The sequence below is a fragment of the Platalea leucorodia genome (assembly GCF_965183815.1).
Source record: "Platalea leucorodia genome assembly, chromosome: 4".
Taxonomy (NCBI): Eukaryota; Metazoa; Chordata; class Aves; order Pelecaniformes; family Threskiornithidae; genus Platalea; species Platalea leucorodia.
In genome coordinates this window covers 87441741-87585919 of record NC_138826.1, presented here as the reverse complement: position 1 = coordinate 87585919, position 144179 = coordinate 87441741, and the positions used below count along the sequence as shown (strand labels likewise).

Below are 144179 nucleotides of genomic sequence, written 5' to 3'. Positions count from 1 at the left end.
ATATTGCACAATAGTATTAACCTGTCCATCATTCTGTTGTGTGACTAGAATAACTGCACTCTCTCAGTTACAACACTCTTCACAAGAACTGTAGTGACACAGGAACTGAGCAGACAGCTCTCTCTAAAAAGAGAGTGACACAAAGAAATTGCCTTTTTTCTAGAGAAATTGTTGCTATTTACATCACCGCATTGAACACTTACTGAAAAACTACTTTAGACAGTATTGATCATGGAAAAGAACTTCTTCAGAAATTTAAGTATGCAGGTCTGATACTCCGTTAAAAATACTTCAGATTCCATGTAATGGAGGGTCTGTGCAAATCAGAATCTGTTTGTTTACTTATTACACCCTCTTATACCTGCAAAGCTGTAAATTACTATATCAGTTATGAGGAAGAGGGGACCCAGGCCCAAAATTTAAATACAGGGGCATGTGGGAGGGTATGCACAATCTGAAATGTTTTCACATTTTCTGAAATCTAATGAGTTCAGATAATTATGGAATTGGGAAACAAATTATCCGTCTGTTTTGTATGAAGAAGACAACTGCATCAAGAAGACATGCTTGGAGCCCAGTGCTGACTAATAAACCACCCATGCAGTTTCCATTTTTGACTTCTTGCTTTTGGGGGATGTGTGAAATAAGCTGCAGATGACAGTCAAATGCACAGACTTTGGTAGCTTCTTTCCAATGAATGTATTTTCCTGGACAATTGCTGTTCTGAATTCTTACAGTGTGAGAGTAAAAAGAAACAGTTGTGCAGTTTAACTGAGGTTTCATTTGAAGGAATTGCATGATGGATTCATTACTGAGATGGCAAGTACAGCTCAATGTAGTCAATATGGAATTTCCTTTTTCCATTCTCTAGATATAACAGGATACAACAGGCAGTGAAATAGACACTTAGTCACTGGGTTTTTACAAATCTGTTTAATTCCCTTATTGCCCAATCTTGCAGTTGTTATGAACTTGCCAACATTTCTCTTGCCACAATTCCTGCAAAAGCAGGCCCTCTAAATGTGAAATACAATTAAAATGACCTTTAGCTGCCTTCCATGGATTGCCATCCATAAAACTAGGAATCAAAAAAAAGTATTAATAAAAATAACGTGAAATTTGTTTAAAGACACCATCTCATAGGCAAACTACATGTGCTAACTGTGGGCCTGATTCATGACACCATTACATCATTTTATTCCGTACAAGAGTTACCACAGCAAGAAACTACCATTAACAGAATGGGCTTTCCTATATCCAACACATGCCTTAGAGTACTGCAGGAACTAAATTTTGAGTACTTTCTGAATGGTATTCAGAATTCAGGTCTACGCTCCCAAGAAAATGCAGAGGCAATGAGATTTGCAGCGAGAGGCTTACCTCTGGCTGCATAGAGGTAATTATAGCAAACCGGATTCAGAGCCTTGGCATTATCTTTTTAGTGACTGAACATCTACTGTACATAGTCAGGTCCACGCACCTGTGCCCTAGGAATGGATATCTGCCTCACCTTTTCTCCATCCTGAAGAAATCCCACATTTTTTACTTGGCCTTTTCCTGTATGTTGCTCTATGAGAGTTTCATGGATGACCAGAATGTCCTCTAACTTTATACCTTCCCCCAAGAGAGTTTCCGTGCCTTTATATTTCAGAGACATGCTTCTTCACACCCTCTCTTTGGAGCGAAGACTACTAAGATTTTTGTCTTACAAAAGCCTACCTTATGTAAACATACATTTGGATGAACTCCAAGTACTCTTATGCAATAATATACACTGATGATGAATAATAGGATGAAAGAAATATAAACACTTACAAAAAAGCAGCAAAATGACTATGCAGCAATTTTTTACTGGTCATTTTGCACCCTTTTCTAATACTGTGGAAACAGAATAGACCAAAGCCAACAATGACAAAAAAGGCAGTTATTTTTCCCAGTAAAACCAGCAGAATTTGACTGGTAACATTCAAAGTCTGAGCAATATCAATGACATTGTACAATATGAATCAATTTTTTATCCTAAAAAAAATGGTCATCTCTTGAAGTTATTGGGAAATTGCATTGTTTGACTTGGTACTGGATCCACAATGAAATAAAATTATAAAAACTATAAGTAATATAGACTTTCATTAGTGATGTCAGCAATGTCTAGATCCTGACTTCCTAATTAAGCTTCTGGTCCGATTTGTTTGGTAGTGTACCAAGCCTTTCGTCCTTGATCATTTGATTATCTTTTAAAACACCATATCTCCTCCGATGATGAAACAAATAGGGAAAAGAAGCCCCCCACAAAAAAACAAGCCCTCATCCCTGCTTCTCCCAGATTGCTCCCCCTTTCATACCTCGTTATGCGGTACTGTAGCTCCCTGGGAAATGTCTTTATGTTAGTCCACTTCATGGTCAACTAAAATCTGTACATTCAAATCTGTACACATTGCTTTCATTATTTATTCCTTTCACATCAGTGATAATGATCAGTAAGACTTTCATCAGGCTTGCAAAAGTATCGATACATTCTCTAAATCAAAGGCAGTATTCAATTGTTTACATACTTTTTAGGCCATTCTTTTTGCTAATGGCAAGTTTTCATATGTTTGATTCCAAAGACAGATAACATGAGGGTTCAAGTGTGTTTTTCACACTCCAAATACATTCTGAAAAACAGAAGTATGGAATTTTTTCCCCTTTCACTTGCCTGCAGCCTCCTCTTCTCAATCTCTGCCTTCATACATTTTTTATTAGTGCTGTAATCTAAATATAAAATGATTTTACCATTCACCTAGGCTAATCAGATCTGACTACATATGAATGATATTTGGGATTATGCCCTGCATGAGGACATTCACTGCCTCCCTGAGGACATAATTTTACTGTTGAGGTTTATGATAAGGAAGACTTATCAGTCTTGTGATGCACACTTCAGGATTTCATTATTATGAGATTAATTTTTTTTTCACTGAGTGTTGAAAGAAACTGGAAGTACACCTCACTGTTTTATATCCATGTAATGAATAATTTCATATTTGCTTTTTCTTACTCTACTTTAGGGACCAGAACTGTGTTCTAAGCAAAGAAAGAAGAAAATTTTTAAAAGATTTTATGAAGTGTATAAAGTGCTCCAGCCATGTGTGACACCTATGAGGCATGAGCATAAGGCCACAAAGCTTCACAATAGTAGCTTAGAAAAATCTTCAACAGTACGCGAAGTGTGACAGTCTTTTGCCTGGCTACTCTCTCAGGTGACCTACATTGAGAAGTACTTGAAGAATCAAATTCTTTTCAAGATCCCTGAAGTCCGGAGATTTCATCCATGCAGCACTCAGATACAGTTTTGAAAAGAGGACGCAAACAGTTAGCATTTTCTTCCCATGTCCTGTAGACTCTGCAAACAGACATGTGAGTTACACAGTGGTTGGTCTGGATTTACTTTCCTAACAAATTTATTTTCCTTTGTTATCATGACTCCAAACCTCAGTGTCCTCTTCCTCCATCTTGCCCAATGAAAAATACACCTATTGCATAAGGCCTTGTGGGTAAAGCGCCTGAACTGACAGTACACTTTCACAGGATTTCCTAGGATTTTAATGGCTTTTAAGCATAGAAAGACCCCAGGGCAGCAAAGTCCTGAAGTTCATGGTGAATTTTAACTAAACGTCTGTTACCACTGCTTAGCACAGTACATAACTATGCACTGAAACGTCATATTGGACTGGTTCCTAGCAGTGATATGGTTTACAGGCTTGAAGTGCAGTCTGCTTACATGCTTTGCTGAATCTCATTTACTTATCTTTGGGGAAAACAAAACGTTATTTCAGTATACCACCTCAAGCATCACTGACAAAGAAAAATAAGGTATTATTTGGTGTATGTGAGAAGGGCAGTATCTACTCAGGGAACAGAATGTATAGAAAGGCTGAAAGATTATTATTAATTCGCTTGCATTAGCTTAGCAAGTAGGAGCCCTAGCCATGGACCATGACTGTAGAACACAGAGCAGAAAGACAGTCACTCCTCTAAAAACCTTCCTCCAAAAGAATGAGAAAAGTGATAGAGATGACAAAAGGCTAGAAAATATTTCTGGTGGTGACAAGAAGTGAAACAAATCTCTGTCTGATAGGCAGTTATGGTTGCACCCCAGCAGTCTACCCACTGATATGTTTTTTGTAGACATCAGCAAGGGCAAGTTTTGAAGAGAGCTGTGAAAGATAACAAATGGAGTGGTTTTGCAAGTTTTATAGGGAGCTCTTCCCAACTGTATTGGGCAGCATCACTGGACAAACTTTGATTAGAAACATCAACAACTGAAAAAGCACTTTGCAGTGAAATTATGTAGGATGACCACCAGAGACTCTGGCTTCCTTTCCTGATTAACTTTTAAAATGTTGATAATCACCACTATAGAAGACAAATAAATTCTTTACAATCATTAGGGAAATCATCAGAGAGGAAGAAATAATTTATAATATCCACTTACTGGATACTTTCTGCTTTTTTCCTGAATATTTCAGTAACTTCCCTAATATTTTCATCATTCGATCATTTTCATTTAAGCTTTCTTTGCTCTGTAGTTTCAAATAAAAAGCTGAAGTTCTACTTTACTGAGGGATGTTTCTACTTTACTGAGGTAAGAAATTTCAGGTAAGAAATCTAGCATTCCTTTTGTTTTCAGTATTTTTAAGCGTAAGTCAACATCAGGTTTCTTGTATGAAAATTTACAGAAGTTGCCCATAGAACTTGTACTCTTCACTATTCAAATAATCAAGTGGAAAAATTTTGTTTCCTACTGGGCCTGTTAATACAGGTTGAATTCAGTGGCAGAAAGCAAACAGCTAAAATGGACTTGTTCAAGATTTCAAATGACATATTTACAGTAAAAAAATAGCGCTCTCTGTTAGTTCCAGGAATAATAACAAAAGTTTTTTTCATATACATTTTTAATTACAAAATGGAATCTTATTTTTTAAAAAATTTAAAAGCTGCAGACATCCCTCTGAATTATCTCTGTGTTTATGTTATTAAACACAGCTTGACAAGTTTTTCTTTGATACATATGATTCACAAACACTGCACATCAGCTCCACACTCCTTTTTTTAAATTATTTTATAGTTTTATAGTTTGTACTTACAAAGTTATACCAGTAGAAGTGGCTTTCACCAAAGGCCTTTATCCTCCTCAGACTTGGCATAAAAGTCAGTTAAAGACAAAAGAACTCAATGGTTCTTTCACCCCTCTCCCTCACATTTATGTATTTAAAGGCATTGAATATGCAAATGTTCCTCACTAGAAAAGTGTTGTTGCATAAAATTAGTTGACAGAAATCATGTGCAACAGGTCTCCTGTTTTGCCCCTCAGTCAGATCTGCAGTTTGTGGTGTCATGTCCAGCTGCTCTATTTGATACAGAGCGTGATTCACGTGCATGTAAACACGAAGTTTGAAAATACCAGAGCTTATTCTCAAATGTTCAATTGAATTTTACTTCAATTAGTAAGACGGAGAAAAAAATCAAGACTATCGAGAATTGGCACAAGGCAAACTGCAAAACTACGAGTATAATTGAAAAGCCAGATTCAAGCTCTTTTGAGCAGCAAAGCAGTTTAATCTTGTAGTCTTGATCACATAATGCCAACTAACTCAAAATAGTCGTTCACTCCAAAGGATTGTGGTGGAGGAAATGATTCGGGGCCAAGGGATCTTAGAGTGGGTGAGATTTTATCATCATTAGTGCAGATTACCCTCAGTAGGAACAGCAGAATTTAGCTAAATACAAAGAATCTATCACAATGTTTTCTTAACAAAATGTGGTATTTTTGAAAGAAAAATAATAGAAAGCTTTGTATACCCAGGCAGTTTTGGAGATAGTAATCCCCATCCCAACCTCAACTTTTGAAGAGCATGGAAAGATGGAATATGGAGGCTGACAGAAAAGATTTACAAGCTCTAACAGGAAGATGAACAAAGCAGTGCAAGAAAAGCAAGGCAATTTCCACTGACTGATCACCATAGTCTAATTAGAGCAACAGCATTGTATCCAGTTCCCTCACCTAACAGCCACTGAGCCATAACGACATGAAAGAAAGCATTGAGAGGGTAGGAAAGCAATGCGCAGTGGAAAGTTCCATGAAGTGACCCTGCTGCAGATGGCTTACAACGATGCTCAGAAATGAATGCTTCACGTGTATTTTGCCATAAATACATTCCTTGGGAGACTTGCATTAGAGTCAAGGACATCTGTGTTGAATGACTTTGACAGTAACAAACTGCTTAGCAATTTTATATTTAACATGGAAAATTATTTCCAAAGTACTTTTTGGACACCAGCTCAAAAGTATAGCCAGTTTTTGAATTGTCTGACTAATGTATAACTCTCACAGTGCATAATGCCAGTAAAACTGTTACTCTGAAGTTAAGTCTTTGTTGTGACTGTTTCCCATTTTAACTGCACAGGCGGGTTGTGTTGTTTTTCCAGAATCTGTTGTTTGGAATAAGAGATAATGAGTCCCTCAATCATGCACTACATTTCTACCCATGTCCTGTCCTATAGCTCCAGTTTGGTGTCCAAAAGAATACCATATTTTATTTCTCTAACCTTGTCACCGTCATTCACGGTGACAGGAAGCGACATATTTAGGGAGAAGTGTATAGATGCTGAACCATGGACACAGACAGTACAGTGACATTTGGCTAACCATAAGCTGGTTAGATAGCTGTGCCTCTTTGTCCAGCGTGAAACATAAGCCTTTCATTTCTGACTTCCATGTGACAGTCTTTTTTCTCCAGATGCCCTTTTAATGGTTATTTCCCCCATTTTGTGTAACCTATGGTGTCTTTTATTTGAGTTGATGCTGCTTGCCTAAGAAAAATGTTGGGTTTAGGAACAGATTAAGCAGGTTGCTGTATATGGCATCAGTTCCAGGGAGCAGTAGGACAGTCACAGCCTTACTGTTTACCTTCTCTGTATCCTCAGGAGGAGTTGCGTCAGTGGAAAACATCTGGGCAGAGAAAATCACCTTGTTTCCTCTGCCAGCAAGGACACCTGTAAACTCTCAACAGCTCTACTGCTGCTATCTGGCTCAGCTCACTTCTATTCCCCTTTTGGAGCAGCAAACAGCAAAGGTGTCTACATTTCTGGGGTACTCTGGGCAGTGTGGCGAAAGGTAATCCAAGCCAATGCTTGCCTTGTTATGCTGTTAATTGCATTTTGGCTTCCTCTCATTTTCCACCTCATCTGTCTCCGGAGCCTATCATTTGTGATTATTTTTTGGCCATTGGTTAAGTGTGCCTGCCTATATAGAGCTAGCCTACAGCTACAGTTTATAAAGAAGTGGAGTTCAGATAGCAAGAGCTTGATATGTCTTCAAGTTGCAGTGTCATACAGTAAAACAGCTTTTATAATGGTGTTAAGTATATAGGATTTAATTTTGAGGGCAAGATTTCTGTTTCTATGTGGCATATGTTTCTTGCTATTGTGGTCTTAACACCACTTCATAGTAACTTACTATATTTTTCTCAACTCACATAGAATTAACATACAGTACTTATCTGTTAAGGACCTACTAAATAATTTTATTATTGAGGTTTATCATTCATAGTACTAGGAGTTTACTAATGAACAAGATCGAATTCTCTTAATCTTGGTGCTTTATAATGGGGGTAACTGTATGAAGACTTACACATATCAATACTGATTTTTTAATTATGTATGCATAAAATATATGAAGACATAGCCATATATGTCCTCCATATATATATAGACACACACAAACAAAAGACATTGATAGATATATATTGTTAATTGGTACATAAAGATATCAACAATTTCTTATTTAACTGATAGATCTAAAAAAACAAAGTTCTGGAAACAGGGATCCTCACTTTGTCACTGTTAGGGTAATTTTCTAACACAGCCAATAAAAATTCCCCTGTATCTAAGGTGGTATTTTATTTATCACATCTACTTGCAGATAACCTTCCACTTATTACAGGAATAACATGTTGTGCTGGTTTTGGCTGGGATAGAGTTAATTTTCTTCACAGTAGCTAGTATGGGGCTATGTTTTGGATTTGTGCTGGAAACAGTGTTGATAACACAGGGATGTTTCCGAGATGCTGAGCAGTGCTCACACAGAGTCAAGGCCTTTTCTGCCTCTCACCCCACCCCACCAGTGAGGAGGCTGGGGGTGCACAAGAAGCTGGGAGGGGACACAGCCGGGACAGCTGACCCCAGCTGACCAAAGGGCTATTCCATACCATATGACGTCATGCTCAGCATATAAAGCTGGGGAAGAAGAAGGAAGGGGGGGGATGTTTGGAGTGATGGCGTTTGTCTTCCCAAGTAACCGTTACACGTGATGGAGCCCTGCTTTCCTGGAGATGGCTGAACACCTGCCTGCCGATGGGAAGCAGTGAATGAATGAATTCCTTGCTTTGCTTGGCTTGCATGTGCAGCTTTTGCTTTACCTATTAAACTGTCTTTATCTCAACCCACGAGTTTCCTCACTCTTACACTTTCAGTTCTCTCCCCCATCCCACCGAGGGAGAGTGAGTGAGCAGCTTGGTGGTGCTTAGTTGCCGGCTGGGGTTAAACCACAACACATGTAAAAGCAAGGTTAAACCACCTATACAGGCTGATCTTTATTGCTTGGTAAATAAGAGTTGTTTAATATGACTAAATACAAGGAGAGAGATATCTAGGAATGAAGACAGTAAGGCAAATTCAGAAGAATGGAGATACTATCCTAAACCACAGCATCACTGGCAAACTTGTCAAAACTGTGATTATTAGCTAACGTCTGTTTCCAATATGGTATAGACAGAGAATATAATCCTTGAATAGAGGGATGTATAACACTGTCAGGAGTGGTAATTTCTTAGTAATATGGTATTAATGAGATTATTGCTGAAACGCATGGCTGTCTGCACTTCTAAAGGGATCTTGATGGCAGGGACTCAGAAAGGAGCTACAAGACTAGCTAGTGGTCTGGGAATAATTCTTTTGTAGCGAGAGAGGTGACAGAAGCTCTATTCATTTAGTTAATGAAGAAAGTGAATCATGTTCTACAAGTAGCCATGTGGGGAACAGATTTTTTATAACAAATTGATTTTTAGCACAGCAGAGGAAGGCATAATAAGACCCAAAGGTCATATTTAAAACAGTGAATGGAGTTTTCTAGCCACCTAGTATATTGATAGACAGAAATCAGGCCTCTCATAATCTGTATTTCCATCTGATGAGTTCTCAGCTCATAACAAGATTCTATTTTCTCTATTGTACCTTTCTGCAATGCTCTGCAGTTCTTACTGCTGAATCTCATGTCTAGTTCCCCAGTCCTCAAGGCGATGCAGCTCTTTTCACGGGCTATATGGAGCCTTTCGTCAGTTATCTAAGTTTCCCAATACTGTATTATCAGGAAGTTTCAAGCCCACTTCTTTTGAGACTAGCAACGGAAAGGTTTCTCCTAATACAGCTTCTTAAGGATCAGTCCTAACTACCTACTCCCCAGCCTAATGGTTCTTTTTTCAATATTGCCTTAAATCATCTACCATGGTCATCTCACAGTTGTGCTCTTAAATTCCACCTTCTCCAAGAAAGTAAGTAGTTTTCTTTTCAGCAACATAATAAGTGCATTGTAGAAGAACAGGCAGAATATACCCCCTTCATTCCCTTTCTCTAGAAAATGAAGTCATCCTATTTAAAAGGAAAGAAAAAAAGTAAAAAAAAAAAAAAAAAAAAAAAAAAAGGAAGGGATCAAGTTAGTTTGGCATATCCTGCTTTGGTAAACCAATATTCCACGTCCCTTTTATCTGTAGCTTTAATGGTCTTTCCCTTCAAAACCTGTTTCAAAACTACACGTCCTACTGAGCCAGACTCCCAAGTCTGCAGTTGCACACAGCAGTTTCCTCTTCTTACACAAACAGATGAAAAATGCTTGTCTTCAGATCTAGTACTATCACTAACTCAGTAGGCTTGATTTAAAATAGTTGCTATTAGACCTGTATTTTGGTGCAAATTCTGAAAGAGGACAGTCACTGTTGAGTCTGTTACCACTGTTCAGTCTGTTTATTTTTTGGTAAAATCACCTGTAATTTTGTTTTTACTTCTGTTATAGTTCTTTCTGTTATTTCATTCCCATTTATACTTAAGTTTTCTCCTGTAGCTAGTATTAGCCAATTTACTGAAAAGCAGAGCAGATTATTCTTTCCTTTTGTGTCAACAGCTATGGTTTCTTTAACCTCTTTACCATTCAGCTACTTATTTTAGGTCTTCAGATTCTGTCTTTGTCCCCAGGTATCTCTATACTTCTGTTTAGTGCATCAACACAGTGATAAATTGCTGCAGAGTAATCATCATCTTAATCTATAGTTTGTCAGCTGCTTCTCTGTAGCCATCTATGCCCACCCGGTGGCTAAATGCAAGGCAGCTGATTACTTTCAGTGAGGTTTGAGCTAATGTGTTTTTTCGTGAATGAGGTGTGTTTACAGATAATATCTGTGACTCAGCTGATGGGTGGTCACTTGTAAAGCTGTTACTATTCATCACAGGCATGTACCTGTACCCATAACTTAGCAAACTCTGGCCTTTTGAATCCTGAATCTACTTACAGGTCTGAATTTCTGCATCCTTCTAACTGAACTTCCAATTGCCCAGTCTAAGCTTATTTTCTATAATGTCTTCCTTAAATACAGCCTGCCCCAACTACTTATAAGCTAATGGCCTTTCTAGTGCACTCCAGTTGTGCAAGAAATTGTTGGCGAAGAAATGCGTGTGCTATAACAGCATAGAGATTTAACTCTATCTTCAGAACAATGTTTCCTAAAATACTGCTGCAAAATAAAAGTCTGTCATAATGACATATTCCCACCAATATTTCTTTCTCTACTATAAGCAATGAACAGATTATTTGAGTAAGCAATTATATTTTATTTTCTGCAAGTAAGAGTGGGAAAAAACATGATTCCTTACACTTTCATTTAAAACTCTGGGAAATATGAAAATAACTGAGGCTGTTGGGGAGATGGTGGACTTACATTCAGTTTTCTAAATGTTTTGACCCCAGCAGTGTCCAGGAAGTATCACATTGTACTGAATAAAGAGATATGTGCACAACCCATACTCCAGCCTAGAAGCTGCCTCCTTTCAGCGATTGCTCTCTTTTGTCACCTTTGCATGCTTATGTGTGAAGTCTGTGAAACCCAAAACTCATAAGTTTCGGACTAAAATTCCTGTCTCTTAATGTGATCTCTTAGTGTGATCCTTTAATGTGATCTCTCTCTGCCTTTCATATAAACAAAGTGATTTCAGCCCAAAAGCTGGCCAAACTTTCTCCACTTTTTGACTGTGGAAGGTGAAAGACATTTTTTAGGCCATAACTTTTAAGCATAACCTTGATACTGACTCCTGTTTTTTTCCAGAACTAAAAGGGCTTTCAAGAAAATTAACTATAAAATTTTATTACTTGCCTCTCAGTTATTGACTAATATTCTCCCCAGGCATATGGTTTTTTGTACTTTGACAGAACTACCTACCTGAGTGAAACCATGGCCCTTTTGACGTCAAAGGCAAAACTCAATTTCATTACTGGATTTTACCCTCTGGGTTATATTTTTAAAGTATACATTTCAACAGTATAAAATGTCCTGTAAGCCCCATGCCAACACCACCAGCACCACACATAGTAGGACATTTTTGTGTTGGCATGAACAATCCTGGCACCTCCCTTCCTGTGGTTTTGCTTTTTCTGTACATAGGCATTTAGATTTAAGTTTTAGGAGAAAACGGTATTTATATATCTGTCTATATAACATCTACATCACTGCTGGTGCAATATAAATAACATTGTTAATAAATAACAATAAAATTATCCTTGTTTTTGGTTTTACATTGCCTTTATGTTAACCCTAAGCAACACTGTATTGATTTTATATTTCTTAAACGTTTTTCTATTTTAAAGTCCTCAGCAGTGTGGGCATCTATTATAGCAGAGTAGCTCTTGATCCTCATCATAATAGATATATTCTCAATACCAGCAGCCTTTCTGGTACTCTTACCAGAGTACTCATGATACATTTACCACAGTGTGGTGAGTAATACACATTTAGAATCTGTTTCTCTCCGTTATATTTCATATCACTCTGAAAACCACCAGAAAATACATACCATAAGCAGAATATTTCTTATGGACACTGTATTGTTTCTATAATGTAAATTTTTCTTGAGAATAGATTCTTTCTTTACCCTGTTAGGCTGAAGGATTCCTTTTGATGAGAATCCACTATTGATTTGACTGACTAGAGACCCATACTTACCAAAAATTCTCATTGGCTTGGCTCACCAGGGTGTCGGAGGACACAGACCTTCCCCAACACATTAAAGATGCAGTAACACAAGGAACAATAAAAATGATATGTCAAATGCAACTCAGAGAGGAAAAATTACAGGTTTTAACACAGGGATCACATAAAGACAGCCCCAGAGAATCAGGGATGAGGGACCAATGCTCTTTTTCCAGTCTTTTTTTGATAGAATCCTTCTACATAGCAACAGCTATACACATTTTATGAAAAAATGTTTTTATTCTATTAGAATGATTATATTTTCATAAATATATAAGTTGAATCACAGATAACTATGCTTCTTTAAGAAAATCAGCATTTGAAAATTATTCTAAAATCAACTTCTTTGGTACAAGACCTGCACAAAACTAGAAGTGAATCACAGGCACAAGAGCTTTTGGCATAGACAGAGCATACTTACAGGAACAGAGGTGAAAGGGCTACTTGGCTTTTGAGAAAACTTGTCCCTTGCAAGCACCTATAATCCTCACCAGAGCTGAATAATAGAAAGATTTCTTTAATATACAATCCATGGTTCTTACGTATAAAAATGTTTTCTTTTATCATGGATCACCTTGTCTGAGCATGAATATATGGAAAAGTTTAGATGAAAAATGTAAAAACTGAAACTGAAGACCAAAATTATCCAGCCCTTTATAACAAACAAGCAAACAAAAATTATACATGGGATTTAAACAGATGTCTTCCATGTGTAGGGTGCTCATATTTTCCCACTCATTGTAGTGTTTCTGTATAGTTATACTGCATGATACACAATTTTAAAATGCCAGGGAACTGTCATACACTACACTTGTTTTCATTGGGTGAACAACCTATGCCAGAGCTCCTTGATCAAACGCCATGCAACAGTCACATAAAATTCTATTAAATAGAACAGAAAAACTTTGCTGTCAACACTCACACTTATTGTAAATATGATCTTCTTACTCAACTGATCTGCTTCCTCTCTGATTATTAGGTTTGTATCTACTGACTTCATATTGACATAATAACCTTTGCTTAACTTTATTTCTATAAGCCCCACAGAACCACTACTAAAAAGTGCTCATGATTAGATTTACTCATGTTTGTGCAAAACTGCAGAGTTGTTTGCTAATTCTAATCAGACTTATTTTTTTCAACCCTAGTGACAAAAATAAAATACATGGAAATCACTAAGAGACTAACTTACCCTCAGCAAACTTTTATAACTGGTGAGAAAATGTAGTCAGGAAAGATCTCATTTTCACTATTTGCTCTCGCAGGGTATTTGCAGCATTGGCAGTTTACACAACACATTTTTTTCTCTATAAACTGAGCTCTTTTATTTTTTGAATTGTTGAGACTCAGCAAACATGGAAAATAGTGATATCCGTTTTACTCACTTTTCAGATTAAAAGTAAGCTTTAACTGTTCTTGAAAATCCCTTCACAATTCCATGGTTCATGAAGCACAAACTGCCCTACCATGTGAGCTGCGCCTTCATGTACACCTGACCTACTCCAGTTTCCTGGCCTATCTTCACAGCTCAAAGAGAATTACAGAAGATAAGTTCTGATACAGTCGAGTGGCTACAGGGTACTGAAAGCGACATTAAATAAATGAACTATTGTTAGCTATCAGTTTGACTCTCTGCCAACCAGCTAAATGAATCACTTTGAAAAATTAAACAAGAAGAGGTTTAATTTGACATGACTGTTGTTTGACTTTCCGCTTTTTTGTTTTAGTATGCACTCAATGCTGATGCCATGCCATGCCAGCCAGAGAATAAGCACCACATATCTGTCCATTGCCAACCCATAACTAATGCATTAAACCCTTTTATTTTTCACTTCTATTGTTTGCTATTAGAAATGTGTAGTGCAGACCTATAAGTCTACAACAAAGCCCCTGGACACTTCACAATTAAAACTTCTCTATCCTCTTAAAATTTTTAGCTGTTTTTTCTTTGCTCTTTATATAGTAAATAAGCCTGGAGGGATACTGAATACAGATAGCTAAAAAATTTCAGTTCTTTTAGCAGTTTATATGTGCCCTTCAATCTCTTGGAAAAGGCAAAGGGCAGGGGAGGCAGGGCTGTTGCAATAAAATGTTTTATACAGTGAATTTGGCTTGGTTGTATAAAATGTTAATGTTGGAGTAAATCATGAGTTTGGCAAGTAAAGTTAGCAAGAGGCCTGCTGCCTGACCATTTACAGTTTTGTGTTTCTTCTCTTCAACAGGTTTCTTTTCCTTATTGCTACTTACAATAAAAACTCTGGGCCAAATTTTCCACCCTGTTACAGCATGTGACCACATTGTCATTAATTCAGTAACACTGGTGTAACCAAGGCAGAAGAATTTGCTCTTCACATTTATAGACTGCCTTTCATCTGAGGATATCAAAGAACAAGCCTGACTAAAATCAAGTTCCAAGATTTAAACACTCCCAAACTTTGGGAAAGTAGAGAGCCAGCCTTTGCAGCCAGATCCATTTCTGATCCACATTTAAGGCACTTCTGCCTTCAACCGAGAGGTGCAAATTAGCTACAACACTCCCTACACAGAACAGGAACCTGAAGGGAACATTGAGAATTATTAAAACCTGAGGTTTGTTTAAAAATCAATTTCTTCTTTAGAGACATAATTGTGGTTCTAGTGGGCATAAAGCCAAAACAGTTCTGAATATTTCATTTTCTGCTTAGTGCAAACGCAATTGCATCAATAGTTTTGCCTGAAAGAAAAAAAAACTAAGGAACTTGAAAACTTAGTTCAAGTTGGCTGCAGAAAGAATTAAACAAAATAAACTGTTACTATGATACACATTATTTCATGTGTTCTAATCACAGCAGCAGAAAGCCATTTCAGTTTCTTAAGTCAATCAATCAGTTCAGTCAATGCGATATATTTCCTGCAGTATTCAGAAACTGAAAAGTGAAAAATACAAAACTTTCATCACTACAGAAATGAGAAATAATTAATTATTTAAAAAGAACCTGCAGTAGGGGTCATTTGTATTGAGGACAAGTGGCTTCCACTACAAAAGTTTCTTTAAAGCACGCCCTTGCCTGCTTATGGACCCTGGCTCTGCCAGATACAGAACTCACCTGGGCAGATGGCCGGGCTGTTCCGAAGACACCACGGCCTGTTTCAACTTGTGGTGATGGAAATAACAGGCACGGCTCTTCTTCGCTCCCTGCAGAGGAAGGGACAGTGAAGCTTCCTATGACTTTGTTCATGAGAAGACACTAAACCCACAATTCTTCAAGGTACTAGTAATATTATTTATTTGACAAAAAAGAAAATTGTAAAGATGAACATAGGCTAGGGAATGACTTGGTAGAAGTAAATCTTGAACTGAATTAATTGCCTTTAATTTTTCTCATTGATTTCTAAAAACTACTGGGGTGGGGAGGGGGAGAAAGAATAATTAAATAGAAAATGCACAGCTGGGAAATTTAAATACCTCAGCCATGGCATGGGACAACACCCCCTCTCTACACAGAACTCAGCTGTGGGGCAGATTTAGATGAGAGTAAAACAACATTTCTAAAAGCTGTAAGTCTGCTTATGTTGTCCTAAAATATGACCAGAATGCTAATGGGGCAGAGTCAGGCTCTGTTTCATAGACCTCCCACTGAGTTCATGCTTCATGCACTACACAAAAAGAGAAGTTTTGCATGTTAGGCTAAAATTAACTCTTCCTTTTCTTCGCTCAATATGAAGAAGGGAGGCACTATGCATGATGCTGCTGGGGGCCTGGGAATCCAAGTCCCTCAGCTGCTGTCAACACCACTGGCCAGACCGTGAGGAACAGTGCAACTATCAACAGCAGCTTCTCTGCCATCAGTGTTGCAAGTTCGGTAGTCCTTCCAGCAAAAGGATTGCCAGTCACAGGATTTCTGTCTGCCTAGATCACCCCCATCAGCTGCTGGAAAGCTGCGTCAGAGCTGACTCCTCTGGCACACGGTTTTATGGATAACCGTCTGAGGAATCCTCTTGACAGACTGACCTCCACATTTAAGTCAATTTTAATTTTGGGTTAGAAATGAATGGATGGTAAACAGTGTAAATATCAGAAATGCTCCTCTCTCAGAATGAGTGACTAAAAACAAGCCACCTATCTATCTGCAGTCTTTTCTATGCCTCAAATATCTGTTCCCTTACCACTTGTATTTTACAGGCTGAAATTATTCATTGAATATTTACCAACAGGCAATGTTATTTATTTTCTGTGGGCAATAGTTTTATAAAATGAATCTGAGCTGTAAGCTCTTAAACCCCAAATTAGCTGCTTTCATGTTTTCTAGCATTTAGCATCTGAGAGCAACCAAAAAGGTCAGTAATATCTGTTTAATGCTTTAATGCTCTTGACAAACTGTAGGTTCTCTGTTTTGAAAGGAGGGAGAGATTTATAAGAAGCTTTAAAAGCAAGAATAGTATTTGCAAGTTACTGAATGTAACACTTTTTCCATTTTAATATATATCCATATAATTTTGAATAGTAGTAATATAATTGTTACTTGAAGTTTCCCCTGAGAAAATATAGAACTATTGTATTCACCTTTTAGAACATTTCTTCCAACAAAAGAAATATGTGTACACAGCTTCTAGGTCAACATTCTTCAGAAGTCCCTGTGTGTTTTTGTAACAACTGCCCTTTCTTTCCATTTCATTCCCACTACCAATCTCAGATTAGTATGTGCTAAGAAGTGGGGATTTTGTGGTTGTGTTTGAGATTAGATTAATTAACTTTGCAAAATCTAATTAACGTGCACAGAAACACATATGTTACAATCTACTAACTTACGCCTTACTTCACAAAAGCCATAATGAGACCTTTTAACAAAATCATACTGAAGAAACCAAAAACCCCCAAACCCTTTATTTGGAGTTCCTGAGCCCTAAGAGTAGGGAAAGAAGAAAAAAGTTACATTTGAGATCTGTACAGACCATCATGAACCTATAAGTTTTGTTTACTCAAAAGTGAAAAAGAGACAACACATGCTGTAGTATGGAGTCTGAAGAAGACTAAAGAATATCATCTTTTCCCCAGGGGCTCCATGCAAAAGCACACTTGAACACAGGCACTGGCATTCTCTAAAGCCTTTGTGCTGTATCCAGGAAGGATGCAGGCATTTAAAGTAGGACTGAAGTTGGAACTGAGGCTCTGAGATTGGGATCCAAAGAAGACTCATCAGCTGCTGCCTAATCTTGAAGTTGCTTAAATTCACCCAGTATATATATCTGTCTGATTCAGTGCTTTCTCTGCCACTGCCAGCCCAGATACGGTCAAGATCCAGAAAAGACATGTTCCACTAGCTTAAAATCTCTGAGTAACTGAATGCAACAGACCTTCAGAGAGACATTTAACACATATTCATGGAACTGGACTTTCTAGAGGCAGCAGTTGTGAGCCATCAAGTTTATTTTTTTTAATACCCAGTGGTGGGAGCACCCCTTTTTACAGAAGATCTTACAGCATTTACCCAAGAAGTGAGAAATGCAAACTCAACGGCTTAAGGACATATTTTGAGAGAACTCAAATTCTACCTCTGGAGCTGTTGGCTAATATGGTGGCTATCATGCAGAAAAGATCAGTTGCGATACAGCAATTTAGAGCAGAGATTATGTTTCTGAATGGTAGCAATACAGACCACGTGTCAACCAGATGGGGTATTCTGGGTTCTGGTGTTTGCACCTGAGGCTGGAATAGGGACAAAAATCAAGAATCATAACCGTGGGGGATGCGTCCTAAATAGGAGGTACAGAAACAGGTTTCTTCTTGGCCTTTCTGGATCAATGAATTTTGAATGCTTTTCTGGATGGTATCACAACTTCAATAGTACGGGCAGGGTGTAATTTAAAGGCATCTTTTGGGAAGTATGAAATGAGCATTTCCTGCCCTTGGTTATATGGGACTCACGAATCTCAGTAAGTGCCCCTGCCACATCATATCACATCTCAATGTGGAACAACATGAAGGTCTGCACCATCACCACCGTGGCACTGAAGTACACAGCCTGAACTCCAAGCCTCAGTGTGTTACGGCCAAGTCCCTGATGTGATCTTCAAGAGACCAAGACTTCAATGTTCACTTCAGAGTCCACTTGCCTGCATCCAGATTTTCCCCTCAAGCCAATGGCAGTGATCCCAGCTCTTCCAAGTCCTCAGATTGTTAGTCCTCAACCTGTCAGTCTATTAAGAGAAGCAGATAGCTGTCGCACTATCAGCAAATGTGTAATCAAAGTAAAACACTGAACTTTGAGGGTGTCCCATGAAAAGGATTCTAGACCAGGCATCCAAAGTTAGAAGGACACACCTTTTGAAGCTGTAAGACAGATTTGCTCCTTCAGCAGAGAATCGAGACTCCTAGCATGTCCTTCTGGCCCTCTGTAGAAAGTCCCCTGGACAGGCCTCTTCCAGAAGTTTTTGGTTCATCCTCTCTCCCCCTGCTCAGCACAGCTAACACTAGCACTTAGCACAGGGTGTGGGATCCAGTCTAGGGGCATGGTGCCTACTTTTTAAACAGCCTTTAGTAGCGCTAGTCCTTAGGGTCTGAACTGGACAAACTGCTCAAATCTTATGGAAGTGCAAGTGTGTTCAAAGCCACAAAGACACAAAGGCACTATGCTCTTCTTTTTTAGGCTCAACTTGGTAGTGTCTACAGTACTCTGTGAGGCTTCTTGTATAAAAAGCACTGCAAACCTTGCTATTTCAGGTGAGTTAGTCAGGAACCCATCTAATACTTAAACTAAGGGAACCATGTCCTCACAGGGTGTTTAACTGAAATCTATTTGAAAATTTAAGTTAAACCAATGCAACTGGCTTCCGAAGGCAAAGCTCAGGGCATGCTGCCCTGCATTTATTCTGCATGTGCAGACTCGTCCAAAGGGAGCACGGGGCATAAGTTCCCAGGTTTGAGAACAGTCCATTCCATATAATCCTAAATTAACCTGCAGAAAGGCCAGCCTGTGTTGGTTAATGCCATTCTGGCTATGGGTTTAGTACACACTGTTCCCTCTAATACTCTCAGTGCTCCGCATTCTTACTCCACTTGAGCACTGTGCATGCTCACTTTTGGTGCAACATTCGTATTTCACCTATCATGCAAAATTCCTCATGCCATCACTAGCAGACCTACCAGGAGATCTAGAGATAGTACAGCCCTTATACATAGCTCTAAAAAAAGGCAGCTTGATTTATTGCTCTGTCCCTAGCAAAATCTTTCCACTCAAAGCCAGTACATGCCAGGGAGCATGAGCAAAGTTGACTATCTTTATTTCTCATAGCTGCTAAAAACCAAAGAGTAGGGTTGCTATATGAGGAGGGAAGTGAACTAAGGTAGATGCAGCAAGGGTTGCTTGCCCTCTTCTATGTGTTACCAGTTATCTATCCTTGCATGAGCTGAAACCTCAATTTTAAGAAAGAGGAATATTTAGAAATAAAAAATCTGGTCACTTTTTAACTGAAACTTAACTCATGTTTCATGTGTGGAATTAAGAGACTTTCATAAAACCTCCTGCCTGGCCTTGGATGATTCTGAGGTATTTTTGTTGGGCTCCAAACTCTATAAACTAGCCACTACTAACAGCTTCCTTCTGTGAGAGGCTCTGTTTCAAACTACAGCAAAACTCAAAGGTTAAGTCCAAAATAAACAGTTCCTGCAAAAGTAAATTGATAAATAGCTCCCCTGTAATCATATAATTAGTGGTACAATGTGTTAACCGCTTTTGTGAAAGCAATTTAAATGCTCACCATTCATATTGTCAAAAATATCATTGACCCAGTTGCTTAAAAACAATTGATGAAACGAATGTTGGTCTTTACTGTGGTTATTAATGCTGGGGCAGATCTTGCTGTGTGCAGACAGCAACAGACCCTTCGGTATGCATCCACACTGTGTTTTTTTATTCTTTCTTAAGAAAATTTGGAGGTCGGGGCAGGGTGGCAAGGATCCATATCTCGCCTACTCACTTATCCACGGTCATTGGATCCACTAGCCAAACTTCCTACTTACTGAGCATCAGTAACTGTTAGGAAAAATTGTACCTCAGCGAATTCAAAACATTCGATCTCTAAAGCTTTAGTAATACAATCATACTTCATAGAATATGAAATGCCCACAGTCAAGTGATTCGCTCCCTAAAGGTTTTCACATCAGAGAACACCTGAAAAAAACATAGGGATAGACTCACGTTTGCAAACCAAGTAAAACCCAGGGTAACAAAAGGGATTTTAAGAAAATTTTCCACCCCTCATTGGGAAATAGAGATCAAGATGATTAGAGCTAAGTATGATTAGGTCTAAATTAATGTTGGAATTCAGTCAACAGAAGCAAATAAATACCCTCATTTTAACTTTATCCGAGATCATCACCAAGACTGCAAAATTTCTGCAATTTGCAAGATGTTTTATCTTTATAAAAGGTCTGGTCCTTATGTGTGAAAAGACATTTGCCTGCTGTTAAGCTGGTAATTACAGAATAACATTTCTCAATATGTAGAACATTCCTTAGGATGTGGACTAAGTTTGGTGGGCAACTCTCCTAACAGAGGCTGAGCTGACATTATTAAAAACTAAAGCTCTAACTCTTGTGCTTGTGAAAGGTGCCTGCAAAAAATGGAGCAATTGGTTCAGAAGGGTCTGCCTGCAACATACTCTTAGGCATGTACTAAATCCACTGATTATAAGAGGTGCTAATGCCAATACTGCTCACTATTTCACTACTGATGCACGTACAAAGGAAAAAGTATTTCAGTAGGAATCCTTACCCCAGTGTCTCCGAGAGTAAGCAGTAAAAAATGGCATGTAATAAGCATAAACTAGAATACACATATGCTTAGGTGTTTGACTTTAAAAGCTCAGGGAAAAGCAATGGGTTTGATTGATTTTATTTTGAAAGTGAGCTCAGCTTTTAAAAGACTAAGAAGTACCATTACAGGAAGATGTAATGATTTTACAATAACAGCAGATACCCAAATAGCAACAAACCACTGCACACAAAATGCCTGACTTGCTAGTAAACAGCTGTGCAGCCCATGCCCATTATTCTAAATTTTCAATTTTCAATTCCTTGCTTCCTGGGCTTAAAAGAAGATTCTTTACTAATAAACTAATAAACCTACCTATATATATTATCTTCCATTCAAATGTCATTTAGCAATAGTTTGACCCAGATGAGCTGCTCCCAAGCTTTTATATCTGCCCACCTAGTTTCAGGACCATAACCCCACTTCTGGCTGATGACCTCCCCATGAATGCTACCGCTCCACTGTCTGGGAAACACTAACCTTGATTGTAGGACTCACAGGAGAATAAGCAGAAATGTCACCTTCAGAAATAAATGTATAGTCAATATACTTTTCACTATGAGTTCTCAGTATAAATACAGACACAATCACATACACAGGCACACAAATGCCCATTCAGGCAAGTTATAAACTAATGAAGATATTTTTCCTACACCCTGGACAAAGAAAAAGGAAAAAAGAGAAGCTTATATTGTTACAGATATTTCTAGTTTTAAATACTCAGGAAGAACTTTGATACTTCAGTAACGGGCCAGTTCCTAGATGGACTGTACAAATAATTGTGCAAAGAATCATATCCAGGGCAACAGCGTCAGGGTTTGATGTCTACATAAAGCGGTACTCTGGCACACGCAGCTCCCATGATAGACTTGGAAGCAGACAAACCAATTTTCAAAGAAATAGCAAGCCAAAGCTATTAAATAGTAGACATGGTGTTGAAGCCAGTCATTCAGTCCCCACTAGTTCAAATGTTCTTCCATACTGACAGGGCTTGGAACCCAAGTCGTACCGAAGAATGCCATTTAGCATCAGTGATGAAAATAATGAAAATTAAGACTGGAGCTGTAAAAGCAAATGGAAAAACATGAGGTAGAATCAGGGTTGCCATGTGCTGTTTATTGTGGAAAATATCTAGAAAGTGACTTTGTCCATAAAATGGACAATATCTATAAAGACATAATAGAATAAAATAGCTCTAGCTGAACAGGAACCACTGAGAAGGCTGGAATTTGGATTCTAGGAATTCAACCCTTCGATGAATTCCATTCTACAACTATTCTTGTTCAGAACAACTGCTTTTCTACAAGTCCATACTATTAAAAAGAACAATCACTTCACAAGACCATCACCTGATTGCTGGGTGTTAGCTCCCCTCATGGATTGTATAGTGCAAACACAGTAACTTCTGCCCAGCCTAGAGAAACGCAGCTTAGCACAGATCTAGGAACAGATGCTAAAGGCAAAACCAACATACTGTTAAATCAAGCAGGTGATATTTCTGCTCGTTTGCTTTCCACTCCTTTTCTCACTTTGCGTGTATGCCTCCTTGTAGAAAAGTAGAATCAAGATCTACTCAATGTCCATATTTTTGTATTTTTAACAGAAAACAAAGGTTAAATCCTTCCATGACACAGCTGCATAGAACAGAGTACAAGAAAACTTCGGCGTGTTGGGGGAGGCATGGGGGGAAGGGGAGGCAATAGACTTTCATTGCCTTGTTCTGGACATGCAGGAAGAAAGACAAGATGCAAGGGATGTGGTTTATTTTGGCTGCAGCTTTATTAACTCAACTCCTCTGGGAACTACCATCAATAACTTGTACAGTACAGGTCGTCATTCTTTCCATAATCATTCCCACCTGCTGGAGAGCTGCAGTTGGCCTCCTTTCTCCCATCACTCCTCCCCTCCCCGCCCCCAACCTCCACAGCTGGTCACCAGCTCGCTACTGACCACCATATCCCCTAAAAAAGGGTAAAGGGGCTGGAAGAGGCAATTGTCTCCTTGCTGTTACAGACTTTAGCAGTTCCTACTCCCCCTCAGCTTCTTACCTTTCTCTAAGTCCTCCTCCAGTTCCAGTTTATCAGACATTCGGATCTTCATGGAACAAATACCTGTATTGCACATCTGCCTTACGGAAGAGACAGCAATTAGCTCGGCTGAGCTTCTCCACCCCTCTGCCCTGTTTCCCAGAGAGTTAACAGTTCACATTTGCTGCTAAGCATAAAGCTGTTACCAAACTCTGTGCATACAGACTCAGCAAAGTGCCTCAAATAGAAATAAATGCCATTTATCCAGAATGCTGATTATCATGACGTTTAAGATTGCTGTAACAATGTTTACTTAGATCAATATTTGAAAATACCATTTTAAATAGCAAAGGAAGTGTTTTTTTACATTGGTCAGAGAAAGTGAGAAGCAGAGAGCAATCTAATTTCCATGGTTTTTATATATGCAGCAGATGATCTGTTGACCTCACATTCTCAACTTTGTTCCTTAGCTCTAAGAATGGGCATGATACCAGCAAAGAGAGAGAACCGAGGGCTTGGAATGAGCGGGACAACGTGTTCCACAAGAGCCAAGACTGTATAGAAGTGAGGATGTGCCTATTGACTATCTGCACACACAATCAATCCCTTGGGTTGCTCACACATGAAGTTTAGATGAAATGTGTGTCTGCACGTATACCTGCTCCCCACCTTCCCTGGCGGGAAGATGGGCCCTATGTGTGCAAATCACATGCGGAGGAACGAAGGATGAATAAATGCAGCAAGAGTTATACTCTCATCAAAAGTCTGTCCTTTAAGAAAATAGCAAATACGCAATCAAAAGCACGCACAGAAAAGGTTTTCTCATATAATGCCAGCCATTTATCAGGTAAAAGGCACAAAAGTGTCTATGGAAAATCCCATCTGGTATTCCAATGGTATGACCACTGCATCTTAAAAAGCAATCAGTCTATTTTTATACTCCTGTTCCTCTAAGATTTTTTTATTTGTTTTGGCAATGTATCTACATTTTCTACGAATTATCAGTGAACGTAGGAAAGGCTTTCTAGGATCTTCAGTGCAAGAAATGTGATTGGAAATACTTCTATTTCTTAAGCCATTAAAATGCAGTTGTATGCAGTAACTGTGTTATCACTGCCATGTCATTTTACATAATTATCTTCCTTCTACAAACAACAGCTAATGCAGACCCACTGACCCTTCCCCCTTCTGAACAGATTCTCTTTCCTCCTCTCTTATTGCTTCATTAACCAAATTAAAATAATTAAAAGCTATACCAGTTGTAGATGCGATGTAAGACCAGAAATGGGTTTGTTCCCATGGACTTCAGAGAAAACGGGTCATTGGTATGCATGATGCTGGCTCCAGGAATCAAAATTAGGAGGACTTTGCATTTCTGTTTCAGTATTTTTTTTCCCACTCAATTAATAAGTAAAGTCAACTGCATAAAAGAAAAATGCGTATATCAAAATGGAACACACTTTCATCTGGCTTTTATATTTTCTAAATGAATTCCCTTGAAAATGAAGTATATAATTGAAACAGAAATTATATATTTATTGCTCATAAAAATCTATATCATACACAAGATGTTGGATGTTGAACTACTTAGAGAAATTTACTCCTTTGCATTTTTCACAAGAAGTTCCATTATGTGAACTGATGGATATTTTCTGGAATCGGGGACATTTGTCTCCGTTCCCAAATGCAGAAGAATGGAAATACAGTTTTCTATCATTTTGCTGCCCTTGGTCCAGGTCCATTCAATTTTTTTCCTAATGTTTTGGAAACATACAGACATGAAAACCAATGTCTGCCTGGCCCAGCAGGAGATAGTAAAATACTTCACAAACACCAGATGGGATTTTAACAATGTTTGTAAAATATAAAATGCTTGAAGCGTTCTCTGCAAACCTAAAACTGAACATGTTTCATCTCATTATGAGCCTTTTTTTCACCAGTGAATTCCTTTACATTTTCTGTTAGAAGACTGACACTAACAGACCTCTGATATTTAAAAGGAAACCCCGAAATCAACCTCCTTTTGGAAACTAGTATTGATACATATGATAAAATACCTGTGTGATGTCACCAGTGTAAATCCTACGTAATCATTATAATGTGACTGCATGGTCTCAATGCTGGGAAAAAACATAATAATATTTTTTGTTTCATTCTTCTATTAAATAACTAAGGCATTTGTGGGTTTTAAGATACTGTATTATGTTTATGTTTCTAACCATCAGATAACACTTTAAAAGTAAAAAAGCAGACTGCCTATCCATCATCACATTGAAAGAAATAATAATGAGTCCCTACTCCTCCAGGATTAGGAATGCTGCTGAATGGAAAATTTTAAGAAATCTACTTTTGCCACAAGATGCAAAATGATTTAAACTGAAATTGTTTGAGGGAGATGAGCCAGCTGCACTGAATTTCTTATAAAAAAGGGAAACATTTCAAAAGTATTGAGAAGAGTTATTTAGACGATTTTCTAACTGAAAATTTTTCTGTTTGCTCAGTTTTCCTTTCAAAGCTTTAATCTCAAAACGTAAGGCAGTAACAGCTGAAATAATGCACCTTAAAAATGGAATTATATATTCAGAAACAATCAAAAAGAACAATTCATGTCAAAGCAACAGTTAAGTTCACAACCATTCTGAAATGTCAACATATTGCCCTGACAAGGGATGGACAGAATTATCAACATCTTGAAAGTTTTCCCAAGAAGGAAAATAATTTTAAACCGTATAAAACAATGAAGTTAATTTACATGCAATAGAAGATAATTCTCTAGAAGGAAACCCTGTCTATATACAACCAGCCTTGTAGCCTACTTGTTCTCTTAAAGCCAAACAGTATTTGAACTAACTGAATATTTTAAGGTATATTGTACAGAAGTATTCTTATTTCCCTCACTAAACATTTCTGCTTATAGGGTACCTGCACTTTCCTGAACAAAGGATACACAATTCTCATATAATTTGATAATTTTCTGCCTCCACCAGACAAAGCAGTTATTCCAAGGCTAAATTGATAGCTAGCATTAATAGGCATAGGTGTGTGCTTTCCTGATCCAGGAGCCCTGGTCTCCCTAACTTGGTAAGCTGCAAAGTCAAACTTCATGGTTTCCTTTTGACAGCAGTCTCTTGTGTTCCCAGCAGCACAGTGATCGGGGTTTAATAAAAGGACTCCCTTCTCAGCATGCACTGCAGTTGGAGCCACCGCACTCTCAGGGGAAGGGACAGCCAGTGACTCCAGAGAGCGAGCCTGGAGTTCCTCCTTCTCACTTGCTGGCTGAACGCTGGGATGCAAATGGAACGGTAGCACCGGCATTGCTCTAGAAGGTGAGTGGTCAGGGCCTGACCACTGAGTGCAAATATGAGGTTGGCTTTGGATGGGGGAGGCATTCCAAACTCCTGCAACCTCCAAGCAGAACTCAGGAGGGAGAAGAGGGCTCTCTTACCCACCCTGGGGGCACTTCTGCATGGGCCTAGGGACAACTTCAAGGGCAATCAGGGTCACACTGAAGGCATTTAGGCAGCACCAAATGTACGTAATGGTGGAAAATAGCTTTTTTGGCTGCTTCTTCAGGAATTAGGTACCCCATTTCAATGCAGTTTCAGCAATCTTCAACTTCAGCTTAGGGAGCTAAGTGGTGGTAATGCAAAATAGCTTAGTTTAGAAAGATTTAATTCCAGAAATGCCTATTGCCATCTGAAGGTACTTAGTAGAGTGAGGCAGTCTAGATATTTTTGCATCAGGTTTACCAGATTCTCCCAGTTGCGATTTATATTTATCATTTAATTTTAAAGACGTGTCAAAGGAATTGTGGCCCCCTAGAATATGCCCCTTTTAGTTGTGACTCTTGGATGACTTTATGCACAAAAGCGCAGGGTGTCGATTGAAGTAAAGCCACAAATGAGTTATGCATGGTCATCTTTAAATCAGAAGAGTATTAAGTGCCTTTAAGTTTCCCTATCCCTTTGCATTGTAGGCCAGATTTTCATAAAGTGAAGCCTGATAGCCATATATTTTATGAGCCTGACTTTTGCACCAGCAAGTGCTGCAATTGCATCCTCAAACATAGCTTTATTTCAAGAAAACAGACGGATATTTGGGTGACTGAGGGACCAGTGAGATCTTACTGAATTCAGTGTGAACCTTTCCACCAACTTCAGTGGGATTTATGTTAACAGTAGAATCATATTTTTATTAAGAAATGAAAGATTTCTGTAGATAGTTGCATAAAACCAACAGCAAAAGGATGGAGTCAGATATGCAATGACCTCTGGCTTGCTTTGTGAAAATCCCACACTGAAGGTCATCCAAGAAAGAATGATTTCAGGAGAGCCAGTGCTGCTATAATCTTTTTGTTACGCTTTTTGTGCAGCTGCTTGTTCTATTAATTTAGTAGCAGCTATTACTATAGCTACTGAAACACTATGAATTATTAATGGATGATTTTTACTCTCTTCTCCTGTGGTGTATTATTGCACTTCCTGAGGGTTTTATGTGAAGTGCAGTTTGTGCTTTTTGGTTAAATATTTTTAAAACAGTAACATTGTCAGGATAAAGAAAAGCCAAAATAAATTCTACTCATGAAAATTGTATTTTGGTTAAGTAATGTGTATGCATCGCCTACACATTCGGCTGCATCCATTTACAGACAAAATCTGCCTTCACAGAAATTTATGTGCAGAAACAAGGGACAAACTTTAAAAGCTGGAACACTTCAGTAGAGATCTTTTTACAAGGGTCCTATAATTTGAGTTACTCAGTTCCACATGTGGCACCCCCTTGAAACCTACAGCAATCGTGCGTGTACAGCCACAGAAGAATTGAGTCCTATATACTCCTTAGTGAGAAAGATATAAACAGTCAGTGTCCTGACGGAATTCACAAAATAAAACCTATCTCACTATGCAATTGTGTACTAAAATACTCCTGTGTAAAACTGTGGTCTTTCAGTATTTTTATTTCCCAATGACCTCATAGATTTTGTATCAATTTTATTCAGTTTACAAGTTAAAATATGCTTGTGTTGCTTTTTGTAAATGCCAACCCTCTGAACTAGGCCTGAAATGTAAAAGTCAAGATGGGTTTTCTCAAGTTTATACTCATCAGCACCACCAGTAAAAGATGCTCCGCAGCTGGAGCTCCACTCGAAATGCTATTGTGCAAGATTGACAATAAACCAAATCACTCTCACTAAATTTGTTGGCTCTCCGGAAAGAGAAATGCAGCTAAAACATACTGGCAAGGGCTATGCCACCTTTGGAAGAGCTGTAAGCACTGTGTGCTCCAGCTCCAGTCTGCCTGCTGCTCACACATGACTGTTGAAGGACAGGCTGCAGGCTGCTTCCTAAGGCCTGCCTGGCAGTGCAACAGTTTGTATTCGGGCCTGCACTGGCTCGCTTTCTGTTTGATTTTATGTTTCAGGGTTCCTTACCCTGTGCTTGAGTGCCTTCATGAACCCTGAAGGAGCCCATAACTATAGACCATGAATCCCGTGGCCCTCTGGGTTACATGAGAACTACCATCTAGGGACTACACTCATCCCTAGAGTCAGCACAGTAAGCTGGAAAAGCTCAGCACACAGTGGAAGTAAACAATAGGAAGAAAAATATATCATTTTTAGTGGGTACCTTCACTTTATTCACAGTAATTGTCCTCAGAGTTGCCTACAAGGTGGAGTAGTCTCTGAATTTCAGTGGGAAATGGGAAGCTGTATCTCCCTTCACCTCCTCTGTAAATGGCTATCTGTATGCTAGTTTTGATGCTGCAAGAAAAAAAAGTCAGATTGAGAACATTTTTTTTCCCAATTTCTTTTTGGCCATAGAACAAAACTGTCAATTATTTGTGCTAGTGTGTGTGTGTCCAGATGCTGCTTTCCAAGTAACGCATCCTACCCAAGCTCCACATTATGGCTCCATCCATGTCTAGTGCCTTCAACTGCACTAGGTTCTCATTCCTGTCTTCCCTTTCCCATCCAAGAGAGAGTCTAGGAGGCTGAATGAGTCCTGAATTATATTGCTTTTAATGGACCCAAATGCTAACTGCCCTTTCTGCGTTTCAAAATTTACATCTGGAAACAATAATAAAGCCACTTTGCCTATAAGTAACTTTATCCATGCTACTCACAACTTAAAGAACGTTTTATTTGTATTTCTATTTAAATAATTTGACGAAGAGATCTCTCAGACACTGGCTGATTCTCCTTGTCTTGGCTGAAGGGTGCAGTGCACCCTTTCAACCTCCAAATATGATCTTTCTGTCTCTTCTGAAAAAAAGTTTCCCTTTGAAGTTACTGAGGCAAGCCAATGGTGTTGGTTCACCCTCCTGCTTCCATAAAACCTATTATTCAGAAATTGGAACACCTACTTGATGACTGTAAAGGCACAAGCTACAGGCTGGGATTCAGTACATTTCAACAAACATTCTCCCATGTTATTATTACAGCAGACAAACATAATGTGCAGAAGAAATGATTTTAAAAGAATTTATGCTTGTAAAGCAGATACACCTAATATAAAATGAAATTAGGAAAAAAAGAGATTTCATAGAATATACACTGTATTTTAATGAACAGTGCATGCGTCTCCCAGGATTTTTTAGGCAGCATACGGAAGACTTTTTTCTCTGGCCTTTTGTGATAGCATCAAATAGGCTAAAACTCAGACAGAACTGAGAGTAGGATAATCGTATTCATATTTTTACATCACTTCTTGAAAATCCAGGCATTCATATCAACAGCATAATCTGTTCTCCAGTGTATTGAAAATGTGCTAGAAAATAAAAAGCCTAATAAATCTAATGGCTAAAGCCATGCCCCCTTTTTGGTTTCAGAAAGCAATTTCTATTTAGCAATGGCCTCAATTCTTCCAGTGCATCTGTGCTGTGCAGTACTATCTAATGCAGCCACTTGGCTTTTCACACGACTTGAGCTAGCTCAGCTTTGCATTTATCCTGAAAGATGTATCCACTCTCTCAAAGCCAGCTCAGGTGTATCAATATAGATATACAGAGGCATGTAAACACCCCTGTTCCATGTCATGATATAGCCCTTGTGAGTCAAAATTTCCACTGACTTAAACTAAAATTAGCAAAATAGAGTACGAACTCAAAGATTGGTCCCTACAGCTATAGAGTTAAGATAACTGTGGAAGGGAATGAGTCCCTGAACTTACACTTGGCTCAATGTGAGCTGACCCCTCTACTGTTCATAACTACATCCTAGCTCAATTAATAGATTTCTTCTGTGGCAGAAAAAACAAGTCTTGAAACCTCACCCCACAAATCCCAATATTGTCCGTCATGTGTCTCAAAGCCAGGTATAAAGGACAGAGAAGTTCCTAATGTGAGGATGCTTTCAAAGCAGGTTTTTTGCTCCCTTCATTTGTCTGCATAGAGTTTAGAGTAGTAAATGGTGTCTACTGACAGTGCCTTAATAGGTTGACTGCAAGTAAATTGTGCACAGCTATCTAATAAATGCTATTTATATGGGGCGCTTCTAAAGTAACACATAAAAGCAGTGAGTTCTAAAAACCTCCAGTTTATTAAATCTATATATGTATCATACAAAGTCTAACTATATCTGCATTCTTTTGTCCTGGCAATGTCTGGGTGACTCCTGAAACACTGAAGATGCAGATGATTCACAAACCTGAGGGAATATTGTCCTGTTTCTGTGTATTACTACTACCATGCCCACTTAAGTATCAAAAGGATAAAAAAGTTACAGATGTGTTATTATAACTAAAATTATTTTAAGTAAATGTACATCATGCTACAAAGCAAATCTAAGAGCGATTGTGACAGCTGTTACAACAGCATCTAGAAAGAATGGCAATATCAGCTACACACCTTCCTTCACTCTTCTGATAGGCTCAGTTAGGGGCGCATGCCAGTACTACCATTAATCCCTTGGACTACCTTGTAGGTTCAGCATTTCAGCAAATATCACTGAACAAAGCAACCTGTAAAACATATACCGACTTCAAAGCTAGTTTTGCCAATGACATTTTCAATTCCAGTTCCTCCTGGCAAAATAGAGGGGCAACTTGTAAAAAGAATCACATGAGGCTTCTCCATGCTATCTCTGTAGCTTCTGATTATGATTTTTTTCTATTTCCTGAAAAACTGTCTCGTAAATCAAGAGTATTTTGACCGGAGAGGACTAACTGGGGATACAGCACCCTCATCAAGACTATCATCGTAGAACTACCAGGGTGTTCTTTAAGCTTCTGCCTCATATCTACTTACATTGTAGCTGGGTTCATCACCGCTAACATGTGAATGATTTGGTCACCCTGTTTCTTAAAAATTTCAGACTGTTCCTTCAGAATTGCCCTTTTTATTTCGGGCTTTAGTAATTCCCAAAAAAATGCCCATCTTGAAATATGTCTCATTATAATTCTGGTATCATCATGTTTGTAAAGGCAGTTTTCCAGATTAGTAGAAAAAGCATAGTCCTTTTTTTGACAGTTACCCTTAACTGAAGTCACAACACAGGCCCAAACAAACCTTTCACCCAACATGTTCATGGCAGGATGATGGGAATCTGTTGCGGCAAGTTGATCTCACCAGTTTTTCACATATAATTCAAACTCATCAGATAAAAAACAAACTCCATATCCATCGATGGCCTAAAGAACAGAGAAAATGACACTGGACACTGGCGTGAGGGAAGGGAAGGAAGTAATCACAAAGGCTAAGTTTAGCTTTCAAAGACCAGACTTGCTAGGCTACTTTCATAGTTGATAGAAGGAGATAAGCTGTACTGGGGGGAAAAAATCAAGAATACCTAGATTATGGCTTCTACTCTGAACCATCTTCTAAAGAAGCCCCTCTCTCTTGTGAATATTGGACGCTTCCCTGCTTTCTGTGGCACTGTAAACTTCTCTTTCATATAACCTATGTACATATAACCTATGTACTACTGTTTAGTAGTTTGGGGAAGGACGGAGAGTTCACATTCATCCACTCTCTCTCCCATGCAGTGAATGGTTGTGTCAAGCAGCTCTGTGGAAGCTGTTGGTCACAACACAGAGTGGGTGTTAAAAACATTCTCTTACTTTCATATAGCCCGTGCAGCCTTCTCTCATGGGAAGGCATGTCAGAAACTATCACCTGAGCCCTGAGTCTAAGAGATAGTGTCCAGGATTCTTTTTGAAATGAGCTGCATGTGGTTTTCCACAGCTGTATTAATAGCTATTAGTTGGTACAGGGGACATGCAGCCATTTTCCTTAATGCCTGAGGAGCTCCCTAATCTGCAGCCTTGTACTCTTGCACCTGTATTACACTTCTCCTCTTGCAAAGGCCTGCTGGTATGCAAAGGGTGGAAGTGCAGAAAGGGGATCCAGGCCCCTCTCTTTACGCAGGTAGAATGCCATTTTCTACCTTGGAATATAAGAGGCCTTTCAAGATGAACATGGGGTTAAAGGCTATATTATACAAAGTCTTTTTCATAAGTTTAACCTTTCTCTCACGTTTAGGACAGCAACATAGAACAATGGATGCTGGAAGAACTTACAGAGGTTATCTGGTTCAACCTCCAGCTCAAGGACCAACTTCAGATCAGGTTGCTCAAGGCCTTATCCAGTTGAAATCTGAAAAGAAATGGAAGGATCTTGAAATAAATTATGCCCCAGACTCTGGGAACGGCTAAAAAGAAGCGAGATGGAATATTAGTTTTCTGATGAGTTTTACACAGGAGCTAGGATTGGTTAGACTGCATCCTCACTTCTCCACTCCCCCCATCTCTTCTAGTACCTGAAATGACAAAAAGTAAAAATTTATTTCTGCCTACCATTTTCTTTTCTGGTCTGTCTGATGCTCTTTCACCGTAAAACTATTATTACTTCAGAGTGTCTGGGCATTTCAAATGCAAGCTTTATACGGCTGTTGTGTTTTAAAGGCTAGATTGAATCTATTTGAATAGCCACTTGATTATATTTTTGCCTCAAAGTGTAATTTTTTTAAAATAAGCTGCAACTCGTGTCTTCTCACTTCTGTTGTCTGGAGCGCCTGCTGACCGTCCTGGAGCAGGGCTCAGAGCAGCACCAACAGCCAGCAGAGGGAGCCCATGCTTTTAGCTTGGCCTTGTCTTACTGAAATCGGTGAGCGATGTAAAAAGGCAACATCAAGCGTACAGCTTGCATACAGATAAACTCAAGTGTTGATAAGAGATGGTAGCCAAGTTTCTTTTTAGTTCAAGCATAAGTATCTATCTCTTGGGTGCACATGCTTTTGGCAAAACAATAAATAAAATCCACACCTTGCAGTAATAAGCAGTAAAAAAATTATTCGGTGTGAATACACAAATGCATGGGAATCCATTCAACTTCTTCACAGATCAACTTGTAGATATGGTTGGAATCTTTTAATTAACCCTTGGCCTCATATGCCTTTTTGTCTGTCACTACTTTTTCAAAAGTCAAAATAATATTTTCATCTACTGCTTCATCTTCTTCAGTTCAACCACGGCTTCAGACTCCAGCCTTGCAGACAAATATATGCAGTTACTTTGTTAATGTGAAAAGTCCCAAAGAAGTTGTGCAATGTAGAAATACATTTACAATATATACCTGTGACTTTTCCAAAGCGTAGTTAGTACTTTTAATGTCTTACTGAAATCAAATTGTTTGGGTTGTTTGGGTTTTTTTTGCAAATAGCTCTGTTATAACTCATGTTAATTACTCTTTGTATGAGAGCATTAATAAAAGGTACCATATTTTTCACGTGTTATGGGTATGTTTTTACAGAAATTTCTCTGAACAGTTGCCATTCACCTGAACACAATTCTAAACTTGTTAAGTTTTACTCTGGCGAGGTACTGAGATAAAGATAGGAAGAACAGCCTTGCATGCTAAATGCAATGGAACTACCACAAAAGCCTCTATTATTTGGACAGATCACAGTAAATGGTAAACTGTATTTGAGAAACAGATATCTATGTACCTGATAATACATTGTCCTTGTATCTATCAACCCACAGCAATAGTAAGAGATGAAATAACTTAGTCTCACCACATTACTCTGAACTTGACACCTCAAAATAATTCAATGATAAAATTAACTTCATGTTGAATTTAATGCTGTCTCTCATATACATATTCTCCAGAAATATAAAGTAAGAGTTATTACTGCATGGAAGAAGGTTCTCTTAAAAAATGCAGTGGGAAAAACTTTGCTGCTATACTGCTGGACAACTGTAAAACTGGAGGAAATTCTGAACATTAAAGCTCCAAAGTAAAATGTACCTTAAATAATCTCCTTTGATCACCACAGTAAATCTGAATTTACGATTTCAAAATAGCTTGCTTAGTCTAACTTTTCAAACTGTTTTTAAGTTGTTCTCAATTTGTAATTAAGTTGTGCAAAATTAGGACAGCAAAAACTACCAGTGTCTCAAAATTAGCAGTTACATTTTGAAAAGGTAAATAAATAGAAATACTGCATTCTGAAGATTTTTGGGCACAAATGAGCATTACTAAAGAGCAGTAATTGATTTGACTCAAATTCACCTGTGAATAATATGCTACTGCCCTAAAAAAAAGTTGAATACAATGCTAATGTGTACACACATACATATACATAACATAATGCATAATCTGACAACTTATCCTAAAAGTCTGACACCGTATGGAAAGGGCAGATTTTGCTCTCTGTTACAAATGGGTCAAGCTGCAAGTTGTTGAGAGGACAGAAGTCTAAAGCAAAATAAGAAGACAGCTGAATTCTGCATGGCCACCCACGAGGAGCACAGCGTCCCCTATGAAGTCTTCTCTCCCCAAACTATTTCAATTGTGTTAAATTCCCACACTTAAAGAAATACTCCCTAAAATCCTCAGCCAACAGACCTGACACTTGTGATGTCTTTCCATAATAACATTTTCTAAAATTCTGCATTACTCATTATTGTTCTTAATATTAAGTGTTAAGCGCATATTTGTTCTACAGATGAATATGTGTTCCCTGAAAAGGAAAATCTATAATGCAAATGAAAGTGAAACAGTAAAAATACATTGCTTTTGACTTGGTGCTTTTGATATCCATTCCAAGTGATCAAACTTAAAAGTAATTATTTTTCAATACAATGCATTGCTTTCTCCTTTTGTCATTTTCTTTCTCTTTTTATACTTTAAATTCCACCTGTTTTTACCATAGTTCACAGAAATATTTCAGAGAAAAATTAAACTTGACCAAATGCTGCTTTCTATACCACTGCTGCTTCTGACAGATTCCAAGTGGCATTAGACCAAGATGATTAGTACTGATTTACTTTCAATGTTCTGTTTCACCTGTCTCAGGGGCTCATATATTGAGCCAAATGCAGATCAAAAAATGTACCTAAATAGAATATACTAAGCCTGGGCTTTTCATATTAGTCCTTGTTTGCCAAAATTTCCTCTTTCCTGCATGTAACTTCTCAGGGCTCTGCTCTGCTGTAGCAGCAACTCAAATCATAATCAATGCAAGGATACTTTTGCAAAGCAACCTTGATTTAACTATCCACAAATACATAAAATAATTAATATAGGTGCTTTGAACCACCTTCTGGAGGAGTCTATTACTCTTAATCAGCTTCAGAGAGATGCCTGGGAGATTAAATTTGGGTGGTATGAACACTCTCTCCTCATCTCCTACTGTCTCCATTAATTACTAAAGAAAAGTAGCCAAACCCTCAGAGGCCTGAGTTATTAACAGAAATAAATATACTGGCTTCTGTGAAACTGTACTAATTTTGTATTGCTGAGAATCTTGCCTTTTCAGCTACTACAACAAAATGAACCTTACTCTGGATTTACAAGAATTTAACAGATCTGAACCAGGTCTATAAACTATAAATTTTAACTTCTTTCAGAAACTCTTTTAAAAAGAAAGTCCTGCAGCAACCATGAGTTTGGAAATTTCAGTGCTAATGACAGCAATCGGAGGGATATTCAAACGATCCAGCATGGGCAACTGTATTAGCCTTGTAAGAGGCTCTAAGGTTCCCTGTGTGATCTCAATGGACAGAGATAAGAGTTCTCTCAGCTTGAAGCCAAGGGCCACGAAGGGCCTTCTGCAGGTACCTCTTTGTCTTCAATGATGACAGATGAAGCTAAATGATGAAACACGTGTCATGGGTCTATGCTGACACTCTGTTAAGGTGGGATTTATAAATATAAAACTCTTTTCTTCAGTTGCTTGCCTCAAAGGTAAACACATCCCAAAATAAACATGCCTGCCCTGAAGTCAGCTAACCAGCGTTGCCAAGGAACAGAAGAGCAACCCAATGCATGTTATAAATGTTAATGTTACATAAGCCCTGATTCTGACATTCAGTCCAGAAATACATCTCTATATCTTTCAAAAACATTTAACGCAAATACATAGCAATTTACAGAGTATTAACACTATCAGGGGCAGCGTTCATAGAAGAAAGGGCATAGAAACGTCACAGTTGTGTATTTCAACTGGCTGAGTTTATTGCAGGTACCAAGACTTCTTGCCACTTTCTCTTGCAAGTTTTTTGTGCACCACCTTCCCTCCTCTTCTCTGTAAAGACCTCCTTGTCATTCCCCTGCTCTAAACCTCCTATTAGTCCTGAGTGTCCTCATTCTCTTTTTTCAAATACAAGGGCTCCTCCAAGTCACCCTCTGTCATCTTCCTATAACACCCGTGCTGCAATCATTCTTCCTCCCTTTGCTCCATGCTCCCCTGCATAAGGCTCCTTCTATCTTCAGCTCCTTGGCAGCTGTAGGCACACAATCCCACTTTTCCTTCCTGCTGGTTGCTCTGTCCAAATTCTTGACGAGTTCCCTTCCTCCACCTAGAGCAGAGGCCCTGCACGATTGCCAGCCACGCAGAAGTAGTAGTATTTCTTGTACATCCGTGAAAGTATTCTACATGACCTGTGTCACTGGCAGGCTCTGGTGAGGCTTTGTCCATGTGTTGAAGGTCACTAACCTATATTTTGCTCCTTCCCTCCCTTTGTGTCATTTTGCATTACTGCAGATGGGACTGCATCAACTTAAAAGGGTCAACAGAGGTGGGTAACGTGTCCTGCCAGTTCATCACCATGGTACAAAGTAAGGATGAAGCATGTGAGCCACAGAAACAAGGGCACGTCAACAGCTGTTCTGATTAAGTATGTAGTAAAAGCTTTGTTGGTTAATTTTGCACTGGGCAAATATGCAAATAGTTTCCAAAAACTTCTTGAAAAATGAAGTCCTATAAGGTATTTCCTGTTTGATTTTTCCAAAGTCCTAGTTAAGAATAGGAAAAGCACTGCTATCAAGATGATAGAGATGTTTGAAATCTTTTGGTCTTACTAATGAAAAATTCTTGACTTTCCTCTCTGCAACGAAATCTGCTTTTTCTATCCTTACACCTCAGACGCCAAATACACAGACACAGAAATAAAAATACAGACCCCTCCCCCTTCTGGAGTGGAATTTACAGGAAAACAAGATACTACACCACATCTAAAACCTTCTGACAATTTGTCACAATTAGGTCCTTCTTTCTTAGACACATTTCTTCCTTTTGCATGGCAGCTGATCCCAAAATGACTAAAACTATTACAACCACCACAAAAAAAGAAAAAGAAGGAAAAAACCCATTATTGTGACCTCCTTCAAACAGCTACAAAACAATGTAATCGCTCATTATACAGTATCATGCAAATACACTTCAAAAACCACAGAACCCCAGGGTGTTCGCCACACAGACACAGTGAAAGAAGGAAGGATGAAAGAATTGGACAGAATTTCTATGAGCTACTAAATTAAGAAATGACTCTGCATGCACATGGTATGTATCAACTCTTGTCTTTTACCCAAAGAAAAATGCAGATCACCATAGCACATAGAGGGCACAGAAATGCATCATGCATCTCCACACGCACACATATTTAGAGGTTTTATGTTTTATAAGTGTTAAGGAAAAAAAGACCCTGCAACGCTCTATGAACTGGAGTTAACTTCCTCACAGATGTGGAGGTATTGACTTTCCATGGGAGTGCTGAACTTTTGTCACATTAAGTGAACAATATTTTGGAGACCTTCCTCAAAGTCCCACTGACAAGCCCCACAGAATGCAGCACTCTCTGGACTTGCTACTGTGCTATAATGCAGAGTAATGCATTTTTAAATGCTTGGCTCCAACACCTGCTATTATATGGAAAAAGTAGCTATTGATTGGTTTTGTGGGGTGAGAAAGTGAAGTCCCAAGACTGTGCAATTCAGGAAACGGTCAAAGGGATTCATCCATCACAACATATCCCTCCAAAATTCACATCCTTCTTTCGGTCCTTTCTGAGAAACATTTGAGCTCACTTGCCATTTGGGTTCAAACCTACTACGTGTTTTTCTATGCACATAAAAACAGGACAAAATCAGTTCAGAGACCTGTTTCAATGATTTACTGACTATCAGAAGGCACAGTTAAGACCACAGTATAAACACCTGACTAGAGGAAGACTACAGTTGATTTGACCTGCCTTGCTGCCCCACTCCCGTGTGGCACAGTTCTTAAGAAACTGTATTGTAGCTGTTGATATGATTCTCTAGGGTTACAAGTGAGACAAGCTTTGAATGGCCAGTTAGATATAGTTTGAGAAGAAAAAATGATGAGCCAAAAAGAGAGCTTGTCTGTTTTCAAATATTAGTTGTTCTGATAAAAGGTATTACTCCTCATCTAATGCCTTACCATTCTTCATGTACCTTTAGACATAGCTTACATGTTCTCCTCTTTCTTCTTTTGGCTTTACATGAGACACACAAGGATAAGGTAACAGACCAGTAAATGTTAGAGTTAAAAAGCATCATTTAAAGTATTGTTTAAAGCACATAGTTCCTATGTTGGTGAAATAGCCACTTAATGCTTTTGCAGCCTGACTGTAATTCCCTAAATGATGTCACATCCACCTCAATTCAAAATAATAGAAGGTTCTCTTCATACAGCTTATTTCCACATCTTCACTCTAACACATGGATTTTATTTCCTAAACAGAGAATTACTGTAATGACCGGCTTTCATTCCCTCCAAACAAACATTCAGTAAATCTGCATCCTATGTATTTACATTTTTTTCCTTGTTTCTTTTCCTGAATGCCTAGCTATTAAAATGTGCCTGACTTCCACTAATGTTGCAAGCTTTACTATCAGATATTTTCAGACTAAAAATAATGTTCATGTCAGCATTTGCTTCAACATTACATGTTTAAGTCAACTGTCTCTGTATGAATTGTAACAGTAGTAATAATACTATTTTTCTATTTTTGTCCCTTCTTCCCATCAGTAACTCGACTATTGAAGAATATTTCAGGTGAACCCAAGTAAATCTTACCTGCCAAATATTTCACCTTGGTCCCACCACCACACTAACTACAGAACTGTTGAGGGAAGAGTGCAGCTAGGTGGCAGTGTGCCAAACAAAAGAATCAATATAAAAAGACACTTTCTAAAGATGCGTGACATAGCATGCCTCAAATAGCATGAAAACCTGAACACAAACATGTTGATGTCACATAATCCATAATATTATTGTGACTGACAAGCTGTATCCATATGGTAAATTGAGCCAGGGTAATTAAAACTCCCGTATTTCTTTCTGGTTCTAAGCCCTAAGCGTCCTACATTTCAGGTACCAGCATTTATCACTATGTAAAACAGAAATGATGCTATCTGCCTTGGTCTGAAGAACATTTCATGGCTTAATAAAGTGATGTAAATACATGCATTAGCTTCAGATCCTCAGTGAAACATGACAGATACATGATGCAAATGAATGTGAATGTATACCAATAAGTAAATATGGAATCAACTGAACACGGTATATAAATAGCCTTCTGCTGTATGTATGAAAATCCTATATAGTGATAAATCTTAAAAAAGATGCACCATTCTCCAGGGCTAGCCAGAATAAAAGGACAAATGAGGTGTCCTGCAAAGAGGAAAGTATCCTTCTGCACAGATCACTGGGCAGTTGCAGTGCTGCTCTACAGTAGCACAGCCTAAAGGCTAGCAGAGCTTCACACTTGCCTAATGAACCCTTTCAATGTAATGACTTCAACACATCCAATGAAGAAGTTCTTCTCCCAATGGGCAGAAAAAGAAATCCCACCTTGCACAAGAGCTTTATTTTCTCTGCAGCCTAACCACACGCTTGCACAGCCTTCTAGGAATTTACCCATCATCCATAGACAGGAAAGGGAAAAACAAGCTACGTTCAACTGTAAACTACCTTGTCCTTTGCTGCTGTGCTTTTTACTTTGGCGCTGTATTGGACTTGCCTTAACATTTAGGCACTAGCTACTACCTTTGCTAGTGCAGGATCTATTAACATTTCTGCTTTAAACTCCATTGTGGCTGGGACAACTGATCATTTCAGGATTAAGCATAAATTTCCACTGTTAAATGCTTCAGCCACACTCTTTTTTAAAATCAATTCATCTAGTTTAAGCTTACGAAACAGAAAGAGCAGTGAATATTTTGCATACCTGATTTTCTTTTTTACAGTCTTTTTTAAAATCAGATTTCACATAAAGTCTAAAATCTGTCATGCTGTAAGTAACGATCTAAAAGATGCATGTTAAATATATATCTGCTGTGCATTCTTGACATATGAATTGGTACGCTTCTTGTGTGCTAACAATATATAACATAACATATCGTTTTGTTTATTCATACGTAACATTCCATAAAGATATCTTTTATACTGATAAACCTTAGGCTGGAGGGTCATCACATTATATATCACGTTCAGAAGACAGGGGTTTTTTTGCCTGAGTGTGAGGAAGACAGGAAGAGATTCAAGAGCACTCTGCTGAGATCCTAAGGGGTTTGTTTACTACCTGGATGAAAGCCGAAGACTATTGATGACTGTACCATGGATGTCACTCCAAATGACCAGGACATTATGCTGAGATGTCAGAACCTGCAGGAAATCTTACAGTCCCAATGGCCTTTTGGAACAGTAACAGCACCTCCCAGAGACGTTACCAAACTGACAGATGTTTTTCCTTTTCTCTTTATGGAGAACCAGAGACCTATGAGAAACATGAAAAGGAAATAACTATACAGACTAATTTAAATGTGCAAAGGTAGGAATTATTCATACCCATTCCTATCAAATCCTTGTTTTAATCTTCAAGCTACACTTCTTTCAAAAAATCTTGAAGTAAAATTGAATAGCAGTACATGAAATATTTCAAAGAAAGTCACTAGCTGAACAAATGTATTCACGCAAAATAAACAACATTCAAAGGAGGATTTTTACAATTAAACCCTCACCACTTATTAATCTATGTCTGTCTAACTTCAGATATCTTGCGCAAGCTGATAAATCCTCAACAGAACATGAACAAACAGTATACACTTTGCTTTCTAGAACAAACAAAATATGTGTGCAATAGCCTCAGGTTATATAAATACTATTTCACTACAGTTATGAAAAATATTTACTTATTTATTAACTACAACTATTCTGATGTCTTTTGGCAGCGCATGTTAAGGATTCTAATATCATGCAGTACAGATGCCTAATAGACACTATTTCACCTTAGAAGAAAGTAAAGTATTCACAGTTTATCAAACCATTAGCATGTACCTTTTCAGCATAGTGCAAAACTTCTTAAAAGCCATGAAATTCAGTGACAAAAGTATTGCTGCTTCACAGTGATATTACACATGGGTAAGCAACAGTCAGAGGTTTTGGGGGAACAGGTCTCCTGGACAGATATCATGGTACATAATGAAAACTCCACTTCCTGCAGAATTTTTCTCCTCAGGCATTTCTTCCGGACAATCTATGCTTTCATCCATTGTTTTTATTAGATTAGGATAAGGTGATGCTTGGGGAAAAGCTTCCCAGCAGCCCCACAGGCTGAGATTTACAAAACATTCTGGCCTGTCTAACCAGCCAGACAGCAGATTCCTTTTTTATTATTTTAAATAAAGCACTTGAGCTCCAGTACAAGATCCTTCTGCAGCTCAGATTACACCAAATGATGGTCCAGAGGTGGGAATAGGGATTATAAACTAAGTAGAATATAAAAGCAATGTATTTCGCCGCCCGTTTCATTAGGCTCTCATTTCAGACTTAACTGTAGATTCAAAGACAGTGTAGCAGAAAACCTTTAACTAATGCTCTCCGACACACACCGAGTGGCCTGACCAACAATTTAGTCACCAGTCTGAACAGGAATTGGGCTGGGACTGGGTTATTAAACTGGCAGCTAGTCTCAAGTCTGGAGCTTGTGGTCAACTTTGTTCACACTGAAAACCGATTTGGAGGAAAAAAAAAAGGTTTAAAAAAATTGCCAGCCTCACCTTTCCCTCACCAGTGGCTTTGGCATACTCAGTCACAGAAGAGTAGCGCGAAGGCCACTTTCCGCACAACCTAAGGCATGGAAACCTCTGGCAAGAACCCGGGTGAGGGACAGCTCAAGAGCTTTCACCGTCAGCCTCGCTGCACAGTCAGTTTCCCTTGGCAGCCGGTCTCCTGTAGAAAACTGCTGCCTGTTGGCAAGCCTGGGATTTAACCGAGCGGGAGCGAGGGAAGCGAGTGGATCCCCATCTCTGAACGGGCCCATCGCTCAGCCCGCAGCTGGGACGAGCGGCTTTCCTGACCTGGGTTAGCCCTCCCTCCCAGCCCAAAGGAGCACCCCCGCCTTTGTCCCGCCGCCCCCGAGCTCCCCCGCTCACCCCGCAGCCTCAGGACCGCACCCCCGCCTCCCCAACGCCCCCCCGCCCCCCGCCAACCGACGCTCTGATTTCAAATGTAACTGGGGGGGGGGGGGGAGGCTGTGCCGCGCCACACCGCCGCACCCGCTGCCCAACCGCCCGTCCCGCCGCCTTCCAGAAACGTCGACCGCGGGCGCCCCTGCCCTGAGGGGAGATCGCCGCCCTGAGGCGAGCCCCGAGGCGCGGCGGCCGCGGGCCCGGCGGGCGGGCGGGAGAGGCGGGAGGCGTCGTCCCCCCCCCCCCCCCCGCCTCCCCCGCCCGCCCGCTCGTACGGCGGCGCGGGCAGGGCCCGCCGCGCTACGGCGGGCAAGGCTGGGGCGGCGTCAGCGGGCGCGCAGTGCCGGCTCCAGGGCTTTAAAGCAGCGTGTAAGCTGAGATGCTACCACAGACAGCGGCGCGGCGGCGGCGGCCGCAGCAGCTCCCCGAGCCCAGACGGGCGCCCGCCTTTCGCCCCCGCCGCGCCGCGGGGCATGAGAGCGGCCGCCCCGCGGCTCTAGGTACCCCCCGGGCCCCATGGCGACGTCCCGCGCTGCCCGCGCCCTCCTCCTTCTCCTCCTCTTCTGCCTGCCGGGGCTGCGGCGGGGGGCGCGGGGCGGCGGGCAGCGCCCGCGGGGCTGCCCGGCTCCGTGCCGCTGCGAGCAGGAGGGCATGCTCGTCCGCGCCGACTGCTCCGACCTGGGGCTCACGGCCGTCCCCGCCAACCTCAGCGTCTTCACCTCCTACCTGTAAGTGTGGGCAGCCGGAGCGGGCGGGCCGGGGAGGGGGCAGCGGCGGCCGCCCCCGCGCCGGCAGCGGCGGGGCGGCCCCGCGGGAGGGCCCGGGGCGGCCCCCGGCGGTGACAGGAGGCGCGCGGGGTCGGTGCGTCGCCGCGCCGCTGCCCGTAGAAAACACCCGACTTCAAATAAGTTTCTAATCGCTTTTTAATCAGCGGGCGGGTTGTAAAGCGTTTATGGGTATCTCGCTATCTCGGTGCCCGGTCCGGCGCCTGGAGGATCGCTGTGTGATGTGCCGTTTAGAGGGTAATTAAAAGCGATTGCAACAGCAGAAACTCGATTAGATCTGCAGGGACGTTATCTTCACCTTTGCTTCCCGGGACAGGGCTTTGAACTGCGGTTGCTGCTGATTTAATCTTTAACAGATCTCCCCTCGGGTGGAGGAAAGGCAACGAGCTCCCAGGAGGCGGGCAGCGCTCGGAGACCGGTGCGGTGCCGGGGCGGCCCGCGGCGGGCAGGTGGCCGTGCCCCGGGCCGTTCCCGGGCCGGCCCCGCCGGAGCCCCCCCCGCCCCCCCCGCACAGTACCCGCCTTACGGGGCATCCCCGCCGGGGCGGGCTGCGGCGCCTGGAAACTCCTCCGCGTCTCGGGCGCGCTGAATTACCGCGTGTGGGGGGACAGGGGCGGCGAGAAGGGAGAAACTTTGTGTTAGCAAAACACCACCCAAAACTGTGGGGAAACTTTCTCTTTGTTTTCTTCTTTTTGGCAGAAGGGTCATCGTTTAGCCTCTCTTGGTTTTGTGTGTTGAAAGTGTTGGTGCGCTAGAAGTTATTTTAGTGCCTCCTTACTGATTTCATACAGTTCTTTGTGGTTGCATGGCCAGCAGCTTGTTAATTTAATACTTATCCTCCATATCCAGCATACAGTATGTCAGTGTCTGAATGTGTTTGTCCGTCTGTATGTTTTGAGATGCTGTTGACATGCTTGCTACTATGGTTACTGTAAAGATGCTTTCACGGTATTGTGTGTCTGGGGCACTAAAGTGATAATTCTGAACTCGATTCTCTGTTAATACCATTCTTCAAATGACATAAAACATACGTTGCATCTGAGAAAGCAGATTAAACTAAACTAGAAATGACCTTTCTAAGAGAAGTATAAACATGACAGCATAGGCAAGGTAGAAATGAAGTGCAACCAATAAAATCTAAGTACTAAGTATATGTTGGGAGAGAGCTTAGCTTAGTGAAAATAGCATTGGTTTAGAACGAGGATGTGCAGCTGAAAGACTTTTCTAAATATTACGGATGTAAATACTGTCCTGAAATTTATCTTAATAAGATCAGTTTTAGGTTCCTTTATCAGAAACATTTCAAAGTCAAAGCTATTAGTAGTGTTAAGAAGCAGGAGTCGGCATTATTGAATGACCATTTACAGTAGAGCAGAACTTTGTCTATATTTAATAAAGATGCAGTCTTTAAGACATACACAAAGTCTGCCACTGGTTTCAAAAGTAATACGTCAGGATTGTGGGTATACTCAAGACACAATGTTTTCCGGTGCTTTGTAAAGTGATAAGCAGAACAATAGATAGTGGAGGTATAAAGGCATACTTAAGCTGCATGTTCCCTGTGTCAAGAAGTAGATGCCCTAAATTCAGGGTTGCTTGGAGGAATGCTAAAACTGGAAAAACTTTAGAGAACCCACTGTTTGGCTGTTTTATGAAGAAAAAGAGAACATAAATATGCGTGCTGATGTCAAAATACCACTGCTGTGGTCTTCTGCTGTTGAAAAGATATATACTTCCGGGAACCTGCTTCTTGGTAGGATTGTGATCTGGTCCGCACTTTTGTTTTTAAATCCTCTTGTCCTTCAGCAGGGGAATGTCATTCTCCAGTCAAGAATTCTTTGCTGTTCAGTAGCGTACACCCTGATGTAAAAAAACCCCACTGTGGGGCAGGCAGACTTTCAAATAACCAAGGCTGCATACAGGCAGTGTAACAGTATAAAAGACTGGTTCATACACATAGGCAGCTACACTTGCCCTTTTCCAAATTTACGGGGCTGTTATCCTTGGATTGATTAATTATTGCCTAATTATTCAGAGTTGTAGCTCCTACCTGCCTTCTGTAAAGAACTGTCAAGTCTCATTTTCTGTAGATGGCTAAGCAATGGCAAATTTAAAAACATGCCTGCCTGTTATAAAGATGTTTGCCTTCCTGAGCTTGGTAGTAGCCAACCAAATGCTCCTTGATTTGTTTGTTTGTTTGTTTGTTTTTTTCCCCAGAAAACCAGGAATGTCTTTTTGCACTGTGACAATTTTTACTCCAGGTCAAAGCAGGAGATTAAAACTGCGTACTCACATTAACTTTCTTTCCAAAAAAAAAACCCCAATCTTCTCTAATCAATTCCATTCTTGCACAGTAGACATATCTGGCCAGAAACTGTCTGTGGTACTACCTTGTGATAAGTTTGCACTTTTAAAGTTTTTTTCTAAATTTCTGTCATTTTTATCTTATCTGGACACTCACATAGAAGAAAAAAAAAGGTAAACGTTTTCTTGGTGTGCACTGGAAATTGTGTGAAAAGTTGAAGTGCCGAGGCCATTAGAGTTTGTTTTATGTTGGGACAAATGTGTACAGAGCATGATATATTATGTTGACTGAATTTTGCATGTTTTCTATGAAGGTGCTCTTGCAGCAGAGCTAAATGTAGTCTACAGATGGACCTGCTACACATTTCTCCATTCTCATTTATATTCCGAGGCAGCAATTCTTGCCTCCCATCAAAAATCTTTTTATTTATGATTATGTGTCTGCTGCCATGAACTGTTAGACTTCTTAAGAGCAGACAAGGAGAATCCAGGAGTTTCTTTCCATTCCTTTTTCTACATTTACTTTTAGGCTAAATCATGTACTCAATGTATTTAATGCAATTCCTGTTGACATAAATGTGAATTCCATGTGCTGATGAAGGGCAGCACTGAGTCTCTGTTTCAAATTAAGAACATGTCACTTTCCTATCAGTACACAGTGAAAAGAAGAAGCCAGGATCTACAGGTCTTTTGCACATGGGACCCTCATTAATTCTCAAACCAAGCTTGTGAGTTAGTGAAATATTGTTACCATTTACTGTGATGTGGAAAACTCAGGCAAAGAAGGGTTTGCTCAAAGCTAGAGTTAAAGTTTATGACAAAGCCAGTAATTAAAGCCAGAATGCCTTATCCTAACTCCATTCTTCAACCACATGCTCACCCTACTTCTCCTAAATAATTACTCATTAAAAATAGTGTAAAATCTGGCAACTCCTGTTCAAGAATATTTAGTATGACAAGTATAAAAAAAAAAATCTGTTTTCAAATCTCATGAGATGACAATAGAGAAGATAGCTCTTAAAGATTTTGAGGGTCTCTGTTATGTGCCTGGATAGCACAAAAAAATAAATTTGTTATAAATGGCAGGGCTGTCTAACAGTTCAGGTGCTGTATTCTTTGTGATCAAAAACTCTCAATGATAAACAGTGGAATATTTTAAGTGGAATATTAAGTGGAATATTTTCATAATGTTACCATCTTAGATTGACATAGACATGCATGCATACACGTATATATAGTGCAGCATATGGTACGTTATGTTTTACATTATGGTTTACTTAATGAGTTATTTTGGGATATGTGTTATTTGCATTAAAAAAGTTTAATTTTGAGTACGTTGTAAATGCGCATAGTAACATTTGGGGAAATCTGATTCATATAATTTTTAATTCTTCATAGAAATAATTGATTAAGAAAAAATTATTTTTCAAAACTATGGTAACATTGATAGTACTACAATAAAACCTATGAAGAAGAAATCAGTGCATATTATAAGGTTCCTAACATATTAATCTTCAAATAAATTTTGGCCTTCTGCTTCATTCATTGCCATAATATTGTATTTGATGATAAATATTCCTGTAGAGGACAGTCAAAACTCTATAGGGTATCTGAAAGTGTTTAAGACTACTAAAGAGGAAAAAATTAAAGAATTTGGGAGAAAAAAATTATTTACTTTTTGAAGGTTAAAACGTATATTCCCAGAAATTAACTACACTTCTGGAATAAGAAAGATAGTTGTTTCTGTGTCAGGAATACCCAAAAACATTAAGACCAACGCTTTGGGCTAATTGTGCACTATTTTAGTCATTCTGATCTCACAGTGCAAACTCAAGTCTTGTCTGCACCTTCATTGAAGGTATCTTGGGAATGACGATAGTTTTTCAAAGAGATCAAACAGCAAGGTATCTTCTTATGAAGAAGTAAGCTTTATAAAGTCTTTTTCAACTTCCAGATCCCTTGACAAGATTTAGGTGTTAGGTAGTTAGTAAAATGTCTGCCTTTTCTTGGAAAGTACTTCTTTACATAGCTACAAACTTTGTGAACCGTTTTTGTGCCTTTCTACCTGAAATAAATTAAATGATTGCCATGTGATTTCAGTTAATAATCTGAGTCTTGTCCCAGTTGACGATGAAGATGAATCCAGGTTCTGGATTTAGAATTTAGTGTTAAATCCCCCTTTTGAAAAGAAAACAGAACATTTCTTCTCTACTCATGGCAGTAGTAGGTATGCAAAGGTAAAATGTACGCATGGATAAATTAGAGGTACATAAAAACTTAAGAAGTAACAAACTGTTTAAAGTTCATGTTTGCTGATTTTCAAGGGATTTGCTTTAAATTTCAAAACATAGTGTGTCAACTCAAAGTTAGCTTCTGTGTGAAAAGTTTGGATTAAAAATGTATTTAAGAAGAGAATGTCACTCTTCCCACTTGAGAATACAGTGCTAAAATTAACTCTTTACACTGCTTCCTAAAGAGCCTTGTGCTGCTCAGAAGGGGGGAAAAAAGGCACTCACACATTACCGCTCCCCTTGTAGCATTTGCTCTGTGGAAACGCTGCATAAATTGACAGGGAAAAGGAAGCTGTCTTTAAGCTGGTAGAATATAAGGAGCTGGCAGGGTGAAGGCACCTTCAATTTGGTTTGGTATCTGAAGTGCATAGGACAATTGGCCGGCCAGAGGGAGCCTGACTCCAGCTGAGAACGCGTGCACTGGGCTGACCTTCCCAGTCAGCATGCCAGCGGAGATTAGACTTTCCTCAAGTGCTCCCTTGTTAACCCAGTCTTTTCTCCGATGTCATTTGTCTTTCAGATGCTTAAAATTGCTACCAATTTTGCAGCAGTCCAGATCGCTTTCTTTTGTTCTGTTTGTTGGCCAAGATAATATTTCATCTGCATGCACTGATTTCTTAATTCTCTACTGGTTATTTAAATGGCCTTCAATAATACAATTTATGGCATTTTTCCTGACTCCCTTCCTTGAACTGTCCAGCAGATCTCATTCTTTTCCCAGTAAAAATCATGGTAAATAAGGTGTGGTTCCTTTGGCTCCAAGTGAATTGACTGAGGGCAGAACATGATGTGGTGTTTTTGACATACCAAAACAGCATTAGACTTCAGTTAGAAAAAAATACCCTAACAACTTTAAAAAGAATGAGATGTGATCAAAGCATGCTTACTCCTCAGAGATTTAGCAATTCATGTGGCAAATCCTTATGCTACATGCTCTGTACTGTTTGCCGAGAAGACCTGAGAAACTTCTGTGCAATTTTACTGATCAGATTTGAGAAATTTAATGCCTGGAGAATTAGAAAAGAAATAAATGCAGTTGGGGAGGGGTAGGGCCTGAAATGATGTTACTGTTACTTGTTGAAGGAGTGCTGCCCTCTTCTCTCTCTTGGAATCAAGGTTTAAATGACAAATGCACAAAACTAAGACAATCAACAGCTTTGACTATATATGATGGTAACTCATGGTACCCCCGTTTTTAGTCCTGTTGTGGTTTAGCCTAGCAGGCAGCTAGACACCACACAGCCACTCGCTCACTCCCCCGCAGTGGGATGGGGGAGAGAACCAGGAAAAAAAAGGTAAAACTTGTGGGTTGAGAAAGACAATTTAATAGGACAGAAAAAGAAGGGAAAATAATAACAATGATAAAAGAATAGACAAAACAAGTGATGCACAATGGTTTCATCAAAATTCATTCTTCATTCATCTGGGTGATTCTTACTGTAATACCATTGATATGGCATATAGCCACCATAAAACTAATGATATACAGTATTACATAGTAATTAACATCATACAATTCAAATCATTGGCTATTCTCACCCAAAATCAAGTCCCCTTGAGGTACACATTGGACTTCCCTATTCTTCCACATTATCCACCAACTGCACCCAGGTCCTTGAGCAAAAGCAATCCCATGAATGGGTTTGCCTTTGCCCAAGGCAGGAATAACCCAGACTGTCTTCCCCAGCATATATTTTACATGCACTACAGAGACTTTATCCCCTTCTACAGTACGTAAGAGTTTTGACTGGGCAGGGCCAGCTCGACTGGCAGATCCCCTAGTGTTGACTGACCAGGTGGCTTTTGCTCAAGGCGTATCCCAGTGTTTGAACGTCCCAGCACCCATTGCTCTCAGTGTAGTCTTTAACAATCCACTGTATCGTTTAGTTCTCCCAAAGGCTGGTGCGTGATAGGGGATGTGATATACCCGCTCCATGCTGTGCTCTTTGGCCCAGGTGTCTATGAGGTTGTTTCAGAAATGAGTCCCGTTGTCTGACTCAATTCTTCCTGGGGTGCCATGTCACCATAGGACTTGCTTTTCAAGGCCCAGGATACTGTTCCACGTATTCCAGCTGTTATTTTGTTGATCTCATCCATTGGGATCTGATGATGCCCATCTTGCCATTTTATTCCTAAAATCCGGATCTCCTGTGCAGGTCCCTTGACCTTACTTTGTTTTATGGCAAAACCAGCCTTCAAGAAGGATTTGGACTATTTTCTTCCCTTTCTCAAAAACCTCTTCTGCTGTGTTGCCCCGTACGATGATGTCATCAATGTACTGCAGGTGTTCCGGAGCCCCACCCTCTTCCAGTGCAGTCTGGATCAGTCCACGGCGAATGGTGGGGCTGTGTTTCCAGCCCTGGGGCAGTCGATTCCAGGTGTACTGGACGCCCGTCCAAGTGAAAGCAAACTGTGGTCTGCACTCTGCTGCCAAAGGGATTGAGAAAAACGCATTAGCGATATCAGTTGTGGCATACCACTTGGCTGCCTTTGACTCCACTTCATATTGAAGTTCTAGCATGTCCGGCACGGCAGCGCTCAGTGGTGGTGTGACTTTTTGTTCAGGCCCTGACAGTCTACTGTTAGCCTCCACTCTCCATTAGACTTTTGCACTGGCCATATGGGGCTGTTAAAGGGTGGGCGAGTCTTGCTGATGACTCCTTGGCTCTCCAGTCAATGAATCAGCTTATGGATGGGAATCAGAGAGTCTCTGTTGGTGTGATATTGCTACCGGTGCACCGTTGTGGTAGCGATCGGCACCCGTTGCTCTTTGACGCTCAGCAACCCCACAACAGAAGGGTCCTCCGAGAGACTGGGCAGAGTAGACAGCTGTTTAATTTTCTTTGTCTCCAAGGCAGCTAGACCAAAAGCCACTGGTACCCTTTTGGGTCCTTGAAATACCCTCTCCTAAGGTAGTCTGTGCCAAGGATGCACGGAGCCTCTGGGCCAGTCACAATGGGGTGCTTTTGCCACTTATTCCCAGTTAGGCTCACTTCAGCCTCCAATACCGTTAGCTGTTGGGATCCCCCTGTCACTCCAGAAATACAGATGGGTTCTGCCCCTTCATAGCTTGATCGCATTAGGGTACACTGTGCACTGGTGTCCACTAGAGCCTTATACTCCTGTGGGTCTGATGTGCCCGGACATCGAATCCACACAGTCCAATAAACCCAATTGTCCCCTTCCTCCACCTGGCTGGAATATCTCTTTGGCCAGTTTGGGTCAGCTGTCCTGGATGTGCCCCCTTCCAGCCCTCTTGTGCACCTCCAGCCTCCTCTCTGGCAGGGCAGTATGAGAAGCTGAAAAATCCTTGACTTAGTGTACGCACTGCTCAGCAACAACTAAAACATCAGTGTGTTATCAACATTATTCTCATCCTAAATCCAAAACACAGTACTATACCAGCTACTAGGAAGAAAACTAACTCCATCCCAGCCAAAACCAGGACAAGTCCCAAGAAGCATGCTTTTTTCCTAAAAGTCTATGGACAACGGCTTGGAATTTTTTAATTAGAGACCTTGGAATGAGTATTAAAGCAGTGGCACCCAAATAGAAATACCATCCTGGAATGTCTGCCATTTATATGAAAAAGACCCCTGTAAGCTGCTGCTCAGAGAGATGTGATCACTCAAGCTGAGAGAGCACAAGCCAGCTAGTATTATACTAGGCACCAGCAATACCTGGAACTCCAAGCAGGAATGAAATGGGATAGCAGTGCAGATCCCCAGGAACTGGCACAGTATGTCCCCAGCTTGATAAGGCCTTTGCTCAGACAGCACATTCTGTATCACCTTCCATTTTTATTATTTTGCTATGTTTTACTAATTTTTAGCTATGAGCTTTGGGTTTTGGGGGTGGTGGCCACAGCACTAAGGTCCATCCCAGAGAGGACAAGTTGTATTTTCATGGCTAGACACTGCTGCAAAAAATAATTACTCTGAACTGTAGTGTTATCCAACAGTGATAATTATAATAATCAGCCCCTTTCAAATTAAGATTTTATTCATAACAAATGGGCTCTTAGTTTGGGCCCGGTTGTATGATTTGGCTCCAGTCCTGCAAATACTTATCCAGATAGTGAACTTTAGTGTCAGGAATGGTTCTACTGAAATCACATGTGCAAATGTTTGTCGGATCAAGGCCTTGAATAATTCTAAAACAATTATCCCTTTCCCCAAATGCCAACTCATTTGTGTGGAATAGTTTCACTAAGATGTTCTGCTACACCGTCTCATTACACAGCCTAAAGCATTATGTATATCATAAATAATTTAGAAGCCTTTCTTTCAAAATTTTTCAAAATCTTACATAGAATGAATATTTAGTTTAATCTGGAACGTACTATCTTTCAACAGTATTAAGTTATGTAATTGCAATGAAGTAATTTTAAGGACGTGTTTGATAAAAAATTGCTAAAACTTTTTTCATTATAATATAAAAGTATAGTCTTTTTGTACAGGAGATATGATATTGTGTGTGTGGAGATGTGTTTGTATAGACAGGCTTTGGGCAAATTAAAAAAAGTATCTATCAATCAGCCTGAAGCAGTACAAACAACTATAGCTCCCACCATACAAGATCTCTCCCTTCTTTTGCAAACACTTGAATAAATGCTTTCTTTTTTATTGAGAGTAACCATGCTTACTGATGTTACCAAACTTAAGCATTAAGTACTTAAGTGATGCAGAAGTATTTGCTGGATTGGGACTTAATTTGTGTAATGATTATGTATAAACTTAACCCTTTAAGTCTTACATTTTTTTTGTGCTTGTGTCATACAACTTTTCCCATGAAAAGTGTACAATAATTTGATGCTGATATTTATGAAGGGGAGGTGGGAGGTAGAAAAGTAAAGCTGGTGTTTAGTACTAATACTTCTCTATTTTCTTCAGGTTTTTTGCTATTAGTTCTTTTACCAAATACTTCAGTCTGCTTTGCTTGAGGATGGAATAGTTACAGCACTGGTATTACACAGAAATACAACTTTCGTAGCCCTTGTTTCCACAGCAGTAGGCATTTTACAATGCCAGTTGTACCATGTCTTCTGGATCCTGTGATAATATAAATGCTAGTCTAAGTGAATGAGAGAACAGATGTGAGATGATGTCAGCATTAAGGGAAGTGTAACTGCACTGATTTGGCATTCACTGAGTTTGTAAATGAGTCTGTGTACCCTGGGGGGAGAAGTAGGTCATAGCTGGCAAAGGAAGCAAGTAAGATAAGACAAAGCTCACTCTCACCCATCGCTGAAAGTTACCTGTTCTGAACCACCTTGATGAGTAACTTGCCTTTGAGCTTGATTCTTGATCAGTTTGGCATGGAGGCTGCCTCGGAAATTAAATCTTTCTCCTTTTGGTCATGCACATGATGAGGTTGCAATTATGTTTGGGGGGGGGCACAGATCAAGTTGTCCAGTGTCCAGAAATGAGATTCATCCTTATGAAGGCATAGAAACCAAAGTTTCTTACACACCCTGGTTCACAGAGATTGCTATTTTGAAAGCATGAGGAAAGGGCAGGAACTGCTTCTGGGGATAGGGAGTATGATCAGGTAGCTATAGCTGGGATCTAGGTAGGGAGACCTTTGAGTTCTGCTCCTGGATACAGGAAAGAAGTAGTTTACAAATTTAAGCAAATCATGCAACTTTTCTGTAGTCTTACTCTATATATGTGATGGCTGAGACAACTACCTACATCTGAGTTTGACTAATTTGGTAGTGGCTGATAAATGCTGGAGATCTGTAGATTAAAAACACTTAATGAGGTGCTAATTATGAGTATGACATGGTAAAATAAGGTGAAATCTCGAAGGATTTTCTTCTCTTCATAAGGATGTATGTCTGCCTTTCAGTTTTGCTCATGGCTGTCTACGTGGGCTGAACTCTGTAATACATAAGATTCTTACTGGAACAAGTGTGAAGTCTATGCAGGCGTCTGAAAGCAATATTTGACCTGCTGACAAGAAAATACAGGATCCATATGCTTGGTGCAATATGGAAGTATTGCCTGCACTCATGCTGAAGCTGTGCAAAGACAAGGATTTGGAAGAGGGCCAAAAGAAGTGCAGGTTCAACCTTGTGACCTGACAAGGGTCGGGGAGTAAATTCCAGTCCTACAGTGTCCCTGCAGAGAGCTTCACTATATTGACTTTAACGTGCAACAGCCACACACTATTACAGGAAGATCAGCAGAGAAGCAAAAAGTGCATTGTGAAGAAAGAGATGGCGGATAGCTTGGGAATCCATCTGTATTGGTGCTACAGGGTAGTGAAATGTGGCTCTCATCAGGCAGCTCAACCAATTTTAAACCCTCAGGAGAAGTGGCAGTAATGCAAATCACAATTTACATCAGTGCCATGTGTCTGCAATAAGACTTTGTAGGGTACAGTTCCCTTGGCATAGTTATTATTAGAAACGTTTGTAACTAACTGGCCCTAGTGGAGTTAACACCTAAGTATATAGTTGTGCTGGGGTGAAGAGTATGGTTTGCAGTACTGCTGCTGGATGTTTTTAAAAATTGAGTGTGGGGCACTGTGGAAGAGTAATTGGTAGCAGAATAAGGGGTTCATGTGGTGTTATTTAGGTCTAGCACTGAAAAGGGACAATGTGAAAGCTCATGATCTGAGAATAGCATCTGGGAAGGCTGTGAGTTCCTCGGCATATGGAGGCTTCACGTTGTCTCTTACCTGTTGCCTGTACATGTGTAGAGTAGTGTGAACTGCCGAGTGCCAGAACTTTACTTCTTTCTGGCCAAGACAGAAGATGTGAAAAGAAAGGGCAGGACAAGCATCTTGGAACATCCTATCTGCCTGAAGGCCAGAGACAGTACGGAGCATAGCTGAACACATTCTTGAAATCCTGAAGTACATGTTTTTAGAATAAAACAAATGCTTACTGAATACTGATAAGGCAAGAAACTTTCATCTAGAATAGAAAAAGCCATTGTGTAGAAACAGAAATATGTGGAAGAACATTGTAGCAGAAGTCTTTCTTAGGTTATTTGGATGGAATATTTAAAATAAATCATTATAGGGAATGGAGAAAAAAAGACCCAGTGCCAGATTCATCTCTGCATGTCATTCCGTGTGTGTAATTTAATAGACTTATGCCAAAAAAGACTTCAGGTAGTTTTGCTCTGCTTATACTAATGGAACTAACTTAATTCTGTGGAATTGGTACTGCTAAAATAAATCTAATTTGAAAAATTTGAAGTTTTTGGAAAGGCATTAATGTAATTAAAATGAAGCATTCACTTCGGTTTTAATGTGCCAACTCTTGACAGAAAAGCTTCCAATATGTCATTACTGCGCATGGTGTCTGTCCTTCTGAAATAAATAAAAGTCGAAATTTTTTTTAGAAAAAAAGATTTTAAGCATACAGCCATTTGTGTCAGGATATAGACTCTGGCAGGAAAGTTGTGTTGTGTTGTGTCAGGGAGTTGTGGTCAACTGTACAGACTTTCCAGCAGTTTGAGGAAGGAGGGATTTTCTGTTGTTTTTCAGTCTCTTCGTTCTTGTTGATAGTATTCAGTGAAAAGAGCAACAGATTTTTTTTTGAGGATGCTTACACAGCGCTGTGATATATTTGTTCCATCTATCATAGACAGCAAGAACTGTCACACCAAATAGAGTTATCAAAATCACATTTCTGTACATACTGGTGCCTCAACTGTTCTGCCTTCAATGGCTGTCTCCGGTCAATCTGTGAAGAATCCCGTAAACCTGAAGCCAGATGTGGTCTGTTTTCTACATTTATCATCAATCACGGATACAGCATCTTGCAGTCATGTAGCTCTATGTTTCTGCCTGTCTGACCATAGAGCCGTGCTGTAAGAGCATCTGATTTCACAAGGAATTTGTAATATCCAGATTCACTGGATGGTATTATTTACAGTGTTGTATCTCTGTGTGGGAAGTATATAGGGAAACGCTGCATGCTCTCAACATGCTGCTAGTTTAATCTATTCTGATAAGGGTTTGTGAAAACTTAATTATGAGCCAATTTGGTTCCCAGTGAAACCAGAACTGAACCGCCTTTTGATGGTATGAATTGAGCTCCTGGTATGTCACAGTTAGTTTTATTGTAGAGGGTTCTGTTGGGTCATGGTGAGTCTAAGGGAAATTACTCACTCTTATCCAAATATCACCATACGTTGAGTACACAAACAGATTTGGTTTTCATATTTGGTGAATGAATAATTACCTAAGTACACAATGATAGTAATTAATTGTAAATGGCATTCATTATTGGTTTTGATTATCTCAGCATGGAGAGCTTCCATTAAAGTGTTCACAGCTTTTATAAGGCAGCATTAAGGTGGTTGTTCAATAAATATGTACTGATCAAGATTAGACCAAATGAAAATAAGCACTCTGTGTATCATCATGTAATAGGAATTTGGTAAATGGATGGATGTCCTAGCCACAGGAGAATAATAACAGAAAGACATAAAGGAAAAAAAAATACACCTTAGCAGCAAAGCATTATGTCTGTATTCTTTCAGTCAGTAATATCACTGCTAGCATTAAAGATAAATGAAATACATACCTAGGTGTAACAGAGTGAAACAAAATCAGACATGAAATAAGCCATCTGTTTGTTCTCTATCTGTAAAATGGTGTTGTTTATCAGAAACAATTCCGGCAATGGAAACATTTGGTAATCTAACATTCATTAGCAGGTTTAGACATTAATCTGAGTTTTCCTCTGTGCTATCAAGTCCATTCACAATGAAATACCTTGGACCAGTACTAGCCAATGTGACTCTTTAGAAGATGGGTCTAAAGAATTGACAAAGCAACTAGTATATTTGTATGCTGTTTGACTCATGGAGCAGCTCCAGGCTTATTAAGCAAACTGAGGTCTTCAAGCAGCGTGACAGGCAAACGCCTGAGTCAGTCCACTTGGGTGCAATTAGAGCAGGCCTGTTGCTACTGCAGTGACCTTGGGTGCACTTCGGGAACGCATGGTTCAACGCTATGTAAGCTGACCTGAAAGAAACAGCCCAGAGCTGCACCAGGTGGAAAGGATGACACAGAACAAAGGGAGCTCAGAATTTTTCTTTATGCACTATGGCACCATTATTGATGAAGATGAAATATGAGGTGGAATTTCTCAGTAGTTATGCTACGAGAAAAAGGCTTCGAAGTTGCATACTAAGGTGATTCTACAGTGCTGCTTCAGAACATATAATTCTTACGTATTTTAACGATGTAATATATGTATGTTTTTCACTTCTGTTTTTTTTTAATATTTTGTCATGTGTCAGGGCAAGTATAAAGAAATAACTGCGCACAGAGCTTGATATCAGTGCACAGCGGTTTAAGTGTGGAGAAAGAAACCCCAACAACATTCAGATATCTGTCTTTCCTTTTACGTCATCATCCATCAGAATAGATAATGCAGCTCATATAAAATCAAGAGGTTTATTTCCTATGAATATTTTTTTATTTCTTTCATATTGATAATAATTTTGTTGACAGGGTTGTGTCTGACTGCCAGATTTAGTAAAAATACATAATTAAATGTTCTGATAGGCAAGGGGATGGTTAGGTTTACGGCTGGCATGAGATCATAAACTAATTTTAAAATTGTTGTAAAGCACTCAGAGCACAGATTGCATTAACATAATATATTGAGTACTAACATATTAACATAAGACACAATATTGATGGATAAAAGTTCAAACTAGACAAATGAAAGTACACGTTAGACCATGGAATAATGTCTTTAACCGTATGACATGGAATAGACCTGCAATTTTCTCTAAATAAATAAATAAATAACACTTAAGCTTCCAACTGTAGAGAAACAAGTTTGAGATGTCACCATGTAAGTATATACATGAGGCTGAGTGATATTAAAATGAATAGAAGGTTGATTTTAATACCAGTTCTGTACCTCATGCTACTCTTTCAGTATTTCACAAAGTGCATGATGCAGTTGCTTCGAAAGATACTAATTAAGAAGACTATAGTAAGGGATATTGGAGTAGAGTTTATGCCGCTTCTAAAATTCAGGCCTGGCAGGGGTGGCTAGAGGTACCTTTTGCCATTTTAAAATATTTTCCTTTATAGGTTACTTAGGGTAGCAGCACAGCTCACAAAGAAAGTAGAAAAGGCCTAAAGCTGCTTTTTAGAAAAGCAGTCAGCTCATAGATATCCTGGGAACTGTTCCAGTAGTCAGAACTGTCAAGTAGAGAATGTAAAATGTCTTTCGCTGGCTTCTGAGGAGGTTTGCCGTATACCATTGCCTCGTCCTGAGAGGGCTACTTAGAGGCAAGTGAGCCCCATTTGGACTGATCCACAGCTGGGTCAGTGAAGCACTGTTCCCCAGTTCTGTTAAAAATTATGAAGATATGTCAGAACTATCAATTTAGTTCAGTAGTTGAAATCATTGGCTTTTCTTGGATCTTAAAAAGCTTATATCTATGCTCTTAAATTTTCACATGTAGAAGACCTGACAATATAACTACAAGCTTTGCTAGTTCTAGGTGGCTCTCTGGTAAAATGATTGGATTTATTGTACGTATTATGTTTTCTACAGACATAAACAAATCTTTCACTCTGTCACAGTGGAAATACTTTTGAAGTTCTGTTATACATTAAATTTTTCCTTGGATACCAAGGTATCCTATATTCACGGGAGTTTGGCAGTTGCGTACTTCTGGATACAGCTGCAGACCTAGCTGTTTTGCATTTGGAAGCAAAGACAGATCGTGGTGTTACTGGTGTTACATCAGGCAATCCAGCTGTGGGGACTATCACCTCCGTATCATCTACTCGGTGCCTGGTCCCTTCCTAGTAAGTCTGTGTTTTCTATCTGCATCTCTAAGTGCCTATACAGCTTTTAAGACCTCTATCCTTACCATCTTTAAGCTATTAAAGTAGGAAAGAGATGCCTTACATGGGAAAGCAAAGCTTTTTCAAGCTTCTCAGCTTGCTATTCCTGAGCTAGGAAGAGTTTTTTCATAAGATTTTTCTAGCTATTGAGTCTCTCACTTTTTAAGACATTAACTGATAAGATGAAGATTATTTCCTTTAAGTTGCAGTTGTGTGTGCCTATATACAGGCTGGGAAGGAGGTTCTGGCAAATATATGGGCCTTAGAATATTTATTTTTACATTAATTTTTATGTGCTATATGTCATTTAAATGTGCCTGGCAGTCACTTTGGAAATCTGCAAACCTATACAACTACATTGATTAACAAGAGTATGACTGCAAGTGTACAGGCAGTAGAGAATAAGACAGCTGTCTAAATTTGATCCTCAGATCACTGACTAGATTTCTGCCATATTCCTAAGTCCGTCCTCTTTGTGGAAGTAGTTATTGTCAAATAAATCTGAAAATTGAGTGGTCTTGTTATCACAGTGAACTGTGTAAGCTCTGATAACATAGAGTCAGATTATTCAAGAGTCTACAAATTATAAAGCAATTAAAATAGGGAAGATCAGATTTGAATTATTAGGCAACCTGTATTCTGAAGGGCAAAATAAGAGATTGCAAAATGGATGAGACCAAGGCAATTAAATCTAGATCTCATTCTAACAGCAACCACGCCTAGCTGCTTTGGAGGATATTTAACTGCTACCTTATAAGTGAAAACAAATCCCTGTATTCCATTGTATTTTAATATACTTGTGAATTTTCTTATTCCTGAGAGCACACTGACCCTTTCTAAATGCTGTCAAAATACTAATTTCAGCTGCCTCAAGAAAACAGTTTTTACAAATACAGAGTGCTTTTTAAAGTATTAAATATTGATAGCTTTATTATTACAGGAATCTCTTTATTATGAAGAGGATTGTTTCTCATTATGAAGAGGAGATATATGTGTAGTCTAACCATTGTATTCATCTTCTCTCTAAACGAAACAGTCTTAATCTTTTTTTGTGTGTGCTTTTATGGTAAGTTTTTAAAAATTCCTTTAGATTAGAGTTCTCAAAATAAATAGTGAATGTTCAGAAATACAAAATTTCTTTTTTTTTTTTCAATTCTTTGCTTACCAAAATAAAAAAATACAGAGTAATCAAAAATCAGTGCCATTGCCGAAGTCAACTTTGAGAGCCAGTTTTATTCTTTGCTATAATTACTGTGCCTGAAAGGACAACAGAATGAGGATGTAGTGGGCATGTTGGGTTTGGTCCAAAGATTGTACTTGAGGGTAAGTCATGAAATCTTTTAACCATCTTATTGATTGTTTAGTGGAAAAGATGAGAAAGAGGACAGGAAAAGCTTGATTTATATGCTTTATTTTCTGATATGTTTTATCTATACACTTCTGGTCCCATCAGCACAGAATCTCCTCATGCAAAAGCATAAGAAACCGAAATGGACTTTTTCTCCAAGCTGTGAAAGGTAACAGATTAGGACTTGCTAGATCTATGAGGAAAAACAGTTTAGGAGAGGTAGACCACCAAAAGTGAACTTCCAAGGTGCCAGCACGTGTGCTGACTCCTGACACTCCCAGCTCAAGCACAATTGCTGATTTCACTTAGCAGGGCAGGGCACTGGGAAAAGAACTTGCTTTCTACAGCTGAATTCCTTGAGTGGGAGCTGCTTGTCTTTGCTAGTTAAGTTTCTGAATTCAAAGAACTGGAAGAAGATAGTGCTCAGAATTTTCTGGAAGATGATTGGATTTGGAATAGGAAACTCAGAAAAAATATGCTTCCATATTAAGAGTCCCTCTGCAACAGAGTTTAAGATGTTCATGTTGGCTTTCTACCCGCTTGAAGCCAGTTGTTTCCACCCTCCGGCTCTAGGCTTCATCTCTTTCGGCTGTGCTGACTCAGCTGTTTGTTGGGCTGTGCTCCTGAGCAGATCTATGAAATAATCCAGTTTAAAAAGAAACACATTTCTGGTCTTTGAAAAATATATATCTCATTTCACTCATCTGTTTTAGAACGTAGCCACTGAAACATCCGAACCAGTACAGCTGAAGGGACAGGGACAACTGATGGGGAGTTCAGTGAGCAACTGAAGGGGAGTGGAAAACTTTTCAAGTACTCTTGTACCATTGCAGTTTCCAATGCAAAAAGTGAGCATACAGAAAACCATAGGGATGGGATTTTCTTATCTTTGATTTAGTTGTAGTCATGTGCTCATTAGCAAAAGTCTTTTGCCTTGATTAATTGGGTATAGTTGATAAACATAGCATTTTGTAAAAATTCCATTGGAGGTGCTTATAACAGGCACAATATAAATTCTTCAGACTATTCCAGATGAGTCTAGAATTCAGCAAAACTGAGCAGGTAAACATTCTCAGAGAACTTGAGTTCACTTACAGTGGTTCAATTTAGTAGTCAACTGAGAGAAAATTTTTCACCCAGACATAGCTCTATAAAAGCAATCATGCAGAGCAGTTCTTGCATTTGTGTGTCAAATAAATATGAAGTTTATTCGCCAAATAATTTCAAAATAATGACTGGGTAAAAAACTTTTCCAAAACTGGAAAAAAAAAATCCCCTCCACTCCATATTTAAGTACCCCCAGGTAAAATGTTTTGTCTGCTTAATGGCAAAATTCACCCGAGATATATATCCTTAGCCTATAGACCACAGGAGACCATGTTTAAGAGAATGAAAGAAGACTCATCAGAGATGAGCTTATAGTTGAAAATGCCACCTTACTCTGAAATAGCTATGAAATATATCATCCAGAGCAGAACTTCCAACAAATTATTAGCAACGAGACACTAATAATTATTATTAACCCTATGGAGAGCAGTATGGCTTGTGTGTATATACTTGACATCTTTCTACAAGAATAATTTCATTCCTTTAGACACTGTGGCGCTGTTAAGATGCAATAACAGAAAAAAAACATTGTAGGAAGTGATTGCAGCAGCCAATTTCAAATATGTTTGCTGTTTTTACCTTATTCCATATGCAGAAAGGGAATATTCTCTTCTGCCTCCCAGCTGCCATTGCTTGCTCTGAAAATCAAGCCAAATTCTGCATCCCCAACCAATGCTCAACAAGTAAAACAGAGACAGTCAGTCACATTTAATAGGTTATCATCTTGTATATCACTTTACAAAAAAAAAAAAACAAAAGGTAGACATGTTTGTGTTTCTAAAAAAACGTTCTCCAATTTTATGTTTCATTTTTCTAGAATTCGGGAATGTAAGAAATGGTACACTTGGGACACTAAAGAAAAAGTACCTTTATAGTATAATTCGTCTCATTGTGTGTCTGTTACAGTAGCCAGAGACTGCACTTTACATGAGACATACAACATGGCAACATTGACCAGAACTTTTTTTTTTTGTTACTAAGATTTGTATTTTAACATTTTCAAGCCAATTCTGTATTTCTTGATTACAAAATAGCAAAAGCCCCAAATATGTTTTATAATCACTTTCTAGATATATAACATTATAAGGAGTTATATTAAATGTGTAACAAGATAAGCAGATCTGTATTTTAAAACCTTGCTTCTCCTACATAGTGTTTAAGGCAAAGAAAATTGTTATACATACTTCTGTAAAAAGTGTTTCTTAAAATTGACTTTATTTGTTTTACAGTTCAGAAAACTCTGCAGGTAGCCTTAAGAGCCTGTTCAATTCATTATCATTAAATCAACAACCAGAGCTTCTTTCTGCCATTCCCTGGCAGGATTAATGGATTTTGGCATGATTTGTGCATTTAACAGTGAAAGCTCTTGCTGGGTAAGCTAGCAAGCTTGACTAATTCTCAGTTGTGCTAACTTCATAAACCTATTTTAAGGTTTTAACTTTGACTAGAGATTAAAGGTAACGACTTCACGCTGCTACCTTTGAATATATGATACTCTAATACGATTATGGTTAATAAGTGTAAATAAAATATCGAATATATGTTGTATGGTACACGTGAAAATATGTTTGTAATGGATATTTTACAACATTCTTGTTGTCATTTTTGATGGTTTAAAGTGAGGTTCCACAAAACAATTGATGTATTAATATTAAAACACCTGCCTATGTTTAAATGCTTGAAATACTAAATGATACACAGAATTAGTAAACTCTATAGCAGAAACAGATCATTTGTGTTTCAAAACAACTTACACTTGAATCAGAAAAGTGAACGATTATGATTGAATTTGATTTAAAGCTGGCTTGCTCAGCAAAGCTGTTTTTTAACCTGTAAAGCATTCCAGTTACTATTGGGTTTTTCACCTTTCCAGACAACCCTAGAATCAGTATTCAGAAAAGCCTAAAGAAAGGAGAAAAGAGAGGAAAAAATATTTTCAGCCTGTCTGACAAGACTACATAAAAAGCTTGTGATCAAAGGGTCTTAAATACACGTTACTGGTGTGACAAACAACATTTTTGTCCCTTTATTAGATTTATTTTTCTTCTGAAAACTGCAGTGGCCAGTGTATAGTTTGTGAAAGAAAGCTGGCAGGGTTGTATTCTTTGATTCCTAATTAACACCTTCAGTCTCAAAAGAGAACTAACAGAAATACCATAAAATGTTGCAGCTGCATTGTTATTCCGCTTGGTTGGTTTGTTAAAAGTCGGCTGGGCATTGGCAGCTGCAATAAAGGCAAAGCTCAATGGATGTTTTGTATTGTGCCCACTGAAGTGAAAGAAGGCAACCATTTTATTTTCAAACGGGCAGCTGCATAGTGATGTTTAAATGGAGCTAAATGTGAGATTTACTGTTAATTTATAGTAATTGGTTATAAATAAAGTAGCAGTATAGCTTGGCTTTCATCTGTTAAAGCCATAGAACACAAATTGAAGGGAAGTGAGTTATGAAGGGTAAAAAGTGAATAGTAAAATACTAGAGGGATAGAAAATGCTGCTTGAAGCCGTTACTTAGAAGGAGTAATGGTATTCAGTTTTGCAATGTAATGCAGCAGCCACCTTGGAAGCAACTAGCCAAGCCATTCTTTAGATCGTGCTTTGAGAAGTAAAGGTAGGCATTGCTTTGTCCCACTATAGCGAAAAACAAATTTTTAATGCTGGGATCAGAACCAAATGCAACTGCCTGGAGAGCATAGGTTTGTATTTTGGGTAGTAGAATAAAGGAGGCATTTAACTCTGGTCAGATAAATCTCACTCACATTCAAAAAATGCAATTAGGGAAATATGTAAATCTAGATGTTTCATCAGATGCTAGCTAAGGGGTTACCAGTTCTTTCCTTGCACAATGACTGAACTAAAGAACTTCAGTGTCTGTGTAAGAACCATTGTCCCAGCCCCAGAGCCTGTTGGAAACAGAGTCCAGACTGGCCGTGGGAAATACCTACATATTTGACACAGGCCCCATTTCTGAGAGAAAAGGGGGTGGAATAGAAAGTATGGAGATTTTACTGTTGCATTCTAATCAGCCATGATCTGCCTAATTTGCTTTGATCAGGAAGATAAACTAATTTTCCTATAGGCTGGATAAAAGTAATTAGCAATCCAGTGCTTTCATGTTTTTGAAAAGGGCAAAGAAAAGAAGAGCAGAAATTGTAATGGTGAGAGCAAAGTACCCCTTTTCGGCTCATCTGAAAGCGTTGTTAGTTGAAAGTAGGATGGTGCCATAGGAGAGAGGCCCTGATTAAGGTGGTTTTATGGGCTGGGATGTCATTGTACACCATGATCTATAATGCTACGCAGCTAAACGTTTCTGAAGATTAATTTCACATGAGTTTTAGTATATTTAGGTTCTGTTCTCTTTAATGGAAAAAACATATCCCATGTAAACAGTACGTCTGCCGTTCTCTGAGGATGCTGTTTGATTTCCCAAGGCATTTTGGTATCTTTCGCCACAATCGCATTAGAATAATTCAGTGGTTAATTAAAGTCTGGATCTGCTGCTGCTGTAGGCTTTAAGATGAGGGTTTCTAAGGCCACACAGTGAAATCAAAAACGCCCTAGCCATAGCCAAAGCCAAATTACTGGATATCCCCGTCTTCTGATTCTGTTAGGTAACAGCTGTGCGGTTCTGTGGGCCCAAAGTGTGGCTGCTAGCCTGACACATGCACTACGGTGTTGTATGCCTCAGCTAAGTTTTCTGGGAGCTGTTAACTCCTCTCCTCCTTGGCTTTGGCCATTCCATTTAAGTATAAATCAAGATGCCTTCAAAGATACTAAGTTTCACTATAAATCCCTTCGTATGCAGACATGATGAAATGCCAGGACACAGAACTGCTGTCTTTACCCAGGCAAACAGTACTCATTCAGATAATCTTACTGAAGTCCGTAGGCTGCAGGATCCCCCATTTTTGGGGAGGAATGAAGATTGTTTTGGAAATATTTATTAGCCATCTTAACTAGTATTAAACTAAGAAGATTTCAAAGAATATGTGGTCCTGTATTTTTTTGTGTTTGACTGCTGCTGATCAGCAGTCTGCTGCTCTGTTAGTAACATGCCTATTATCATAAGCAAACAGTTCTCTAAATTGTCCATCATACATGACTTAGAAGAAATTATTGGCCTGCATTGTTCAGCTTTTAGCTATCTCACTTTCACAAACTTGACTTGCAAGCGCATAAAAGGTATTTCGGGGGCATTAAGGGCCTAAAACACCAATTCCTTGCGGAGGCTAGACAGACCCTCCATTAGGGAAGGCCCCATTAGGGCCTCATATTTGTACATACTTTTGTGCTGTGCAATAATAATGCGGAGAAGAATCATGTAACCTTAGGCTGTAGTAAATGAAGTTTAAGGATTACGTCTTCCCGCAGGTTTCCCCATCTTTTCTATAAATTGAGTAGTTCAGCAGGCAGTTACAGCCAGCCTGCTTAATAATTCTGTCTACCTACCTCTTTGTATTTTGAAAGTTATATTTAAAAAGTCAGATAAGCATAAGGACTCTGTTTATCATTTGTGTTAGGATTGTATTGCAGTCCACAGCCATAATTGTGATTGTGGATCCACTGTGTCAGGAACAGTTAAAACACAGAGGCAGGCTCTATAAAAGCTTTTGTAGGAAAAAAACAGCTATTTGTGATGAATGGGAAAACCATTTTATGGTGTGGATAGAGAAACAGGGGCATATGTTCTATCTCAAAGACGCTCCTATTAAAAAAATAATATCCTTTAAAGACTGAGTTTGGAAAATTAATTTCCCCTGCCAGCAAGATGCATTGAATAGTATTTGGGGGAAAAAAACTGTTCCCGTATGATAGCACTCTTAAACTGAAGTAGATAACAGATTTTTCGGTTGTCTTTCTATGTCCTAAAATACGTTGGCATTGTGAACATCTGCAGTATTTGTATTCCAGCCCATGTGATATCAGCTGCAAAATCTATGTTAGTTTGAATGTGAGAACATGGTCACAAAAATAAAAATTGATGGAAGAGTTATAAAGAAAAGTAGAAGCATTCATTGAAATACCACTGAGAGTTGCGGTTAGCCTGAGAATATTTATTGGTTTTGCTTAAGGAGGCAGCACCACCTCACAGATAAAGCATTGATCTGAGATTCGTATCTATATTTTCTTCCATTTCCTTATTGCATTGCTTAGTGCCACAGCAAAATAATTTTATCTCCCACTCTACAGTCTCCTCAACTCCTAAATAGTAGTTAACTCTTTCTTTATGTTGTTCTTTGAAAAGTATTGCATAATTGAATATTACTGTACAAGAAGTGAGGGAAAAGCCAGCAAGCACGTAATTACTTCGGCCCAGAACATTCTCCTCCCACCCCCTGCCAATACACATCATTTTGGGTATGGTTGGGCAGAAGTTGCTCCCCTGGCACTCCCAAGAGAAGATATAGCAATTCTGTCTCAGACCTTTGAATTACATCACACTTTCTGTAGGATGTGAGCTAGAGTGCAGATTCCTACAGCTGTTACTCACAAACCTGAGGAAGGACAGGGGATTGCTTTTGTCCCTCTTTTCAAGTTGCACAGAAATTGGTTTCCTAAATCCTTAGAGTTTTTCAGAATGAAAACAATGAGGAAATCAGAGGATCTGTGACTCTTACAGGAGGAAAACATTGACCCTAATTATGAAAGTTGTCCTTCTTCCGTAGCATTCTGTTCATTACAAGGCTGAGGGTTTTTAAAATAACATTCTTGTGGTAATATGGAAATACACGACTCTCAAAATAGTGCAGCAAAATAGTTTTACAGGAATACTTCACACTTTTGTGATACCACTCGTTTCTAGTCCCAAAGGATTCAACACACATCTGAAGCCACATCTACGTAGAATTTTTTAGGAAGATGTGGGTGAGCTCTGCCCATGTTCTGAGCCATCTGGAAACCATCAACAAAGCACTGAGCCTGACCTTACCTGAGCACTAACCTTACCAAAAAGGATGGTTTTTATCTAGAGACACCTAAGAATCTGCATGGGAGAGAAACCTGCTCCATCTCATTGAACCTAGAGGAGTCTGACTACAAGACAGAAACTCATGTGAAGCTGAGCTCCTAAAGCTCTACTTGCATGAAACACATCATGAGTTACAGAGAAAAAAGATTTTAAAAGTCTTTAAGTGTTGTTACAGTCTAACTTGCTGTTAGGCTTGTGTAGTAAAACCCTCACTTTTGTTAGGGTTTTACTGATTTTTATTAAATCATCCTTACTAAGTATTCTGTCTTTCTAGGAAGACCTACCTATCTATATTTTTATAAAACAAAGCCCAACAATCAAGTCACCAGTCTTAACATACGCTGATGAAAGTAGAGACAACTTCTCACTTTCCCACATAAAGAAAACTAGTTTCTTTCATTAAAAGAAAAGCTTGAGTAAGCAATCAGGCATTACAGTATGCTTCAGATGTCAGAAAACTTAAGTTGTATTGGTGCAGAGAAGGAATCAAGGAAGCAGATTTCTTCATCTAATTTCCTTGCAGCACCACTAGTATAAATATTGTGCATACACATTACATATCTTGTACTTTAGTTGCTCCTGAAGTCAGCTGAACTGGTATTCAGCTCCAGATTCACAGAGTAAGCAGTCTCACTCTTCTTAGACCAGCGTAGTCCTAGTAGTTGGAGAGCATTGACCAAAAAAAGCCACTTATCTGAAGATGAGATAAATCTTTCTAGATTTAACTAACTACACTAGGAGCCCAGACGCCTGTTTCACATGCAGACAGCTAACTTAGGGGTGTTAGGAGCTGAATCCCAGTCTCAGAGGTTAATGCAATTGCCTAAGCATAGGTATCTATCTATCTAGTGCGCTTGTTTTGCCTTAGGGCCTTAGCTGGCCTTCAGTTGTCCCTTCAGAAGGCAACGGGTCTTGTCATAGGTCATAATGTCATATTTGTCAAGCCCATGTGGATGTCTCAGCTAACTGAGGATGTTTCAAATGACTCCAGATGCCTACATTTAGCAAACTAAATTGAGTCTCCATTCTTTAATGCATCTGGAGCTTCATTTAGATGCTCACACATACCTGTCTTATGCCATTTAAGGTACTCCAGGTTATCTCAGGTGTCTCCATGGGGTACATATGATATGGCCTCTACAGGAAGTGCATCCGCTACTGTATGGAGAGTGTCAGTTGGAAGCCAGGCAGGGTACCCTAAGTCATCTCAAGAAGTGACCCACAGATAAAAAAATCTGGCCTAGTTTACTTTTAATGAGCCAACAGCAATGGCATAGTTCCCCTAGAAATCTTCAAGACACACAGAGAATTGCAGTGTTATTAACACAGTAACTTGCGGTGGGGGAGGGGGCAGGTTTGGAGTAGAAAAACCCTTCTGTTGTTTAAATTTGTGTGCTAGGCTTCATATTAGTTTTACAGTGAGTTGGGCAGAGAGTGGATGATCTGTTATGCCATACTTAAGCTGCAGAGAGTTTTCACATTTAAATTATGAGGTCTCCTCCATGGATAGCAAAAAATGGATGGGACATGTCCACATAGGTGGACAATAAGACAAATGACAGATGAAGATGCAAGGTGTGGCCTTCAGCCATAGTTCATGTGATTCCACATATATAAGTCCTTGACTAAGCTTCTCCCTTTCAACAGTGCTAGAGGGAAGGATAATCTTTGTGTATCCTTTTGAGGGATGTCCAGTGAACTTCACTGATCCCCAGGCTGGGTGTTCTTGATGTTCACAGTAAATTGTCCAGTATGGTGAAAAGGTTGATTTGTTCAAAAAATGAGATCTATCTGGATTGGGAGAAATTTGACAGGGGTCTGATTTTTTTTTTAAATATTAAAAAATTTGCCTAGCGTTGCATCACTGGCACCTCAAAATTTGCCTGGAGTCTCCAGTGTGTGATCTTGTTCTGTTTTTCTTCTTTTCTGTGATGCATAAACATTTTGACCTGATTATTTCAATAATAATAATAATAATGAAATGCCTTGTGCCTGTCCAAATAGGCCATACCTTGGCTTTGGTATAACTTATTAGATGCAAAATACAAAAACAAAAAAAATTCAAAAGGAGAGAACACAAACATTATTAGGATCTAAGAACAGCCTAAAAAAAGAATTTGTGTCTGTAAGGGACAGAGGCTCTGAGGGTTTAAAGTCGGTCCATTTGGTTTATTTAGAGAAAGCTAAATTAATACAGTATTGCCCTAAAATCTGAACACAAGGCTGTATGTACTACACTATAAATTGTTAAACCTTGTAAATGTATAAAGTTTTTATAAAATATCATAAAGTAAAAATGTTGAATAATGATTTTTATAAAGTTCTTGTATCTACTTTTAATATAAAACAAACAAAAAGTCTTTTGACATCTGATTAAGGGAAATTTTAGCCTGTTCCATTAGACAAAGCAATCAGGTTGTGCTTTAATCAATTTCATTGTTGAATTAGAAGAAACATACCTTCCACTCTTAAAATAATAATGTAATTGTAAAGTTGTCATGCTAGGGTTCCTATTTGAACTGATTACACTTGATAAAAATAACAAGCCATGACAAATAGCAGGGCTAGGTTTCAGTAATTCACTGAAGAATGTCTCTACCAAGTCTTTGTGGCAAAATGTCTTGTTTGCAGGACAAATGCAGAGTTGAAATAACAACCCATGAATACCACTGGTGAAATGGCTATGTACACAAGGTGAATGCTAAAGTTTTCCCTGCTGAATGGACCTTTTAATCCAGGCATTATCTAGGCTCTGAAAAAGTCTTCAGTGGCCTTACGTGCAGATTAATGGGAAAAGCTGAGACTCAGAGTTGGGCTATTTGCAGAAACAGTTTTCAAGATTTACTGATGGTTGACAAATGCCATTTAAGCTTTCAAAGCCATCAATATGCTATTGAAAGGGATTTAGAGGGAAATCCTCCCACTATAGAAGACAAGGACTTTGAAGGATCTCGGTGGAAGCCCTTGGTCTCCCCACCCCTTCAAACCTTTCACTGGCTTCCTCCAGCATATAGAGCCCTGAAACGCGTGGCTATGGGAAAGGGGGGGGAGGTCCCTTTCAAAGGCATTTGTATATAACTGAATGTGCCAATCTGCTTTTGTTCAGGCATGAGAACTGAATAGAAGTGTTTCCAGAAAAAGTCTCTTGTGCTCATGGTCAGCTTTTCAATAGGCTTTCTGCTAATAGATTTTTAATATGGGAGCTGGAAATGGCGAAATACAAGTTTGAAAATTTTATTGAATTGAAAAATTGCCCAGAAAAGGCTCTCTGCCCTATAGCATTTGTTAATGATGCTACCATTTCCTTCTTTAACACTGGCTTTTAAAGAAAAGTAACCTCATACATTATACATGTGACAAGACAAATCACCTGAGCTTTGAGTTTAATTATTTAAAATAATGCCCTGTCTTTTTTCCGCAGACATTTTAAAACCTGTTTCTATGTTCTTTCTTTTCCCTGGTTATTTAAAAGCTCATTTTCAAACCACATGCCTTTATTAAAAAATGTCCATTATGGGATTAGGTCAGAAAAAAAGACACCTTAGATGATCATGTTTTTCTTAAAAGGGTTTTAATTTAAGATCAGGATGGCTTGAAGTCCTCATTTTTTCCTGTGCAATGCTGAATCTGCAGGATTCAGGATGAAAATTCTGAAGAGCTTAATAAAACTGGACAAACAAAAAAGTGGCAGAACCTGCTGGACAGTTCTGGAGAAAGGATCGCTCTGAAATCTTGGTTGGATCATGCAAGGATGTGCTGGGGCTTTATTCAGGAAGTTCCTGACGGGTTCGTGTTTTTCAGTCAGAATGAATGCCCATAAAACCCCCTTTGTGGTCATTTTAATAGCGACAATATTAATGCATGTAGAACCACGTGGTGCTGTCTTCAGTCTGCCCCAAGTATGTGAAAGTTGAGATCCACATGCCAAGACAATGACTGAGAGGGTCATCCTTCACCTCTCTAATCTTCACACCGCTCCCCACACGGGACGGGAGAACAAAGCCAGCCTGTGGGCTGAGGTAGTCTCTTTATACCCTCTGCGTGGTGTGAAGAGGAGCACCAGTCTGCATCCCACCAACTCCAAACCTCTCATGAAGGGAAGGCAAGGCTGGCTGCGTTCTGCAGTGTGCAGATTCTGCTGACTGGATTCTCAGCAGAAGACCTGCTTCTGCTTAGTGAGTGCCTTGACTTTATTTCTGTCCTGTATTTCATTTCTACCTACTCCATTTTCAAGGTGGCATCTGTTTTGTCACTATTTGGGGAAGGAGTGCAGCAGTAGCAGTATGTGGCAGGTACTGTCTTGCGCACTCTTGTGCAAGGTGAGACCAGTGGTCATCAGCAGTTGCTGTCATCCAGGAGGCGGGCATTGCCGTATTAGTTTGTGCTACTTGTTCATTGCAAGGCAAATTAAGCCTTTAAGAGATCTCCCAAAGTGTCAGAGAGTTTAAGCCTTCTAGTTCCAAAATGTTGATTCATCTTCAGCCACAAAGAGCCATCACAATGCAGATTATTCTGAGTAATCCTTCTGTTTCCTGATGGAGCTGACTGGAAAGCTGAACTTTATGTGAAACAAAAATTGAGCAAAGGGTATGGAAAAGAGAGGATAAGGAAGGGAAAATAAGCAGAATCAGAACATCACTTTGGAAGCAGAACACCAGGAATGAAAAGTTAAGTACCCAAATAATTGGAGCAGGCATGACAACCAAACGGGAAAGAAAGAAAAGCTTTAACAGTGAACAATACGGAAGTAAAAAAACCTGAAATAAACCACTTCCTTAGATTTTTCAACCTCCTCACTTGAAAAAAGGTATAAGGATGATTTTGTCAGCAGAAAATGTCACACTTTCCTCTCCTTAGTGACCCAAACCAAAGGCGTCCCACCTTTAACTCAACAGATTGTAGAAATGATAAAAGGACTGGAAACAATATGCAGAAATCTTCCCAGTGAACCCAGCGGTGCTACATTCACTACTCCAAGCAAAGTGATGTGCTGTTGCATGATTTCCACAACTGTGAAATACCGCCTATTGGGTAGAACCTGGCATTAGGCACTCGGAGGCCTGGGATGACGTCCTCCTCCCATGGGAGTCAATGGGACTTTTGCTGCCAGCATCAGTGGAGCCAGGTGTTTACCCCCAGGCACTGTTCTAGTGCTGACACTGACTTGCTGTGTTTTTTAAGACATGTAAATAATAGGGCGACTGATTTTTTCCAGCATTTTTATAGCATTTGGAATAGCTAAAGAAAAGAGATCTTGGAAAGTTCATTTCATGTGCAAAAAAAGCAGAGCAGACAGGTGCAGTATAGGGGGGACACTTATTTCACCTATGCACACAGGTGCAATAGAGTTGGCAGCAACAGTTTACATTTGTTAAAGGTTTGTTTTGGCTACTGATGTTTTATAATATTGCTCAATGTTGTCTCCAGGAAGACACAAACCTGATATTTAAAACCTGAAATTGAGACACAGCAGCGGATTTGACTGAACAGCACCAGTTAATTGCTTGCTCTGAAGAGATTTTCTGTTGATCATTGTAACAATCACAAGAAGTGGTGGGTCACTGGCCTCAAAATGAGGTTGCCAAACAGTGGATTATGTAAACACTGTGAATAAAAGGAAGGAAACAGGGATCATTTATTCTGGATGAGAGTCTGCTGCCTCTACTCATACTAAATATTAGCTTATCCTCTGAACAGCCCAGCTGATCTCAGTAGAAATAGTCCTGAAGTATTTTGCCTCCACATACTAATTGTACAGGTCCGATCCCAGTAATTTAAGTTATTGGAAAGGGCAATAATTTATCCAAAGAGAAGACACTTTTATACTAGAAGGAGCACAGCCCTTATCCCTGGAGATTGCACTGATATAACCACGTGAAAAATACATGCTGGCCCGATCCAACATGTGAGGTCTCTACCAGAGATTTCTCCTTGGTAGGGTAAATTAGCGCATCTCAACCCTACTCCTTGACCTGAATTGTTTAATGCTGGCTCAGGTGTTTCAGTACTCTGCCTATCTGAAGGGCAGCTGTTCAGTTACAAGCAAACAAAATGTGTGGAGGCCAGGTATATGTGATGTCAGTATAAGACTGAGGACCTGATGTTTATGTATATTTGGACTATTTTATACCAGCCCATGTGAAGGTATGTCACGATGAAAGTAAATTTTGAACACTTAAGCAAAAAGAAAATTACAGTGTTTGTAAGTGTATTATCTTTGTAAGAATCAAGCTATACATATTTCCTGGCACTTACTATTGCAGAAGTTTGGGTGTTCAATCTGTCAGTGAAAAATCTGACAGCTCTGTAATTCCTCTGAGCTCCGTAGGAGGTGTTGGAAGAGAGTGTCAGCCAGCCAGGAGCTGGCAGATCTGGACACCCTGTTGTATTTCAGTGAACAAGCTCTGTCAGACATAATGGGAAGATGTGTGTATAAAAAAAAAAAATCCACAACTTTGTCTATCTGAAGAAGATTTACAATATGTACATCCTAGGTATAGGATCACCCTGCATTACTCTAAGCCAACACGGCCAACTGAAAAAAACAGTTCTGCTTCACCTTCCTTATTTGTTTCCACTCAATACTTTAGCTTGTGGTGCCACAAACAGCAATCAATGAACCAGCTCAGGGAACTAGTTTGGATTTAAACCGATTTTTTTTCCTGATGGATTTGTTTTAATCCAGATTAGTTGCTGGCTCTGGTTCAACAGCTGGGGTGGGGAGGGAGATCAGGAGTAATTCTTTTGGTAGAAACGTTGGATGAAACTGAGTGTGCTGGTAATATGAAATCAGTTGGGTTGTCCACACAATCAAGAGAAGATTCTGTAAAGAATTATTTCAGCTAAGCAACAACACAAAAATGATCAAATTAGTAATTCAGAGTATAACTCCAGTAGTTGTGGTATAGCGTAGCATCATTTTCTCTGCTGAAACTCTTCAATTGCTCTTCAACAACACAAGGTACAACTAAACTATAATAAAAGCAGAAGTGACAGTGCTGTGTTAAAACAAGTCCAATCATTCAGCACCAATGCATAGGAAAATGGGAACCTATAGAATAGAAGTAGTGAAGAAGCTAACCAGAATTTTACTGAAAACTCCTCTGAGATAAAAAGATCAGTTGGGATCAAGGAGATGGACTCTTATCTTTACGGAGTGACATTTTTTCCATTTCCTTTACTAAGCCAGAATTTCACCCGATCTAGAGCATGTGTATTTTGCAGTGAATCAGTTTGGGAATACCAAGTTTATATATACGACAGCTGCTACGTTACGTCACACAAAGTAGCATTGTGCAGAGACGCTGCATTGTGCAATTAGTACAGTCAGAGCAGCATCCTGCTGTACCTGGGATCATTACCTGTTCTGAGGGCACCTAACATGGTAATGTAACTTCCAGCTCTAGACACAGCTCACTCATCTGTACCTTGGGGACCTCGGCACTGTGCAGTGTAGGATATATATTTCCTGCCCTAAATGTAGGTGTGTTGTGCACAGATTTCCGGATACTCAAACTTACACCATCACTGTTAGAATGTGTTTGTAGCAGATGCTCTCAAAGCTGTTTGCTTTTTAATTCTTCAAATCCGTGCTGTGGAACTGAGTTCAAGCAAATTAAGACCAGCAGAATAAATAACTTACAGTGTATCCTGTTACAAATCAAATCAGGCTAATCCTGATTCCTTTCTACTCTCAGCAGCCTCACTGAAGGAGTATTGGATATATTGGTGAAGATGAGTTTTAAAATTGGTTTGTGTACCATATAATCTATGATGTGCATAACTTCCAGTTGGGTACTCAACCCAATTGGCTGTGTGGCCCATAATACTTGGTTTCGAAAAGTTGAACTTTCTGACTTTAGGTTTGTATTTTGAGTCTTTGTCTACACTCAGATATATTTTGAATTAGTTTCTGCTGTAGTCAAGGTGTAGTATGCTAATAAGCAAACTATGCTGTGCTTTTTGTAGATGCTCTCCTCTCATATAAATAACCATAATTTAGGAACAGTTTCACTGAATTCAAAGGGATGAAATTATAGACCTAGAACTAGAAGGAAATTGGACCCCCAGTTTCTAAAATTGATGAATGTGTCTGTTCATTCAGAAAAAAAAAAAGATGTTTTCCTATATTTTTGTCATTTTTGTAACAAATAGTTGTAAAAATAAGCAACTTCTAGAGTTGCAGAAAATATTCTGAAACTAAGAGAGACCAAGAGGGATTTTTTCCCAGACTTAATCACTTCTAATAAGTATCTTTTCTCAATTTAACTGTACTGTTCTTCATCAAAAATAAGATAAACAGTACCTGATAAACAAACAGGTAATGATGAAAAACAGAACAAACGTTCTAGCAGTTGTCTTCATAAATTGCAGTAAAAAATGATGTATTTTTCTGTTGTGTATTGTTCCAGTATTTGAACAAAATGAATCATGTATGTAGTACTCATATAATCTATTTGAATTAGTGCAGCAGAAACAAGTAATAACTCACAAAGTAAAATAATACTAATACTATCTTTGGGCATGGGAGGAAGAGGAATTCCATTCAGTCCCCTTTTAATTGCTTCTGCTGGCTTCTGTATTATAAAATATTCCTTTAGTTATTTAAGCTTTAAAATATGTGAGTTAAGTACAGTAAATGATTGACATGTTGGAATGTTTTTGTAACTTACTCTGGTAATTATTACTTAGCAAACTGAGTTTTCAGCGCCGAATGAACAGCCATGAATCAGCTTAGAAAGTAAATGGATAATTTCATATGGGGAGCATAGTGAATTTGATACACAAAAAGAGCAGAGAGCCAGAATCTTTGTACCTAAAATGAAATGTCAGGTACTTGTCAGATTAATTCAGCACTGTGTGTGTTTGATCTGATCTTTGATCTTTACTTTCTTTTTGACCCTAATTGTTTGCTCTGCCCTGCTCCCTCTGCTGGAGTCTTGGGTAAACTGAATGGCAAAATTGTTTCCTGAAAAGATTAATCATGCACGTACTGTTTGCTTTACAAATGTTCTGCAGTCTAGATTTAAGTAAGTCTTTGATGGCTGTTTATATGACAGAACTGCCTACTATGTTCAGGAATACTGCATGTTGTTTAAAACGACTGTGTTACAGAGCTTCTGCAGTAATAAGCCAAATTTTGCTGTCTGTGACATTAGAGGAACACACTGACAGGTGTTGGGAGTGCAGAATTTTGGCCAAAGCACTTTCTTAGTTTGTGTTGAATCCAGACATGGTCTATCAGCCTGGTTTGCCAGGATCTGATGTTTAATATTCACCCAATGGCTTATGGGTCAATACACAACAGCAGAGAAGAGGTGTAGAGACAGAGCCCTCCTGACCTTGCTGGATCACCTTTGAGGCTTCCCTAAGTTCAAGGTGCCTGATCCTTCCTGTAGATATCTATTTACAATTGCAGTGGTTATATCTTCTGTAAGCAAAATGCACTGCTGGGACAAGCACCCCTGGTGTGCCAAGGAAGGGAAGGACAGTGCAAGGGGAACAGCGAGAGTACTGTCCATTTACTGGAATAAAACTCTTTGTGAGGTGCACAGGCACACGTACTCTCACTCCAGGGTCTATTCTCATGTGACCACACAACATCATTTGCTTTTTGCGGGGTGTGTTTTAATATAAAGGTGTTGAGTCTCTGGAAACAATGAACTTTAATGTCAAGTAACAGAAATTTTCTGTAAGAAGTGAGTAACAAGTAATCCTGTTTTAGCTTTGCATCACTTCTGTGTTAATTTCTGAAAGTATAGAATGGGATCAGTTGCTGGTAATTTTCTATTACAAATAATATTACATAGAATCGTAGAGTGATTTAGGTTGGAAAAGACCTTTAAGAGTCCAACTGTTAACCTAGCACTGCCAAGTCCACCATAAACCATGTCCTCAAGCACCATGTCTACCCGTCTTTTAAATACCTCCAGGAATGGGGACTCAACCACTTCCCTGGGCAGCCTGTTCCAGTGCCTGACTACCCTTTTGGTGAAGAAATTTTTCCTAATATCCAACCTAAACCTTGCCTGGCGCAGCTTGAGGCCGTTTCCTCTCGTCCTATCGCATGTTACTAGGGAGAAGAGACCAACCCCCACCTCACTACAGCCTCCTTTCAGGTAGTTGTAGAGAGCAATAAGGTCTCCCCTCAACCTCCTCTTCTCCAAACTAAACAACCCCAGCTTCCTCAGCCGCTCCTCATAAGACTTGTGCTCTAGACCCTTCACCAACTTCGTGGCCCTTCTTTGGACATGCTCTAGTATCTCGATGTCCTTCTTGTAGTGAGGGGCCCAAAACTGAACACAGTACTCGCGGTGCGGCCTCACCAGTGCCGAGTACAGGGGCACTATCACCTCCCTGGTCCTGCTGGCCACACTATTCCTGATCCAAGCCAGGATGCCATTGGCCTTTTTGGCCACCTGAGCACAGTGCTGGCTCATGTTCAGGCAGCTGTCAGCCAACACCCCCAGGTCCTTTTCAGCCAGGCAGCTCTCCAGCCACTCCTTCCCAAGCCTGTAGCATTGCATGGGGTTGTTGTGACCCAAGTGCAGGACCCGGCACTTGGCCTTGTTGAATCTTATACAGTTGGCCCTGGCCCAACGCTCCAGACTGTCCAGGTCCCTCTGTAGGGCCTTCCTACCCTCCCAGCAGATCGACCCTTCTGCCCAACTTGGTGTCTTCTGCAAAGTTACTGAGGGTGCACTCGATCCTCTCGTCCAGATCGTCGATAAAGACATTAAACAGAACTGCCCCCAGTACTGAGCCCTGGGGAACACCACTTGTGACCGGCTGCCAACTGGATTTGAATCCATTCACCACAAGTCTTTGGGCCCGGCCATCCAGCCAGTTTTTTACCCAGAAAAGAGTATACTTATCCAAGCCATGAGCAGCCAGTTTCTCCAGGAGAATGCTGTGGGAAACTGTGTCAAAGGCCTTGCTAAAGTCTAGGTAGACAACATCCGCAGCCTTTCCCTCATCCACTAAGCAGGTCACCTTGTCATAGAAGGAGATCAGGTTGGTCAAGCAGGACCTGCCTTTCATAAACCCATGCTGACTGGGCCTGATCCCCTGGTTGTCTCGTACGTGCTGCGTGATGGCACGCAGGGTGATCTGTTCCATGACCTTCCCCGACACCGAGGTCAGACTGACAGGCCTGTAGTTCCCTGGATCCTCCTTCCAGCCCTTCTTGTACATGGGATAACGAATTTTAAAATATTTAATTTTAGCATTTGTCATTACCAATATGCAGAAGGGCAGAAATATCCATGCTATTGCCACTTGTTATTTACTGTGAATACCTTGATAGAGAGATTGCCTGCTCTGTGTAATGTCTATTATAACTCTCTCTTTACTGCTTCTTCCTGCAAATCTACCAGAAGATTTTTCCAAATACAAAGATGTACTGCTTCAAATGTGAATCATTTAGTGGAAATTCACATCTTAATCATAGTTTATTACAGAGTCCTTCAAAGAACCACGGATGAAGTTTGAAGCTAGTTGTGAGAAGAAATGCTATGATTTAATCGTCAGGAAGCGCTTACAATGCTTATTTCTGCATGCTCATACTCTGCCCTGTGCTGCTCTGCATAGGTGTATTAAACATGCAAATACATGACTACCAATTTTCATGTTGATTTTGGAAGATAATGTAATCTAGTACCATTAAAATGAAAATATGGTCATTGTTTTCTGAGGCTATTGACAGCTTATGCATCACCATTTGGAAAACCAGTGTAAATGCCATGGGGCTGGGCAGTGTGAACTAATGAAAAAGGCACTGGACAAATCATCATCAGTGTTTGGTTCCTGCATGGCGTATAACCTGCTGTTTGACTGTGAGCATGTCACTTTGCCATTAGGTGTCTTAGTTTCCCCTCTGTAAAATGATGGTAATTATTATTCTATTTATTTATTGAGACCCTTGAATGATAACATGCTATAGGAATTTATTCGTAAGAAATAGGAGCTACTACTACTATAGTGTTGGCAAATAGATTTATCTACTTTAAGTAGCTGTAGCAGATGAAGTAATTTTTAATATCCATAGTGAAGCAGTTGCATTAGTAGATGGCGTGCGCTTTATAGCTAGCATATTCTTCCATCGTACAGTGGAGCTGGTAAAGTATTATGCCAACAGTAGAAACAAGAGTGCTGTGTTAAAAAGGCACAGCAAGGGGAGAGCAGTAGTAATTCTCACCCCTTTTCATTCTTTTATATTACTACATATAAGATAGTGTCAATTTTTGCTATAAATAGATTAAGGAAATTGCCTTAGTTTAGGAGCTGTCCTCAGCTGGTAAGAACTCAGGGAGTGCATTCAGTCTATTGTCAGTATTTTTATGTGAGTGCTTTATCTTTCAAAGTCTTCCATAAAAATAATCATTAATTCGTCTTGTTGGGCTAAGGCAGGCCTCAAGGAAACATAATTAATAATCCTAATAATAAGTCTTGATCATTTTCTAAAAATCAAACAGGTTGCAACTGTTAAAAAAAAGATAGGCTACAAAATTCATTGTCTTTAATATTGGATTATTGTATTAGCCCTGCAATGGGTAGACAAGTTTGTACCATTCAGTATAATAGAAGTTTAGCTTAGTAGTAGATTAACAGGTTGGTGAAAGCCAATAGAAGCCTTGCATATATCCCAAGACAGATTTTTGTTCTCCTTTAAAAGACATAAATATAATGTGGAAAACCGATCTTCTAAGATGAGTAGTCGCTGAAACATCTCTTGTAATAACAGCTAATAACAGGTTAGTAACTTGGCCTCCAGACTCCTCTATTATATGTTAAGAACTAGTTCACTTAACTTGTTTTACTGGCTTTTGGGAATTCATTGCGAACTACTCACTTTTAAGATGGTAACTGGATATTTTTTCAGCATGTATATGCATGGACAGCAAAACTGGTGGGGGGGAAAGACCTGTTGTATTTGCCTTCTTGGACTCTGTTTTGCAAATGCTCAGAATTTGCCCATATAGTCACCAAGAAAAAACAGATAGATGCATGGTGCAGTTTGCAATATTTTCCGTTCTGTGAAGATTTCATCAGAGAGAGAATTCCTTTTGCAAGTCACCAGAGACACGGCGTGATGATTGATTGGCACAGAGTATAATTAAGATATCATTATAGTGAGCCGTGTTGCCAATGCAGTCATTGAGGCAAAACTTTTTATCTTTTGAAAAGATAAAAGTTTCGTTTGCTGGTATGTTGCTTTTATAGTCAGCGGTTGGAAACAGGCTGCAGGAATGCTGATGGGAGAACAGACAATGTTTTCATCTGACTGTTCAAAATAGCCTGTCACCTTTCCAGTACAGTATGTCAGCTCATGGTACAGGTAGTTTTCATAAAGGTAGATCTAGTAGTATTGCCATTTACATTAGGAGCATTTTAAAACTCAGAGTATACTCTTACAATGCCGCTCCTGCTGACATTGGTGGGGTTTGCATGTGCTTTGGGGGTGGGATATAGGAGTAAGTTCTGTTACGCTAACTTATTTACAGATTTTCAGTATTTTAATAATTGTAAGTTTTTCATCACTGTAGCTTGTAGCTTTGACAAGAAACGTTTGCAGTTTCAGCTGGTTTGGTTCTGAGTATACATGCACAGGCACACAAAGGAAATTGGGGAATGGATCTGATGTAAAATCAGAACCATTCCACTGAGGATAGTTAAAGATCTAGTACCTTGATTTTAATATTTTTCAGCATTACACTACAAATCCTGATGTGCAAGCCATCTTTAATCCCCTTCTCTTTTCTAGAGAGAGCAAATTGCTGATTTGGACAGGCTAGCACTGAAAGGAGAAATCAGAAACCTGTTTGATGCACTTTTTGGAAAGAAACCATTGCAGGTGGAGAACATAAGACATACCCATTACAATTGTTACTATAGTAATTTTCATAGTAATAATATGTAAGCCTACAATTTACCAACTAGCTCTTTCTGGCTGTTAGCTGCACTTGATCTAGCTAATGGCCATAAATCTCATCCTAGCTATGTCTTCTTGGCAATATGGTCAATATGGCTGGCAAGTTTGCCGAGAACCTCCTTTATTTGTCTCTGGAGCACTGAGAGGAATTTCTGCTCAGCAGCCCAAACTTTGCAGTATTGCTCACATGAGACCCAGTGACTGATTTCATTGCATTAACTCTTTTTGTTTGTCTCAGTTCTCCGAATATCCCCCTAGAAGTATCTCTGGGTCATGGGACTTCTCTCATAAGGCCCTTAGTTACTTCAGTGAACAAAAATTGAATGAAGTACATCCATGGTGATTCTGACCCAAAGGAGTATTCTGAATCTAAAAACTGTAAGCACAGATGAACTACTGCTTTGCCAGTGTAAGCAATGTGAGGTTTTTAGGGAGAAATAATGTTGCCTATTTAGCCAACTGGTGCAGTTGGAAGAAGTACAGGTTTTTGATTTTTTTGTCTGAAAGTTTCTCAGTTTTTTCAGCTGTATCAGCTAGCCTAATCAAAGATACTACCTCTCCCTACAGTAGTCTTCTTTATATTCTTAAACCCTTATAGCTACAACAATAACACATCACCAACATAGACTGGAATGGCCTGTGTATTAGTTACTAGTGTGTTAAAAACTAGTTTGGAAAGATGTGATTAAGCAAATTTGGAAATAATTTCTGTTACCTGCACCATCCCTGGAGGTATTTAAAAGATGTGTAGGCATGGCATTCAGGAACATGGTTTAGTGGTGGCTTGGTAGTGTTAGGTTAATGGTTGGACTCGATGATCTTCAGTGTCTTTTCCAACCTAAATGATTATATGATTCTACGAAATATGCGTATGTAATGTTTAGTAGTTCTGTTGCACAAAAACATCTTCGTACTTTGTGTTCCAAGAAAAGAATAATCTGGGAAAAAAGGAACCTGTCTAACAGAATGAGGTTATTTAACTGGTGGGTTTAAAAAGAGCTAGCAATTGCTGCAGTGTAGACTGGGAAAAAGAAGAGGTTCTCCTCCGTCATATGATGTGGAGCATGTACTTTACCACATGAATGGAGTCCAAAAAGGAGACTAGGACATTGGAGTTCACTGTTGGTAAATCCACCCCTGGGGTCTAAAGATGTTTTTAAGAAAAGTGCATATATTGCTGCTTTTCTCATTGTGCGTCAAAGCACGTAATGAAAGCCACATTCTCTTATTCAGGTCCTCTTAAGATATTTGGGTCTGGTCTGTAGATTGCTTGTGACTGGTGTCATCGTGGGGTCTTGTGGGTGATACAAGCAGACAAGTACTGCCTACTACTAATAGAAATTAATATGCTAGAAAAACAAGCTTCAGGTTTCCCTGGTCAGCCAGAGCACTGGTTAATGCTGGTTTTGTAGAATGCCCTAAATATGTGTCTATCTGAAGATGAATCACTCCCATCTTCCACCAAGGCTGGCTTTTTAAGTCTAAAGTGTGATTTGGTATGTTTACAAAATCCCATTAAGACATGTGTTGAAAATCTCACGATCAAAATAATATTGTTAAAATATTGGGTTTATCTTAATATTTAGTAGTATATGATTCACTACCTGGATGAGTTTTTCTTTTGCCAAATATATCCATGTTTTTGTTCCTTTGCCAGAGAAAATCCTTTAAGCCTTTATCAAAGTGAAAGGGTAATAACCTGCTAAACGATATGAAAGAATTAGGTGATAAAGTATTACAGTAAAGAATGAATTTAATAAGTATACAGTTCTCAAATTATACCTTGATTTTGAAGTGAATGCAGAGACCTTACTCAACAGTGATTGGATAATTGTTGTAAAGTATTAACACATTTCCTTTATTTCAAAATCTCTACATGAAGTATGTTTTTAAATTATACATTTTAAAATTCAGCAAAAGATCAAACGTCAAAATTAACTATGCTGACTAAAAGCATATATTCTGTAATGTGAAACAGACTGTGAGTAATAAGAACTAGATGGAATAGGAATAGGACGTCTACCCACCAAAGCACAGATAACTTATTTACCTTGTAAGCTCTCAACAGCTGGAAGAAATAAAGTTATCTAAATACTACCCAAAGTAGCTGGAAACTATAAGTGCCGCTACAAATATATATACGTTTAAATAGTGAGGAGTTTTAAATTATCATATAACATTTGCATAACGTATGCAGGTCTCTGATATTTTTATTTTAACAGTCTACAGGAATTTTGATATAGTTGTGTAAGTCGTATCTTCCACGCAGAATTTTATTATGCAGTCTGTTTACGGTTTTTATGCTTAATGCAAAGCAATTATAATGATACTGTGGGGCATAGGGAAGACAATGGAAAACAATGAAAAAGCATGTTAAGAATAAAAAGGTATTATATGAAATGTAGTCTACACCATAGCTTGAATGAGCTCTGACGGAGCTGATATGGCTGGTTGTTTCCTGTGCCAGGAACTACCGTGGAACCCCACCAGGAAGTGTGCTGCAGAGCAGGATCACATTACACCCTTGTTTCATGGTTCATTTCACTTATTTAATGCCATTTGAGAACCTGCAAAAAAAGAGCACTCTAAAAAGGGGATGTTTATTGTTTGAAAATATGTCATTTCTTTGACTCAAGTAGGTTGGGTTTTGGGGACACCTGATGTGCCTAATGTAAGGCAAGGCAAATCAGTATGACCATGCAGCAGGTTGTACAGCAGAAGCAAAATGTTTCCATATTCACGAAATGTAAAGAATGATGCAGATATTTTATATCTGTACATTTTTGCCTGTCTACTTTAGTAAACCAAGTGTGCTACAGTGCTACAACAACAACAAAAATCGTAGTAGTTTTCCTTTACTACTCCAAGTAACTTTTAATGCAGTACAGTGGTTTATTAAAATTATGTAGACTAAAAGGGTTGTTTAGTGTTCCAGCTGATTTATAGAGCATGATAAAACATTCCAAAATCTTTGGAAACAAGGAACATGCTGCAGCCCGTATTTGGTTTGACAAAGCTGTGTTCATACGAAAGAAGAATGTTTAACGTGCTAACTAGATAATGATTCATCAATTCTGGCAGAGGAACTAATTTTTGTTAATGTAGTACTTAAAAATGTGTGGAATGAACAGCTGGATACCACAGTTGTGGCATGCCATATTAAGTCTCTGTCTGTTTTCCCCTACAGTGATCTCAGTATGAACAACATTACTAAGCTGCCCTCAAACCCCGTGCACAATCTCCGCTTCCTGGAAGAGCTGTAAGTATCATTGTATCCTTGATGGGCATAGTCAGCACTAGACACATTCCTGTGTTTGTCTCTCATACTTACTGTGGGAACCAGATAAAACGGTGCAGGAAAGCTGTCAGCCTGACACTTTTGGCACATGCGGAAACACTTAGTTGAAAAAAAACCAATTGCTTGTGATTCTGGAAATGAACTTATAAAAGAGTTACCGTGAGGCTACAACTTCTCTAAGCAGAGACAGAGCCAAACAAATTAAAATTTTTAAACAAGGGCTGTTTAAAAGAGCTGGATTGCTTTTTGGAAATAGTTAAGCAGCAGGATATTAAAAGTTTGAATACTGGCTCATGTTTATTAAAATCGCAAGTAAAGCTATAATCAAAACCAAAACCTGCTGCCTCGTTCTGCCTGTGTCAAGGACAATTGAGTCCACATTTCGTAGTATCAAGGCTTCTTGTCCTAATCACTTTTAATTACTGTTTCCTTACTCATAAATTTAGCATCCCTGAAGGCTGACTAAAGTGCAGAATCCTGCAAAAAGCTTAGTTACGCTATCTAGTACGTTCACTGAGGGGAAAAAGTACACTGCGAAAACTAGCTAATCAAGCACAACATCAAAAGAGGAATGCTGGTTTGAAGTGATGGTGACTAACCAAAAGTGAAAAGTATTGTGCATTCACGGGACCTGGATTTGGCAGTGACCCTAGTTATAATGGCCCAGGCTTAAAAGAAAATTTAGGTTCCTGAGGAGTGATGGAGACTCTGTAACTGATGCACGATAGATCTTGTGGGAAAAAGCTGGCACCTGCATTTGCATGAGTACCTCTAAAAGCTGATTAAAAGAATTGTCTAGGCATCCAGCCTCTTATGAAATGTGGTTTATATGCTTTTAAAAGTGAAAGTCTCCTTTTTTTATAGCATGTTTAGCTGCTAACACACCATAAAACCCACGTAAGATATGCAAAGTCATGGTGCTGCCCTTCTTGCAAAGACATGGTCTGTTTTAAGCTATGAAATGTGTACAATCTTCTGTAATTTAGGAGGGTATTGCACTGACAACTTTTGGTGTCCTTGCTAATGCTCATTTGAATTTTACCACCTGGTCTTTCCAGCAGGCATCTATGAAAAAAAAAGAAATTACAATCATTTTGTAATGCTAACTTTGAACAATACCCTATTTGCAAGCAGATTTTCCTTTCCTGTCTTACTTTTATTACTGGCAGGATTTGTATTTAGAAAGCATTATTTCTTTTAATTCTTTCTCTTCCTTTACTTACTTCTTTTCTTTGGTTATCATTGTCTGTTTGCTGTTGGTGCAACTTTCAAATAACATACAGATATGGACGTAACAAGGACAGATGTCACACACCAAGTGTTAACAGTATGAAGTGTGTATGAAGTGAATCATGGCACAAAGACCCTGCTTGTAGATTTTTGCATCATGTTCATGTTTGCTTATCCAATCTCCTGTCAACTGTAATAACCCTACTAAAAGCTTCCAACCCAGTGATTTCTCCCCAGTCATTAAAGAAAAGAAGAAAAAGAACAGTTTGGGCTTTTCCTGGAAGGAAATTCTAACACATTAAGCCAAGTTACCTTCACTCTTTCATTTTACAGTCCAAAGTTAGATGACCCAAATAGTGAGACTTATGTCGCTGCTTGAGAAACTGATCAGCAATCTAATTCATCTTCCTGATCAAGACCTTTGAAAGTGTTCTTACCTTATTCTTGTGTTGGGCCTACTTTTTCCACTGGAAATATTAAACTGTTATCCTTATAACACTCTGTTCCAAATTAAGTAATTCCAGTCCTTCATTGCTGGTAGTACCAGAAAAATATTTATTTCTTTACTATGTTTTGTTGTACATATACACAGTCAGCTCCTCCATTTGTTTCACACAAGCCAGTCATTTCCATTTCTAATTAATTGTGGTGCTGTTTTGTGAAACCCTTCCAGTTTGTATGAACTTTTCAAATAAGCATAGAAAACTGAAGCTTTTGAAGAGGTGAGGCAACTGATTACCTCTTCTTAATGCAGATTCAAACCCGTCGTGCTGAGAGATTCTTCAGTGTTCAGAGGCATGTAATACAATTCAGTCTAGTAATACCTAGAAAAAGGTACAGACAGTCGAAAGGGAACTGGGTATTCAATTTTGAAGCAGGGGGTAACAGCCATTGTAGTTCCCATGTTCCCCTATGTTCATTTCTGAGCAATGATTGTACATACGAAAATTATTTTGCCTATCCAGGCATTGCCACATGATTTTTATTCCCAGCTTACCTGGGAATTCTGTGGTTTGTTTATGTGACTCAGATAAAGGGGACTATTGCAGAATAAACTTGGCCCATAATGTAGACATTGTAAAAATAAGATTTTACGAGATCTTTATACCAAAGCAAGGTTTCCATGAAATTAAAATTCATCTTAGAAATGTCTGTCTGCTCTTTGAAATGCAACAACAGGAGCTTAAAATGCATTTTTTTAGGGTTTTTTAGTGTTGAAAAAAGTGTATTAGAGGTCTAGTTCAAAAATCTGATAAAAGCTAACAATTGATCCACTGAGTTTTAGCTTAGATGTTATGTCCTAGATGTGTGGTTTGGCAATACTGATAAGTCATTACCTCAAAAGAACTGAGATTTTATTAAGACAGTTAAACCAATTGTTTTGACTCCAAAGCAAGGATGTATAAGCCAGGTCAGTTCAGCCAGTTCTGACCTTCTAGGCTGAATCTGATCCACTCTTCCAGCCAAGGTTAGACACCTCTGCAAGCAGCATTCTTGCAGTCCTGATGATCATGCCTGGTATTTATCCTTAACCAAAGACTTTGATCACTGAAGTACAATATATTGAAACTATGCTGTATTTTTGAGGTGCATGTTCCTCTAAAAATTTTGGAAAACTTTGTGCTACTTTGAAAACTGAACTGTTCTAGCTCCTAAAAAGTTTAATTTTGAGCAAGATCTTTTATTTGTGAAAATGATGTGCCTTTCAGGCCTTATTTTCTTTTAAAGCGTGTATGATGGAACTCCCACCAAGAAAGAAATATGCTTCAGCTGCTTGATTATCAGCAAGTTGCTCTGCATGAACTTGTACAACACCATTAAGTCAAATTCGTCATTATAAATTCAAAATAACTGCAGATATTTATCAGTATGACTGAGTCCAAGACTCCATCTCATGTGGAGTATTTCTAGACGCATGTCATTCTACAATATGTGTAGAATGCCCATGTTAACAGAGCAGTAAGTTAGAGTAATGCATGAAAAAAAGTTTTTTTAAAAAGTGTAAAGAATTACCTAGGGTGGGACACTTAAGAGTTTAAGAGGCAACTACATCTGAGTGTAGACATACCATTTTGTGATTAGTAACACTTCAAAGCAGTGCCTGAAACTGTTTTATTTTATAAATTAATGCCTCCATGAAGAGTGAGGAAGAAAGCCAATAATAATTTAAAAATATTTGAATCAGACCTAACTACAAGTATCTCCAACTAGATATATCTCCGCACATACATACATATGCATATGCATAAATATATGCACACACACCCACGCATGCACATATATAAAGCTTTCATTTTAATTTTAAACATGGGAACATTCCACAGATAAGCAGAACTCCAAGTGATTTTTAGTACATTGCTATTTTTCAGCAACTTAAAATAGGTATTGTAGTAAAACAGCAACGAAGCACTGTTTTATTACAATTATTTTACCTACAGAGTAAGACAGTTCCAAATAACTTCCATTTCACAAAATCAAGCAACGAAGCCACCTTAAATTAATTGCAACCTACGTACAGGTGCAAGAAAGTTTAGTGACACCCGTGTTATTTCTTAAAATAACCTTGAAGGGAATCAAATATATGTACAAAGTTTTTCAGATTGATCACGGTATTATTACAGTGGTTACTCAGGCAGAAGTGCCTTTAAAAGTGCATTTTACTACAATACTGAAGTGCAGAATTACAGATACAGTACAAAACAGACGTATTATGTGAATCTCACCATGATTTGTGTGGAAATCCCTTTACACTGCAGAAGTGGTCACGAGGCCACTGTATACGTGAAAATGAAGTCCTAAATTACCAGGCACAATCCATTACCATCTGTTCTTATTTATTGTTTTCCCTTTACTTTTCTCTCTGTTTGCTCTTTCTTCCTACAAAGAGGTTTTCAAAGCTGTTAATGGGAATTAGGTGTTCTTTTCCCCACTGACTTTGACCGGTGGGACTGAGCTCTCTGGTCATTTACGTCTTTGAAAACTGAGAGCATTAGCTCCTGGGGTCTTGTACAGTCTTTATTTTTGTGCTGGTGCAGGCACATTGTGGCTAGCACTGAAAACTGATTCTGTACTTTTTGCTATTATGTAAGCTAGTAGAAAACATGAAAGTGCTGCAGCCATAATCCAAAACTTTTTGGAGAAAGTGAGGGAATCTTGTAATTTACTTCAACAATCTTTGGGCAGGATGCTTAAATACTAAACTCTTTCCCAAAGATTAATCTGCATAGATTTAAAAACCTCAAAGGCAAAACAGTAAAAATACCTGCAACTGACATGCACAACAAAAGTAAAAATAGAGTATCATCTGGTGGTCTCAAACTCTCCACACATGCTTCCTTCTGATGTCACTTAAATACCACTTTTACAGTTCTTGCACAGCAGGTTTTAGCGGAGCTCTTCCTGCTGGAAATTGGCTTGTGCCACCTCTGTCAGCTAAAGTTTGAAGAACTTTCACTGCTAAATGACTTACAGGTAATTTCAGAGCTGCACACAATCTAACACATAAGTTGTGAATTCGATTTCTTCATATAAATTGTGAATTTGGTGTCTTCACTTCATACATGCATACATGTAGAGGCAATCTGTTCAGACTATGCCACTGTGTTCAATACGTGGCATTTGTCAGTGAGAGGTACCTGTCACCAGCCAGGCAAGTGGTCCACGGTGCATTGCAAATTCTGTTGCCATAAGACAGACTGTTGATAACTCAGGGCTGCGGCTCCCCAACTTTGCTTTAATACAGCCAGGGAGGCACTCAAAGTCCTGACAGAGGGAAGTGCACCGGTCATTTTGAAATTAACCATATATCAGTAAAAACAGTGAGAAGATGTTTATCTAGTGAATCATTTGGAAGCGATTACGGTAGTTTTCTCCCCTAGTTTTTGCATACATGTTTAGTTTGATTTACTAGAGAAGAACAAACCCAAACGCAGAAGATTCCTACTGTACGAGATAACAACTTGTAACCTTTACATTCACAAAACAAGGGCTCTGATGTTCTGGAGCTGTCACTGCCTTTGTTGCTGTCCCTTTGATGCCACCAAAGCAAGTAAAAACAAAAACTCTCCCATGTGGATGTGTCAGCCTGGCACCCTCCAAACTGCCCTTTTTGCTCTCTTATGAAGAATGACAAGATGAGGAACAAAAAAAGAGAAACAACAGAGCAAATGTCTTACTAAATTAGAGCTGCTTGCATTGCTTGTTGAATAGCTTGTGCTGACAGACAATTATTCTGGAAATGTTAATGCAGATTACACGGGGCAACCTTGACACTGGAACTGCTGTGCATCTGTGGTGTAAAGGGGCAGAAGGGGGGAAGATGAGGGAAAGAAGAAGGAGATAAAAGAGAAATGAAAATAGTAAAATATGCATGCAAGCGGAAACAATAAATGTTCTAGATTGATATCCAAGAAACCTTGTCAGTGCTGCTGCGTTGATTTTACTGAGCGTGTGTTGAAGTTTATTTTTGGCTTGTAGTTTGTAAATGCTTTCTGGAACTTGTAATTTATTATCCAGCAATATTCGTTAGGAACTAGTTTAGAATATCAAAAAAAGTCACAGGATGAGCTTTTTATGTTATGTGATCAATACAGATAGTGAAATTATACTTAATTAAACTGGGGTGAAATGATGTTTTATTAAATGTGCTGTATATCTGTAGATCCTGAGGCAGGATTTTAATTTAAGTCTTAACATATTCTGTGTATACTGCAGTAGCAAGTAGGCAGAAGTAATTTCCTTTTTTGTTAGTGGAAGCAGCCTGTTTGTAGACTGCTTGATTTCAGTGCCATGAACACTTCTGATACCTACATGGTTCAATTTTCCACTTGCTTAGGATTATGGGTAATGAATTCAGCCAATATCACATTTATATCTAATAGGTTCACAAGCATGGTAAAACCAGCTTCTTCTCTCTAAGTTTTTTTTTTGAATTTCCAAACAGGAGTACCAGTAATTTTTCTAGTAATTCTTTGGTGTTGCTTCATTGTACCACTCAGAGAATGGTAGTAACCTCGAAACTTGCATCTACACAATTTCTGTCCTTTGCCTATCACACAGGAATGCCAAAACAGCTAACACATTTTTCATTATTGACAGTTTGATCATGGTGTGTTGTACTGCAGTACACTTCCGCCAATTCCTGTTATTAATGATTATTATTATTAGTTCTTACCCTTTCTGGTGATACTGGCACTACTGGGATAAAACGTAAACCAGCATCAGACACTTGTGTAAATGACACTTGGAAGACCCAGCCTAGGAAGTGTAATGTATATGATCCACCATTTGTTGCTCCATCTTGCTCTAACATTTAAACACTGAGAAAGGAATTTTAACAAATTTAAGATTGTTCTGGGAGTAGTGATCTGGTGACCGCATTCTTCAAACCCAGAAGTGAAGTTATGTCTCTTATTGGTTGTATCCTTGGGATCCGCTGGGATTTTCTGGCTGTTGTTGGAGTACCTCCCAACAGCTGGCCTTGCTGCAATCAGAAGGCAGGTACCTGGCTGCCTGTTTAGTAGAAGGGCGCCGTTGGAGCCCTCTAGAATGGTGCTGCCTTCTGCAGCACTGAGAACAAAACAGCTTGTTCTCAGCGCTGGCTGTGGACAGTTTCACAAAAGGAAAGATCAGTTGTCTTTATCAGTTATTGGATCACATTCATGCCAGGTGCAGAAAGAGTCTCTGCTTTTTATAAGTGTAGAAAGAAATACATTTTAGACCATATCCTTAACTGACAAAAATCTATGATCTGTTTTATCAAAGCCAGCTCAAGATCAAATACACATTGATTTCATTCCAACTGCTTGAGGTCAGTTGGAGTTATTCCAGTTTACACCCTATGAGAATTTGGCACATGCATTTTAAAAGGCAATTAGGCCCTAAAGCAAGAGCAGACTGTTATATTTGAATTTCCAACTAAACTGTAAGTAGCAATAAATATAATATACAGCACAATTACAACTTGCACACTCCCCTCCCCTTTTTTAAAGAAAGGAGAATATCTTTACATTTTCTACTTTGATCTCTCTGAGCATCAGATTTTTTAATATATCATTTGACCCACATTTCTTTTTATATTACTATAATGACTACAGTTTTAATTAACATGACAGATTGAAATATAAAAAGATAATTAAAGTACAGAGTAACATTTAAATTCCTAGTCTAGCAAAGTAATTCCTAAAAACATTTTGAAATATGTATGTTGATAGCATCCATTAATTAACTGATAATTAACACAGTAATTAATCACCCATTAATTCATACATTTCTATTGCATTGGCCCAAGAATAATCACTAATAAATATCAAATTAAACTCTTAGCTCAAAATTTTAGTTGACTTTGGGTAAGTGCTTGATGAGCATCCAGATTATCAAAGCTTTTTTGATGTAAGAAGCAAGAACATTTCATGTTACCTATTTATAGCTGTATATGTAAGCTGAAGAAAATTGTGGTCATAGAAATATATAAATTCTGTATTGGCTATATATTTATACAGTTGGATTAAATATATGTGTAGTTGTGTGCTTGTGTATCTTTGATTAAGTTTGACAGGAAACGAAGTTGAAGCAAAAGATTCAAGATCAGTAATTCTTCCTTGAACAGAGGCAATCTTCTGTATACAGAACAAGCTGGTTTAGAAAAAGATTTGGAAATTTATATTTTCCTGTTCTACTTCCACATTGTTGCTCCACAAACAACCATTTCCTTTATTAGAAGCTGAGATAATAGTTTTAGGATTGGTACTAGTGTTATTGGTAGAACCTCTCAGGGAAGAGGTAAATTACTGGCAAATACAATACTGAGGTAGGATGCAAATGAGAGTCCCATTTCTACTTGTGTCAGCACAATTTTTTCCACAGACATCAGTGAGACTAAGATTTCACCATGAATCTTTATCAGTTATTCAGAACAATTATGGCAGTTGGAGAGGTGGATCAAGCTTTTAAGAAAGAAGTTTCAAATTACAGAAGAGAATTTCTTATCTGTACCCAAGGTATAAAAGACACAATCCATGATTACATGAATTTTGATGGAATTTTCTACATGCCATACTAGTGTTTTAGCACCAAATTCAGGAAGGTTAGTACCACATAGCGGCAGAACTGTCCCAACTGCTGGGGCTTTTCACTGTCTCAGGCCTTCTGTACTTTCAGTTTATATTTACAAAAGCAAAGATTTTTTTCACCAGTCTCTAGGTTCTTCTATATAATTCCTTTTCAGTTTTCGGTCTGGAGAGTTTGTTGGTTTTGGTATATAATATAGCAAATGAGGAATGAAACATCTGCTTTCAAAGAAAACAGGCAAATGAAAAATTGAATTGTGACATTATTGATGTTAACCTACTCATCTTTAAACATACATATATATGTATATAACCAAATTCATGATGGCATTCTCTTAGCATGTGCAGTCTTTGCTCTCATTCCTTAAATAAAATCAGCAAACTGGTTAGTGAACAGAAGTAAAATGCAGAGTCAAAGGGACATCAAGGCAAGACAGCAGTTCACAGAATTGTTTTCGTAGAAATGCCTCAGTATCTTTGCACAGTTGAAGGATGATTTCAGATTGCAGTCACAATTGCATTCTGCATAGGATCTTGCAGTACATGTGGACTGATTAAATATAATGCAACACAAGTGATGCAATGATATATATCCTAATCTGTATTAAAGGGCATGCACTGGCACTAGTCTAGAAACATTGAGCCAGTCTGGTATTGCTATTATAGTTTACTGGCATAATAATGAGTCCAATATGTTTATCATAAATTTGAGTGTAATGAAGTTCTACTTAACTGTATCTGTTCTGAAACAGAATTACAACAGATTTCACTGGATTTTCAGTTCTTAATAGCGGAGCTTGACTCCTTCCCGTCATATGTTGAGCCATACCAAGATCCAGAGTGTCGTCTATTCTACATTTCAGCACCTTGCAAGATTTGATCAGTAACTTGTTCTAGAAAATTCCATTGTGCTAATCCTGTTAGAACACAGCATTAATATTAATTAATGTAAACATATGCTTTTTCCCAAGGAGACTATTATCTTCCTTTCATGTCTTTCCTATAGGTTTGATGCTACTAGATTTTGAAATACGCTTTACAGGTGCTTGTTCAGCATTTGCTGGAGTAGGTCTTACTCAAGCAGAGAAGAAGAGCAGCCACTACCCATATCATACTGCCACTGTCTGCTGCAGACAATGAGGAGTAGCTGGGTTAGATTTGCCACAGCTTCTTTCCACAGTTAGTGGAGAGGTGCTTTCTTTATTAAATGCCACAGTTTGTTAGCTGTAGAGAGAAAACTTTTTAGTGTTTCACATTCACTTTCCATCCCAGCAGGTAATGAGGAGATGCTTGGTACCAGGCAAGGCTTGTCCTGATGCAGAAAACATTCACACACAAAGCAGTTTTGAGTTGGCAAAGAAAAATTACTGTACTAGAAATGTAAAGGAAATAGTTGACTGTGCTCAGTCACAACTTCATGTTTATTTGCTTGTTTCTGAGGAATGAAGTTTTTCTTTTCAGACACAAGCAACAATCAAAGGAAAAAAAAAGTTTCTGATGATTTCTGAGCTTTCTGTGGGTGTCTCATTACTTGTGTTGTCTTTGGCAATGTTCTCCTGACTTAGTGACCACCATTTCTCAGAACTATGACACTGCAGGAGAGGTCAGAATACACTGAAGGGGTAAACAGATGGGGAACACTCAAAGGAGAGCCCAGACACACCTTTTCTTAGATCTGACCATAGGCCATGAACCTGACCTGCAGCACTGTAGCTGTTCCAACAGTGAGCAGAGATTGCCAGCTAGGCTGAACTGCATTGAAAGATATTTTATAAATTGCTGCCATTTAAAAAGAATGGAGGCAACATGATTTTCTCCCAGCTCATTTATTTTACATTTTTTAGAACGAAACATGCAGTAGTATAAAAACTTAGACTATGCTTAAGCCAAAAGTATCCTGGTATCTTGACTCCAACAGTGGCAAGTAGCAGGTACTGAGGGAAGCATGTGGCAACACTTCCCCATAAACTTTTCCAGCCTCCATTAATTTGCAAGATTATATGAAGCAGCATAAGTAAAACCTAGTTCTAAAATAATATAGCTCAAAGTAGGATCCAAAATCAGTAATGTTGTATACTTTTGATCACTTTTTCATTAAAGAGATGTGATACCTTTGAGCCTGAATGTACTTAATGAGATATTTCTAAAATAATGTCAGAAATGCTGGAAATAAAAGAAATAACTTTTAAAAATTGAAATTCGAAGTTGTTCAAATGATAGAAGCCAGCCATTTGGTTATGTAAGCGCTATAAACAAGCTAGTTCTTTCCTGCTCTCAGAAATCATTAACTAAATGCTGAACTATAGAGGCAGATAGTACGTCCATCCTCATCTGTTCAGGGAAAGCAATATTTACCCATCCAGACTAAAATCACTACCCAAAGTCCATCCAAAGTTCAGTAAAATGCTGGGCAGCTTCCCTCAAATAATTTAGGGTAACGGAAAACAAAATCTCTGAAGTGGAGAAGAGTAAACCCCGATAGATATTTGATAGGGACTGTAGTGTCAACAAGGGGATTCATTTTCCCCTATGCCAAGACTGAGAATACACAGTATATCAGGAAAAACCCGCAAGGAAAGCATTAAAACTGGTCAGGAACAAATAAGCCAAACTTAATGAGCTTTGCAGCATGTCTTAAAGAACTGATGTGCTAACTTTCACCCAAGAGTATTGAAAGAATTAGACAATGATCCCAATGAATCATTTTTGCTGATTTCTACCAAATACCATAATACTGAGGAATTCCAAAGGGCTGGGAAGATGCTACTGTTGTGCCAGTGTTCAGAAGTGGTCTCATGGAGCATGTTGGGAATAGATGGTTTTCCTGAAGCAGGTTCCACAGAAAATCATGAAAAGGGCGTCATGAGAAATAATTTAATATGGTGACTGAAGGTCAGGCAACATCATTACATAGAAAATAATTGTGGCCAGATGTCTACCTTTTCTGACATTGTCAGTTTGCTTGGTGAGAGAACTACATGGACATACATGTATTTTGGCATTTGTGATACATTTGATGTAGCCGTCTACTGAAATATGTAGGGCTATACATGATGATCGTGATCTTCTGCTGCATAAGCAGAGCAGTATCATATAAGATAGTATCAATCACTGTCTGCAAAATTAGTGAGAGCTCTTTCCAAACTGAAAAATATTCAAAGCAGAACTTCAAGAATGGCCTGAGGTTTGAAAAACTCATAAGGAGTAAATGCAGAAGCTGTGCCTACCAAAAAGAAGATTAACATGTGGTTTCATCTGTCTGAAGTGTTTGTACAAGACATATTTAATAATTGAGAAGTTGTGATCTAAAAGGAAAAGCAGCAGAATATAAAACAAGGGTTGGAATCTGAAACAAAAAAAGAAAAAGAAAAGAGGAAAAAATTACATCTCAGTTTAACAGTGCAGGTAACTGTCACTCAGAACAGCTCAGGAACATGGCTCAGCATCCCTCACTTACAACTGTCTGTTGGCTTCAGATATTCATAGAATCATAGAATCGTTAAGGTTGGAAAAGACCCTTAAGATCTTCGACTCCAACCGTTAACCTAGCACTGCCAAGTCCACCACTAAACCATGTCCTCAAGCACCACATCTACCCATCTTTTAAATACCTCCAGGAATGGGGACTCAACCACTTCCCTGGGCAGCCTGTTCCAGTGCCTGACTACCCTTTTGGTGAAGAAATTTTTCCTAATATCCAACCTAAACCTTGCCTGGCGCAGCTTGAGGCCGTTTCCTCTCGTCCTATCGCTTGTTACTAGGGAGAGGAGACCAACCCCCACCTCACTACAACCTCCTTTCGGGTAGTTGTAGAGAGCAATAAGGTCTCCCCTCAACCTCCTCTTCTCCAAACTAAACAACCCCAGTTCCTTCAGCCGCTCCTCATAAGACTTGTGCTCTAGACCCTTCACCAACTTCATTGCCCTTCTTTGGACACGCTCCAGCCCCTCGATGTCCTTCTTGTAGTGAGGGGCCCAAAACTGAACACAGTACTCGAGGTGCGGCCTCACCAGTGCCGAGTACAGGGGCACCATCACCTCCCTGGTCCTGCTGGCCACACTATTCCTGATACAAGCCAGGATGCCATTGGCCTTTTTGGCCACCTGAGCACACTGCTGGCTCATGTTCAGGCAGCTGTCGACCAACACCCCCAGGTCCTTTTCAGCCAGACAGCTCTCCAGCCACTCCTTCCCGAGCCTGTAGCATTGCATGGGGTTGTTGTGACCCAAGTGCAGGACCCGGCACTTAGCCTTGTTGAATCTCATACAGTTGGCCTCAGCCCATTGATCCAGACTGTCCAGGTCCCTCTGTAGGGCCTTCCTACCCTCCAGCAGATCGACCCTTCTGCCCAACTTGGTGTCTTCTGCAAACTTACTGAGGGTGCACTCGATCCCCTCATCCAGATCATCAATGAAGATATTGAACAGGACCAGCCCCAATACTGAGCCCTGGGGAACACCACTCGTGACTGGCTGCCAACTGGATTTGACTCCATTCACCACCATATTCCTCTAAAAGGTGTTGGAGCTGGGGCCATGTGGAGGGATCAGGCTCCTAGGGTGGTATATTGTGGGTGGTCAGTTGAAAAAAGTTACATGGAAAAGTTTTAGCCATCAGAGACTAGCTCAAATACAGCCCAATGCAGTACGGTCTCACTAAAACCGTCCTGAATGTCAGTGAGACATGTAACATGTACGTGTATAGGTGTGTCTCTGTGCTTAGGTATTTCTTTCTAAATATATTAGATATACATTACAGATACCATAAAAATGTCTTTAAAATTATGACAGCCCATTTTCAAAAAATGTCAAACATTAAGGTTACCACAGAAAGCCATGATGATGCTCTGAAGCTGGGAATAGTGAGTATTACACATTGAAACGAAACTTTAAAGCTGCATAGTGTCCCAATTAAATTGCTGTAGTCCTGCATTTGGAAGAGGGAGGAGCATGCTTGGTAATTGCCAGAGTCCTTCTCCAGGAGCTCTTAAACAGGTCTGATTTTCTCTGCTAGCCCATTTTATGAAGAGTATTGCAGTTCAGACAGGCGGTATAAACATGTAGTGCATTTGGCAGTTTGCACTGCAACAATTATGAAAATTGCTGCAACACAGCCACTCTTAAGAAGGGATGGTGGCCTGACAGAGCACCAGCTTGAGTCTTTAGACATGTGGGTTTAGTCCTCTGCTCTTTATCAAGCTTTCCATATCACACTCAAAGCAGCAACTTATAGCTGTAAGTGAAAACCTCAATACCTGTACCTACTGTTTTTCCAGTAAAGCTTTGCAGACTCCTCACTTTCTGGTTCATGCCAGGTTCATTGTCCAGACTCATGTCCAGTCATGTCATTAAAATAACAGAGCAAAAGGGTGCTGCTGGGGTGAAGCAGTCTTCAGTCTTTCCAAAAAATCATGTCATAAACAGGTCAGCATTAGATAGGTCTTGAGCCTCTACTAGTCAGTGATCCACAAATGGCATTTACTTTCAGGCACGCAGTCTGGTGTGCCTAACCTAGCACACACCTGCTTGATCCAGCAACAACCCAAAAGTCATTGCCATTTTTGTTCAGAATGAAAGCTGAAGCTGGAGAAGCCCCTCACACATCTGAAGAAAAGTGGGCTCAGCCTGTGAGTGCCACACCTTGGAGCAAGAGTGAGCCAGGTTTGGTTACTCACCTGCCTGCAGGAATTCAGATGCACGTGCCCAGTCCTCAGGTGTCTGAACATCAGACTCCAGTCTACTCCAAAGGGAGACAAGCTCAGCAGCTCTGTCCGAAGCTGAGCGCTTCTGCAGAGCACAACTAAATTAATTGAACAGAGAGGGGAAGAGCCACTTGCAGGGAGTTACAGGTCACATCGCTCAGCAGGTGTCTGTGTGTGTACAGGGAAGAGCCTTTTCCACTCATTGTAAATGCCTGAAAAGTCTTTGGAGCTGGGATCTAGAATCATGTTTTCTTTCTTTGTGTCCCAATTTTTATTTTCTGTATGAAAGAGATGTCTAAAGAGAAGGTGTGCTCAGGACCCTGTAGTTAGCTTGGGACAGCTAAACTCCAAAGGAGGACAACATTTAAGGGCCAGTCAGCGCTGGATCTTTGGGACTGCAGTCATAAGCACCTGGCCTTCTCCATGAACAGTATTGGCAACTCTGGTGCCTACTTCAGTGCTGTAGGTTCCACTCTGGCAGCTTGGTAATTAAGGCATTTTCTGGATCTAGTCCTGTGGTGTTTCCTAAGGGGCCAGAGGCCAAATCAAATGTCAGCTCTGTTGTCAAATCAGCTGGTCTGTGGTAACTGTCTGCAATTTTGGTGTGCAATATCTTAGCTGATGGGAAATACCGATTCCACTTGGTCTGCAAATAGAAGAGGGTTACATCATATCTATCCACATTTGTTGCCAGCTAAGAGCAGACACTGTGGCTCTACTGACACAGAGTAACTTGACTGGGAATCTGACCCCTACCAGTCAGTTTTCCAGCTAGGGTACAGGTATCATAGCACATTCATGCTGAACTGAGATGTCAGGAGGCTAAATGCAAGATGTTCTGGAGTTGCACTGATGGGGAACATAGAAATGCCATTATTTCACATCAAATACATGATCCCTTTCCTAGGCACAAACCTTATGGAATGCATTCTTTTTTTTGTCAGTGATACAGAGGTATTTGCTGTACTTACCTAGGTCTGTAAAATACTTTCAAGCGTTCTGAGAAGGAAGGTGCAATAGAAGTAGGGAAAAAAGCCCTACAAATTTTAGCAAATATACTTTATGCCAACCTATTACACATCTGCTCACAGGGAAAACTATGATTCCACCAGTACAGCAGTTTTATGTGTAGTTATTTTAAAATGAACTGTGGTCATTACTATGGGGATATTAGTGCAAGTGAGTTAATTGTGCACAGACATCATACATGCACAATTCCAAAAGTGCATGCCTGTAAATCCAGTGATTCTAATTGTTGTCAGTATATCTGTATTTTAGTTGCTGAGATTGCTCTAATCCTTAAAAAGAGCAATATGAAGAATTAGATGTGCATTCTAAACCATAAGCTCGATTTGCAATGAAGTTGCATTTTTGTCTCTGCAGTCCAGCTGTCAGTAAATCAACTGTACAGTTAAGGGCTTCTCTTTTTTTTTTTTTTTTTTTGCTCTTAGGAGTGTATTAATGACAAAACAAGGCTCTTAAACTACTGCCTCTGGCATCAGTCACTCAAACATAGCTGTATTGCACTTTTTAACAACCAAATTAATTCCACATGAAGAGAAAAAGTATTCACGCTCTTTCTTTTCCTTTTTCAAACTTTGCAGACGTCTTGCAGGAAATGGCTTGACATACATTCCTAAGGGAGCATTTGCTGGCCTTTTCAGTCTTAAAGTGCTGTAAGTAAACTGTGTGTTGTTTGATATATTTCTGATTTCCTAAATGCTCCAGGGAACTAATTAACCAGTGAAGTTTTGATCAAGTAAATTACATATTTTGATCAGCTCATTTTGAACAATTCGACTGAAATGAAGATACATATGAACATCATTAAATCTTTGGGTTTTCATATAGAAAATATCCTAAACACAAAGGTCGGAAAACATTAATGGCATCCTAAAAACAACTTGCTCATCAAGTAGATGTCTCTGTACAATATCAAAGGTAAAAATTGGTTCAGTTAACAGTTTCTTTAATAGTCTCAAAAGTTCTGATTTCAAGTCTAAAACTCTTAGCGGACTTTTCACAATCACACAAAACTGGGGGTAAATTGCCTTTTCCTTTTCTTGAGAGCCGGGGGGGAAAACCATTATTGTAGAACACCATGCAATTTAAAATGCAGTTCATATTTCATATCTTGTTCTTTGCAATGTAATTACTATAAGATAAATTATAAAAAATATGACAAAACCCTATATTATTTGGAGTAATAAGTCAGTACATGTAGTTACTAAAATTATTAGCAGGCCACATCTCACAATATTTATACTAGAGGGGATCTTTGCCTATGTAAAGTTCACAGAAACTGTATTATTAGCAAGAAAGCCAACCTCCTAGGCAGCATCAAGCCAAGCCAGATGCTACTGTAAGAGTATACAAAGCTCTACTGAAAAAATACATAAGTGGGAAGGAAGCATGAACAGTTTCCCACTCCATCTACTCTTTAAGTTGGCCAGTTATAGATCTTGTTGGCCTAAGGAGATTTAGGCGTGCCAAAAATTATTTCATTTACAATGTCCCATCGAGTATGCCTCATTTTGAAGGCGGCATGTACTACTTCACTTTTACTCACATAGAATCATATGTAGGAGTTGGTCCAAACAAGGATATGAGGCTGTATTGAAAGGGAGGAAAAGATTATTTTGGAATGAGAACTGATTTTTCAATCTTTGCAAGCTAAATGATGTGATATTTCAGAAAAGAGATTTGTCAGGTCATTGCTAGCAACCTTCTGTTTGAGAAAATTGATTTCATTGGGAAAAATTCAGCGGTTTTCACAGAGAGAAAGTTTTATTCAAAGCAAATCATGAACTCCTCATACAGTTAACAGTTCTGTTTGCTGTAGTAGCATTTTCCTGAATAAGGATTTCAAGAGTCAATCCTTCACAGCTTTATCAGAATTAGAAACTGAAGTGCTTCAGAAGGAAAACAAAATCAGTACATGAGGATGACCATTTCGGAATTACTGGAGGCAATTAGGAGCTCAAGCCCTATTGAAAGCAAATCGCAAGCAAATCGCATTTGTTCTTTTAACTTCCTCAGCTGCTTTGAAAATCCTGCTCAAAGCTGATGTGTAGCTGTTAACAAAGCTCATATGCTACAGGTACTTGTTTGCTTTTAAGAGAACTGACATTTGACAGGGGCAGGGAAACAGAGTATTTGTGTAGCTTTCCTTTGTTTGTAATCTTGAAGTAGAACCAGTACAAAGGAGGTAAGCTTAGAAGAAAATTTAAAATAGAAAGAAGTTATCTTTACTCTGTTGATTCTGGTTTTTGTGCTACTCAAAATGTAGGATGCTGCAGAATAACCAACTACGCCAGGTTCCTATGGAAGCACTCCAGAACTTGCGCAGCCTGCAGTCTCTGTGAGTATACTTGATAAATCAACTTGTAACCGTGCATGAACAATAATACATGATTACCTATTAATTACCTGTTAATATCACTTAATAATGTGCTGAATCAACTTTTTCTTTTAACTCTCTTTGAGCTGCTTTTCAAGACAATTGTACTCTCAATTAAACATCAAAAGTGGCTGATTTTATTCCAGTAATTTCATGACACTGGCAGCTTCTTTGCAGGATTATAAACTGGTTCACTGTCTGAGAAGACACTCCTTGCCCTGCAATGCTTTCTGTCTGTCAAGAAGAATATGATCCCTTGAGCACTGGTCTTTCCCATGGTTTCTTGTTCTTGATTCTTTACAGGAAAAAAGAAAGAATCCCAAATGACTCCCTTGGGTTTTTTCATTTGGTGTAATTTTTTTCTTTTTAAGCAGTATGGAAAACACCATTAACTCATGAAACAAAGTGTACTAGAGGATGCTTAATTATATTCTGTGCTTCAGGCAGTTCTCCGTATTTATAGTACTTAACTGTGCCGTGCTGACTCAGTCCATAAGCTTCAGTTTTACCAGAACTCCTGCCAGAACTGCTAGACCAGGAGTGAAGATTGGCTGCTTCGTGGTATGAGTGAAATTATTTTTATGTGCTTCTGCCCCATAACATAAGGATGGTTGTACCAGGTTGTGCTAAAAGCTGACCTAGTCCAGTATCCAGTCTTCAACAGCAGATGCCATAGAAGGTCAGGCAAAGAATATCATAACACTCCTTTGGTAAACTAACCCAGCTGGTGGAGATTTGCACTCAGGGACTCACTGAACCTATTGTGGCTTCTTTGAATTTAATTCTCTTAAAGAATTTTCTTCTATGAGTTTGTAAGATTGCTTTTTGAGTCAATGTAACACTCATGATTTTTTGTGGCAGCATATCTGCTGATTGGCTAGCCCTGTATAGAATGGTGAAGTATCTCCTGTTATTTACTTGGACCTTCCCACCACATTTGATGTCCCCAAAGTGCAGCATCAGGAGAAAGTGGAAACAGCAGTTCCTTATTGATGTACGCCAGATTTTATAGATCTCCATTGTATCTCCATTAGTCTTGTTTTTCAGATGGAGGCTGTTAGGATTGTTTCTCATGTGGGAGCTGTTCCTTTCCTCCGGTCATCCTCGTCACTCCTACTGAACTTTTTTTCAGTTCTCATATATTTGATTTGAGATGAGTCAAGGAGGGATCAGACCTGCACAGCATGTTTAAAGTGTTTGCACACCACGGATTTATAGAGGGGAATTATGGATCCTTTTTTGTTCGCTTTCCTACTAACTCCCCAAACTTTGTTCTGGTTAATTTTTTTAACCTTTATTGAACACTGAGCTGTTACTTTCATACTTATTACAGCTGTGGGAACTCTTTCTGGCATGTTAGTAGCTACTCAAGAGTTTGGCGTGTAAAGTTTGAATTGCCTTTTCTGTAAGCGCCTCCCTTGACACCTATCTATACCAAAATTCATCTGCCATGTTCTTGTTCAGTCAATTGAGTATCATGAGTTCCTTCTGCTGCACTTGCAGTTTATTTTTTGCAACCACAAGGCCACTCTTGCTGTCTCAACGCAGGACGCAGTACATAGAGTATGTTTCTGAATTATCCACAGAATTCCATTGTCACCTGGTACAAAAAAAGATGACTAAATTTTCTAAAGTATCTACTGATTTTGAATGTGCAGCATAAAATATCTAGATGATTGAAGATAGGCAGGCAGGTTCTTTAGACAGAGGAAAATGTCAACTGACTCTTCTCTGTGCTTTAGTTGACCACCTTATATTTTCACAGAATTACTTTGAAATAAAATTATTTTCATAAAAAGTTCCAAGATGCAAATGTTGAAGTCAATCTGTAAGTTCAAATAACTATCACAAAAAATGTTGCTACACTGTGCACTGACCACCAGTGCCACTGGTAAAAGTCTTAACAATGACAAAGATAGAGTGAGCATCTGTACCAAGCTATCCAGTCTGCTTAGAGTTAAGATGTATTGGTTGAGAAATATACTGTGTTGAACATGCTATTCTTTTTTTGTGTATAAAGAAGTTCTACCAGAAGGTTAACATCTTTTGCATACATTCAATTCAGCCAAAATCTGAAGAACAGAATTAATGAAATGAATTGATTTTCAGCAAAATTATGTCATCTGTGTATAACTTACCACTACACAGACATACATTATACTGTATTAGCTCCCAGGTTCTTATGTCCGTCTTGAACAACATGTACCTCCTTAATATACAAAGCATTCGTTAAGGTTTCTAAAGGTGAAACAGCCCTAAGAATTAATTATCTTATAATTGTTATTTGGTCAGTGCCTTTTTTCTTTATTGACCAGACACAGACTGAAATATCTCAGCCATATACTTTTGAGGTTACAGTTCTTTCCTTTGATCTTTGAAAAAGTCATGAGAAAATGCCGGTCTAGTGACTATATTAGATTTTCTTTCTGCTAAACAAACAAAAAAAATCTTGCTGAGATCACATCACTGTATACACATTCTGGACCAAAACACGATAAGCCATGCAAACAAGAGTTCCTTTGTTGCTCTGAAAGAGACTGTTGAATTTGCAGCACAGTTTCTAAACAAAATTACAGTCTCACTCAGGCTTTGTTGCAAATATTTTTTTCCTGGAGTGAAGAAGTTGAAGAAGTAAACCAAATATAGTTTGTGCAGTCTATGTAAAGGACCGATATCTTGTGACAGAATTAAAACAGAGGGAGAATAGGAGTGGTCAGTGGAAACCTTTAGACAGCTGTGTAGCAGACCCAAGATGGAATGATATGGGTTTGTACAGAAAAGCTTCTATCACCTGAAAGACGATCACCAGCAAAAGAGACCTCTTTGAGGAAAAGAAAACTATTATTCTTTTGTTTGCTTAAACGGGGTTGTGCCTGTCAGATAAAGGTGTGCACAGATTCGATTTCTTGTTTTATACAGGAATTTTCTGTTCACAAGGTGGTTCTTGCATTGGTTTCTGGTTTACAATAGGAATTATTTCTTGAAACCTTTGAAATAGCAGGAATCTTTTCAAGAGTGTAATCAAGAGGTTAAAAGCCTTCACAAAGGCAATTCCTATAAGATAGCAACTTCTTGTATTTATTATGTTTAACTATGCAGGTGGCATGATTTCTGGAAGCTTCGTTAACCCTTTGCTTTAAGTCAGTATAGATGTGAAAAACTGAAAAGAGGTGACAGGACTCAAATCTCTGCCTTTTGTTGTTTTACTCAAGAAAGGCAGTCATGTAGAAGAGGGGCAAGCCATACTAACTGCTTTGCTATCTTAACCAATATGAAGAGGATTATGTTAAAATCATTTTTATGTAAGTATACATAAGTAATTGTGTGTGTCTACGTGCACAATATGTGGGTATGTATGCACACACAAATTTTCCATGTTCACTCGTAATGCAAATTCATCACAAATTTTTGCACAAAAAGGTATTTCTGGATGCTATGTTCTCATTATCTAGTTCCAGGCTCAAAAATTACGGTATAGGTGTCAATACTGATAGATACATTAATTGATGTTAAATGGCCTGTGGCACACAGAACAAGAACTGTTGTATTACAGGAATGAGCAACAATTTCTTGCACGTTCTTGTCCAAGTTGTAATATTGCTGGCATGTGAAATGGTGTGACAAGTTTGAGTGATAAATATTCATAAATTTCTTAAGGCTTAACCTACCTCTAGAATAGATCAGTCTTCTTCAGACAGCAGACGTTATTCAATAAATACTATAAAAGGAGAAATAGGCACAAAAAAATTAACCAAAAAACCCTAAGATTTGTGAATTTCATCTTCAACAGCAAAAATCTCTGAGAAAACCTTTATACTGTTGCCTCAAAACAAACAAACAACAATATGTTTTTTTCTGTCACTGAAGCAAAACATAAGACTAAATAATACAAAAATCCTCTCCAATTTTATAAAAGACTTTGTAGTTCAGTAGTCAACAACAGTGACGTGCTACCTTTTGATTAATAAATGAATTCAGCTACTTGAGCTTGGACAATGATTGCGTAGGACTCCGGTTCCCTTTGTGGCAGGAGCATTTAAGGAAGTAACCAGAACATGTTGATTTTGAGATGTAGTTTTGATCTCTAAGTTCAGCAGAAGGATATCTTCAACTTATTATATGGGCTATAATTTTCCTCTGAAATTTAGTGTGAATGCAAATTATCTGGGTTACTAGTCCTAACAATTCAAATGGCATTTATTTCTGTTAAGCCAAAAGAGGAAAATACATTCACAGGTACCATCATTGAAAGGGACCAACACACAGTCACTGATGTGTCACAACTTAGATCTTGGTATCAGGGTTTGAAGTGTCACTTGAATGCTGTCTTCCCTGTTACTCACCTTGAGTAAATGTATTTCTTTAGAACCAACTACAAGCAGATGGTCTCTGGATTTTGTATTTCCCACAGCATCAATATCTCCATTCTGCTTTTAAATCCAGAAGCCTTTTAGTGATTTTGAATATACCTGTATAGTCCAAAAATGTTTTACATATGTATATTGATTTGGTTTTCAAATATCATTATTAATTAACAGCTTGTATTCTGTCCAACTTTTTTCATTTAATGTATGTATTTGTTTAAATAGGTAGCTTTTTTTCTCTAGTGTAATTGTGTTGTCATTTCTAATTGCATCCCTTATGTACCAGAATTGGCATATAATTTAAGTATTTTTGAACAAGAAGGGATTGGTAAAGCAGGCAATGAAGTATCAATAATTTTTAAAAACTTTTTCACTGAACATGTAAACACAAATTTTATATTACTAGCAACAGATAAGTTGCAGATCTCCATTTGTAAATGTTGCTAAATAGAGGAGGAAAGCGTAATTGGCACTGCTGACAAAAGCAAAGCTTTCGCTGTTCTTTTATTGGGACTGTTGTAGTACAACCCTTTGCAGTGAATGCTACAGATGAAACTTCACTCCCTGTTTGTTTTCTTGTTTAGACATCATTGTTAATGAGCAGCTTTTACTGCTGTATTGTCAGACACAGAAATAGTCGAAATCAAGTGCCCATGCCAAACCAGTCATGAAGGACATTTAAAAGCAAACATTATTTACTGTATCACCTGCTTTTATTCCTGTAAAATTCAAGAGGACTTTTACTTTAGTAGTAGAAAATAGGGCAGAATACAACATAGTCCATCTTCCAAAGCGCTGGAAACAGTTGATAGAGGGAAAAAAAATAAACCATCCTTTCTCCCTTGACAACGTGCAAAGTTGGAATTTAGTGAAGCAAATTAATTTGACTTTACAAGTAACAAGATAAGAAAATAGTATCAGTGAAATTTGTTTTAAATTTCCTAACAGAATTCGTAAATCACTTAAATTTTATTTTTAAGATATTTCAGTATTTGTGGAGCACCTGATGGTGACACAGAGTTTTACATAAAAGATTATCTAGAAATCATCTTGGATGTTCTTAATAATTGCCTGGCTGGAACAGGTCAGCAAATGGATTTTTCATCTTCTCCCTACTCCAAATATTTGACATTTCAAGAGAAGTTTCCATTCTTAATTGGAACAAAGAGTTGAAGACTTTGAGGGCACAGAGCTCTGAAATGCTTCCAGTTCAGGCTTGAAATTAAAAATCCTTTTTTTTGGAAATGTTAACTTTAAACAATTTTTTTCCATTTTGATGCTTGTGTTAATAGATTTTTAGTTAAAAGAGGAAACAACTTTGATGAAATTGCATTCTCCCAAGAGAACTGTTTTCATGGAAAGACAGGAGCTTTAGCTGTGTTTTTCCATGTCACACCCCATGATAATGACGCCTACAGAAGGCATTATCTTTCTTAGGAAACATGGTACCTCAACAGGTAACCACAAACTCTAAGGAGGAATTTCCCACAGTCTAAATCAAGGTTGTGTGTACCCATGCAGGTGTGTGTACACATACGCAAAGATGTCTCAAAACTCGCCATTGCAGTCTCCTCATTTTGTTGCACGTCTTAACCGTCTGAGCTACTAGACCCCTGGGGTGCACTAGATAACAGAAGAGTGAGTGAAACATGGAGCACGAGTACAATATCAGACCACCCCTCTCAGTCACAGACACTTTTCTAGCTTGATAAGCAGCTGGGAGGAAGATAGAGGTGCAAGGTTCCCTAAAATGCATGTGCTACTATTTCATTTGGGTGCAGTCCCTAACTCAACCAGCTGTAGGGCCAGTTGCTTTCAAAGTGGGGTGCAAATAGGCTGAACTAGATCAGCAATTCCAGGCCACTGGGTGATGTTTTCTTTCATCCAGTAGAAGCTACTAGGCATCTGACTCTTTTCTGTCTTCCGAGCAGTCCTAAAAGAGGAGGGGTTTTTTTATATCACATTTGTAAGGGACAAATTTCTCAATCTCGGAACTGCTAGCCAAAAATCATCCTGCATGGCTGAAGCCCACCAGGGCGTACAGCATATGTGGGAAGAAGACAAGAAGCCACTGTTGGAGTGGTTAGCAGTGTGGGGTCTCACATGTGATTTCCAAGGAGATCCTGGGCGCCATGCAGCCACAGACTGTTGCTACAGCCAGCCTAGCAAAGCAAACAGTGCTTCAGAGTGTTCCCAGGCACTGGCCGTGACCGTCTGTCCTGCTGCACTGTTAACGGGGTCCTTGGCACACTTTTGACTTGTGCCAACTAAACATTTGCCTGAACTGTTCCCCGGGGCCATCTGGCAGTTCGCACACCCCTGGGACCGTCCCCAGTACGCACTCCGCATACAGCCACCTTGTTTGGGAGGCTAGGAGAGGTCACTAGCGTAGTGCGGGCCACTCCGAGCCGGTTGGCTGCAGGACCTGGGAGCATTCCCAGCCACACCAAAAGTGCTGGTCTAGCCGTGGACTCCTGGTGTGAGTCTGCAGCCAGATTCCTAAGATAACGCAACAGATCCACTTCTTCCCACCTGTGGGGATTGAGGGTACCCAGTATCAGAGCCAATCTTTGTATAAAAAACAGCATTGCAACTGGCTGTTTGCGCTTTATGCAATGGGTTAGCATCCTGGCCTGCCATCTTGAATGCAGGTTTACCAAAACACCTGAGCAGCATGTTTGGCTATGAAGAGAAATGCTAAGGATTGAAACTCCCAGAGCTGCAGAGACCTCCCCATGTAAAACTGAGCAGTGTGACAGAAACAAATGCTCCTAAACTGTGACTTGTGACTTTTCTTTTTTGGTCTTGCTGTTGCCACACAGGGTTCTCTGTATCAGTCCTCTAGGAGCCCATACAAGGGCAGAGCTGAAAGTGAGCTGTGGGAACTGCTGTGCTGGTGTGTTGTAATTAAGCTTTTACAATAGTCTTAACATTTTCCCCTGTGGACTGAAGGGGATATCCTGCATAAAGGGCCATGTTTAAAAAACATGGCTTACAATAGTGAGCTATATTTTCATTACATCCACTTTTCAGAGACAGTTTTGATGTCACTTGCCATTCCTTAAACGGGGATTTAGCCCAGCTCCTGTGAACAAACCCTTGAGAGGCTCCATGTCACCACACGCTAGCAAAGATGGTGGGGCTGCAGATGACCCCCTCCTGCCCGTTATACCCTCCCCAGTCAGGCCCTGTCCCTAACCTCTGTCTGTCATTGCTCTCTGCCTTGTGGAGAGGCTTGCCTGTGGCTCCCAGCAAACAGAGCCAGGTCAGGAGAGGAGCAAGGTGGTAGGAAAGGGAGGAGCACACCCCTTCTTTAATCTGCCATGTGCTTTCACTTCTCTGCCTCCCCTGTCAGTTACATATAACCCCTTTTCATTTGGTTTTACCTCTCCTATTTTAAACTTAAATGTCAGAAGAAATATTTTGTCCTTGACTTCTTTATCTGTCATTGTGGCTTTGCTCTTCTCCAGCCCCTTTGTTGTATTCAGGCCCTCATCCATCTCAAGAAGAGGCACTCCATGTAATAGCTGTTTATTTCAGAGGAGAATAACCTGGGAGAAATCTCCTTCCTGATCCCATATCTAGCGTTTGATTTAACCCTGAATGAATGAGCAAGACACACCAACAAGACATTAAGGAATTTCTTGATCACAAGGTACATCCAGGGCTTGTAGCTGGTAGCTGGGCTTGCTCTTGAGAGAAGACTCAGAAAGAGGAAAAAAATATATATTCCCTTAGAAACCTACCAGTGGTGTAAAACTGAGTACCCAGTCATAACTGAATTGATAAAAAAATGCAAATCAAATAGTTTTCAAACATCTACCTTCACTCGTTCCAGAGTACCAATAAATGAGTCCTGTTTACAATTCTATATGAATAATATCTTTTCATAATTTATGCACATGGTTGTAGCATTCACAATATGTCACAGGAAACACCAGTGGGATAGAGTCCACATAGTTCAAGCATTTACTTTGAAAGGTTTAGACATTTTAAGTGAGTTCATGGTGAATTTCATACTGGCTGCTTTATTTACATGCTGCCTATCAGAAGGGATCAAGGATTTCTGTTTCCCTAAATTGGCTCTCTCTGGAATATAATAGCAGCTTTCAAACTCACCACGTTATCTATATATTTTCAGTTATAAAAAGGGTCATGTTTGCGAGTTAATGGGTTTAGTTCTGGAAGTGCCAAAACTTTGATCAACACATGTAAAAGAATTGGCTGAAAACAGCGATTTTGATCAATGCTTTATACATCAGTGTGCATTACCTACAGTGTGACAGGAAACATAACCACTGCTGAAACCTTTTAAAATCTGCAAGAGCGAAAACGGTACTTGGAAATTTTAAAAAGATTAGATAACAAAAGAACACTTGAGGCAGTACTTCATATGAGCACTTGCAGGATACATAATCCAGTTGTAGGACCTGCAGCACAAATCATCGTAGCTTCTTGATTTCTTCCAAAGTTCATTTAAATAATAATCCGACTACCTAGAATCTCATTTATATTATAGCAGTCTTGTTTTTCTTTCTGTGTTGCGTATTTTGTTTACATAGCCAGTGGTGGGTTTATATTTGGAAACTTCAGCTATAAACAAAATCAGTTCCTTGATTTGCTACCGAATACTGGTAAGGTAAAAATCCTGGTCACACTGACAACAGCAGAAGTATTGCCATTTCAGCCACAGGGTCACATATCAGCAGCTGACTGCTGGCTTTGCCGTGCAGCCAGGCATCCTGTGAGTAACTCCTGTGGAGTCAATGGGGACGTCAGCACTGCACAGGCAAGCTTCGTATTGAACAAGATGTTAACTGTAATACGGTAACACATTTAGGTTGAATAAAGCCTCCATTCTTTAATCAGTGTAACTGTCAAACTAAGGCAACTGTAACTTCTTAGTTTACATACCAGCATCACCCAGGGAAGAAATTTACTTCTGAGTGAACACAAAGAAACCTCATCTACTCATTCAAATTATACCTTATTTGAAAACACAAGCGTAGCATGGTTGTTGCCTGGGGAATGGGGGAGGTACAGCATGAGTATTTCTAAACATTTCCAGCCTCACCCATTTGTTAACAGACCCTTGAGTTATTCTGGAAGCTCTGTCTCTGCTGCGTGCCATGTCAGTTATTATATTGAAAATTTAATTGTACAAGGGCTTTGACACTGAACTTCATAAATTTGTTCCAACTGACCTTGTCTCAGTTATTTGCCAGCCTGGCATGGAGCCTGAGCAGTCATTATTTGTTCTCATGCAGTAGGTAGGAGCAGCAAGGAGCAGGAGATAGAGTGGACCCAACATTTTACGTGGCTGTAAATGAAGAAGCAGCTTTAAATAAAGAGATTAGTATGCCTGCCACAGAGTATTGCATTTCTCTCAAACAGACCGAATTTAGGTTGTACAGAATTACTTCTTTGTACCCTGGGTGTGTCTGTCTGTTCTGTAATGTTTTCAAACATCTATTTAAATTTATTTCTGTTTCACCATTCACTTAATTGCTCCTCTGTACAGACATCTTCAAGAAAAGTTTTAAAGCATGGCTTTCATGTTCCAAACAAGGTACAAGTCACTATAGCACATTAAAAGCAGAAAAAGTGTATCGGAGTACAGATCATCATCTGGATGTTTCATGAAGTTTCAGAAATCTGAAGCACAGTTTTACATATTTCCCTGAAAGCATCACAATGGGAAAGCAAAACAGAGCAAAAGCAAAAGCCAATGAATATATGACATAATATTTCCAGCACCACATCTGCAAAAGGTTCAGTAGATTTAATCCTTATTTACACAAGTGTGAGAGCAAGATATCACCTGCAGACTCTGAAGAAGTACGATGTGCGGTTGAGCTCCCTCTGTTGGCTCTGCAGCAACTGAAGTGTATTTAATAACTTCCTTTTCAAAATAAATACATCACATTAGCAACACTAATCTCTATTTAAAAAACATTTTGCTCCACTACTAAAAAATGTGAACTTAAGTATTCATTAGAATCATTGGAATAAACAATATGTAAGAAAAGGTAAAGCGGGAACAGAGACTCAGAAGTGAGTTTTATTTTTGGCTCTTAGAATGGACATCTAGCATATGGAAACCCAAATGAGCTTGCAGCTCAGTGATTTATGGGTTCTGAAAGAGAATCTATGGCTGAGTTTCTTATACTTTTTTATTCCCTACTTTCAAATAATGGGGAAAGGAAACAAATTCATATGTGGTCTGTAGAGAGGCTCTGCTCAAAAATGATCAGTGTGTGCTCTCAGAGAGTCAACGGCTCCAAAGGAGAGCTGTCTGCAGAGAGCCAACTGACAAGGAGACTTGTAAGCACAATGTGAGTTCTCAGGGATGAGATTGTAAACAAGGTGGAAATGTGGAGTCTCTGGGAAGTGAAAAATGGATGTGGCAACCCATGTCCATCCTTTGGGGTTGTGTTCTTGGTGATAACTTCTGATACCCATTGTGTAAGTCCACTGTTCTCAGAGTCAATTTTCTCTATTTCTTTTTCTCCTAGACGTCTGGATGCCAACCACATCAACTATGTGCCCCCCAACTGCTTCAATGGCTTGGTCTCCCTTAGACACCTGTGGCTAGATGATAATTCTTTGACAGAAATTCCTGTCCAAGCTTTTAGAAGTTTGCCAGCACTTCAGGCAATGACATTGGCACTGAATAAAATTCATTACATACCAGACTATGCTTTTGGAAACCTCTCTAGTTTGGTAGTTCTGTAAGTTTTATTGATTGCTTTTTAGCCACAATCTCTGCTTCTTTGCAGGACTTTGACCATTTTGTGATAAATTACTTGAAGATGCAATGTTTAATTTAGACGTTGCCTGAGACAACCTTTAATAATTAAGTATTCCACTACTCCCTCCACAGTTGGCAAATGATAGGTAAAGAGGTGTATAAATGGGTTAATTAAATGTCTGTTTTGTCTTATATTCTTAGTATTAAATTGATATCTTGGAGCTATAAATCTGCAGTTTCCCTTCTACATTTGCACTAGGCTTAGTGATATTGCTTTACCAAGAGTTCAATTCCATTTCTTGCAAAAAATGTTCTTTTTGAAAAATAAATTTTCTGGATTGTATATGTACTACAAAACAAAATTTTAAAAAATTCTCTTGGATAAACTGATTTTTTACATCTTCCTACAGTTAAACTAACATTTGCTAAATCACTTGTTCTGATCTAGCTTAAAAGTTTCCGTCTCCAGTAAAGAACTATGTAAGGGAATTTAAAAAATCACCCTATCTGCAGCAAAGCAAACAGGAAGAGATGAATTGTGTGCCCTCTAAGACTCTAAGGCAGTGTGTACTGAATGAGGGAAGATTAGAAAAAGGAAATGAACTGAAAGCTTTCTGGGTGACTTGGAAAGAATGCCGTCCAGTAGAAAAAGTATGCATTTCCCTTCATAGAAAGTATATGTAGTTTTGTATTTTGTTATTTTTGCATACCAGTTCAACTAAATGAAACATGCGTAGCTCACACCAAAATCTGGAAGGAGTACTATGAAGCGCGGTTTCAGCTTTTTATCTTCTGGGAATGTACCAAGTGGAAAAAACACTACACTGGCTGGAGAAATTGAGGAGGAGAACTGAGGTGGAGAAGTTATTTCAGGATACTTTGGAAAATGTTAGCATTATTAAAGAGAGAATAATATATTCAAGCTTTACAAGCTGTCTGAAACCATAGTTTGTAGGACAGTTAGCATATTTTAGCATATTCTAGCCCCAGTTTAAGCACTGAACCTGGCACATGCCAGGCTTAGGCTTCTCTATTGACAGTTATATTCACCATCTCTGCCTAGTGCTTAATATATTCATATAAGCATATAGGGCACCAAAAATGGAGGGTAATGGCTGCCTTGTGCCGCAAAATCTTTGCCTTCTGTTTACATTAAGTATCAGTCCCACTCAAGTTAAAGAGTGGGTGGACTTGTCATTTGACTGAACTTCTAGATTTACCTCAGTAATGCTAAGGACAAAAGACTATCTTGAACGTCGTTCTCTAGATCCCTACCAGAAATATAGTGAGAAGAGGACAGTTAAAAAATGCAGGAGAAAATTATTTCTTTTCATGCCCTGATTGCTTCTGCTCAGTTAGGTTTCCTTATTTTAGATCTGCCTTGCTTATTTCTAATCTTCTGGGCTTCGTATTGATTAACAATTGAATCATTCCTTGTGATCTGCAACATCTGATATTTTTGGCTTATCAAAATCTTTGTGTGTGGTTCTGCTTTCTTTTGTTTGCTACTCTGTTCAGTCTGGCAAATTTTCAACTCAGTGCAAAAATGCATGGTCCGTTGGAGCAGGTGTGAAGCTCTGTCATTAAAGAGCAAACATAACTGGAATTTGGAGATGCACTCTTCATGCTAGCTAAAACATTAAAGGTCAGTGTAGTCATTAAAAAAAAAGTTGATTAGGTTTCTTCCTAGGAGAGGAAAAACCTACAGAACATTTGCATTTTGCCATCAGAACCCCTGCCTTTTATGGACAGGTAGACTCAATTTCTGTAGGTTCTGCAGAACATTCAGAGAGCTTCTGACCTTTAACATTATTTCCACAGCAGAATGAAGCATTGAAGGGGAAGTGCCTGGCAGCCCCTCGTTCACAGCCCTTCTTTTCTTCTAAAGTGCCACTCCCATAGTTTCCCTCCACTATAAGGGTAGAGTGTCAAGAATAAAACAAAAGGAAAAATCTGGGAAAAAGGCATCCTTTTTAAAAAACAACCTGAAGTGGCTCCAAGCTGTATCTACTCACATTAATGAGCTTCACACCGAGTGGGTTTTTTCCATGTCGGTCTAAAAGACTTAGAAATAGCCCTTTGTGTGGGGGTTAAAATATATAACAAAATTACTTTCAATTGATAAACATTTGAGAAATTAGTTGTTGATTTTTATAGTTTCAAAGGAAGGCAAGTTACAGCACTTTTAAGAATGGTTAGTTTACTCATCTCAGTGAAGCTATGACTTCTTTGTCCTATGGCTTTGTGTCTTCTTTCATTCTGCAAGCCTAACGCCCCTTTCCTGTCTGCTGTATTACCCATCTCCTCACCTGCTCCTGTTCTGTGCCATACCCTCTAACACCCTCTGAATATGCATCTTCCAAATATACACCTCACACCCCACACGCAGTTTTTAAGGCAACCTGTTAATTAACCGCCACTGAGAATATGTATACAATTTCCCAGTATTCGATACACAACCCCCAACCTGGAACTCCAGGATATACCCTTTGTAAACAATCTAGGTGGTTTTAAAACAAATCCCTTCTATGAAACCAAATGGAAGCCTGCGTGGGTGGGGAGATATCGGGGGAAAAAGGGAGGAGGGCGGTGGAGGTGCCTCCTATACATGCTCTTGCAAAAGCATGACTTGCATATAATCAGTGCATGCCTGAAAATAAGTTTCTTTTGATTTAACCATCAAAATGTTTTGCTTAAGTCCACTGTGTGCAGTGTGCTTTCCTGACTGTGTGCTTAATGTTCCCCTGCAGACATCTCCATAACAATAGAATCTACTCCCTGGGAAAGAAATGCTTTGATGGGCTCCACAGCCTAGAGACTTTGTGAGTTGACCTCTTATTTGTTTCCTTTTTTTTTCAGTGTTTTCATTAATATTCTGAAAGAATAAAAATAGCCTAAAAGCCAAATGTGGTTTTTGGCTTGCCTAATCGCTACAGGATCTAAGTGATGGTTTACAATGTCACTATATAGCAAATCCTATTTTTGACTGTAAAATTAGTCTGCCTTTTTAATAAGCATTGTCAATTGATAAATTGTTTGAAAGACAGCTGAAAACTGTACGAGCATTGAAAAAGAAGAGACTATTCATGAACAGTTATGTTTGCCTAGTTTAGTACTATTCATTTGTCTTGTTTAATCAATAAAGCTAATAGCTAGATTGGGAAATTATCACAATGAAAAGCTTTAACATTAAGAAACTGTCTCACCGTAGAGGAGGGTTATAAAATTAGATGGTTGTATTTTTTTTATCCCTGGAAAAAGCGAAAGTGCCAGGTAGCCAAATTATACATGTGTTTCACAAGGGGGGAAGAGGAATATTTCAGTTGTATCCAAATTTTTGTCTTTCAAGAGCTTTGATAAAGAATAGCACTGGTAAAGACTGAAATTTCCTCAGGTTTTCACCATAGTTCTGTTCAGACCAATTCAAAATTTCTTCAGTTTTCTGACAAAAAATAATTCTACAGAAGAATGCCGAACAGCAACGCAGTGCTGATAGTGCAAAGTATTTTGCTATACAGTTAGTCGAATAAAGATGTTGTCTGCTAAGTAGACCACAGACCCCAAAAATGCTACAAGGACAGTAAAACCTTGCATATCCTTCCCCCTGGCACCTGCCACAGTCAGCTGCATCGTTTTCAGAGATTTTAGATATTTCACCCAAGCAGGACAGAGGCTAAAAGGCCTGTTAGGAGGAACAAATAGACAAAGTTTCAAACATGAATAATGCTAGTCTACAGTTGACTGTTTGCTTTCTCATCCACAGAACTATGTACTGGCCACTTTCATGTTTCATTAAGATCAGAAAGCAAGCAGTTTGGGGCTTTTTTTTTTTTTTTATCCCTAGTTTTGATTACATTGATCCCTTGGCACTGAATTGCAATTTTACAATTTTGACTTTTAGCCGGCTGTGAGTTGAGAGGAAGTCCCTTAGTGTAGCACCGGAAAGGGGGACGGGAAAGGGAGAAGGAAAATGTAATCGTTTGTTTTGTTTTTTTAAGTGAGATTCACATGGCACTTGGTCAAAAATGGGGAAAAACAGAACAATGGAATAAGTAATTGCAAACCCAGTCCCAGCCACCTGGCATGAGAGAGATGGAAACACAGAGGACAGTCAGGAACCTGGGAATAAGTGTAGGTGCAGCCACTTCACTGCAACAGGAGAATGTAGCACTTGCCTCAAGCACAGTAATTGCATGCTGTATAGACTGGTTTCCAGATAGTCTCAAGATAATCTAAAGAGATCTAGGTATAAATGATGGACGCCAGCTTTAAGATCATTTGTTTGCATCAACGCATAGGTCTGGAAGTCACATATCACTAGAGGGCAAAACCAAACCGTACATGCCTGTAATCTCTTTTTGTCAATAAGCAGGAGAGAGAGATTTACAAGCAGGAAGGAAAGCCTTGTTCAGTTCAGACAGCAGTTTCCTGCCTGCATTACTTCAGCCTGATACTATTTCAATTTCAATCTATTGTAAACTGTGATTTGTGTTTTGCCTGTTCAAAAAGGGTTTTGCTCAAGTTTTTCAGACTATATTCTTCACAAAGCAGTGCCAGAGAGCATCACACTAAACTGGCGTATCTCAATGTTAGTTTCAGGTGTCTCCTGAATGCTAAAGGATGCACATGTCATGCTGAGGGCAGAAGTGGGCTTATAGTCCATTCAGCCTACCAGAATAAAGTCTAATTACTGCTGCAGAGTGAGCAGTTCTTAAAGCAGCGGTCACTACCCTAGCCAAACTATCATTTTTACAATTTGTATGGTTAGAAACATTCTCTGTATGAATATTGACAAATCTTAAAATTAACAATACAGTTAATGGTAACGTTGAACTTACTGTATGTTTTCTCACTTGTTTTAGCCAGAGGAAGAATTCCCCTTATCATTTTTACCCTCCAAACTCCAGTATCTCTTATTTTTACCACTTAACCATTGGGAAAAACCTCTTCAGAGATTTTTTCATCAGGAAAAAAAAAAAAAAAAGAAAGACTAATACAACTAGACAGTGAGTCAGAGGCAAATGAAACCTTTATAGTGAGACGTATTAGCCATGTAAAATGCAGCTCACCATACAAAGTTGTTGAATATTCTGTTTGAAAGAGTTTTTTCCCGTTAATACTGTCAAGTAATGAAAAGGGTGGGCAATTTACAAAACAGCAAATTCCTTAGTAATATCTGAATCCACTTATGTTTTCTTTATTGCCGAATAGCTAAGATGATATAACTAAAAATAGGATGCTGATAAAAAATAGGAATGATAATGTGCCCTAAATAGAGTTTGTTGGAAAACATCCATACACTTTTGTGGATTTCCTGGCTTTTGGCTGTATGTATTTATTCTATGCATGGAAGATGATATTTCATTACAAATGCCAACAATTCTATGCTATCCATTATGCAGTGCACAACCTAAATAATAAAATCTATTTTCACACAGAGATTTAAATTACAACAGTCTGGACGAGTTCCCCACTGCTATCAGGACACTAACAAACCTAAAAGAACTGTAAGTACAGAGCTTATATTAGAAAGGAGGATGTTTTGTCTAGTGTGTGATTATTTTTTTTAATGCTGGTGATTTTATCAGTAATCCTTAAAAAGTGATATCCTAGGAAAAACTAATAAACATGCCAACATGCATAAAAGATCATTTTCAACATTCAGTTTAGAGCATTCAAGTTCTGACAGCTCTTACTTTTACACTGCATTGTCCAGTGGGTTTCTCTAGGAACGTCATCCTTGGAATACATTAAGTAAAAAACACAGTTAATTCACTTTGAGTCCCAAACACAACAGTTGGATTTTGCAAACAATCCAATATATCACAGTCTTCTAGTCTAAGAAGAAGAAGGTGTGGCACCCTTATTTGTCCGTCAGGTTTAAATGTCTTTACTTTCTTCCCTCTCTCCCCCACATTAAATTAAGGCAGTTTCTTTTCAATATAAATAGTCCTTTGTAATGCTGTAAATAAAACACTTCTGGATGCACAGACATAGTTTGCATTAAAAAAAACAACAAGGAAACGAAACCAGCCAAGTTTATTGTAAGAAACAGCTGAATTACAAGAAAATGAATGAAGTTATATTCACACATCATACACACAATGTACACATCAATGTGTATGTTCAGAATTCTTTCCATTTGAATTATTTACTGTGTTACTGGTACCATCAGCATAGGTTTTTGAAAAAAACTAGGTAATCATATAGGAGTTGGACACGGTTGTACCCCTGCTACATCACAAACTGATCTTAAAGCCGCTTTGAGTAGCCACCTGGGATTTTTTCCAAAGCAGGGATCCTCAGGCAGTGTTGACTCCAGGTCAGCACCTCCAGTGTTGGCAGAGTCCGACTCTGGAGAAGGGAGTGGGGCTATGATTTTCTCAGCCCAACTGTTCTCAGCTGATCTTATGTCATCCGTCGGCTAAAATAATTGGTATGAAATCCAGTTGCCTCAAAGGATTGCTTATTTGCTGACCTCTGGAGTCAGTAGCCAAACATGGATAATGCAGGTTTGCAGTAAATGCACCTTGTCCAGTCCAGCAAACTGTCTGATGTGCTTGAGATTACTTACTGGCCCAATAGGACTTCACCTCTAAGTATCAAACTTCTTGTTTTAATAAGCTCCTAAGTGCAAGAAGTCTTTGGAGTGTGAAATTGCAACCTGACATCCCAAATCCAGCGCAGTCCATGAGACCATGTGCTTCAGTGCTTTGGTCCCTGGAAGCCAATGTTACAAGCACAAGATGTCTCCCACAAGGTTGTGCATGCCCTGCCATTCTCACCCAAGTGGGAGCCCAGGCCCACAGAGGTTCAGCTCACTGCAGGGCCGCCTCAGTAAGGGTGTCTCTGGGTGGGACCTCATTTCTCTCTCAGAATTTGTGCCTGGGCTGAAAACACAGACTATGGCTTTTTGTCTACAGCTTGGAGGCATCCAAGGCAGCCAGTCAGAGCTGGAGATCTGCTGGCAAGTGCCCAGCAAGTCAGGGCCATATCTGTTTGATGCTACAGGGGCACCATTGTCCCAGATGCTCTGCACTTCAAGGTCTCAGCTGTAGGAGTAGTTACCTCTCCAAAGTAAGTGGGTATAGCTCCTACTCAAAGTTAATACATGCATAATGTTTTCCAGAATGGATTTTGAAGACACCCATAGAAGCGTTTTTCCCAGTGTGGCCTTAATGTAGCCTTTTTACCCAGGGGTGCAGATAGATTTTACTGCTCTTTTGCTCAGTATGTGAACTGACAGGCTATAAAGTGCCTTCAGTTCAGGCAGGGTGTATCACTTGGGTACAGTGCCCCAGGTCACAGGCTGCAGCCACGAGCATGCTGTCTTCCCACCAGCTCAGAAGTGCTTCAGACTCTTCTGTGCATAAGTGCACTGGAGTGTGCTCTTGGCTGATGATGGGGCGGCTCCCTCACTCTAACTCAAGTCAGAATGGTGATGAGGGGCCAGATACTGCCCTGGGAAGTAGTCGTGCCATTTCCTTAGCTTTTCTGCCATGCAAGGAATCCCATTTAATACAGCCACAAAACCAACCTGTTTACTGGTTCTAGATTAAACGGGATCCTCGTATTGCTTAGAGTCTGCATCTGCATGGATGCAGTGTTTATTGCATGCAAAAGAACTAGGGATTTAGAGCCTCGCTGTGTAGCTCATCAACAGTAGCACAATGCCTAATAAGTAAAACCAATAATGTGGGACCTGTTCAAGTAATGGCCAAGTGTGCTTGCATCAGTGAACAATTTGAGGCTTTCTAAATGCATAAATTTAAGCTGGGAAGCCTTTTTCATACCCGACTGAACTAATGGGAGTTTCCCACACAAATCATCATTGTTCTTTTGAAATCTTAGTTGTTTCTTTTGTTTTTTCACAATGGAGAATTACTCATATGAATAAAATCCAGTAATTAATGATGAGACAAAGATTTGGCCCTCTATCCAGCAGGCACAACTACATTGGGTAGTTTCTTCATGTCCACATTTAAAATATCTCAACAAAAAGGTGGTTGTGGGAGGCTCAACATATTGCAATATAATGTGTAAAATCATTTACTTGATAAACTTGTGCAATCCATTATTATCCCAGCAAAAGAAATAGTTGCAGTTTAACAAGTACAGGGGGAAATATATATACACTATTTTATTGTTATTTATTTAGTTATTAATACTTAACTGTTAATGTTATTAGTTCGTATGTGTGCGTGTATATTTACATTATACCTGTATACATACACACATAGATTCATAGATACATGACATGTAGCTACGAAGCAGTTTTCTGCTGAGGGCATCTGAATTTTAAAATACCATTTTGCAGTTTACTCCAAATGGCTTTGTTCATTTAGAAAAGTACAGAACTCCAGCTATTCCATTGCTTTTCTTTTCTTTTGTTTTTCTCAGTTCTCTCTGATTCCAGACAACAAGGACATACCTTTACATACACACACTTTTCTTATTACAAACAAAAAAAATTGTTGTGCATTGTGAATACAGATTGTGCCTTCACTTTTTTTTTCTTACTGTGCAAACCATTTTTCCTTTTGTAGGGGATTTCATAGCAATAACATCAAATCAATACCTGAGCGTGCATTTGTGGGTAATCCATCACTTATTACAATGTAAGTAAGTGATAAGAGTTTTATTAGAGAACGTGGAACTAAGCATTGTATTTGCACCTAATTGTCAAATAGCTCTTCTTGTGAGCATACTGTGTAGCACGTTGTTATACAAGCAAACGAGCTCATATCTTTTCAACTTCGTGGAAGGAATTGCAGTTTGCATGCCCTGTTTAAGGGAAGTGACTAGTGGTATCTGGCCTTTGACCTTTTATTTGAACTATTTCTTCTAAGTCTCTTAGCATTACTGGCCATGTAGAAGCTAGCAAAAATTACTGTTGATGGATTCCAGTCTGAGTTCCCATTGTCTTATATAAGAATGCATTTAATGGGCAAACCTCAAAATAAGAAATTGTAAAATAAATATAAGAAAAATAGTGACTCATCTTGAGCAATATTATGCTATGAGCAAAAGCAGCATGACTTCAAAAGTGCAAGGGAACCTCTTCTGAGTAGGTGAAGTTCTGACTTCTTCACCTGCTAACCTTACAGTTGTCTCGGGTCATAACAAAGTTGTTTGTATTTGGATTTCTATCTTTGCAAACTTGGGAGGAAGAGGGAATATTTTGTTGACTGTCTTCTGGCTTTAAAAGCAAGAAAACAGTGACTACTTACATATTCAAAATGTGAAATTTTGTGGTTGATGGATGTAGATTAGTGGGTGAAAAAAGCCCAGAGGTGCACAGTCTGTGATTCATCATAGAGAGTTTACTCATTTGCTTATAGTATAATCATGTAATATATTTAGAATCTTTTAAAATATTCTTCATAAAATGTCTTTTTATCCTCTTTTTGCAGACATTTTTATGATAACCCTATCCAGCTTGTTGGAAAATCTGCTTTTCAACACTTACCAGAACTCAGAACTTTGTATGTGTTCACTTTTTTATTTTAATTGTCTTTATATATTGCAATATTAGAGTTGTCCCACACTTCCCTCACCACAACTTTATTGAAATGATGTTTTTAAATTCTAGGACTTTAAATGGTGCTTCACAGATAACAGAGTTTCCTGATCTGACAGGGACTACAAGTTTGGAGAGTTTGTAAGTGCTAGAGAAGTATTTTTGCTTTGTTTTATTTTTTTGGATACTGACTTATTCTAAAGAATGTCCTAAAAAAGTATATTTGTTTTGCAATCTTTGAAAAGTAATCTTTTTTTTCTTGGTTTTTTTTTTTTAATAAATACTTTCAACAGGACACTCACAGGAGCACAGATCACCTCTCTCCCCAAGTCAGCTTGTGACCAGTTACCTAATCTCCAAGTGCTGTACGTTTCAGTAAGATTATTAACATTACATTAATGCAAGAGATTAATGGACAAATGAAATCATTATGATCTCAAAATTACCCAATTACTGCTATTTCTGTGTATCACATTACTTCTTAGGAATTCAGCTCAGGGACCGGGCCCCGTGTTACTCAAAAAGTTCACAACCCACTTATCAGTCAGGATTTCCCATATGTTGCTGAAGAAGATAAATACTTTGCATATTTTTAAGAAAGGGTAAAACAGTTCTTGATTTTGTTTGATAAACAACAGAACTACCTTATTTTCATTCATTCTGCCTCTCCTACAGTAGTCTGGGGTTTTTTTCTTCAGTGACACAGATAATTCAGTGAAGTGAATGGAAAATATAACTGAGTAAGGAGTGCAGTTTTGAGTCCTTGTTATGCTTCTCTTTTAGTTTCTTTTCCAACCAGACATAAGTAGCTGACTGAAATTTTAATAGACTATTCTTTGGCATGGTTGGGGCATAGTTTTTATACTAAATATCCAATATTATTTTAGCTTGGAGATTTCCTTGGAGTTTGCTTAATCACTAACGAAAGTAATCATTGTGTCTGCTTCTTTGAGAATGAGCCAGCAGCACTTTCCTCTATGTATTACATCACTAGGAATGTATTTGGTATTAGTTCTCTGGCCAACATTGAAATAGTGCTAATTATAACACATTATTTGAATACCAGCGTGGATGTCATGAACATTTTCAGAAAAAATTAAGTTTTATTTGATGGACTCAATATAATCGTTTCCAGAATGATAAAAGACAGAAACAGAGTCTGTTGGCAGAAGAAAGTCTGCACACAGACTTAAGTTTAAATATGTCCTGTATTATTCGAAAACAATAAATAATCTCAAAACAGAAGGCAAATAAATACTGTAGTGATTAATAACTTGTACAGTTAATAGTAGAGTAGGACTGTCCATTGGAAGTTCACATTTTTTCTTTTTTAGTATCACCCTGTATTATTAGAGCTGATATTTAAAAGGGCGGGGAACCAATTTAACAGCAATTTCATGTACTCAGAATTGCTCTTTCCCCATTCCCATCAGATTGGAATGAGCCTGTTGTTAAGCCCACATTTAGGTTTGCACATTAGTTTTGCCTGTGCCATGAAGTATTATAACGGTGCACTGAACCCCACAAGTTACTTAGAGACTGCAATCTTGAAGGGGCTTCCTGGCTCAGATGCATGCACAAGCACTACAAGCACAAACACTGCTTTGAAAGAGAATTTGTGCATCCTACCTAGCCACCAATACTTCCAAATGTGAATTAATGTACACGGAGGCTTCCTGGGTGTCTGTGCACATGCAGTAAAGGTGTATGTGAAAATGCGGTCCCAGCAGTCCTCGAGAGACTACCCTCAGCGCAGTAGGGTGTGCACCTCAACATGGGAACCAAAACCACTTGCCCTCTGCTGCTGCCAAGAGGCTCATGTATTAACAAAGTAGGAAAAAATCCTTAAAAATAAACAAGTAAAATATTTCCTGGGGCTCTAACAGAAACTGAGGGGAGGAGGGTTTCGGTTTTGTTTTGTTGGTTTTTTTTTTTTCCGTGTGTGAAGAGGGAATGTCAGTATGTACAAAATTCAAGCTGATGATAACATACTTTTAAGAAGACCTAAGTCACAAATCTGCATGACAGAATAGCCACAGTTGGCCAGACATACCAAGCATCTTTTACCTTGGCCTAAAAGCCTCCAGCTCACTTGAATTCTCCTCCGTCATGTCTGATTTGGACCACAGAGTACCTGTGAAAAATACAAAAACAGAGGCTGTAATCTTCCCTGCTGTAACAAAAAATATACATATACTGATGGTAGCCTTTGTGCACAGTAGAAGATGAGTAGAATACATTAAAAACACACACAGTCATTACCTGCACCGCTTCAACAAATCACGTATAGCATAGTCTAAATGCCCCTGTTGGAATAGTAACAATGAAAATAAAATTTTACCAAGGAAGTAAATGGGTAGAGATGAAGCAGTTTTAAAGAATTCAAAACAGGAGTGAAAAGACATGACTCTTTTACGTGATAATACTGGATAACTGTGGAAAAGGATTTTTCCTAATTATAGGCATAAGCTTTTTTTCTGTATTCTTTTCACTAGCAAATTTCCCGTTCAGTTTTCCCTGAGCAACATGTATATATAGGATGAGACTGTTGGGTGGTGGGGGCGGGTGTTTAGTTCCCTTTTTTTTCCCCCTCCAATTTCTGCAAATTGCCTGGGCTTGGTTTTGATTAGTTATATTATACTATAAATCAGTCCAGATGTTTCAGTTATTCTGTAATTTGTTGAGTTTTGGCTCAAGTCTTTTTAAGGTTTTTTTCCCCCCATGTAGTGATTGATTTCAAAGTTAGTTCCAGTATTTTTTTCATCCATTTCCCTCAGTTATAACAGTCTAAGGGTCAGAGGTAATAGTGCTTAATTAAAAGTGTAGAATGGAAAGCTGATTGCAGTCCATTGTGATTATTACCAGAAAAACACAGGATCTTCTCTGAAAAAATATGAGTATATATATTTAGTAGATTATTTTAAATGCTTTAACTATTTGTCAGCATTTAATGAATATGAAGTCTGTGATGTAAATCCAATATTCCCTATGAGCAGATGGCCAATATCGTTACTGTAAAACACTCAGCAGAAGTCTGCACTTCAGGCAGGAAGTCTTCAGACAATGCAAGGAATTTGCAAACGTAGGATATGGAGTTAATACATCTTGCCTTTTCCCCTCCTCACTCCTCCTCAGTTACAATTGAAAATCTGACAGATGAGAGAGTGAATTTGCACATTTCTATTCTTCTATAAGTGTGCATAAACCCAAGTTATTTTAAGTAAAAGTTGAGCATGAAAGTAGGCAATGAAAGATCTTTTTCTTTTAATGTTACTTTGATGTTAATCTTTTCTTTTCTTATGTATTACAGGGATCTGTCTTATAACCTGCTGGAAGATTTACCCTGTTTTACTGCATGTAAAAAACTCCAAAAAATGTAAGCATCAAACTACCGTAAAAAGAAGCATCTGTATACAAATGTATTTGAGCATCATTAACTTGGTTATTGCTGGCCAATTTGACATATCCCAAGTACATACACTTGCGCTATATTAAAGTGGATCATAAACACAACCTAAAACACCCTGAAGTGTCCTCCAAGTGCCTTTGAAACTGAGGAGATTCTTATTGCTATTTTAGTGACTTGCATCACAATGAGATCGGTGAAATCAAAGCAGACACGTTTCGGCAGCTGGCTGCTCTTCGGTCTCTGTGAGTACAGCCCTAACAGCCATTCACCCAGCTTCTCAAAAACATGGGGTATACACTGTCTGCTCACTATATGCCCCAAAACATCTTCATTTCTGTTTTTGCTTGCTTTGATCTTTCACCCATTAGGTCATAACTGTGAAAGGAGAATAAACATTGTGAAGTTTAGCGTTGGCAGCAATGAATTCAAAGATGTAAACTTATAGCTATAAAAGCTGTTACTTTTAAATGTTTCTGATGAAGGTGGAGAGAGATACTGAGCCAGAGCTGGTATCTGTTGTCAGGCTCACGTAATAATCCACTCTAAAGAGCATGAAATCTTTTTCTAGAGAACAGTGTCTTAAGAAATAGAGTCCAGTCATGTGCAGGTTTCTGGTTTTCACACAGACGCATGTGCTAGCAGAGTAATTTTGTCAAGAAATTACTCATGGTTGCAAGTTTTTGCAGGATCAAACCCATACATTTTTCTAAGAGTTGCTTTCAGTCCTTTTGATTTTTCAGGAGTGGTGAAGACTGAGATTAGGAAGTAAAGCCTATTGACGGTGGATTTGCTGTTCTTAGTCACATCATGAGGACCTCTTAGCAGTAGTCCTTATACCCCACCCTTCTTTCTGCTGCCTTAGGAAGCTGTGAAGCAGACTGAAAATAACTGCCTTAGACTATAGAAGGCATTAAGACTTTTTAAGATAAAAAGTTGTCAGCTGAATAACTAACACCATTAACTGACTAACATAATTTAAAAATGAAAACAAGATTTTGCACTATGAGATATGCAGAAGCTTATTGAAAATATTTGCATGTAATTAATACCTTTTTTATATTTAGGCCTCCTAATCAAGTGTATGAAAACTTCCATATTCACTCAGTGGGTATGTAATTTTCCATTCACTTTTCTTGTAGGGATTTAGCTTGGAACAAAATTAAAATTATTCACCCCAATGCCTTCTCCTCTTTACCATCTCTGATCAAACTGTAAGTATTTGTATATCTTTTACATTCAAATTTTCACATTTTTCTTGCAAGAGCATACAAAAATTTAATAACTTGGTGCCCCAGGAGAAATTGAGGCTTTCTCTATTCTAATATTCTGGTCTGTTGATTCCATATCTAAATGCCTGCTTTCTTCTTGTACTTCACCAATTCCCATAGGTATTATGGCAAAGCTGCATATAACACTGTGTAATGAGAGTGATTTGGGGTCCATGAAGAATATCAGTGCATCTGCCTTTCTTCATTCAATTTGTTAGCAGTTTAGTCTCTTGTAGCAGTGGGGAATATTTCCTGTTAGTTGTGTTTCAAGATTAAGGAATTGGATTAAAAATTAAATAAGAAACATTTTCCAGTACGCATCTTTATTTCATCATTCCTCATTTCATGGAGTAGCTTTTCTTCTTTAGTAAGTTCAGTCAGAGTAGTTAGTAGTCAAAACATCAGCAGCCAATTTTGCAGGCCTTGTTCACAAGCACTTCTCAGTCCTTGCTAACTTTTTCCTACTTCCCACTGTCTTTGTAATGCCTCTCTAAGGTGAATCCCTGAGGCATTGGGTGTGTGGGAAAGACATGAAAAAAAATTCCTCTGGAGTCATCCTGCTGCCTCATTGTCACAAAGATACACTTCTGGGCATTTGCTCACAGAAAATCCATTAGCTGTTGGGAAAGCTAAATTTGGAAAGGAGTATTCATTTCTGTCGATGTGCAAAGCCTCCCGTCTGAATGGTGCACTGAAACGTGTCCATAAAGACGGTATTGTCTATGACATCCCTTCTGGGGCCCTCCTCAGAACTTTCCCACTTTGTGAGGTGAGCCATAAATTGTAGCTTGGGTCAATAGCATAGAACAGTCAGAGACGGTTAAAGAAAAAAACCCTTTAACACACACACAGTAACAGTGTACTAGTGTTTCCTGAAATGCTAGTCTCCAACCCTGGTCTGACTGAAGTCAGTAGTCATTTTTACCATTGCAGTAGGACCAGAATTTCACTTTTGGTATTTAACTGTGTTGTGAGCAAGAGGACGCACACTAAACCAGATAGGTAGAAAGAAGACCAGTCCATCAACATGCCTTATTTTATGTCTAGCCCTTAGAATTAAGCTGTTCAGCCTTGGGCGTAAAAGCATTTCAGCAGCATCAGACTCCCCTTCTTCCTTCTTGACTGTTGACCATCTTAAGTACTGCAGTGTAGATAATTGTGAAGAGGACTAAAAAAATCAGAATAAATGGAAGAGAGAGGGTGAAACAGAGAACAGAATACCTCTGGACTTCCCCTTCTTTGATTACTTCACCATATCTCCTTGATCACTGTCACTTTTTCGTTCACCTGTTTTACTTTCCTGAAGTTACGTATCTGTGTTCACCGGCGGTGTCTGCCCTCAGCTCCTCAGACAAACCTCAGCTTAGAACCGTCGCCTTCATCTGCTCCAGCCCAGACCCATCCTACCCCAAAACACACATCTTCCCCGTACACCTGACCTGCTCCCTGTGGATCTTCCAGGGCAGCCATGGCCGCTAGCATCCCACTGAATCTTTTAAACTATGGGAAGCTGGCTCCCTTTAATTCAAACAATCTAATGAACAGATTTTAAATTTATTTGCTAGTCTCAAAACTGGCACTATGAATGTTTGGAGTCAAAACTTGGCAACAGAGACTTAGCTGACTGCTAGATATTCCTGTTAGCTTTCTGCTAGAAATATAGGTGCATACTCCTGTGTGGTGCTGCAGCTTTGCTTTGCTGACTGGGTCCTCTGTTTAATGCAGTCATTTTTGATTGAGTTAGAAAAGTCTAACCTGTTTTTCCAACATGACACTTCTAGTGCTGAAGAAAAAAAATGAAAACCTGTAAGCTGATTTTTATTTTCTGTTATGCAGGGATGTGTCATCCAACCTTCTGTCCTCTTTTCCTGTGATGGGGCTACATGGTTTAACTCATTTAAAATTAACAGGAAATCATGCCCTACAAAGTTTGATATCATCTGAAAATTTTCCAGAACTCAAGTGAGTATATCATTAAAACTAATAAGCCACATTTGTGTTCACGTGCAGTGGAAGGTGTGTCAATGTGTAACGCATGTTACTTCGTATTGTCAGTCTTTGATCTGTGCTATTAAAACTAAAGCAAATATGATAAAAACGATAGACTTCTTTTATTATGCTCACTTGTAACTGAAGAAACTATGAAGGGTTTTGAAATATTAACCCCAGTACTTGCTTAATACGAGCCACATCTGCTTCCTGGTGATATGTTTCAAAAGCTGTTAAAACAATATTGCTAGCAGCTTAGTGATATGTCCTTCTACTGGATTGTGCTTACAGAACCTCTATTATATTAATGAGAACACAGCAAATATCAAGGGAAGAATATACTCCTGAAGGTCCAAAATATTTGACCTCTTTTGTTTGAGCATGTTTTTTCTGTAATCTTTTGATTAAGATTCAGATAATACTTTACCATTATTACTAAAACATTTTGATACTGGTAATTTTCTGCTGGATGCTCTGTGATACAGGAAGGAAATGTTCTCTAGAGATCATTTACAGCTCTGCCAGTCACTGGATGACCATAGAGAAATCACTGTAAAGAGAGTTTTGCCTCTGACTTCAGGGTATTTGGGAGTGTCCCCTAACTCTCCCTTGATTTTTGTATTTTAATTAGAGAATGCCAAGTGCAACATACATTTTTTCCATGTTTTACTGTAAAAGGTTTGATACCATAAAATTTGAAACAATTAAACAGTGTGCACATAGTTACAGAATCACAGAATGGTTGAGGTTGGAAGGGACCTCTGGAGGTCTTCTTGTCCAACCCCCCTGCTCAAGCATGGTCACCTGGAGCCGATTGCCTAGCACCTCGTCCAGACAGCTTTTGAATATCTCCAAGGATGGAGATTCCATCCTTATGTCTTCACTAGATTTGCCTTTTGCACTGGAAAAGTCCCATGAGTCTTAGCAGGCAGACAGCTCAAGGAGACATTACCACTCATGAAAAGGACTGGAGTGTTTGGAGCTATCAGTAAGGGAGTCATGAGTAGAAGTGCGGAGCTGATTAAACCTCTGGAGGTACAGCACTGGAGGGATCCACACTAGAACACTTCTATGATGGCATGTTAATATATACAAACTGAGAGAAGAGCTGTAAAAAATGGTTCCAAGCTTAGGAAACAATGCCTTAAAAGTCTTAATAAACCCAATATTTGTAGTTTGTCACAGAGGAGATTGGGCAGTGACTTCATCACAGTGTATGAAACTACTTTCACAACATAAACATTCAAAGTACTAGAGGCCTTACACCTCTCTTTCTTACACTAGAGACCTTGAGATGGGTCTCAGAGGTCAAGAAGCAAGTACCATAAGAAATCATGAGTGGCTGAGGCTGAGCTTCTGCTATAGTTTTTCTTCTCTCACTGACTTTGCCCACATGTTGAAGCAGGTGACGATTCTAAAATACCTGAAGGTTCTCTAAAAGAATGTAAACACAAGAAAATGGATTACTCCAACAATATTGTGATGTATATACCATGGCATAAAGGCATAAGAGGTGCTGCAATAGTCCTAGAATAATCCACTATTCAACTGAATTATGTACAACTAAGATTTCTTAATTCTTTAATCAGAAGTATACTGTATATGATTTTTCCACCAGTAAAATTACGTACATTGCTCAAATGCAACTACAGTGTATTTAGTCTGAGTAAGTAGTTAACAAGGATGTGTCAGGCAGTAGCTTGAGTCTTAAAAAAAGGTATAAAAAGTATGATTAATATATCTAGAGTTGATTAACATCTGTAAGAACAAATTATATCTAGTCAGGAGAGAATGGAGTAAAATCCTGACCTGGAGTCTGCAGGACTTTTACCATAAATCAAAATGAGGCCAGGACTTCACACAGGATCACTGCACAGACAATGCGTGAAGCACCAAACGTGAACAGAGATCTAAACCAAAATGAAATTTCATCCTTTGTAATTGTTGGAACTAGACACTGGTTACAACATTAAAGACAAATTCCTGTGTAAAATCTTCCTGCTCGTCTAAACGGGTCATTGCTGTTCAATACACAGACACATCAAAGAGCTGAGCATCCTCTGCCCCACCTTCAGCAACGGCATGAGAACGCTCTACAGAACTGAGCCCAGCCTGCTATGGCAAGCTTTGAGGAAGTACATTCAGGCTGCCAGCCACTCCTTCCTTCTTTATCTGTTGCTTTGATTCAGCACTGTAAAGAATTTGGTGACTTACTCCATTCATCGTTACTGTGCCTTCGCATTCACCATCAACCCCACACCTTTGTGAGGTGGAAAACAACCTTGAGTTCTCTGCTGCTGAGTCTAAAAACAGAAAAAAGAAGCATTCCTTGCTGCAGGAGAAAAATTATCAAGGATACAGATATCATCAGTAAGATAATCAGTATATAAAAATAAATTCAGACAGTGTTCCTAAAAGAGTTTAATTTGACAAAGTCCAAATCTAATCACTCACATCAAACAAGCACCAGCTTTAAAAAGGACTGCTTACAGCACTGTATGTGCCCCAAAATGCACTAATTTAAAAATCATCTTAGAGCTTAGGGTTCTGTTTGTTCCACTTTGTACCAAGCTTTTGGCTAGCACACAAGTTTAAGTCCTGTTGGCACTGGGCCTGATTCACACTGATTTCTTTGCAGATTTCCCAGTGGGTTAGAGGTTGCTTGGAACACTCATTATGTTAATTTACATGATTAACCTGTTGAAAGTAATCTGATAGGAGGATATAGTTCTATTTTATTCCTTTTAAGTTAAGTCAGAATAACTTGTAATCACCTCTTTATCTTTGAATTTTTTGGTTTATTGGGCTTTTGGAATTAAGGTGACTTGTTAGGTTTTACTATGTACTATTGGCAAACTGTGCAAATTAAATATCTCTGCTTCCAAAGCATAAAATATATCTAAGGAATAGAAGTAGTAGTCTACAGAACTTGAATATATGTAATTCTTCCATGCTACCCCAGAATTTGCACATCCCCAAAGGAATTAAATTCAAAACATACTGGAAATGAGCAATTCTCTGACAAAAGAAACCCTCAAAATCATTGAAACTCGCTGACCTATACTCAGTTATGTGTTAGGAATACCAATGATCTTAAAAGAGTTAGGAGTGAGCATCCAGTGTCCTGCAATGACCGTGCTCATTTCTAAGACAATTAATTAAGTAAAACCTTTTCCTTGGTGATGTCTGTTTTCACACACAGGGCCTTCCTGATTCATTCACCTTTTGGTTTAGAACACTGCTTTCTTGATCTGTGCACAAAAGACAATCCCCTTGTGCCATCTTCCTGTGAAAAGAGTTGGATGTGGAAAGAGGTGGAGAAAGTTTGAATTCCAAAAGATCCCATTCTCCCAAAACTGGAGAAATTCCATTTGGGAAGTGATGTTTTGGTTTTGCCTGTTAAGCAGGTAGATGCAGTTGTGATCTTTGGATCTGCTTTTTTAAAAGAAACCATTAAGAAAGTAACATGGAGAAACTGTTGAGTTGTTACACTGTAAAATCATTCAAAATCATAAAACAGAAATACAGCTCTAAGAGTAACATTCACTCAATGGCAAGGCACATATCTCCCACTTTCATATCTCCCATGAAAATGCATAAGAGAACTTCATTGTGCCTTTACTAAAATGAGCCTAGAAATGATCTGTATTTCTGATGTGGAATTTTATTTGTGAGTCCTCATTTTGTATTATCATGACTGATTTTTGCCCATAGGTATTTTTACTTTCAGTCATGGTTATTTAAACAATTCCTTTATGCTAACAGTAGAGGAGCAGTACAATCCAGTAACTCTGGTGCTAAACGAGTATCATGGCATGCTTCCTTATTCTTCTACAGGGTCATGGAAATGCCTTATGCTTATCAGTGCTGTGCCTTTGGGGCTTGTGAGAGCCACTACAAAATCTCCAGCCAATGGAACAAAGATGAGAATAGCAGCATTGACGATTCTCACAGGAAGGATGCTGGGTTGTTACAAATTCAAGGTAATCGTCATCTTTGGCTTTTAAATCTACCTGAAGGCCGTGAGCAGCCTGTGATGTTGAACCAATCCAATACTCTTTTACAGTCACAGAGGCAGCCTCTCCCTCTCTCTTGCCCGATAATACGTTATTCAAGCATTCCTGTGCTTAGCAAACTCATTTTTTCAGGTCTGCCTTTCAAAAATCTCACTCGCTCATCTTTCCATCAAAATAATAACTATAATAATGTGGGAAGTGAAATCTTCCCTTTATGTGAGAGGCAGGGAAGTGGTGCTGGTAGGTAAGCCCATACAAGAGCAGGCAAGCAAAGATCTAGTTTCTCGCCAGCCTTGGAAGTAGCAACGCATGCTTGGCTATCCTGCTCTCCACACGCTTCAGGATGAGTCACAGAGCTTATGTGGCTACTTTGGCATAGCTGCCAATACTTTTTCCCAGCAACTCCTGGGTACCAGAGAGTACATCTGCTCTCCAGGACAGAAGACTACCGTGTTTTTCTTCCCCTTCAGCACAAGGTCTGTTACTTGACCTGTTATGTAGGTGCACACACACATTATACCATCCTGCTGCTTTCTGTGCTATCTCCGTTCCTGCAAACCAGTAAGTCTCAGAGTTCAGGGCTAGCACCAGCAAGAATAGAGCCAAGAATACGTGGTAGAGCGATGAGAAACACAGAAAAACTTGGGTTAATTCTTAGTACCCTGGCACAACAGCAGAATCCATATTTTAAACTCCTTCCTAGGCAGTCATCACACTGCAAATTAGGTAATAGAGAGTGTACCTGCAAGTGATTATTTTCAGAGAAGTGATGGTGCCAATTTTTTAAATAATCCTGAGTACAGTAATTCAAAACCAAGTACGCTTACGTCTGCTTCTGCTCACAGTTTGGCAGGCAAAGGGACAAGACCAGGCCTTAAATACCACAGACATCTTTGCAATTTGTACTAAAAGAAGTTTTGCTGAAAATTGCAGTATCAGATCTGGGTATTTTGTCCCCCACAGATGAGCGTGACTTTGAAGATTTTTTTCTGGACTTCGAAGAAGATTTGAAAGCTCATCATTCAGTGCAATGCTCACCTTCTCCAGGTATGAAACTGCCAGACAGATAGGAATCCAAGCACAGTATTACCCAATATTCTAGATGTAGAACAAACTCTGAGACTGCTACTAGGACAGTAACATGATGTTTTGCAATAATTTGATGAGATTAATACAAATACATTGTACAATAATATAAAATTTTGCATTCAAGTCCAGAAAACTATTTAGCTACTAAATTCATCTGTGAGTATAACAAAAGTTTTACCCAGTCCGCAAACAGATCCTCACTCCAGGCCCCTTTTCGCAGGAATTGATCCCCTTGTCAAGGGAATGAGAGAGCAAAGACTCTGTTCTACCAAGACATAGATGATAAAGGGGAGCAGAATCTTTGCCTGCTCAGTCTTTTGCAAAGCTAGTGTAACTCTTCTGAACTTCACTGAGTTATTCTACACTTGAGCTTCTTGAACAGCACACAGTTTAGTTCAATGTCTGGGAAATATCAAACACTACTGTACTGATGTACACAGTCCATCACAAAGGACCCCCAGCCCTGTCATTTTCGTTATAGAATAGTGCATCCCTGGCTTCGCAGTGTGGCAGAAAGGAAGACATTGATTGAATGGCAAAGCTGCAGGCCACCAATTTCACTGAAAGTTTACTTTAAGGCAAGGAAAGAAACATTTCTTTGGAAGGTCACTTCTAGCTGTAACAGCCGTGGTCATAAGTTTTGCTTGCAAATTCGGCAAACATTTTTCCTAGCCATTCTTTCATTGTGAAACATGACCAAAAAAACTCAAGTGATAACTAGTACTTCAGCATTCATTCCAAGCCAAGATTCTTGTTTGTAACAGCAAATAATAATAAATTTTTAAAAGTTATGTAAAGAGGAAGAGAAAAGGCAGGAAGCCAAAGAATTTAGAACCATTTGACCATCACAAATACTCCTGTGGCCTAAATATAACTACTGAGTTCATGAAAACGTCGCTGTCTTCGAGGTAAGTTATCACCATACCCAAGAGAAAATTCAGCTTCCATGCTGATTTTCGAATGGTATCTTAGAAAAACTTGCAAACTGACACAATAAATGCTTATGCCTACTTGATGGCAACAGCCGTGGTTGTCTGGAGCACATCTCAGCTGTGGGGTTTGTGTCTTCATGGAGAAGCACAGACCACTGTGAAGGACTTGCTTTGAGAGAGCACAGCTGGCTCATACCAAGATAAATAATGTTTCTCAGGCTGCAGAGCATTCAGCTTCAACCGCACAGCATATGCACCTCAATTCTATGAGAATACACAGTAGACTTCAATAATAATGACATGACTTCAGCCACAGGTCGTCAGAAGCCCCTCCAAAAAGGCAGCACTTCTAAAATGCAAAGACAGCCTCAATTTTCTTGGACTGTGTAATGACATTATAAGGTAGCCAAAGTGCATCTGTCCATATCCATTACATGACACTTCACCAGGACTCATTAGCAACCTGTCCTAGTTTAGTGAGAGGTATCTTTTTCAGCTTTTTTCACACACTGACAAACATCACAGCATCTTTTGATTTTTTTGAAACTACAAGCTGGACTTTCACGTTGCACCTGTACTGCTAGGCACAAAAAGAAACCCATGGACTATTTGGGTTGAAGGACAAAGACTCATGTGCACCAGTAATGCAACATGCAACATGCATTTAGCAGCATGTTATCAAGGTCTCAGATTACTCCAAAGGAAGAGCAAATTTCCAGCTCCCCTTTTGGACTGAAATTCACTGCTTGGCTGTGCTGAGAAACTGCAAGAAGCATGAAATTTAATGTCTTAGTGCAAAATTATTTTTTAGTTTACATGGGTTTCCCTTGCCCTTTTTATTTTGTCATTTCAGGTCCCTTCAAACCATGTGACTATCTGTTTGGTAGCTGGCTGATCAGAATTGGAGTGTGGACCATAGTGGGTTTGACCTTTATTTGCAATGCACTGGTGTCTGCTACAGTTTTCAGATCTCCATTGTATATGTCCTCCATAAAACTTTTGATCGGTTTAATAGCTATTGTAAATGCCTTGATGGGTCTGGCCAGCGGAGTACTGGCTAGTGTGGATGCATCAACTTTTGGTAGCTTTGCTCAGTACGGAGCACAGTGGGAAAGCGGAATTGGTTGCCAAATAACTGGCCTTCTCTCCATTTTTGCCTCAGAGGCTTCCATTTTCCTCCTTACCCTAGCTGCACTTGAACGTGCATTCTCTGTAAAGCACGCTACAAAGTTTGAAACAAAATCCTCCATTGCTAGTTTAAAAATTGCCATTTTCTTTTGCTTTATGTTGGCACTAATCATTGCGGTGATACCACTCCTCACTGGGAGTGAGTATGGGGTTTCTCCGCTTTGTTTACCACTGCCATTTGGAGAACCCAGTGCTATGGGCTACATGGTAGCACTGGTGTTGCTGAACTCCCTTTGTTTTCTGGTAATGACTATTGCTTATACAAAGCTCTACTGTAGTTTAGAAAAGGGTGAACTAGACAACATTTGGGATTGCTCTATGGTTAAACATATAGCCTTGCTACTTTTTACTAATTGCATTCTTTATTGCCCTGTGGCCTTCTTATCTTTTTCCTCCTTACTAAACCTGACTTTTATCAGCCCAGAAGTGATTAAGTCAATACTGCTAGTGATTGTCCCACTGCCTGCATGTCTAAACCCACTCCTTTATATACTTTTCAATCCACACTTTAAGGAGGACTTGGGAAGTCTGCGAAAGCAAACTTTGTTATGGAGGAGATCAAAACATGCTAGTCTGATCTCTGTGAATTCAGAAGACATAGAAAAACAATCTTGTGACTCAACACAAGCATTGGTAACCTTCACAAGTGCCAGCATATCGTATGATATGCCTACCAGCAATTCATTAATGCCATCATCTTATCAAATGACAGAAAGCTGCAATCTTTCATCAGTCACATTTGTTCCATGTCGCTAGTTTCAGTGGCAGTACAGAAAATATCTATGTTTACAAAATTTCTAATCCCGAAAGTAAGTATGGATGTGTGCATACAAGCTAGAGAGTGCCTCTGAATTATTGTTACGCACATCAGAAACAGACAATGACAAAACGTGCAGCAGGCTGAAAATCCAATACTTGAGCCTTCTCAGCCTGCTTCTGAAATGCTGGGATGAAGGGAGAAACTGAAAGCTGCTGCAGTTTGTGCAGTTGTGTCAGCTGCTCTCTTTTAAAGTAGCACTGCTCAGAAAGGGCATCGGTTGGTCAAGAGCAAAAATAGCATATTGAATTGGTAAGATTTTTTTTTTCAAAGCATCACCTGATACAATTTGTTTTCAGGGGTTGGAGGTTTTTTTCTTGTTTATTGTAATTTGGTTTTAATGACAGTTTTTCAGTGCCATGATTGTTTTTACAAGCATCTGTGTATGGCCCTCATTCAGCAAGGTATCTAAATGAAGAGTGGTCCTGTTCAAGTCCTAAAGGTTTCTGCAGAATAGACTTTGATGAAGTTCCATGTTTGATAAAATTGATTTAATAGTTTAACTGGCTGGCATTGGCTTTGGGTTTTAGAAGTCATCTGACTTGACAAAACATTTTTAATTGTCAGCTAAACCTACAAAATTAACATGGTGTGAAAGAAGTTAACCAAGATCCTGTTAAGCACTTAAAATGCAATTGTAAATGGCAAGCCATTGTCACATGGATATTTTTCTCGTGAGTTTCTGCACAGTTTGGTCCTGAATTGCTACCATGCCAGTAGAATTACTCCCAGAATTACTGCTGATAAGATTGGCAGATGACTCATAGAATTTAAGGGTGGAAAATACTACAAAGTCATCAATACAAAAAGACTGGCATGCTGAGGGCAATTAAAGGACACTAAAGGCATTCACATAGAAACACTCATTTAAGGTAATTTGTCTAGGAACAAAAACTGTAGTCCTGCTCATGGCATGATCTCTGTCCTGTGAAACAGTGATTCTAGAAAGCTTCTAGTTCATGGTCAATAGTCAGTTGAAGATTTAGAGGCCACTGTGTCCTTTTGGCTAAGGATAGCCAATATGCTTGGCCAAGGCAAGGATAGGAGTGAAGAGGTTGTAGAATCTGCGTTCTTAGCACTGATGCAAGCACTACTGGGATATTTCAAACAGTTCTTGCATTCACATGCTGTAAAGAACATTGTGAAATTGGAAAGGACGTGAATATCATAAATTTAAAGCAGCTTAAGAAAGAAGTGATTTGATCACAATTTGTAAGTAGCTACTTCTGGGAAGCAGAAGTTTGAGAGCAGGGGACTACTCATTCAAGAGAAGAATCTGGTAAGATCAACTGGAAGTTGACATTAGGGATATGCAGCATAGAAATAAAGGTGCAAATTGTTGACAGTGATGGTCATTAGCTAGTGGAACTATCCGTCACCAAAAATCTCTAAATTCAGATTGGATATATTGCCAAAAAAAGGTATTGGAGCAGCTATTAAAATTCAGGGACTTCTGATGGCTTTAGTTTAGGAAAAGGTTAGATTAGATTAATGCAGAGTTCCTCTCTGGCTTTAAATCTGTTAATAGTTTGCTGAATCAAGGCATGTATGTTTACACATCAGAAGCATCCCAGTTAGAGAGAAGAGACTTCAGGTCTTCACCAAGTCTACTGTCAAAATATCTCAGACAACAGAGCCACCTTCTTCACTTCCCTAGAATATCAGTCTTTGACCTTGGCCAAGCCATCAGGGGATATTCCAGTATTCTTTTCTCAGAGCTGGCACCTTTGGCTCGAGTGAGCTGATCATTTAAGACACGAAAGTGCACAAAATTACTTTTTTTTGTTGTTAAAAATAGCTCCCTGAGGAGTAACATTTAATAGCCCAGTACTCACTGCTCAGTTAATCGCCACTCAACCTCCAGGTGAATTTTTTAACATTACCAAGGCTAGGCTAGCCCAGTAATTAAGGTAATCAGTTACAGATGATCGCTGTTGTTCATCTGGTACTGTATATAGAACTTCCTGGGACTCAAAGGATGGATTTTCACAATGAAGAATTTGTTGCCAACAAGGGATATGCCTTGATTTTCTTGTCCATTCACACTGGCATATTTTTAGTTCTGCAGTTACAGATGGCATCAGTTGACTTTGGCTGACACGTTCATACTTCAGGAAAAAAAAAAAAATGAACCAATGCCGAAATTATGTATGATAAAGTCAGCTGAGTATTTATCTTAATCCTTTATCTCTTGTGGCTTTTGAAGCAGTGCAGCATACAGCTGCAGAACGATGCCTGAAACCACTTTGGATTAAACAGAGGATCAGTCAACCATTGCACAATACCTATTACCATGTTTACTTAGCTTTAATTTAACTGGGGTCCATCTGTGCTGCACTGCTTAATGTCAGTGAAATTCCTTTCAGCTCGCTATATTTAAGAAGTTTGTAAAGTGATTTGAGAAGCAAAATAATGTTATAATTCTAAAGACTAGTTAAAGAAAGCTTCTTTTATCAGAACTTTTTTAGCTTGCGGAAAGTCCTAAAGGCTTTGTGTCTTATTTTTATAAGCATGTTTGAAATATTTTGATCAGATATTTTAAACTTGAAATGGTTAATATTCATTTAATAGATTTTTAAAGTAAAATGTGTAAATATAGAACTGTATTTATTATTACAGTGAAATGCAACCACAGTAAAGGACGTGAGATTAAGCCCTGTACAGTTTCATATTGATATTTGCTATATTTTCTGCTCATATATATTACTAAATTCATTATCTGTAAATAATATAATGTAAATGTGTAGTGATTGTAAATAGGTGACATGCTTTCTTTTCTGTCAATGTTCCAAACCTATGTAAGTTGTAATAAAATGTGACTACACAGTAAAGAGCATTTAATCAGGACCTAACACCTCACAAAATGGCGTGCATCCTCAGTTAGTCCTTCCCAAGTTATTGTAATGCTTACACTAACCTCCCTAGATGTCCGAAATTCTTGGTGAAGTATAAATTACACATTGCGTGCTCTCATTAGGTGCCCAGGGAGCAAAGAAAAAAAAAAAAAGAAGAATAGTGTTTCATTTCAACACGGACTAAGTCTTTTACCAAAACTTGACCCACAGACCCTTATGAACAGATCCTGCTCCCTGTGCACGCTGTCCATATCTCAGTGACAACCTCTCACAGTTGCCACGTGCAAGACTGGCACCTCGGCGGCGTGACAAGGGCATGCAGCAGGTCAGGCGATGAATGGGCATGATTTACCAGCAGGCTTCAGACCATATTGGACCACACGAGAGATGAGGTTCTGCTGCACTAGGCTGCTGCTTCTGGTGAGACAGCAAATTCTCCCACATGCTTCCTTATTTTCTCTCCAATTCCTTATGTGACAGACGAAGCGGGTCAGGGGATTACCAAACAGCTGGCAAAGTTCATCTGATACACGACAGAGAGGCAGTAGCACCATCATGTATGAAATGCGTAGGATGCAGATGCTAAGGGCAAATGAAAGGTGGGGCCTAAAACACGGGGCTTGGCAAGAGTCAGGTTGCTCAGGCTGCACTGGAAGTTACAGCTCAGTTGCATTAAAGACGGGCAGCAGCTAAGCGCAGTCATGTCATCATCTACGCATCAAGGAAAAAGGCGAGACAGTGGATGCATTCCTGTTAGGAGGGATTGCAGCACAGAACAGTTACATGTGCTTGGTTTCTCAGAGGTTGTGATTGTAGGTCATTTCTGTGAAGTACCTGAAAGAAAGAGGTAAAATACCAAGGAAGTAAAAAGTCTGAGAAAGCAATTGTTTAGTCAGGATTTCCCTCTATATGGTAAGTAACAAATTACAAAGATTAAAAAAAAGAAAGTAAAATGATTCTAGATGTAAGTTGATTTTAGCAGGGAGTGTGCAGGTTCTCGGTGTAGATAAGGAGGCTAGAGTGGATGGGGCCATTTCAGCCAGAAGGGCCAGTGGAGAAGTCATTTCAGGGGGTGAGTTTCAGAATAGTCTTATTGAGGTGGGACAGAATGAGCAGCGAATGGGGATGAGAAAGGCATTAATTATCTTCAGGAGGAAAAAAGCAGAAGCATGATAAAGATAGCATAGGGGAGTGCATAAGCCAGGGAGGAGAGAGGACTTCAAGAGATAGGATGCAAACAGGGGCAGAGTTTTCTTGAATATTAAGAAGGGTGGTGGAGTTTTGTGAAGGATGAAGAGCTCTGAGTCGATATAAAAGGGTGGAAGCATCCATTTGTGATGGCTGAGGAGATTGAAATTGTAAGAAAACGGGCAGTGAAGATGCTTTCACATGCACTTATTTGCACCAGACAGCGTAAGCAATATTAGTAAGGGAGAAGAATGAAATCGTGTTATTTGAGGAGGGAAATACTACAGCGTGAACATAGAAGGGAAAGAGAATAACTACAAAGGAAGAAAGGGTTGGTTAGTGAAAGCCTCAGTGCAGACGGGAAGAAGAGGCATCAAGGTTATACATCTTGGTATGTGGAAGAAAGATTTTTATTAATTTATATACCAAATAGTGAGCGGTAGTGCCTGCAGTCACAACTTGGGTGTTCCGGGCAATGTACTATCACACATAAGTATAGGTGACTTCTCCCATAAAGCAGTCATGCCACAGACGTAGTGTTATCTATCTATCTGCAGTAGCGACTGAAGGAGAGTTTACTGCAGGCTCATGCAATGGATTACTTAGGTAGAGCAGACAGAGCACGCCACCTGCTCACTACTCTGGCACGCTAAGATACGTTACCGACTTTTATCTGGAAACTCGGTCCTCAGGGAAGTTGCAGATATGTGAATGGCTAAGGAAAAAGATCTAGTCAGAGATATAAGTGAAAGCCATAAAGAAGATGGGATCTCCTGTAAGAAAAATGGATGGGAGTAAAGGCCAAGCCTTAGCAGACACTAGCAGAGAAGCATGGAGAATGACGGTGCAGGAGAAATGCTGCACCAGCTGGGCATGCGGCTTCAGGCCTCGTTTCCAAAACGGGGGAGAACATCCCTGGGTAATCTGGTGGTCATACTTGGATCTCGAATTGAGACCAACCACTTCCACAGCCCTTGCTGTTGCTGCTGCTGCAGCTCTCTGCCTTAGTGGCCTACATATACCAGACAGCAAGAAACCTGCTGCTGCACCAAGTATCAAACTGTCTCCTATCCATATAATCTGTAACAGGAATTTCATCTTTACAGTATTGGGCACCACTTATTTCCTCTGACTGTTGTATGAAACACTGGGACAATAATCTCATAATCAGACATTTCTCTGTCATCAGCTTAGGTTGCTGTATGAAAGTTAAGGACTTGCTGAAAACGTCATTACTCAACCACTTAAGAAAGGCTCAAATAATTAAAAATGTTTGTAGCAAAATTAATGTTCTTCCTTCAGGAAAGCACTGGAAGACAAGGAAGTGGAGACAGAAGAGTAAGAACATGAATATGGGAAAGCTAACAATAAAAGACCAGAACTAGGATCACAGCAGCAACAACAGCATTAGAAAATCCTTTCCAGATCCATGAGGCACAATAACTGTGCAGATGCTCAGGTGCTGCAGGAGAGCATAGCTCTCAAACTCCAGCAGAGCTGCAGTGCTTCCACCAGCAAAGGATGGACCAGCATCTCCACCAACCACAATAAGCACCTCATCTTCGCTTTCAGTAACATGTGCCAACCAAGGGACAAATCTGTCATTCTGCAAAAATGTTATTGTAAAAAATAACGTGGGTATTATTGTATATTATCTATACTACACCTAGGAAATTGATTCAACTCTTTATCTGTCTTTGCTTGAACAGAGTCCCAGCTACACGAGATGAGAAATTTTGAAGAAAAATGCAAATTTATCCATGCTAATAAATAAAGTAGAAGGAATTCCATGTGTTATACCTAACACTTGCAAGCGTACTGGAAAGAAAAGGCAGTATCAACATTAAGAACATCTTGCTCACATAATGAGAATCACAGACTTGTGCTCCAGTGACTCTGGAGACATAGGAAATATGAGTCTGTTCCCTCCATAAAACAATTTGTTGTGGCATTGTCAAAATTATCTAAGGATCCGATCTCAGTCATAGGAAAAAACAAACATTAAGAATATTCCTCTTGAGAGCTGGCCCACAGCCAGGATTTCTAAAAAAACTCCGTCACAGACAAAGAGTCCACTCAAAATCTCTATTTAATCTTTTCACAGGTGGCAACATTTTCCACTTGTCAAGCAAAAAATATGCTTCATTAACAAGGGAAAAAACTGTCCATCTGTGAATCTAAAGACTTCCATTAAGTATTATGCATGCACATACCAAGAGTCGTCTCCAACTGGCCTTGAAAGTCTCAGGACTCCAAAACTAATGCTTGAAGGAAGTTTCAAACATCTCCTTTTTCATCTGGTGTCATTCTTGATATGTAATCACTGTTTTGACAGGTGTTTGCAGTTATTAATTTGGTTCCATGCATAACAACAGCTTCTCAGGACTATCTATAGATGTCACTGCAGTTATTCTCAGCATTTCCAGTGTATGAACTGACCTTTTCCTGGAGGAAGGAGCTCTCCCAGCCTTCTAAGAAAAAAGTAATTGGGGAGATTGCTCTGCTAGAAACAGAGGTTTTGTCTCCTGTAGGAAGTACCACAGCCTTCTGTGAAATCCTCCTAGGCCTCTTTTCTGGTTAACTATGAAAATGAACTCCAGAAAGTTTTGTGTGGCATGGGAATGAATTCTAGGATATGAAATCAGTCTTAAGTCTGCAACAT

The 144179-nt window shown here is 39.1% G+C and overlaps 1 protein-coding gene across 1 annotated transcript; it reads left to right on the top strand.

Moving 5' to 3' along the window:
* Positions 1-43380: 43380 nt before the first annotated feature.
* LGR5 (leucine rich repeat containing G protein-coupled receptor 5) lies at positions 43381-137413 on the top strand (the record flags this gene model as incomplete). The annotated part of the gene is made up of 18 exons (XM_082311382.1): positions 43381-43592; positions 84623-84694; positions 100336-100407; positions 102021-102092; positions 113011-113226; positions 115997-116068; positions 118685-118753; positions 121793-121864; positions 122660-122731; positions 122839-122907; positions 123060-123131; positions 126077-126142; positions 126346-126417; positions 127315-127386; positions 129280-129405; positions 133270-133415; positions 134412-134495; positions 136323-137413. 18 exons carry the CDS (start codon positions 43381-43383, stop codon positions 137411-137413), a joined length of 2727 nt encoding a protein of 908 aa, XP_082167508.1.
* Positions 137414-144179: the final 6766 nt, after the last annotated feature.